Source organism: Lonchura striata, chromosome 3, assembly GCF_050655825.1.
Source record: "Lonchura striata isolate lonStrDom1 chromosome 3, ASM5065582v1, whole genome shotgun sequence".
Classification (NCBI taxonomy): Eukaryota; Metazoa; Chordata; class Aves; order Passeriformes; family Estrildidae; genus Lonchura; species Lonchura striata.
This window is the reverse complement of record NC_140705.1, coordinates 71,242,699-71,348,053: the sequence shown is the minus strand read 5'-3', so window position 1 is coordinate 71,348,053 and position 105,355 is coordinate 71,242,699. Positions and strand designations below refer to the sequence as shown.

Sequence of the window (105,355 nt, the reverse complement as noted above, 5' to 3'; positions counted from 1 at the left end):
AGCATTGTCTGTACCACCAGTGGTACCCACCAAACCCATGACCTGCATGCCAAATGAGTGGCATTTGCTGGCAAAACCAGACACGTGTGATCTGCAGATGGCTGCTGTTTCACAGCTCCAAGTCAGCAAGTTGCTAGGACCTGATATAAACCTTATTCCACAAGGTAGCAGAAGTCTTGCAGGAGAACACACAGGTGGGGTCACAGTCAGTCTTTGCCAACAGCCACAATAAAGATGTCCCCCATGCCTTGGGCTGTGTCCCTCATTTCCCCGTGGCTGCAGAGGCTCCACTGGGACCAGGCTGCCCAGCATTCCAAGAGTGTGGGTGTGGCTCAGCACTGACCTCTGGCCAGGATCTGTCCAACTGCCATGTCTGATTTGCTCAGGGTGTTTCTTCATAGCACTTTGTGTTTTCTGCATGAAGAAATTCAGTTTGCACAGAGGCTGTGCTAAGAAAAAGCCAGAATTCCAGGGAAAACAAAACATTAACAGAAGCAACAAGCAACAAGGCCCTTGACCTGTTTGATGTCTTTATGGAACCAGCCACTAAGAGACTATTTTTCTGAAGTTGCTTAGCATCACAAAAAGAGGGGCAAGAGATTCTGGCTGTTCAACCCAGCTAGGATCTCAGAAACCTTTTCAAAATGTAAGTAGTTGCATTGGCAGCCTTTAATGCTGGTTTGAAAGACAGTCTGGCCCCAATAAGCAAGACTCCTTTTTTCCTTTGCTGTGTGTTTTTTGCACCATAGAAGTCCCTGCTGAGCAGCAGGGGAGGAACTCAGGAGTTTCTGCTGTGAGATGCCACATCCACGCTGAAGAAGCAATCGAACCACTGTGCATGCCTGCAGCTCGGAGTGGAGGCTGGCCCATCCAAAGGGGTGCAGGGGCTGGAAATGTGTAGGTGCATCATCAGGGTGATGGATCAGCATGACCATGCCCTGGCTCAGGGCAGGGCTCCCCCTGGACAGGAACAGCCATGTACGGGTGCCTCCCTACATCGCTCCCTAGGCACACACAGCAGGAGGGACCTGGGGAGAGGATTACAAGCCCCTGCAGCGAGACAAGAGCAGCTACATGCCAGATGAGATGTGCAGCTGTGCCATACACCAAATGAGGATTTCTCCTTGTTCCCTGTCATGGCTGGAGAGCCGCCCCCAGCAGCACAGCACTTTGTTCCCTGGATGTGCCATGACCAGAGCTAATGCTGTGCCTGATCAGGCCACACCATCAGAGGTACAATAAGCAATGCAAATCATCTTTAACACACTAGTTGAATAAAAGAAGGAATTTAATTTATGAAATTATGAATCCCAGGATCTGATTGACCCAGACACACAAGTTACCTTGGCGCTGTCATTTATAACATTGCCATCCATTCAGATCAGGCCAGGGCTTCCAGTAACTCAATCTCCTGTGAAATTATTCTCAGGAGAATTTACAATTAATTCCAACAACATGGTCTTTATTAATGAAGCCAAACTTAATGTGCCCTTTTGCAGTTTTTTCCAATATCCTATTCCACTTGTCCCTCTGCCTCCAGAGAGGAACAGAGAGAATAAAACTGCCACCTCACAGACACTGCAGAGGACACCCCCAGCTGTCACCAAGTCAAAGCACAGACTCTCCTAAAGCACCCTCACCCGAGATTTGGAAAAGCACTTTACAGGCAGTAATGAATCAGACCCCTGCAAAGCAAAGCCATCTCCTCTCCCTTCAGAGACAGTCTCCTTGCGGCAGTTTCCTTAGATTAAAGCACAGTCAAGAGTTTTGTCTTTGGGAATGCCAGTTTAAGAAATCAGTACACAAAAGGTGATGGGAATTGAGAAGCCAGAAACCTGTCTCACTTCTCTGATATTCCCACTTCCCCAGGTGAAGGCTTGGGCAGGGTTCCTCAGAAACACCTGCACCAGCAATACTGGCATTGGATTCATGTATCTTACCAAAACTTTTTTCAGATTATATTTCCTGTCACAGGTTTTGCCTGGGAATCTGCTGTCTGTCCTTCATCAAAGAAGTGAGAGCAGCAGTAATGGAGGTTCTCAGATTCACATGGAATTGACAATCCACAAACCTGGATGAGAATCAGCTCCCCTGAGCAGACGGACTCACCTCCCACAGTGCAGCCCTGCACTGGCCTGGAGGCAGCTGGTACCAACTGCAGTGTGAACACACTGTGGTGCAACAAGCGAAAATATGCTTCTTTTTCTACTTCTATGGCTTATGACTGGACTGCAACCTTAAAATAAATGTTAGATATTCCTCCTGCCAGATTCAGACTCCCCAGGGGCAACAAGGCAGGATTTAAAATGGAAAGATCATCTCAAACCCTTTGAGGAAACAGCACAGCAAACCTCTTCCATCTCTCCTGGACACACACAAAATTTAGAAATAGTCAGCTAAAATGATGCCAAATAATAATCCCCAAAAACTGGAAAGGTTTGAGGGAAAGCAGGGAGGAGAGAGACATTTATTTGCTGTGAATAAGATTAGCATCTGCAGGCAGCCACGCCAGAATAAACTGCAAATCACTCTCAGGATTTTAACTGGAAAAGTTCATTGCCTATCTGTCTATCAGTATCCCAGCCTTTTCAGATTGAAACTGTTGGAGATAAAGACAAACACATTAATTAATAGCCATAGTTATATCTTGGACATATGCACTGGAAATGTTGGTCTCCAAGCATAAGCAGTTGTATTTGTACCCAGCCACAGAGGAAAGGCCCCATCCAACACTTGCAAAGAAAAATGTAATTCTGTACCTGCTGGTGTTCTTTCAGAGTATGTGCGCTGTTCTTCTCCTGGACATCCCAATTCATCTCTTTTCAGTCCTCTCCATTACTGTGCCCAACAACTCACCACCACCTAAAACCTACAGCTACTTCTGGTACAGGGTGCAAGAGAGGCATCCCAACGAGTAGCTTGGCATAACATCAGCATAGTGTTTCTGAGTTTAGATAATCACTTTTATTTTTCACTCCTGTCCTGTAATGAATATTGAACAGGCAGAGCATTGCTCTGTTCAGTAAAGCAATTTGCAAAATGCCACTGCAGAGTTCCACAGTTTGTCTTTTCAGACAGCAGGTAATGTAAAGTATTTATGAAATTGGTCATGGATGATCACCCACAGTTTCCAGCCAGGCTGAGCAAGTAGTGCTATTAAATACTGCAAGCCAAGTTTAATAAACTTACTCAAATAGAAGAAATACTTGCACATTTAATGAACAAAACCTGTTACTGCAGCCAAGAGCTTGAGGAGACCCTGGAGAATCTGAAAGGTACTTCAGCAGGACTCAGACCAGCTGTTAAACATCTGTGGCCCCTTCTTGGCCAGTGCAACAAGCTGGCCATAGACAGTTCAAGCCAATCACCCATACACAGCAGCATTCTCTTGCCTGAGATGACAGCAGCCAATCTCAATGCATGGTGCACTATACTGATTTTAGAAGCTGCTTTTTTGAACAAAAAAGCTCCCCTGGCCTGGGGCAAGTACACACAAACACAAACCAAGCACAGACATTCAAGTGGGCTCAGTGGCTGCCAGCAACAGCTTTCTGTTGCTCATGTGTGAGAAGTAAAACAAATTCAGGAACATTTTCCCACAGGCCAGCGTATATGATCTGTTTCTCATGACTTTCCCAGTAGCATCACCACCACATTTCAATCTAGAGTGGTGGTTCAGCAGTTCAGTGGTAAATCATGGATCATGAACAGCTTGCAGGCACTGGGAGGGACTCTTCCCTGATTGCTTCCCCAAAGAGCAGCCTGCAGGGCTGATGACCAGACTCCCTCTGAGCAAGGGAGAGCAGGTGTCAAATACAGCCAGGCTGCAAGGGAGCTGGCCTGCCACAGCCCAAACCCCAGGGAGCTGGAAATGCTGTCTTGCATCCCTGTGGGTGGGACCCTGCCTCATGCTTGTGCATCAGGTTTAAGCACCAGACATGCCAGACCCTACTCTTCTCCCCATGTGCTCACCCTACCTGCTGTCTCATTGGTTTTATGGCCCCTGGTCCCAGCCAGCTCTGCTTCTGTGCTGCAAATAACCAAATGGTTTTTTTGCTACCTGAAAGGAGAAAATGCAGAAAGGGAGTGAGAAAGAATTTCCTCTGTTTCTTTCTGAACAATGAGGAGCTATTTATAACACAGTGAGGCTCACTGTTGCACAAAAGCAGTGCCCTTTCCCAGCTGGCAGAGCCTCTCTAGCAAGGACAGCCTTGCAGTAGCCTGCAGGATTTCTTTTTGCCTGAGGTAGCTTAACCCAGTTTTTCATGTGGATAATGAAAATCCACAGTGGACGAGATTTGATGTGGCTGCTGTTCTCTGGGGCTCTACGCAAAGGCTGAAGCACCAGGAATGTATGAGCAGCTCCACCTTCTTAGGGCAGATTTCTGTTAAAATGGGTGGTTGCAGGACTCCCTTCCATCACTGAAAGCAAACACTTTATCTGAAGTCAAGGGAAGTTATACTTGAGGTTCAAAAGTTGCCCTTCTCTCCTGTCAGCACCTCAGGCCTGTGTGATAGAGGCAGTCAGCAGAGCATGAACTGCTCCCTAGGCAGGTGACCTAAATCCTGCTTTGCCTGAGGATGCTGAAGGACACTGACAGGGTTTGTGTGCTGCCTTCCCTCCCCTCCCCACCAGCTTAGGTGCTCCAGGGCATCCATCCCCTCAAGCTGGAGCAGTGCAACTGCTCCACAGTCCCTGGGGCTGACTAGAAATCTCCCCTAGAGAGGGACAGCCTTCAGAGGCTCTGGTGACAGGGCCACTGTCACACACACCAGATCTGTATCCCCATGGGTGCACATCTACACTGGATGGCTGAAGAGCCCAACTCTGCCCTTCCAGCAGGAGCATCTCTGGCCACACAGTGCACGAGTGTCCCAAAGAAGTGGAAAGAACCGCAGAGCTGTCGGACTCTGAGCTGCTCAAAGCAGTGGGGAGAAGATGGAATCAGGAGTGTTTTAGGAAAGAAGCATAAAGGGTCACCACAGGGGGATATTTAGGCACCTTCACACAGGCCTTGACTTTCACAGGAGGTTCCTTGGATGGACCCAAGCCTCCAAGCCAAGCTGTGGCCAAAGAACTTCACTGTAACATTGCAGCAGTGGTTGGGAAAAGGCTCAGGCTGCCAAAAGTTGGCATGGCTGCCAAAAGTTAATTAAAACAACAAAAACAAACTGGGGAAAGGGCTGTGCATATGACAGGGTTCAGCAGTCAAATCAGGTAGAGCTTGTGCTTATTACATGCGTCAGACCAAACTCCCCACAGCGACTCCTCTACCTTTCCACCTCCTCAGGGCTAATTTAAGAGCTGTTCCTCGCAGCCCATAATAATAGCGAGAAAGAAAATCAAATCCTGCTCTGCCAAAAGGAGGAAACTGGAACAAGGGAACTGGCAGTAAACTTGTCCTGCTGCCATCTCTGGCTTTCCTAAGGAAATTCATGCTCCAGGGCACCCAGTCAAAGAAAGCAGAGCTGCCAACAGGATGCACGACTCTGATCCTACCCACAAGGAAAGCCAAGTCCATCTGCTGGGAAAGGGAAGGACATTTCCCACAGATCCAACAGCAGTGGGGTGGGATGCATAGATGGACACAGAAATAGCCATCCTGCACAGACAAGCATTTTCTCTGGGAATACCTTGGGCTCAGACTGCGTCTTTTGTATGCACAATTCCCCCCACCAGAATCTTTCCTGTGAGGAGCAGGTAACCTCCCCTGCTCCACCGGAGAGCACCAGTACAATAGCAGAGCTCTTCACACAACAACAGGAGCAGTAACTCTGTTTGTGACTACCCCTGCTCTGCCTGTGCGGGCACAGGGAGCCAGGCTGACTCAATGCCTCCTCCAATACAAGTACTCAGGCAAAGCCAGAATTGAAGCAAGCAGGCTAAAGGGTCACATAGATTTGGGTTCATCCTTTGTGTCCCCATGAAATTACTTTTTATTTACCCAAATCTATATAAGTTAATGCTTTTCTTTTTCCTTTCTTTTTTTTTTTTTTTTTATTCTTCCTGGAAAGTCATCCAATGGTCATTGCTACAAGGGCATTGCACACTCCTGCCAGGCTCAGCTCTGCTCCACACAGGCTGGGCACATCTTCAGCTTCACTACCAGGAAGCGTTTAATCCATACAAAGGAGCTCACAGAAGTACATTGGTACTGGCACGAGCCAAAACAGCAGCGCTGGTTCCAATTCCATAGTACAGGTGTTCCCAGGGGTAAAAGCCACCTGCCCTTTTTGTCATAATTTCTCTAACAATGGAGCCCAGGGTGCCCCACCTAGAACCAGGACCTCCTTTGTGCCAGGTGAGGATATCCAGAAGCTCTTACAAGCCCAGGCCCTGCTAATGAAGGTCAAAATGTAAATGCAGCACAAAGACTTTTGCATCCAGGCTAATTGTGAATCCCATGGCATGCTTTCAGAACTCCATATAACTTGTTTTCTTCAGAAGCTCTCAAAGACTGTCCTTAGGGACTCATGCAATGAAAACCACCAGAATGTCAAAAATGCCATCCTCTACCTAAGAGACTATTGAAAATGCAAATTCTATGGGCAGACTTCTGTGGCAGTTTTGGATAGGAATAAAATTCTTAAAATGTAGAATTTGGTCCCCAAAGATATTAAACTGCTATTCACAATAAAATACAAAATTAATCTACTAATCCTTTCTAGACTAATTTCTTCCCCATATTTCCTCAGTGTGAAAGTCTGAAATTTAAAAACTGTCTGCAGCCATTTTCCATTGTAATATAAAAATCAGCCAGAAACATATTCACATTTTATGTGAGAGGTTGAGGACACCATTTTGTAAGCAGCAAGAAAAGTAATTTGAGATGAGAGCTGGAGATGGGATTCTCCACCCAGCACATTAAATACCAGCTGCTGGCTCACTCCTTCTAGATGTGCTCACCTGAGCCATCCCAGGTATGTTCCTGGTGCTGCATTGTCTTCTCTTGCCTGCTGTGCTCCAAAGGTGTTCAGTGCATCCATGTGTTTGTCCAGCCTCAGGACACTTCAGGTGGAAAACGTGAGCCAGCATGGGCCAAAGGATTTAAGACCCCAGTAGCCAATTGCCTAAGGGAAGACAAAAGGAATGGAATTAAACCAAATAGTATTACCTCCATATGCCCTTCAAGCTCCCATCAATCTCTGGGGTAGAGACTTCCCAGGGCACATTTATACATGTGCATGTTTTACAGCCCTGTTTCCACTGAAAGGGCTGTCATATTCATGGAGTAATTTTCAACAATATGAAGATCTGTTGTCCTAAACCTGGTACCTAGAAACATCTTTTTTTTCCTTTTTTGTCTTTTCACTCATTACTTGTAAAGAGCAGGCATGAATTAACTCCCTATCCATGTACTCCTTACTCTTCATGATCTAACCTCTTCTTGTACAGGCACCCTGCCTTTCTAGCTCAGAATGGGACAATTCTTGCTCCTTGCTGATAAAGGACTTCAGATTTAGCAGGGAAAGAAGTGGCCCCTGCCATCCACTTTGTGCCACTTGTCTTGTAATTGAGCTATGTCTGTCTTGTCTCACTTATTCCATTTCCCCCTCCTAACATTTAACCAGTATGATGTGCAAATACTTTGATTCATTCCAGCACCTAATACTGCTCTGCAAAATGGAAACCACGGAGATTCCCAGGTGGACAACCAATTTTTGGGATGTTCCCTGAGTGAATTGACAGGCCCTCGAGAGCATCAGTTCTGACCAGCTGCCTGCAAGCACTGCTTGTGGACATCTAGCAGTGTTCTCTTTGCTGATTTCATGCAGAAAAAGAAACAGCTATAGGCCCAACACTGATTTGCCTTGCCACACTGGATTTGCTGGAAGCTGAGGAAGATGTAACAGCCCTCAGGATCATTCAGAGCACTGCCTGGCTGTCCTTCTTACAAAGCCCCAAGAACAATGTGAGTGAGAAACACCAGTGGGAATCTTACACAAGTAACAATCACAGGGGTCCCATCCTATTTTTCTGGAGTTGAGAGGAGAACCTTTACCCCTCACCATCCCTCTTGTCACCCTTGAGGACAGCTCAGGGAAGAGCTGTAGCAATGTGTGAGCTGAAAAACCTGCTTTGCACCTAGTTTAAAGGCTCATTCTATAAGGGCAAAAGTAAAGAAATGACAGAATCATATTCCAGGAGCTCTGATTCTATGGTTTAAGGAGTTAAACATAATCAGCAGAGAAATGGCTGGCAGTTGAAGCTAGACATTCAGCCTGGAAGCAATTATTCATTATAAAAAACTTATTGGAAGAGCTGGCAAAAGGAGAATTAGTTCAGCTGAAGATTTACTAATTCTCAAATTCATCTGTTTCTCAAGATGTTTAAACTTCCTAAATTTTATTTTTAAAACAAAATTGTCCTAAAAACTTCTGAAAATTCAGCCAGCCTTTTACATCTGAGCTCTTGCCAGAGGTCACATCCAGACAGAAGCTGAGCACCTGGAACAGATTCCATTGCTGAAGATGGTACAGCTGATGCTGTAGGATAGCCTGATCACATCTTTCCTTAAACTATGAATTACTGACTTTGAAATACATTCTAAGCTGCAGCTCTGCATCTGCTTCTCCACACCCTCTCACTTTGCACTTCTTTCTCTTCTGCTTCACTTCTTTTTTAGATCTTTTCTACAGAGACACCAAGAAGACAGTGTGTGTGTGTGTTTTCTTTCTTTTTCTTTCAAAGCTCCTCCCATGACAGAAGCTCTGATCCTCACCAACGACCTAAAGATGTCCCCCTCTCCCAAATAACTCATTCAACAGGAAAAGTAAAATGAATGTCTTCATACAATTCTGAAACCAGCTGGGAGAGAGCCTGACACTCATCAGTATGATGAGCTCCAAAGCACAAACTTGCACACAAACCACAACCTACATGCAGGGTGCAGCATTTTCTTTCTCCAGACTGTCTTGGCCAAAGTATTACATCCTTTTCTATAGGAAAATAGGAAAAGCCCTGTCAAACACTGGCTTTATGTTGAAATCAAAACCTTGATGCAAAGCTTAAAATAGTTTTGTCTCTCTCACCCTTGTTCCTCCTCTCTTGATACTACAAGTGCTGCTGGCTTTAGATTCTCGATACTACAGGTGCTGCTGGCTTTAGATATAGCAATAAGGCTGTTTTGGCATAAGTTATTATTATTATTGTTACAATAGGCATCTCAACTGGAAGAAAAACCAGAGCATCCCTCAACCTCAGTCTCTCATACAAAAATATAAGGCTTGATTTTATGGTCTAGTTAAGCCAAGCTCAAAGGGCTTTCAGCTACCAAGAGTGACAACACTTTCTATGTTTGGCTTGTTGGTAATTTTCTTTGTTTGTTTTTGCCAGCCTTCCCTATATTGTCTTATGGAAGGGGCAGAAATGCTATCCCAAGGGAGGAGAGGATCAGAATTCCTTTCCCTGCCAGCAGCAACAAATAGGCTGGTCCAGCTGAGCACAGAGCTGCCACCAGGAATCGACCCCTGATCATTTCAGAAACAACCTGCTGGACAGGGAGAGAGGTGGCATAGAAGTTGAGAAAAGTATTTTACAGGAGTGATGCTGATCACACTACCAGAGCACAACAGACCCTTCATAGTGATTTTCTAACCTTGTTTTCACCAGACTACCAAAGGTGACCTTTAATTAATATAGGTTTGACAGAAAGCTATTTGCTACTCCCGGATCCTTTTTAATTAAAGAATACCTCAAAAAGTCCTTGTATTAAAACATCTTCTGGGTAGAAATAGGAACTTGAAATCAAGCAGAAACCTCTTCCTGCATACAGAGCAGCAATCTGCTGCTGTGCTGCAAGAAATCAAGCCAAATCAAAAGGGTATTTTGCACCCATTCAGACCTCTTGGAGGGCTGTAGAGAGAACATCTGTGGACTGACTTTATTCTCAATTTTTAAGCTTGATTACTAGCAGATCTTAAAATAGCTACTGGAAGCTAAGCTGCAAATAAAATGCGCAGACTAACAAAAGCTGCAACCCTGACATTTGTGCTCATTCTGTAATCATGGCTTATTATCCCAGAGTTTTTTTCAGTGGCTTCATTCACTTGAAATGTTTCTTGAGAGGAACAAGCCTCTTGCTAGAGCAATCTGTAAGAAGCTATTGCTATGAAATTATTTGCTGTGTTTCATGCTTGAAGGAGGATACAGGTGATGCCTGTGTGCCACTCATGGCATGTAAATTCATACAGCATCTACATTTAAAATAAACCTAAGTAAGGCAAAGTGGATGTTGGTATTTGTTTTCAAAAATTAAACATCTTTAAATAAGTAAGGTTATGGCAGTAACACCCCAGAATGGAACCAGACAGTGCTCTACAGACAGTGCTCAAACAAGACAATAGTCTTTACTTCAAGAAGGTTGCAGCCTTTTTATCTCTCCCAAAATGTATCTTCCTTGCAAATACAGAAAGGCATCTTTTTGAAAAATCAGGATTTTAAATGCTTTTGTTAATCCACAAAGAGTAAAGTTTAAACATTCCCTTATAAAACCAGTATAAAGACATCTCCTTTTATGCACAGTGACAAGCAAGCAGAGAAAACCCATGCATAAAAAAATGCTAAAAAGCATGACCTGAATTTCCAGACAATGATTGGGAAACTTTTTTTCAGATCTATGCACTCAGGTAACATGGTAACAAGGGAGTTCTTGGTCAGCAGCAACGCAGAAACTTGCTGGATGTTTCATTCAGTCCTGCTTCTCGCACTAAGAAGTGAACTGAGAACTGTACACACAGGAAACATGGAAGACTCCAGGCAGAGATGTAACAGACTCCTACATTTAACACTAGATTAGATTAAAAGCTTCTATTGCCAGAAGCCCATTGTAATTATATTTAGGTAGCACCTGCCAGCTCCCAGGTGTTAAAGGCCATTTAAGATAAAGAATCCTCATTTGAATTCTCAAATTTAATCTGCAGATGGAAAACTGTTCCTTTTGTTTACTGCAGCTTGACAAGGCCTTTTTGGTTTTTGCCATTAATATTAAAGACTTCTTTCCTTGATTTAATTTAGATTTTGAAAGTCACTGACTTCTACTACACAAGAAAGTCTGTACTCTCGACTTCTTTCCCACAGGCTGTTGGGCAAAACTCTTCCCATCAATACAATTAAAAGAGTGGAAATGTTTCATTGTTTCCTATAGATTCTCCTGCAGGTTCCACAGGCTGATCCTGCCCTTGGGGCTGACTGCAAAGCTGAGTTTCTTAGACCAGGAGCAAAGAACCCAGCCCTGTATGCTATGGAGTGAGAAAGAATGATGTGCCCCAAAAGCTGACCTGTGGCATCTCGAAGGCTGCACAGAAGGTTGCAGATGAGATTTTTGGTCCCATCTCCAGCCCACTTAGCTTGCACCCCAGCTCTGCCAAGGGGATGCCAGGCCATGCCCTGTTGGCATCCCCATTTCCCCTTACGGCAGCAGGAAAACTCTCCTTTCACATCTCCTGAGTGGAATTTGCTCCCTCCCCAGCTGTCCTGATGCAGGTTCATTTGCAAACTCTCTATAAACTGGATGGTGGAGTGTTTGCCCCTTAAAAAACCTTTATCTTTAAAAAAAAGTATTTTTTGGTTTAAATACTTACAATAGGTCATCTGGTGCAGCACAGGCAGCGGAGTGCCCACCCTGCACAAGAGAGCAGGGACACCACAGGAGCCCATGAGCACAGGCACGCCGAGGGGCTGAGAGCTCAGCTGCACCAGCCCCTGGCACAGGGATTGCTGGCAGCAAAGAGGGGCTCAGCAGGAATCTCCAGAAGCTCAGGTCTAGAGGGGCAGGAGGGGGACAACATATATATGCCTTGACAATATATTTTCAGGTGACTATAGAGTCAGCATTAACTCTCTTCTCAGTGTAACACAGCTTCTAAAATAAGACAATTTCCTCAAAATTACAGTATTAAACACAAAATCTTTTCATAAATACAAATATACACCCACATATACACACTTATAGGAACTTTATGAAGCAACCAAGTGAAATGAAGTGTTTGAAAACTACTTCAACCTACAAGCTCCAGGCAGACTTTTACTGGCTTTACTCAGTTCTATTAACCAGCAGACACTTTTCTATAAAGCGTTCTTCTTTATTTAAGTTAAACAAATTTTCAAGGATGGTTTCCATCTATAAAATGAACAAGTACAAGCTCTGTACAGCAGACTTTTCAAACCAACTGAAAAAAACAGTTTCCAAACTATGTTTTGAAAATCTGCAAAATAAACAGTATCATCATTCTTGTTCTGAAGACGGTAAGAAAAGTTCTCAGGAGACTCCATCACAATTTGCTTCAAGGGCTCTTAATTTATCTTTCAAATGGATGAATTTCTTCAGCATTAAAAACCCCTAAAATCACAGTAAGTAACTTTGGCACACTGTCATGTAAACATAACAAAAGGATACCACTTCTTGTCCATTCTCTCGAAGAAAAGCACACGGCTCCTACATTAAAACCCTATGCACAACATCCATGGGGAATTACTGAAAATATATTCCAACTTTATGAATATTGTAGTCATTAATGACTGAAGCAATGGAATATGGACTTTTTTTTTTTCAATTTATTTTTACTAGAAATTCTGATTCAGAGATAAGAGGCAGGTCAATATTCAGAGTTGCAGCTGCTGATTTCAATTAGTACCACCCTCAATTAGATGAAAGCTATGAATGGAAATACCTCCATGGTTGAAGCTAAGTGGTTGGATTTTTTAACTTCCTTTTAAATTCTTTTTTCCAAAGCCCCAAACAACTGGTTTGCTGCTGAGCTCATATTTCAGCCTTTATTTCCCAAAACATGAAGGCATCTATTGCTATGTTTATAAAATATGTTCTTCAAGTTCTCAGCTAGGTTAAAAGGCTACAGGGAGAGACTAAAAGCTGAAAATAGTTTATCCACTGGCCTTTAAAACAGGCAAGTTTTGGAGAAAGTGGATTGTGGATAAGCAGAGAAAAAGTATTAATTATTTATTTAAAAAGTTAGATGATGATGGATGGGTAAAACTGGATTTGAGGGCCCCATCCAAAAGGTAAGGTACCTGCAGATCATAAATTCAGACACACCAGGTATCTGTGGGCACGGTGAAGCCACTTTGCCCATGAGAGTACCATCTCTACACCTGATGTATAGGTACAGCCAAGGGAAAATAAAAAATCAGGAATCTACTTCCAGGACAAAGAAAGAGGGGAACTGTACCAGCATACTACCGTACAGCAGATGTTTTCATCTCCTTATGATCAACCCTTATATTTTCCCAAGATCCATTTTTCCAAAACCACTTCCTGGCATTCCATGTCTGCACTAATTTTTGTCAATGCTGTCTCACTTATTAATACTTTTTTTACCTTCCTTCTCATTTTAAAAGCTCATTGAAGCATTTGCTTTTAATAAAAAAGTATATAGTCTATGCAAACATAAGAAAGGACAGGTCAAAGTTGGGGTTACCTTTGACAGCATTGTTTATAAAAATGACATCAGCTGGACTGAAGCTGCAAAATGCACAAGTTCTATGGTTAAAAACGCATAGGCTATGCAGGTATCCAGGCTGATTCCCAGAGTCAAGCCTGAATACATTCAAAAGCTACATTTAAAGAAACAAAACGGACGAAAATTCCCAGTAGGTTTATAAATTAAGCAAGTGCAATTCAGAGATATTACATAGCCACTCATCCTTGCTAATTAAAATTCAGATCTTATGCTGTTGTCAGTGGTGTTTCAATTCTAACTTATTTCTAAAACTCAAAAGGGGAGTTTGAGACAATTTTTTCCTCATCAGGGCCCAGAATAAAACTCTGCTGAACCAGTATACCTGCACAAAAGCTCTGTGCAGTTTATATAATTTTGTAACAAAGGAAGAAATATTTTAAAGACAAAGTACAGCAGAAATGATCAACACAAATATAAAGCACAGATTTAACATTATCCAGAGCACAGGTGATGAATTCCCGAGCTGGAGTAAACAATCCAAGCAATCATCTGGGCAGACGCATTGACTTCCTCTGCTATTTTTTTTTTTCTCCTCCTGAGTTTCATGATCTCCAGCAAGGGCGAAGTGTTAAGAAGTAGATCCAGTTTGCAAAGCAAAAGCATCCAGTGTTAGCATGGACATCACACCCAGCAGCATAAAATCCTCACCCTCAGAGTTTCTCTCTCCTAACACTCCAATCCAATTTCTGGTTATACATATGTCAATCACTTTGTTGATAATTATAGGATGATGAAAACTGATACAAATCATTGGGAGCTGACAATATATATACTTTCATATATTTATATTTAGAGTCCATCATAGAAAAGTTCATATTCAAATTACCAAGTACACACAGGAGAAAAAAAAAAACTTCAAAATTACACTTCTGGTTCTGGAAATGATAAACCATGACTTCTATTCCAATGGAGTTTTCAAATAACCTTCTCCTAGTAATTTTTCCCACCCTCCCTCCCACACTGTTCCCCACAGATGTTTCTTCAGATCCTTTTGTTTACAATACGTCAGTTGTTCCTAGAGTTAGTTATCTGCTGTGCAAGTAGTAGCTGAAGACAGAAAGGAACAGCTGAAGTCTGCAGCACAATTCCTTTTTCCTGTGAAGTAATGCTCAGTGACATCTTTGCAGAGCTCCGAGTCCCCTGGATCCCTGGTGTCTGCTTCAGCACTCTGCTTTCAGATAAAGGTGGAATACTGAGGTATATAAGTTCCGTGGAAAGTTTTAAGAAATACATCAGTAAGTCAATCAAAACTTTGCCCAATGTTTTTCAGTTGAAACAGCATTTTGCTTTTAAGTCCTTCTACTGCTGCAGATTGAGTGTAAATTTCCACTGCTGTGACAAAGAAGGATTGCAGATCTCAACGGTGAGACCACCATTTTTGGCATTTCGGCTGTCTAGACAGAGGTTGCTGCCAACGTGCCTCAGTTTAGAATTGCTTTCAATTTGTTCCCATTTCTGGAAGAGAAAATACAGTTATCGACCTGGAAAAGCAGGAAAAGGAAGAATTCTACATCATGTCATTTGAAGTCTTCATAAGCTCCCCTGGTTTGTAACCAGAAATGTGTACAAACTGCAATAATAGGAGCAGTTTAGATGATTCTTGAGTATGAGCATGTAAGTTCTGGCAAGCCTTGCCAAGACAGCTGTTTTTTCTGCTAACTCTCTGCAAGACACAGAATACACCAACACATTTCCCTCTAGTTCAGAACTTCTCAAATACACTGTTCCACCCTGTTACCTGTGTGACACCTTCGATCTGAAGACAAAAATGAGAATCAAAACCCATCCACATACCACTACAATACTGAGCATAGAGAAGCAAGAAGTACATTCACTATACACAACTCTACAGAAATCCATAAATTTGTCAGACACCTTTTAATTCTACAGAAGATAAACAACCTGTGCTGTCAAAAGTTCTTTGTCCAAGATGATGTCAAGGACAGAATAAATCCCAAATACAGGATTTAAAAGAAAAAAAAGGGAGGGGGGGGTGGGGTGGTTTCTCTTGTATGTCTACCATATAATGCCTGTAAACCTCATCAAGAAAATCTTGCTTCCTTAGTTTCCCTCTCTGAAGAGTGGCAAGAAAATTCCTTCCTTCATCAATAAACAGTGTTTCAGTTACCTGTCTGCAAAAACAGAGATAGAGAAGCAAGGAATCTGGCAGATGATCAGAACTAATGAATAAGCAGACAGAAATTATTTGTTTTATGACTAGATCAGAAAAATGGCATGACTTTGCAAATGTGATTTTCCTCAGGCATGGGAAATAGTTACAATACCGCATTGATAAAAATGAATTTAAGGATTTCTGGTGCTGGTATAAACAGGCCACAACTGAAAAGGAGAGCCAAACCACATTCTTCTGAGAAACAGAATGCATAATATTCTAACTTCACTGAGTGAGACCTTTCAAAAAGACATTCTGGAACATACAAACTCTTTCAGAAGACACAAGAAGTAGTTAAGCACTGTTACATATCAATGGGTGAAATCTTTACATAAGTCTCTGTTGGGATAAAGCTTACTCTGCCTTTATGACATCATGAATCCTAGCTTCACACACAGACAACAGTAAAAGTCGAGCCTATAGAAGATATGACAGATCACCAGTGCATTGTTTATTCACCGCCCTTGTTTTCCACACTGTTTGCAGAGTGCAATCATGACATACTAACCTGTCTGCTGTCGTTTTCCCTACAGCCCTGAAGTTTTATTAGTGAACCAGGAGCTCTGTCCACAACAGTAAGGCACAAATCCATGTGTTTCACTGACTTGTCCTTTGTTAAGGCCCATTCCTACAAAAAGGAAGAAACAAAAAATGTACAAAATAGTGTATGTTAACAAGTGCTACCTCTGCATATACAGCACAGGTTAAAATCCTGCAAACAGCTGTGTACGAGCATTAGAACAGTTCATAGTTTCCCACAGGGTAGGAGATGAAAAGTCCTTTTCAAACAGTAATTCGAATTGCTTTGGTGTCCCCGCATCAGCTCAGGGCTGAGCTGGCTGTTTGCTCCCTCTGCTGGCTTGGCACAGCTGCTGCGGGCAGTCACACAGGGCCTCGTGCAAGATATTCCTCCAAATGCTTATTTAGTTAGATATTTGTTTTTGTATGTGTGTGTGTATTTAACTTTTCTCTTTCTTCTCTGTGAAAGGATTTTTACATTTGTAAATAGATGTATAAAAAATTATATACATAAAAACCCTAAAAACTTTGTCTGCACACCACTGGCCACTCTGCCCATACACTCAACAAAGCACATGGACCACAGTGAGGAAACCAGCAGTTCTTAATACAATAAAGACCACCAGAAAGCAATACACAAAAGGGATAGAGAGGATGTTCCTTCCCATCCAAGGCATGATGTACAACAATCTCTGTTAAATGTCTTTAAATATGCCACTCTAAAATAGAGAGCAAAGAGAAGCCGTTCTGTATGTACTGCTGCCCAGCTTGTTTGATCTCAGCATCTTTTCACACAGAGCCTGATCTTGCACTGATGTTCACTCTCTCCATATGCCCCTCTCCTTTCAAGTTCAGTCTCCAGGGTCCACACTGGTCTCCATTTGTCTAACTATACTTTGAGGAAAGAAGGCACTTGATTAAAGCCAGGCTAATGATCCAAATCATACTTATAAACTACTTAAAATGGCATTAGCTTCTCTCAAGCAACTAAAAGAGGATTTAGAGTTGTATAATACAAAACCTTAGACATACAGGGCCAAGACTGTATGTTAAGTAACATTTAAATGTTATTTTGCATGTAATTAGTGTTTCAGAAATAAAATAAATGTATAATTACTGTTAAACTCAGCAGATTTAAAAATTATTAAATCTCTTTGGGAAGAGATGTTCAGAACACTATCTGAATTTTCAACCCAAGAGATTACAAGTAATCACAATCATAGAGGTCCCAAGCCACTGGATGAGTACTATATTCTGCAAGTACCAGAACGATGACAACTGTGGAAAACAAAGCAAAGCCAGGACAAATCTGTGAATCCCTTTATTTGTCTTCCAAACTCTTAAGCTGATAACGTCTCCTTTTACTCTCAGTATGTTAAACTAAGATGACAGTGAAATTACTTGTCTTCTCAGTTCTGTCCAGTTTGTAAGATGTCAACAAGAACCGTTAATATATAATAAAATATTAATAGCCACCTTTTTTAGCCACAACTAAAGGAATTAAGGAATTACAAATGGCCCCAAACTCTTCCCTGATAAGATCTATAGTGAAAACTGACAGTTGAAAATGCTACCAGGGATGTAGTGAAACTTGCATCTAAGAACCCTGTAGTCAGAGCCTTGAAATGATTGCTTTTATACATCTTCACCCTTCTTCAAAAGGCTGTATGTGCCCCAGCCTCAACAGAAATTATGCAAGAAGTTAAAATAAGTCACAGTACAGCTGCTTCATAAAAGCTCCAAGCTCTGTTGCTGAAAACATCTACATTATGCTCCTTCACGTTACAAGACAGTGTATAGATACTTTCCTCCACTGATCAGTAACTATTTCTATAATGGAGATAAGATGGAACAAGTTCCACTACACCAGAGGAGAAGAAAAATTGCAAGCAGTGTATATGCTCAGGGCACAGGCTGGAAATTGGATAGCTTTATGCAAAAATCGAAATATCTGAGAAAAATCTGTGTCAAATCAGAAATAAAAAGTTAGTAGATAAACTAACCTGAAACCTTCCCCTTGAACCTAAGTGCATTTGGTTTTATCTTTAGCTCTTTATCACAACCCTGCATATTTGCATATTCTCAAGAACACCACAAGCACACCTCAGCCCTCTGGAGGTGCACAACTATCACTGAGTTCTACCAACCTGGGGGAGGGGAGAGCAGGAAGGGGGCAGAAATCCCATTTTTACTTAGGTTTTGCATTTTATGTTGTGTTGAACACAAGACAGAGTACAATCTTCAAGTTATAGAAAATTTCCACAGACTATAATATCAGAGTGCCTTTAACTCCCAAAAAAAACTCCTGGTAAGAATAAGGTGCAAAACACGAAGGACAGATCTAAAGATTATGGTTTGTTCCTTGTCCTTCTCCTCCCATGCTGTTATTTCTTTTCAACCCTATATGAGTTCTGCTTGGACATAAAACCTGGTTTTGACCCATTCTGCCTCTTAACCTGTCAGAACATCCTCCCAAATGTATTTGTTCAGAGCAAGTGCATAGTGGCTTGTCAAGTCAGTGCCACAGAAAAAACCACATACTTAGAAATAAGAGGGTCAGCTTCAGGGGAGGGGAGTCTGAAAGAGGAAGATAACTGTGTATCTACAAAGAATACACAACATCAGCAGAAAATTCTAAGATTTGTCCTCCAAGGCACTTGTGACACATCCACCCTTTCTCCCAAAAACCCAACTGTGGTTTCTGAAAAGACGAGGGTACTTTCATAAGGTAATTTAACAAGCCTCCACAGATAAACTCTCGTTATTGACAGGAAAAGCAGGCATTTCTCACATCTTGATTTGAATGAATTGTTATCATACATCTTCCAGGAAATTACTTCATTTTAGGCTTTATCTTATTTTAGGTTTTTCCCCTTCTAATTTATATTAGAGCAAACTTCTGACACTCATTTGAGTGTAGTTTTTAACTGGTCAGCTTTCTATTATATCAGCTGTACTTGACACATTAATATTACATTTAATTTAAAGTCAGGTTTAATCTGACAAGGATTTAGTGACAAAGCAGCACACAAAGCAGTGAGAACCTCTGTGTGTATTTCATTAATGATAACTAAGTCACAACTGCATAAATAGATTCTTTGAAATAATTAATGCTCTCATTTAAAGATCTGACACATTTACAATTAGCTTAGGAGTAGGATTAAAAAGGATTTGTTAAAATACTCCCTTTACTGTGAGTGAACGCTTAGGTACTGCTGTTTTCTAGAAGAGCCAAATGGGGATTTATGACAGATTTTTTTTATACTCCACTATTGCAAACTGTAAATGACTAACAGTGCAGCACAGCAAAGCATTCCTTTATTTTGCTGACCTTAGGACATATGCTTAATGCAACACAAATATATTTGTAAGTAAAAATTGCCCCCCAAAAAATAAAACACACCATTTCATTGAAAAAAAAGCTTTCTATGCAAGTACAAAACCCCTGGGAAGGAAGCTATAGCCTCTAGTGCAAAGGCAAATATTAATAGTGACAAAGGAAGGGGATAACATGATGCTCACTGAATGAATTTCTGGGCTCAGATTCTAATCCTGAAAATGCAAAATTATATTTGAGGGAGAAGCTTTTTAGAGCCTATCTGTAACAATAACTGATGTGCTGGTTTAGCTGCATCTTTCCCTTATCAATACACAGTAACTGCTTGAGTTTAAAACTTTAGCCTCACTTTCCTTGGTTTAAGACTTACTATAGAAAACAAAATGAATGGCATACAGACCTGGTTTCCCCCGGCATTATGACATTCATAAACTCCAACAACACCATCTGCAAAATGGCCCAAAGTGTCAAGGCAATTGGTACCCTGCTGCAAAGCCCCAAAGGCTATATCTTGATGATCAGGTACCCTAAAACAAAACCAAAAATATCTGCTTGATTCAGTTCAGGGTTTGTTTGGGAGGTTTTTCTTTTTTTTTTTTAACTCCCCGTTTATAAAAATACTCAGTATTTTTAAGATGAGAGGTTAAGAATGAGTGATGACTCTCATCTGGAAATCTCAATCATCTTTTGAGGGGAGGCAATTATCTAATCATGAACTGATCAAGCATGAGTAAACTTGCAAGCTTACCACACACAGTACCAGAAGACTTGTACCAGAGAAGGAGGATGAACATGCAAACTTGGCACAAAAATCAAAGATTACTTATCATTTAAAGTGACTCAAAGCTTAATGTTATCAATTAGCTCATCAAATCCTTTTGTCTTTTCAGGCAACTTAGCTTGAGGCAGAAATAGGACACACTACATGTTTCTCAGACTGTTTTTACTGAAATGCTAAAAAGGGGTTAGGAATTTGAAAAAAAAAAATCCAAGTTTTTCTGATATCTATTATCTAATGGTTGCACATAAAGTACACTCCTAGCATGGTAACACCTAGGCAAGTCCATTCAGCAAAGTACATTTATGGGTAGAGCCCATGAGTTCATGTTGAACAGTAAAACAAGAGCATATCAGAGCCTTTAAAAACTTCAGACTATGAGTATCATAATTCAACCCAGCAGAATGAACACATGAGGTATGACAGAACAAGACAGCATTACATATAAGTAATGCTTACAGTAGCACACTTTCCAGGCGAGACATTTTTTCTCACAGATTAAACAAAACCAAATATCCCTGTTACTTTTAAGAGAAAATAAAGGAAAAATTACTTCCTCAGTATCATCCTGGTTTATGAGACTCATTAGTAGGTATGGTTTTTCACATGTTGCACTGGGGTTGTAGTAGCTGGTGCTGCTTTTGCATCTCAAGCCTGTATGTCACTAGCAGTTACTTGGCACCACTGACATGAAGTGGCCCCAGCAAAAAAAAACCTCAAGTATTTTTACACCACTAGACCACCAATATTAGGTTAACAGGTTAGTCAGATCTGACCAACATACTTCTTAATGGATTATTTAACCAAAATCTTTCTATCCTTTCAAAAGGTATTTCTTTTTGAGGATTTCTCATTAGCTAGGATGTGTTCACGTTACAAAAACTGTTATCAGTGTCATCCCTTGCTTTCCCCTTCCCAGAAGTCAGTGATTAGTCAGTGACAAGAAAAAAGGAGACAAGAAAGGAGACTCAGTTCCTCAGAGCCTTAGACATCTACCCTTGTCTGCCAAACACACAAGACCCTCTTGTCTTGGCTGAATGTCATCATTTGCACCACAATGAGATTCACTCTCCTCACTTAACTAGGCATGTGCTTAGGTATAGGCGAAAGTTTTAAAGGGATGACAACAGGATACAGAATATGTGCTTTTGAGCAAATGGCTTGTGTAGGAGACTAACTTCAAGCTCACATAAGTTCAGTCCTTTGGACACTGTTCTCTAAAATCCTGCATCTGTAGTTGCTGTAAGTAGAAAAAGCAGCTAAGTAGGCAAAAATTCCTCTTTAGGAACAGAATTAATTAAAAAAGCAAATAAACCTGCATGAGGCATTGAATTCACAGATAAAGTAAAATGCATCCTTTACATCCAAGGATGGAGAAAGAGAAATCAATGATTTCTGGGGAGGGCAAAAAAGAAAACTCCATATGAACTCTGTTTCAGCCAAAACTCACCGTAACTCAGGATAAACATTTTCAAGATACCACTTAAAGGGTTTGCAGCTAAGTCTCTTTCTGAGCTCCATTCGGCTTTGAATACTAGAGGAGAAAAAAAGGAGTTTTCAGAGTCAGGCTGTTGTCTTCATATATTTTATAGAATACACAGAAAACTCAAGAACAGTAGAACTGTAGAAATGTACATTAAAGAGACAACATCAGATTTAGCACTGCTTTCACCTCAGAAGGTGCTATGTCATGAAGAATAAATAATTATAGGGCAAAGAAGCACTTGTGACTTACTTGCCATAAGGTACATTCCTGGCTGAAGGCACTGCTGCGTAATAGAAATTTTTATATTCATCCATCCAGACTTCTGCTGCCCTGCGTGTATTTCTAGGGATAATCACATGAAACACATGGGTTATATTTTCTCTAGGTGCAATTAAGCCATCCAATTTTTCTCAGATTGATTTTAACCCTTCCCAGTATTACACAGTCAGTTGCCTCAAGTCAGGCAGCAGACTCCCTATGAAAGACCCAAGTAGTAGAAAACCATTAGAGTAACATAACAGAAATCAATGCATTTATAATGAAATTTATATCTTTTCCACATTCATCACAATTTATATCTCATCCACATTCTGGTTTACATCCAGAATTTAACATATCTTTCGGTTCTTTCTACAAACTTCATGGAATTTATTAGGCAGATGTTTGGTTGATCTTTTTATAAGAGTAAATTAACAGAAGATAAAGTCAGTGAGTGCTGACCTAGATAAAGCAAGCTAATTGGAAACAAAATCTTAACAACTAGCAATATTTAAAAATGTCTTTTACATTTTTGAGAACAAATATGCTAACACCGACAAGATATTTTCACTCTTCATCCTATTCCTACCAGTAAATCATTCAAAGTTCTGAAAAGACACAAGTTGTTAAAATACTTAAGGCTATGAAACAAACAAGTCTTCTGTAGCAGAGGTAAAAGGAAAGGTTTTAAAATCTGAGAGAGATTGATTATTCTAATAAATGTGTAAAAAACCCTAATCCAAATGTTTTCCTTCTAATCATACATCTCTAACTAAAATTCCTGTATTTATGTAACTGGTGTCTTTAAATTTTTTTTGGACTGCAACAGGGTCCAATGGCTCTTTCCCTCCCCTGGCTTCCATGTAAATCTCATTTACTTCTATTGTTCATCATTTTATGTTTTGAAAAGTAACTCTTATTTCACTTGCAACTGCCATGCTCTGAAGCTTATTTTATATTCGGCAGAAAGTTCACCCAAAGCAACTGGAATGAACTCATTAAGCCAATAACCTCTCTAATATGACTTTCCAATTCAAAAGACAAAGCATAATCAGGATTAAGTCAGGAGGCTTGAAAGACCTGAATAATTTTTTGTTTGAGGACTGATTTTTTTCTTGCAAAGATTCCTTTAATTTTTTTGTAAGCAAATTCCTACTAGATTCATATTAGGAGCTACATGAGTATATCTTCACCTGCAGTCTCTCAGGCCTATATGAATATCAGTCACTCAGTCCCTCCTGTCTGCTCAGCAACCAGCTTGGCTGCCCACAGGCCAAACAGATTTTGGCGGTGAGACAGGAACTACGTGGTTACCAGGGTTTAATGACTCCAAAGGCACTTTAAAAGCCAGAATGCTTGCTTGTATCTGACTGCCTATACTCATGGATGAAGAACAGCTCAGGCTTCGTGTCACACCAATATGGGCACTGTGTAGATGCTGGGAACTGCCTGAATTAGCAAGGCCCCAAAGAACTCAGGGTGCTGGGGAACACAGCATGGGGTGCACTTAATGTCGAGCCAATTATGAAACAGAGCACTGAGAGGTGAGAGGCAGCTTTGCTTGGAGCAGAATGGAGCCTGCAAGGCTCACTGGCTCGCTGGAGTGCTGTGTTACGGCAGCACTGGTCACACAAATCCTGACAGACACAACCTGTCCCTGCCCACAGCACACAGCCAGTGTGATGTGGTCTCCCCTCTCACAAAACAGGACTGCCAGTCTCTCATCCAAAATGACAACCTGTTTGGGCTGCCAAAAGGCAGTGCATACTGACTAGCCAGCTAAAATAGAGGAGTCCAGAACAAGCTGCCTACAGCCAAGAGACAGACTATGGCATAAGCCAACACGTCCCAACTGCACCACCAGCACAGATTCCTTGCACCAAGTTTCTTAGCATCATGGTCCCACACACACGTCTATTATAACACCTGTATTACAAGGATATCCTACTACCTAAGGTTTCTCATTCTCTCATTGTTAAAATTGATTTTAAGGCATCCCATTATAGGCATCCCATTATATTGATTTGACATCCAAGAAAGCTATTTACAGTACAAGAAAAACAGTATCTTGGCAACACCCCAAAGATGGAAAAGCTTCAGGAGCAGGCAAACTGCACAGTATATTCATACATCTATTCACTTTTATTAACCATAGTTCTTGTTATGACACTGTCATTTCAAAACCTCATTAAACTACACCAGTTGCATTCTAAGCTTACATAATGCAGTTTAAAAGGTAAAGCTTTCAATCCTCCTGATGCGTGCTATAAATGTTGGAACAGAGATGTGATGTAGTGAGGACATTTCATTGCCAGCTTTTGTTTTCACATAAGTACTATTATTCATTTTTCACTGCAGCATAAAATATGTATTTCAAAGAATGGGAAAAAAGAGAAAAAATACTGGAGTGCTTACTATACTGAAAAAAAAAAACAGGACAGTGACTTTATTTTAGCAGATAATAAATTCATTAAAGTCACCTTGGTGGCATAACCAGTACGGAAGGGAAGAACTACATCCTAAGGAGATTCCTCAGTTTAAAGTGAATCGCAAGTCCAAAAATATCAGCAGCTTAAAACATTCTTATGAATTTAAGTACATCTGCACTCTGTGTTGCTTCATGTTACAGTTTGGGCTCCACATCCCTCCAAGTGTAAATAAACAATTTTATTTCCAGCCCTTGGCCCACAGAACCTTTCTCCAAGACTTGTACTTCTGAGCACTTGTACTCCAGCCCTCTGAGCACCAAGTTCAAACCTCTAAACCAAAATCTAAAATGAACCTTCAGCTACAACTGATACAGCCTTGCTCAGAATGCCCTCAGTACATTCAGGCAATACTTCCATCCATATTAAGTCAAAAACTACTATGACCATGCTGTCCATAACACTTCATAGAAGAGAAACTGAGGAAAAGCTCAGTATTTCATGGCTACCAACAGAAAAATTAACATGCATATAAATCTAAGCCTCTAAAACTGCAATTTTTTAGGTCTATTGAAAATGTATTTTTAAACATAGCACAGGAAAGGCAAATATTATAGAGGATCAAGTTGCCAACAGACAGGCATAAATACTGAAATCAGTCTCTGTAATCATTTGTGTCTCACATGCTGATCATGTATTAATGAAAAGCAAGCAAAGCATATTTATAACTTAAGTCTATTCTGGCTATTAGTGAACAATGGAACTGTTTATACAAAATAAAGCTTTACAGTTTTGAAAATAAAAGCTTCTTTAAAATCAAAAACACACAATATTGATGAAATGCCAAGCAAAGCATTTCCTTATTTTCCAGATTGTCAGATTCTGTGTCCACCAAAAGTTTCCCCTCTTTCAGCTCTCAGGTTCTTCTCTCAACCTACATAGCTGACTCAAAGTCATTAGTTTGTTCTTAACTAATATTTTACCATGATAGATAATACTGCAATATTTTTTAAAGACAAGATCCCTAAAATGAAATTACTGCCACCTGCTGATCATCTGAGGAAATCCAAACCATTACTATTCAGCACTTACCTTGCAAACACAGTACCACTCCCTCCGGGAAACGTGTAAGGATGTTGTTTACGGAATACATGACCCACTCTGCTGCAAGGGATGATTTCTAGGCTCCCACCACATTGCCAAACTCTGAATGAGATCTCTGAAATAAAAACAGGAATGAAAGACCAACATCATAAAATACTGTTAGCTTGTATTATATTTACAGAGAAGGCTTTTAGTGATTGTTGTTGAGAAGATCAAGCATGACAGTTTTTTAAAATAAATTCTAGGATAAGCAAAGGCATACATCTAAAGCATTTAAGATTCTACAAGCCTAACAGAAATAAACATACTATCTTGGAAGTAAAATGTGTCTCTTATCTGAAGTTACCAGTGTTGCCCAAATCCATAATTCCTCCTGCAATTTGCCAGTGAGTTACGTATATGCGCTTTATCTGAACAGCAAACAATAGTAGGTACATTTAACAAATAAATTAATGACCTAGTTTGTAACAAAAATTTTCAGCTGAAAATAGAATAACTGAAGATAAGTGAAATCAAGGCAAACTAAAATAACCAATAGATTTGAGCTGTTAACTTATTACATCAGATATACAAACACTCCCAAACAGTGGAAGGAGTTATATCAAATCAATGTTGACTTGAGGATAGACCAAATAAAAACATAGCTTCTGTAAATGGAAGGTTATGGACAGTACACCTCTAAGCCAAACTAATGATATGAGCCAGCTAGTGATGAGACAAAGGTCTAAAACTTTTCTCAACTGACTTCTGATGGCAGAAGTCACCTGGAGACATAACTTTTCCACAATAATTCCAAGTCAGTGCAGTGAGAAAGGTGTTTCCAGCAGCACTGTTTGAATTTTGATGATTCCCCCTTTAGTGCAACAGCTGCTACAAAATAGCCTTAGTTTCAAGCCTCTTCATAACCATGTGTCTTCATAACCAGTGTCTTTACATAGGTTTAAAAAAAAAAAAAAGCAGCTCTAAATTAAAGTCAATGTCTATCTTTTATGACAAACTAAGTGGCGTGCCTTCTTCCCTCAGAAGCTGTCCTCCACATACACAGAATACATAGAAGTAATAACAGTAGAATTACTTCAAAAACTAAATATGAAAAACATAGAACAAACATAAAACTCCACAACCACAAGTTAGAGAACATGTTGTCTTGATTGCATGTCCAGCAAAAACTTTAAAAAGTATAGAAGTGTTGCAGAGGATAGATAGATATGATTGTTATCTTAGCTAGCCGAATGTCACTTCTACCCTTGGATGAATCCTGGAGTGAAATGGACTGTTCCATCCCACCCCGCAAAAGATTGTGGTTCATCCCGCACCTCTGTACCTGCCCCTAAAACAGAGTCTGTAACCCCAATGGCCCATGCCTTGTCCCAGCCCACCTGGGAGCCCCTGATAGAGCTATACTTGAGAGTAAAGAGGCCTGACAAGCATGCACATTGAATTTTAAACTGCACATCACAGATTTCCAGTTATCTGGTGCATGTGTCATTTATTGCCAATTAAATCATATTTTTACTCATCTTCAATTAGTCTGACAGCTAGGAAGAAACCATTAGCTGCCTTCTGCCTGTTTTTCAGGCACCCCTAAGTCTCCATCTTCTTCCCAAGGGGAAGGAACTGAATACAGCAGGAACAACACAAACATCTCTTGGCATCCTTGAGAGAGGAGCTGTTGTTTGTGCCCTTTCCTGCTATCAAGGCCTCAATTATCAAAGCATAAAAGTAGTTGCTAAGTGTTCAGAAAAAAACTCAGTAGCTTAAGAACATGCTTGTAACTAATCAAGTATTTAAGCGCTCAAGTGGCAAAAGTGGTTTTCAGAGTGAAAAGAGTATTGCTGCATTAAATTTATCCAATGACTTTCCAGGACATTTAAAAAATGAAAAATTATTATGTTTACATAAATACAATTTAGCAATATACAGTCAAAGAAGCAAGACAACAGACATAGAATGGAACTGCTCAAAATACCCATAGGGTTTCTTTGAGTACTGCACAGGATGGCCAGAGACAGGACTGTAGGAACGCCACTTCCAACTTTTCAGTGTGTTACAGCAGCGTTAAACATTTGCTTACTTTGTCTCCACACAGCAGACATTTCCTTGTAGGCCAAGCATATGCTTAATGCATATGCAGGTTTCAGTAACTCAAAATACTCGTGGGTTTTTACAAGTTCAAGGTATTTCAGGATTTTGCAGCTAGCATGTGCAGTAGAGAAGCTTCTATACTTAGAAGCATAAAACACACTACTTGGAATGTCTGAGATGCATCTCTACCCCGAAAAACTAGACTAATGACAAACTGGAATTCTTGAGGAGGTGTAAAATTCTGTTCTTTTCAAATATTTCTTGTTTTAAAACAAGTATACTGGCCTTAACTAGAGAAAGCCTTTGCATAATGCTGTAATGCAAATAGCCAGAAAAACCTACTAATGACAGATTTAACCACCAGGTCAAAGGAGAATGGCTAAAGCACAAGTTTCTCAGCCCCTTCTCCCTCTTGCCTAAATCCCACTCATGTCAACATCTGAAAATAAGGACTTACAGAAAAATGCCTTCTCAATCATTAATATCTCATAGGGCTAAAGAAGGTATATAAAACTACAAAATTTACTAAGTTTAGATGCCAGGCAGAATACTTCTGGCAAAAGTTGAGAAACACATAATTCTTCAGCCAGCTAAGTTAATTGATTTATTAAGGTGTATGTAATAACATTGAATTCATTCTCCTGCATTCCACTTTTCATGATTAAATTAAGCAACATCTAAAAAACATGCCTTCAACTGTCAACATTTAAACATTATTATATTTAATTGTCTATCTACAGCCTGCAATTTTTTCACCAGCCAACTTCCATTACAAAAAAAGTCACTGCTCAATGAGCCAATACTTTTATTCCCTCATAGTTAGCATATAATTTTTTGTTTGTTATAATTCTTTAATTTAAATATATGTTTTGGATTTTGCCAATAAAGTGTATGAAATTTAAATGCTATTTTTAACCCTCTTTGTACAAAATCAGGAAAACCATGACTCCTTGACAATAAATGAAATTATGAGAACTGCTTTCTTTCAAGGTTGATCAGAAGGTAAATAATACACATACCTAGGTTTTCACCACCCCAAACATCCATCATCATGTCATATTTCCCTAGTTCTTCAAAATAGGATTTGTCCATCACAAATAATCCACCAGCTATCATGGGTGTCCTAAAAAAAACAAGAAAAATTAAATTAGTTACATGAACATGGGGGTAATTATTATTTGTACATCAAGATTAATACTTCTTGAAAAAACTGGCGATGTTTTTGAATGCAACTTATTTTGCATCTATCACTTCAGATGTTGTTTGCACACATTCCTATAGCCATGACCACCTTCTGAGGCAGCTTCCAAATTTCTGTTTGGCTCACAAGTCACATAAAGGGTAGCAATTTGTGCCAGCAATAGAACATTAAAACTGATGATGTATTTTTAGCCCTCAAAACTTACCAACTTTAAACAGAGTGACATCTACTTTTTCTTAAGGATAAGCAATTAACTAGTGTGTTTTAAATGATTTTTTAAATACCATTTACTTCTGAGAATCTCATAATGCTCCATAGATATTAATGAAATTTCCATTTTGATGTAAGATATAGTGAAGATATTCTTTCAGACTCAAGATGATTTCTAACTTTGTTTAGTTGTAAACTACAACCAATTTGAGAAATGGTGGTACAGACATACTTTATGGGAGCAACTGGATTTCCTTGTCGTGCTCTTCTTTGCTCTGGTGTCATGTAATCCCACTTGAATACAAGATTCCAGTCAAAGCCTTCAAGAAGAAAAGTAGGATGTTAAAATTACTGTGGTCATCATTCAAGTTGTAGTAACAATATTTACTAAAAACACCAGGAATTGTAATTAAAATTAAAAACTTAAACTTGTGCACAATTCTGAGTAGAAAGTAAACAAGGAGGAGTCCAGATGAAAGGTAGAGAAAAAAGAGTAAATATCAACCACCAAATAACTTCAGCTCTCATCTTCATCTATTTCATGAAGTCGGAAACCCAAGTGGCTTCCTTACATCAAATAGAAAAGATCATATTATGATCTTCCAGCCATTACAAATGCTCCCAACAATCATTACTGAATAACTACATTTCCACTCTTTAGCAGTGATCTCATATTTACATTTACACAGGCTTTATGCAGTATTCTTGGAGGTACTCTAACAGCAAGAGCTCTCCAACATCAAGGTCACAACAAGTTATGCAGGTTCCACTATTCTTGTAAACATTCATTGAATTTCATACTAGAGCACCAAAATCTTAATTTCCTTATGCATATACATGTGAGTGTGAATACACATTAACAACTGGTCTGGGCCTGTTGTGAGTTAAGCACAGAAGCACAAAGATCACTAGAACAGACAAGATCAATAGGTCACCTATAGCAGCTTTCTACGTTAGAGCCATTAAATTACCTCTTTTAGGCAATGATACAGAGCTGGTAGGACAAACTTCCTATAGGAAACACTTCCATGACAATTTTTGTGCTGGGTTATGCTCACAATCATGAGCATCTATTAAAAAACTGCACAAGACCCATACTGCACCTAGCAAATCAGCCTAGTACACTCTGCCTGCTGCCAAACACATTTAGAGCCTATGAGGTCATGTAATGAATGATTTCCAGATTTCTGGTGCACAGATGTCAACAGTTTTCATTCTCCAGTATAAAGATAAACCGATTACTTTGTAGAGAAGTGGAGAAAAAAGGTAATGTAAACAGACAACAATTACAGCCCTACAAACTGCCTGTCTGCAACCATAAAGGTACATAGCAATGACTGATGTAGGAAGTTAAAAACTCTGCAGTTTTCACTTTAACTCACGAGATACAAATCACACACAATACAGAAATTACCCTGAACAGTCTTTACAGCATGTATGGCAGATCCTTCTCTCCATGTTAGAGTATTTCATGAAGCACTGCACTGTAAAAATGAAAGACTGTCAAACTACTCTAAAACTCCAAGTAGCAAAACTGAAAAATGGCTACAACCCACAGTACTGCAAAGCCTCCAGCATGAAGAGTAAAATGAGTTCCAATAATTCCAAGCAGTTAAAAAGCCACATTTCATCCTAGATAGCCAGCAAAATTACATGCATCTGGGAGAAGTTGAAAAACGCACTGTTCTCCAGCAGCAGCAGCGCGAGAGAGACAGTTACTGTGTACTCCAGTGAACACAAGGGGTCTCTTTCGGAACACAGCACTCTCACAAACTGAACAAGTGTATAAAGTCTCTACCTATTCAAAACTGGTTTTCCGTCTCCATTTTCACAGACTCTGGGAAAAATCTGCACTCAATGAGATAGCATCAGTAACTCTGTTAAAAGGAGTATTTTTAAACACAGAGCATTTCCAGTATGAAACTCTATCCGGTATAAACTGCATCACAGGCATGCTCTAAATTATTAGCTCTCAGTTAACTACAGCTTGTTCCAGTAATTGTGGCGTTTCTCAGGGTGGCATAAACAGTTTTGGAAACCCTCCCTTAAAAAAACAACAACAACAAAAAACAACAACAACAAAAAAAACCCAAACCAACAACAAAACAAAAAAAAAACCAACATAACCAAATAAAGAACCTGTAACATTAAATGCATAGATTTAGTTTTGGCCAGACTTGAGAATTACTTTAGACTCATCCACTTAGGAAAAAAGGGTGTACCATTTGCAAAGTTGCTTGTCTTGGGCAATTAAGTTATTTCAAGACAGACCAGGCACAAATGCTGTGCCAGCTGTTTCAACTCTCCATGCTTCAGCCACACAGACACTGTACCTAAAGTTGAAAGCATAGCTCGCTTTCCATGTTTAGACTTGGCCCCAGTGAAAGTGTCCTGTGGTGCCAAATGCTTTATTGCCTCTAACATGGCAGTCTGCCTTTGGGAACTGACAAGAAATATATTATTTATATTTTAACTAACGCTCAAATAGCTTGGCACATTAATATCTGTAAATTTCTATTAAAGCTAAAAAAAAGACAGTTTCTCAGTCCTCAATCAGAAGCATGCAGGATTTGTGCACCTTAAAAAAATTGAAAAACCTCAATTTCTCATTGTGTACAAAAGGAAAAAATGAGTACTAAAAAGTAATAGATAAATGAATGAATTAGGAAACAGATTCAAAAAAGCATGAAGGGCAGTAGTGAGACTCAATCCTCTCCCACTTCACTTGGGAAGAATTTAGCATGAACCCAGCAGCAACCAATCTAAGGCTTCAAAGAAAGTATTCCTCCTCCTCCTGCAGACAAAAATAAAAACCATATAATGGTATCAGGATTTCTGCAGTTAGTATTTAATGAATAGATTGGGTAAAGGCCTTAAGGTTTAATAATGCTGGCACACACAATAGCGCAGAACTATACATTAGCACACTGTGAATATATGCACCATAGGTGTCATTTCAAAACATTAATTAAAAGGATATAAAATCTCTCACCTCCAGGTTGCTGGTGAACTTGTAGCATATGCAACATTATGCAAATATTGTTTTTATTTTAGTTCACTGCAACAACCTAGGTGACCAGTCAGAGACTAGAATCTAAAAGAATAGATTGGAAACTACTTTTTCCTTCCTCACTCCAGGAAATCCATTCAGAAAAAGACAGGACACTGTGAGAACAGCACTCTAATTTCTATATTGTGGCTCATTTTACATCTTTTATGCAGCCAGTTCGGTTTCCAGGGTTTTGGGAACAATTATTTGCAAATAATACTTTAAAAAAGGGGATAAGTGGGTAGAGAATATCTATTTTAAATATTAGAGTCTTGTTAGCACTGAAAAAAGTTGTAAAAATCTGTAATAAGTAAAGAGTTTAGCATGTATTTTCCCCCTGAGAATAACTGAGAATAAGAATTTTTTAATTTATTCTTATTTAGGGCTTTAAAAGTCTTTTTTTTGCTATTTGCTGTCAATACTATACACTTCCCAGACATATTGAAACTGTAGTACTTCTCAGTTTAACAGGGGATATTTTTAATTGCAAAGTTATAAGCACTACTAATGTTCACAGCCACATGTGTTTTCACAATTACAGATCATGGCTAACAAACACTAAATTTTTTTAAACACATTCCAAAGCCTTCTGCTTATTCAGAAGAGTTTATTTTTTTTAAGGAAACCAGCATCTTGAAAAAAAACTCATAGACACTGCATTGTTGATGGACTTCTAAACTAGTGAGCAATTAAAGCCTGTGTTATCTAAAAAGAGAACCATAAGCTCTAGCTATTAGCTTTTTCTGACATATTTACACAACCCTAAAACCTTGGAGCAAGTCTTGCATATTGGTAAAAGGCAGCATAAACTCATAAGAATTAGTATAATAAAGACGAACTTTTAAAGCAGAGAACAATAAGGGCAATTAAAACCCAAGCCAAGAAGCAAGTGACGTATGGAACTTGAAACTATCTAGGAAAAGGAAGAACAGTATGTTAATTGCCCATTCCACAACTGCAGTGATTATGAGCTTTGATTCTTGATGGGTTTTTTAAAGTCTGAATTCCAGTACAGGTACATACCGCCTTTTAAATCAGCTGACGCCCCCACGTACTGGAAGTTGTCCATATTAATTACATCAATAATAGGAGACACAACTCTGGTCTTGTCCTAAAATAAACGTTAGAAAGTAATATTGAAATAATGAAATCAATATATAAAGGTTCAGGCAGGATGTGATGTTGAACAGTTCAGCAGGATTTCATTAGCATGTCTCCCCAGCTCTCCCCCTACATCCAAAGAGCCCGTGTTGTGAATAGCACTGCTCTGCACTATTTCAGAGAGCAGAAACCTTAGGATATGACTGGAAATCCTCTTTCTATTCTAGACTACTTTCATTCAGTAACCCCTGTCGTCTGACTTGCTCTTGAAGAGGGCAGCAAACTTGTGGTTCTAAAGGCAGTCAAGCAAACAGCCCTTCCATGCTTACTTTTAAACCCAATGCAAAGAAAAGCATCCAGACAATTCATATTTTTCACAGCAAGTCTCCAGCCATGCAGTGGACTACAGCCTTCTTATTGCAACCTTTAAAGGACACTTAGGCTCTTCTGCAATCAGAAAGGTCTTAGGTTAATGCCAATCCATTTCACACCAGAAGAATCACACTTCAATTACTGATACTCAGATAAGAAAGAGAACCTAAAAAACACCTCATGGATACTATTAATCTCCAGCAGTTAAGATACCAGTGGTACAGATAAATACAGTCCTCTATCCAACCATGGTCTCGTATACTATTCTGAGCAATGTTAATTATTTTAGTTGATGTTTTTGCCAAAATAGTTTAAGAACAAAAATCTTTCCAACAACTCTACATGCATTATCCAGCAGAATCACAAGACCTCAGTGTTCTAAAATAAGACTCATCTACTGTTAGAAATGAAGTATGATGGTTAAGCCAGTCTGTCTCCATGACTGATTGCTTGAATTCAAAATAAAAGTTTGGAGCTGCACAATTTAATATCATTCGGAGAACAGATAACTTCAGAACAACATATCATCAAATCTGTGAATATTAAAAAAAAATGTTTTGAACAAACAGGAGATATTTTGGTAACTCCCATTCTAGAGAAACTGTTCTCATGGTTAAAAGAAATACAGCCTAAACATCTGAATTTTAGGAATTTATTTTATAAGTATGTCTTGAAACAACACCACATATATTCTAAACAGTGGTTCAAGCAATGTATCCCCCTTACTAACCTATTATACAGAACAGATTGGAACCAAATTAGTATGAAAATAGCTTGAGGTCATAAGAAGAGACTTAAAAGCAGCTTAGACAAATGCTTTGCTTGGTCCAATAAGAACCTTTAACACCCATTTTCTTTTTATTGAATCTTAACTATTCAATCTCTGCTGATTTTAAATAAGCCCTAATTACATAAATGGCATCTACTACGTCATTCTGCCTGAGTGAGCAAAAGGTCATGAATTTCTGTATCATCCAAAAGGAGAATTCAAGCAAACCCAAGAGAATTCAAGCTGAAGACTAAGTGAAAAGCTGAAGACACACTGCTTTTCCCATTTCCTTTATTATCACTGCAGCTATGCCACGCAGGCCAAAAATCTGCTTTTATGAGAAATGTAATATAACACCTAATCTGGTGTCCTACTAAGAATTCATTTGTTTGGTCTAAAGCAAACTAGAAATATAAACAAAACAAAGGCAAACCTGCCATATTCTCCCTTCAATCACATCTTTAGCTCCTGTTTCTGCTAGTGATAGCCTCAAGCCCATGTTTGCAACAGCAAGCAAGGCACAGTTTTGCTAACTGTGTAGTACTTGGGAGGCAGTTACAATTTACTGCACCTTCACTGCAAAGTCCTGTGTGTGTGTACACCTTCCTACATCACTGAAATGCTTTAGATGTACCCATGCCCTTATTTTAGGCATTCTATATATAGTTATAGAATTAGGAAACTCCCTTAAATAACGACTGATGAGACCAAAGGTAGACCTGTCCAGTTATTCACAGTATACCTATGAGCATAAAATACAAAAATGAAAACAGCCTTCCTTTCTTTCTCATTTATTCCTTAGCTGAAATGGAGACAGCTTATACATCCATGCCCCTCTCTAAAAGTATTTTTGAAGAAGATCTGTTTTTTTCAAATGGCTCTACTTAGCCAGGTTGAACCTAGTAATAAAAGCTGCCCAAGTTATCAGGCACATTAGGCAGAGCTTCATGTAGGCTTCAGTTTATCTCCACCAAGCTGCATAAGCAGGTAGCATGTTGTCTCTATACATCTGGCCTTTTACTGCTGGTCTGATTATTTCTATCAATATCAGTGCAACACCACACTAACACTACTTACTAAAACTAAAATATTTACACAACTTCCAGTTGTTTCTCTGACAGCCAAATACCCAGGCAAAAGGCAATCAGTCCGATATATAACCCTCACACTGTTGGCTTGGAAATGTGCTGCCCTTCTGTGACTTGAAATTACAGGATTTGCTCAACAGCAAAGCAGAAAAAGGCTTTGTACATTCTTGAGGTGATGCTTTGCAGAGCATTAGAAAGTTGTTAATGCACAGACTGCTGAAAGAGAGCTTGTGGGACTCCAAATTACAGAGTTCACTCATTTAAAAGACTAAGAAGCAGCTGGTCCCTTTAATCACACCATGGATAAATAAGTACCTTGCTTTAGAATAATTTAATGTAGAAAATCTTTTGCCTTCTAATGGAAGGCACCACTGGAAAGCCATGTATTTCTTGGTGAAGATAATGAAAAGAAATAGCCTGCAAACACTGCAAGTCTCTAGCACCTGAAAATTTGTAGCAAACCACAATCTTGACAACTTATAAGGAAGTTATGAATACTCTAGAGAGTTAGACTTTATATATTGTTCTCATAAACAATGAAAAATTATCCTCGAGATTCTGTGTTCATTGCTCCCCCCTTCTAAAGTCTCAAGATACTTCAAAGATTCAATTTCACAACACTCTCTTAGGAGAAAATATAAATATTTTCCTTTTAGCATTGTGTCAGTTAAAAGTGGACTCAAAGTAAAAAAAAAAAAAAAATTGAGACAGACATGGAAAAGCAAATCTCACTTAATCTTAGTTATTTCTTCCTTTTAAGATCATCCTTCCTAAAAAAAGTACCTTCCTAAATGTGATAGAGAATTCACTGCAACACTATGAAAACAGATTAGTTCAGTTCTGCACCAGAATCTTTCAATTTATTTTTCTCATACAATTGCTGAATTCTAAGAACAGAATGTCAAAGTGTTAAGAAATTTGAAAAGGAAAAAGCCAAGCAGACGAATGCCTATAAAATTGCTTGTAGTTATAGATGCTTTCAGGACTGTGTGTACTTATTACTATGCTGACATTTTTGAGGAATCAAAGGGTTAACCTCCACTCTCTCATTTAATCACATTCACACACAAAACAAGTCTAGAGGGCATGAAAGGTAGCCTTAAGAATCAAGCAGAAAACCACTCTCCAGGAAGGAGCAAAAGCTAACCAGCTCTAGTATCTATAGGAGTGTATATATACTCATGTAACCAGCTCTAGGTTACATGAGTATCTATACACATTCTGAACTCTAAAGCAGTCACCTTGTGTGTAGGTTGCTTCTGCATTGAGCTTTTGATCAAATTGCTGTAGGAAAGCCCCTAGAAGAATCAGACCCCCTCCAGAAATGCTAAGCAAACATGGCTCCTGAAAAAAGGAAGATATCCTAACCAGGAAACCATCTTATAGAAGAAAACCATGGGATGGATCATGCTTCAGTTCAGGAGCAAAGCTGGGTATCTCAGGTGTCAGAGGCAGAGCTTTCTAAAGTGGCTATAGCCCATCGGATAGAGTACTGCAGAACTGACTTGATTCAGACCATTTCTTGGAAGCTGTAAATTCTTATATTGTAACACACAAAACTAATCTCCTAAAAATCCAAGAGACATAAATACCAAGTGGGCAATTCTGGAACAAAAAGAAAAGAAAAAAGAACAAAACACACTTTCCACCAGATATATAATAGATGCTGCTGCCCATCAGAAAACACAGTATTCATGAACAGGAGCCCAGACCTGAAAAAAGTTACCAGTGAGGCCAGCGCAGAAAAGAGTTCATGTCTATTCAGCTTCTTGTCACTGAGACTATCAAAAAATGCTGCCAATTAACATTAACTAACATATACTGTCTGCCCTGTGAGCTGAATTAATCCATTTAGAATAACAAAAAGCTATCATATACAATATATAAACACTAACCTGGCCTTAATTATTTGGACAACCAGAAAACTTAAAAGCTGCTTTTTCAATACCCATAGCTGTTGGCTGGGAATCTTTGCAGATGAGAGTTAAATGGAATTCTATATTCATTATTTATTTAACAGTACATCAATCTTAAGAATAGAAACATATATTCATACAGCTGAAAACTATTCAGTGGCACACAATTAGTGTGTACTATGGTGACAATTGGAAGCAGCGAGTTTTGAAGGATCTAATAATTCACATGCCACTAAAATGTAGCTGCTGCAAAAAGCAAAATATGCACCAGCTTCTCCAACTTAATACACTCCATGCAATGATGTATCTTCACAAAAGTGCCAGCAATTTAATAAGAGGTTCTACATTCTGTTACAATGAAAAGGGTAACACTTTTTCAAATTCCATATCAGTTTCAGAAAGATAAATGAGTATGCCCAGCAAAGAGTCATGCAGAAGAGAAATGGGAAAATTACCAAGTAACTGTCTTACCAAATGTAGGGTTTTACTGACCAAAATGACCACTTCACTTCTTATTTCTTGAATAAATAGATGCTTCAAATTGTTTACACAAAAGGCCTGAAAACAGTTCCCATGTCCTAGAATTCATTAGTGCTTTAGCTGCAAGCATTCTCCACTTCTTTTAGAGATATATTTTATGCTTTCAAGTTTATTTTCCTAGTTAATAATTACAGAGAAATTTCCCCAACCCTTCTGAAGCTGCAACACTTTAAATGGGTAAATAAAATATAAGGAAGTGCTATGGTACCCGTGCTCAAGGGCTTTGTAGGCTCTAGGTACTTTAACAGTGTCTAGGTTTGAGCTGATTACTTATTTCTACTCCAAAACAGGATTTCAACTGCTGATGTGTCCTGGGCAACTTGCAGCATTTCTGGAACACCCAGTAAATATAACAGGTTATGGCCAATTTTATGAGGTTCAACAAGGCAAAGTGCCATGTTCTGCACTCGGGTCACAATTTCATGCAATACCATGGACTGGGGATGCTGATTGACATCAGCTGAATGTGACCCAGCATGTGCCCAGGAGGCCAAGGTCAATTGCATCCTGGCCTGGATCAGCAACAGTGTGGCCATCAGGACCAGGGAAGTGATCATCCCTTTGTATTTGGCACTGCTGGCCACACCCCGAATCTTGCATCCCATTCTGGGCTCCTCACTCCAAGATGTAGAGGTGCTGGCATGTGTCCAAAGAAGAGTAATGGGGAGCTATGAAGGGGCTGGAACACAAGCCTTCTGAGGAGGAGCTGAGAGTGTTTAGCCTGGAGAGAGGAGGCTCAGGGGAGAGTTTATGAGTCTGTACAATTACCTCACAAAAGGTTGCAGCAAGGTGGGGATCAGTCTCTTCTTAGCATAGGGAAGAGGAAGTAGCCTCAAGTTACATCACAGAGATTTGCATTGGGTATTAGGAAAAATTTATTCACTGAAAGAGTGGTCACGCATGGGAACAGACTATGCAGGGAAGTGGAGTGGTCACAGTCCCTGGAGATATTTATTTAAGAGATGTGTAGATGTGGCACTTCAGGGACATGATTCAATAATGGGCTTGGGTAACAGCTGGACTCAATGATCTTAAATGTCATTTCCAACCTATATGATTTTATGATTCTAAATGCACCATAGAGCCAAACGGAATAAAGAAAATCAGTCATCAATTGATAGCTTCTTCATTGGCATGCTGAGTGTACGGGGTTTACTTCCTCCTCTCTCCCCCTTTTTGGGGAATGCAAAGGAAAGCATAAGGCAGATAAGTGAAGAACTGGACATTAACCAGAGTACCTTAGCAAAACCATTTTGATCAGAAGCATTTTGGAACCAAACCTTTCCTGGAAGACTAGCTTTCCAGAAAGGGAATGCAATTAAGAAAGAATAAAAACCCTGTTGTCTTGAGTGTTTCTCAGTGCTTTTCTGGAATCACACTTCATTTAATTTCCACTTCAACCGAGTTCTTCCAGAGCAAGTTAAGAAGTATAACCAACCCCTGGAGAAAACAGTATAGTTTCACTCTCAATCTTCTCAATTGCTTTTCCAGGACAGAGACTAAGCATCATTTTCATAGATGCTGAGAGCCTCTAGTTCCTGCTAGTTTCCATGAGAATTTTGGTTTCACAAGTCATCTGCTCTCCTATTATCACACTGAATCTTAATGAGGTATAAAGATTCAGATAAACTCAATCACATCAAGATGATACTGGTAGAGGAGAATCATACTCTGCTCTAAAGATTTTCAGCTTACTGAGGCATCCCCAAAGAACTAAGGAAGCACATATTTGAATTACTTGCAAAGATAATAAATACTCACATTTTATGTTCCTGTGTTCACAGATTAAATGAACAAAAATATGTTTTAATCAGAGAACACTCCAATCATCTCCATCATCTTAAATCAGGGAAAAAGCTTCCTTAGGAAAATGAATAAAATTAATCTAGTATAAACCAGATGGCTTTAAAATTTAAAAGCTGCTTCTTCAGGAAATTACTTTACAACTCTTTACTAACCTCAGCTACTCTTTCCAAAAGCGGTTCCAGCCAGTGTTCATTGCACTCACAGTGACTATCCAGGAAGGTCAACACTTTGGCTTGTGCTGCATCTGCCCCTCTGACACGGGAGCGCATGAGGCCTGAGAAGTAAAGATAAACTGTTTTGAGTACTTCCTGGGGAAAACAATCAACAGTAGCGAGAAACTACTGCATTCTAAGTTAGTAATTAGTTAAATTACTCGGACAGAGCAAATATACATGCTCCATTATCCAAATCAGACACTTGTTAAGAATTCAGTGAAACGACTTCACACCAAACAGCCGGCAAGCGCCCAACCTACTGACTCTACAGGTTTCCATCCAATTTAAGCAGAAGAAGCAAAGTGCCTTTTTCAAAACAAGTGATACACAAATACAGATGAGTCTGCATTACTCTAAGTGGTTGACACCAATAAATCTTAGTTAAAATTGGACCTGAAAACATGTCTCCTGAAGTTTTACTATACAACTAAGGAAAGCACCATCGTTAATTAACTTACCCTCCCCACCTTTTTGCCATCCCCCCATCTTAGTACCTACCAGAGTCTGTACACTCTTCTATGAACTTCAAGAAATAACCATGCTTCATTAATTCCCATCTGAGAGCCTTACCCCAACCCACTTCTCTTTCCTCTGTGACTACAGCCATTCTCTTGTTTTGCTGTTTGTTTGGGGTTTGTCTGTTCTGAACAGATATCTTTAGGATGAAACTTCTGACAAAACCAAAAGGTTCTTCTCTTCTCTTCTCTTCTCTTCTCTTCTCTTCTCTTCTCTTCTCTTCTCTTCTCTTCTCTTCTCTTCTCTTCTCTTCTCTTCTCTTCTCTTCTCTTCTCTTCTCTTCTCTTCTCTTCTCTTCGTCTTGATTACATAGATACCCTCACTGATTTACCCTGTTCCTTTCCTTCCTTTTCTTTTACTATTTATTCACTGGATGACCTCAACAACCCTTAGTTCCTTGCTATATGTAAACACATAGCAAGCTTCTTCCCATTCCTTTGCAAATTTTCTCCATACTTTTTTCTACGACTGTTCAAAAATTCATTGATTTCTTTTTGTCATGCAAGACCAAAGCCAAGTCTAGCTTTGTTTTTTTCTTTCTTGATTGTTTCCCACTAAATGTGTTCTGGTTTGTTTGGGCATTTCCCCTCCTCCAACTGAAATACTGTACTCCTCCTTTTACAAAATAAATATGCAAAACATGACTGTGCCAACAGAATACAAGTTGCTTAAGAGGAAAAGCGTTTTTGCTCCAACCAACATTCAATAACAGCCCCATCAAGCTCCTTTTCCTATCTCTTATTTCAAGTGTGAGCACAATTCCAGATACATGTTGTGCAATGGCTCTCCAACATTTTACATTTTATCTGTGGCACACTGTCATCTAACTGTACCTCACTGACTTAGTGCTGGTGTCTTAATTTCAGCCTTTGAATCCATTCTGTTCAGTTTTTTCCACATCAAACCATTCCTCAAGCACTATTGCTATACTTTCTTTTTTTAACTTCTCAAATTCCTCCCCCCAGAGCTTATTATTTCTAAATAATATTGTTGAAGAGCTTACTGTCTTACTCCAATTCTATAGAAAACATACAATAGTGTTTCTAATTTCAGAGTTAAAAAAAAATGTATGTGAGCGCTTTGGTCATTGAGTCCTCCACAATCAAATTCAGGCTTACGACAAATAGAGCTGAAAAGGTTCCACTGAACATTTATTCTGTGGACTACCACACCCTCAAACACATCTGTTCCCATAACAAACTCTGGTACTAGAGATGAGACTAATAGCTACTAATATTTATTTCTGAAAGAAAGGCAGTTAGTGTCCTCTTCACTGACACCATCTCTTCAACTTTTGCTTTAAAACACCTTGCTTTCCTCTATTGTTCATACTACTTAGTATGAACAAGCACCCTACACATTGGTTAATTTCACCAATTCTCTTGCATTTTAATTTGTATGTGTAATATTTAATCTTAATCTCACAAAGATACAAACTAATACTCTGTCTTCTATCTGCAAACAATTGTTCTCTTCTGATATAATAGATTTGTCAAATTATATTTAATTTTCGAAGATACTGATGTACATTCCTAAGCATGTATCTGCATATGCATTGCAAATTAATATTTAAAATTACTAAAAGAAGCAAACATGAAAAATATGTTAATTCATTCTGGTTTTTCCCTCTACTGCTATCTCCATATTCAAGTGATACACTGAAAAATGACATTAACATACTCAGAACCTGGCAACCATGGCAAGTCATAAAAACCCTGCTTTCCTAATAAGCCTTTGTTCACAAGTATATTCCAAACAGAATATTTAAACACTAAGAACCCATCAGTTATTGCACTAACTTTAACTATGGGGCAACACATGTTTTGTGCATGTCGTTTCCAGTTCCTGACAATCTAATGATTCCAGCTCTTCCCCAGGCCAGGCCAGCAGTCTAGAAGATACAGCTTATAAAAATTAACAAGCACATATGTACTAATTCAGTCAGCTATTTCAGCTGTCAAATCTCAGTTATTATTTCAAACAGCTGTAGAATAACAGTTGCCTGTATCTAATACTTTAAACTCCACTGTCAGCAAACTGCTGACTGAAGGGCTCAGTGATGTGAGACCACAATTTACACAGCAACGTAGAATAAAACACATATGTAAGACAGATTTGTTACAGGGCATGTTGGCTTCAGAAAAACCAGCATATTTGGTCTCAGCCCTCCTGGCTGCTCAAACCCTCAAGTCAAAGCAAATTGTTTGTCCTGCTGTCCATCAACTAAATCCATAAAATGATATCGAATAAGGGAACCAGCAAAAAAAGAGGACCATTTTTAAACTGCTTCATTTCATACATTTTACAGTGAGACCTTGTGTACTATGGAAGCAGCTTAACTAAGGATTCAGTGCAGGAAGAGAAAGGAAAGGTTGAAGATTAAATGCAATCCCTGAAAGAAGCTCACACTGTAAAAGCCAACAATGGGCAATTGTACACAGAACAATATGGAAACAATCACAATTACTCTTTTTACTACACAATTACATTTTTTTATTCCTTCTATTAGTAAATTTATAAAGTGAAGATCTCTCTTCCAATAAGGAAAGTAAAGCAGAATGTTCCTTTAAAAGACTTGATGAAAACTAACAGATAAGGCAGCATAGTGGAATTTGTATCTTAGTTCCTTAAAATTAAGCCTACCTTCTCGCCGATCATTTCGAAGAACCCGTACCTTTTCAATTTTTCCCAAGAGAGCCCCATCATCAGCTTTAAAACAAAACAATAATAAGTTTAAGAATTTAAAAAATAAAGAAAAAAAGTCAAGTGATGAGAACCAGTTTTGCATCCAACACTGTATACCAGAAGAGAGGCCATCTTCAAAGAAAGCAAAAGCTTTGTAGGTGAAAATGTTTGTGGTCATAATTAGTTACTCATCAGAAATAAAGAAAAGTCACCAGGCTAAGAAATCACTACCTTCACCATGTTACTTAAAGCTAGCTTAATTTTATGGTCTTGAAATAGTTTTATTTAACTATTTTCTCTTTGCTTACTTTAGACAGTTTCTACATTGCATAGAGAGAAAAAACTTCCATAAGATTAAATAAACTGCTTTGCCTATAAGAAAGCTCACTTTCTAACCAATGACCTAAGCTAGTATTAGTAAAAGTATTAATGCAAATATATACATTAGCTTCTTCTAAGAAATATTACTCTGAGGTCCACTTCCATTGTTTAAACTTCTATCATGATACACTAGTAACTACAAGACATTGACTTATTTTAGATCCAGTAATATTTTTTCTGAGAGACTGACGGAGACAGGCATTCATTTAAAATGACACTACAAAAACATTTGTTGCAAGCACCATGGATTTTATTTTTACTTAAGATAATGTAATATGAAAAGGCTCTTTTTAAAGATACACTCTTATTATTTCCTGTTAGATGAAGGACAAGATACACTGGAAATATTTATAGAGACTTCACATTTCCACAATGACAGATATGAAAGAGTTAAGAACTGGTTTTGGCAGAGCCTCTACAAACTCCTTTCCGTGTGTTCTATTCTCAACTGAGTCACCTATCAGCATCAGGAAATCTTACCAGAATAAGCACAGTACGGTAGGATCCTGTAAAAGTACTTACGATCATTACTGTAGTCATCCACTAGTATGATTTCCTTAATAAGATGTGATGGACTTTTTTTAAGGACACTGAAAGAGATCAAAACAAAAAAGCATTCCAGCAGTGTTAATTTTCCATAATGTCAGAAAAGCAGTTACTTAGTTAAGTTGCAGTAGAACCTAGCCCAGATTGTTACTTTCAATAACAGCTGTTGGCCTGTTCTTACAAAAAGCACGAAGAGGCACATGTATAATTTTGTGTGTTCCTTCTTCCTCACTTCCCTACCTCGCCCACCCCCACTATTCCAGCCCCCAGAAATCAGTGCATTAGACAATGTCCAACATGGAACTCTTGCAGATATCTTTCAGTCAAACATCACCTGGGAATCCATCTACCCTGACTTTTTCTTGGAACAGCCAGCCTTCAATCATCATCTGATAATCAGTCCCATACTTTCATGCATTTTAGTTAAGGTGAGCAATTTTTTTTAACATCACTATTTCAGGATGTAACAACTGAATATCTCCATGAAATTAAAACTTACCACTTCCTCTGCAAATAGTTCAGAATAGTTCAATAATGGGTTGTTACTTGCCTTTCTTATCACAAGCTGACAGAAATGAATGGCCTTAAAGAAAAATTAGGCTCTCTCATGCATACCTGACAACAGTTCGAAGCAAAGCAGATCTTGCTTCATTATGAAAGGTGATCACCACACTAGTGGCTGGCAAGTCTATCCGCCATTGTTTCCTTTGGCACCTGAAAGAAAAAATACCTTGTCATTTCAATGCAACTTTTACATCCCAGGCTTTGTAGATGGCCTTCACTGCAAAGTAATTGTCTATTAAACTTATAGACATGCTGCCTAAGAAGAAAATAGCTTGTTTTCAAGTGAGATTATAATCAACCTGTCTTTTGACACTTTTGGCAGCTGTTTTAGTACACGAAAGACTAAAAAGTCAGTGGCAGATATGGGCAGGTTCAGACAAGTCACCAGACCATCATCATTGCATTATGTCAAATGTCTTTTGTGCAGCTGAGTATGAAACCAGAGCCCTTCTTTTACACTAAAAGCATTCAATACATCCAAGGAAATATACATATTTTCAATGAAAATGCACAGGTTCACAGGCTACCACATGTTTCTTCTTTAGAATGGCATGTGTCCACTTCTCCCTTTATTTTTAAAGCTCCTGTAACATCCTGGCCTTGCTCATAGATAAAACTAGTTTTCTAATCTAATCAGAACTTGTAAGGATCATAACATTCAGAATTTGAAAGACAGAGCTAGCTGTGACAATGCTAAGCCAACTAAACACAGAACCATACCCTTTCAAACAATAAAGACAATAAATATTCCATCTATGTCAACTCATTTTTCATCACTTCTAGAAAATTCAAGTTAATACAATAAGCAAAAATAAGTAAATCCCAAAATGCTTCCTTCAGGACTACATACAGTTAAGCTGTTTAGTCTAATAAAATAAACCTAAAAAATATACTATGCTCATTGCATTAGAAACTAACAGCTCTAGAAAACAACATATATTGAGGTTATGCCAAAAGCATTACAATGTGACAAGTCACCATACTGATTGCCATTTGTACAGTGACACATACCAGAGATGCATTTCTTCCATATCCTTTAATTAAGGGTAGAGTTTTAACAGGCTAGCTGTCTTCAGAAAGAATAAACCCAACTAGCATACACCTGTAGCAAATTCAGTGATTTGTTTCAGTACTTATTTCAGCAATTAAATTTCTGTACTCTGCAGTATTAATCAGACCAGTTTTTAAGAGAAGTCTGCCACCCACACTTCTAAAACTAGGCTTCTGCCTGTAAAAAAGCCCACTCCACACCTGATTAAACATCTGCAACATGCACCATAAACAATGCAACCTCCAACAGTTTGGAATTAGAGAGCAAGCAGTAATCTGCTTCTTCCCCGACCCACCCTATGACAACCCAAAAACCTGTGGTATTTTTGATACAACACAATCATAGTGTCACACACATTACTGCCTGCATGAAACAAAACATTATCATGCTGCAGTGACCTAACTTGGCTCTTAACAAAAACAGAGTCTATGCCAAGCCTGCAACGGCTGTGTCAGATTAGCAGGGCTGTCTCTGGCTTTGTGGTGGGCGTACAAGATGGCTTTGTCACTAGTGCCCAGCGTGGAACGAAGAAATCTCAAATGCCTGTGTTCCTGAAAAATAAAGAGCAGTTTCTCTAGTGTGAGCTTCTGGCAATTCATCTAGACAGCTAAAAGACGTGCAATTATTAAACTCCAAAGTCTGCAGTGTCAAAGAAGATATTCTTTATCCTGCTAGCTTTCAAATTACCCACAGAGGACAGCACTACTGTGCACACAGTTATCGCACAAAGCACTTGCATTAGAATAATTAAAAAGTCACATTAAACTTATATTGATCTTCTTGCAGAAGAGAGTACTTGAGCCAGATCACATATTAGGGGGAATTACTCAAGGCAATGAAGCCTCTCAATTTTAAGAAAACTACTGTGTATTTCTGAAGGAGAAATAAGACTTCTAGACATCCAAATAAAACTGGAGGAATGTTTCACCAAGTATTACTGTTTTCAGCTCTTCATAAATCCCTGCTTTAACTGACTCAGTACCAGTCTTCCTCCTACTATACTGTGTCAACAGGGCCACAGTTAAAATTCAAACCAAAGAAACAATGTCATTATTTTTGGCACAAAGATTAAACTTTGTCTCCTCAAGCTACAGCACTTCAATTTTACATGCAGAGTAAAAAAATACATTTAATTAAGATAGAACTTGAACTGAAAATTTCAATCAAGATCTTAAATGTTTAACATAGGTCAGTAAAATCAGTTAAAACATGAAAAGTACATTTGTTCCCCTAGAGATTTGGACTGGTTCATTTAATTAACAATTTTTCCCAAAACCTCTGTGATTTGTTTGAAATCACTTTTTTACAGAAATATGCATTTTAACCAGTGCAAGGAGAACATTCACTTTAACTGGTACTAAAGATACAAGAAAGTTTGTTTCTTCTCTACTTAAGAATAAAACTTGAGTGTGAGGTCAAAAGCTTCTAATAGGTGCCAAATGACAAAGAAAACATCTTAGTGCAGCTATAGTACTTGACCGTAATTCCTAAAAATCATCACAACACCTCAATTAGAAGATGTGATCAGAAATCACTAGTCCAAAGCATACATGGGAAACACTGGTTCACAAAAACCACAAAGTATTTAATCCTTCATCCCACTTGGGAAAGTATTTTACACTGACAGAAGGACAGCTCTACAAGGTTGCTATTACAACTGTGACACACACTTGTCACTTTCTGGATCTCCAAAATCTCCCATGAAACGAAAGGAAACACAGCAGTTTCTTAAGACACTGTAAGTGGTAGTTGTGAGCATCAGCTGGAGTGAGAATCCATGTTCCTGCTGAGTTCTCTCCACTTCCTTTCTTATGTTGTATCTGCCTGTTTTTCCCTTCTTCCTTTTGTTTAAAACAAAGGCAAGCAGCTAAAACAAGTGAACCAGAAGCGTCTGGTGGTACTGCTGGCAGGCTTTCATAAAAAACATGAGGAAAACTTTCGTCTTCCTGCTTGTAAAAGTTTGTATGATGTAAAAAAAGACTTAACAATATAGTATTAAAAGATGCATAGTTACACTCACATCTACTTATCTAATGCAGAATCCTGATAAACTGCTTCTAAACAGTCTAGAAAATTTCAGCAATTAAAAAATTTTGCTATGTAATTTTTGAGTCAATGAGCCTCTTGGACGCATCAATACAACTAATAACAAGTTACTTAAGAAGAAACAAAGTATTTCCTCACCCAGGCTTCTTTCCTTAAAGAAGATTGCAACAGCTACACAAGAGATCTTAATCTAAACCCAGTTGCCTTCAATTTTATTAGAAACGAACATGCTTCGAAGCATCTCGTGCTCAGATATTCTTCTTCCTACGGCCATTGCTTTTGTTCTTTCCATTGCACACTTCTCAGAAAATATTTCATGCAGCTTTTTCAGCTTTTGCAGTGAAAGTTCTTCCCAAAATAGAATAAAAATTAAATGCAACATGGTAGGGAACTCATTACAAACAGCTTGTAAGAATGATTGCTTCAGTTTGTTGTCTTAAAAGATGACTATCCACTGATAGGCACTTAAATCTGCTCCATGGCACACACTACGTAATAATCCTAGCTCAGATATAGCCTTTCCCCAGTAACATTTCTCTCTGTGATCTTTTTCAGCTCTGTTTAGTGGAAACACTTAAGCAAGTCAGCATATAATAACAAGATTAACAGTTAAAAGAAAACATGGCCATTGCAATATAATTTATCTCTGGACATCTTTCTTATTTAAGTTATTCTCATCGGGCAGCCTTTGTCTTTAGAGATGTGTCCCCTTCCCTCCCCAAGGTTATTAGGTATCTAAAAAATTCCAAATTCAGCATATCTGAATCATAAAAACTTCCAAAATTTGATAGTTGAGTTTGATCTCTTGGAAAAGAATACCTGACTTAAAAAGTTAGACTACATTTCTTGTGGAAAAAAAAGTATACACTATGAAGAAAACTCAGAAGTAATTTTAAACTCCTCAGTACACCACCACTGGCATTGTACTTTTCACTGCCTTCTTGGCAACAAGTGAAACACCAGATTCTTCCTACTTTGGCATGCAATTAACAACAAATTACTTGCTTTACTCCATCTACAAATACTTTGCATAAAGAAACCTAACACTATTATACAGAAAGAAACAAATACTTTGCATAAAGAAACCTGACACTATTATAGAAGAGATTTCAAAAACTACTGAGTTTCTATACAAATCTTCTTCACTAGACCATTTGTGATTAAAGAGCTTTATGGGAGAAAATAGGAACCTTCCTTTTCTCTCCTCTTCTGGTGTCTCTTTCAGCTTCTTCTACTTACAAATATGTGAATGTACATCCATCCTAACTTCAGAATTAGTTAAGCAAATTAACCACACGGTTGGCTGATTTTATGTCTCAAGACTGGATTGCCTAGTTTTTAAAACCAAACCTGGTTTTCTATTTTCAATTTATGAAGTCCTAATGAGCAACCTTTTTTTAAGCAAGACTCATAGGAAGCTATTAAATCATTTTTAAAATGAAGGTCTCCTCTAGCCAGTAGTAAACAATATCTTTCCTTACTGTGAAGTGTACTGTTTCCTGAGACTGCACAAGCAGCCTGAAGTATAATTCCGTCCTATGTTTACCAGGGTGTGAATAAATTGATTTCTTTAGGTTTGGAGTTGACAATCATCACATACAAACAGAATCACAGAGTGACTGAAATCCAAAGTGGCCCTGGAGATCTCTGAGCCTGAATTCCCTCAAAGCAGTGCCTGCTACAGCAGGCTCTGCACTGGGCTTTGAATATCCCTAAGCCTGGAGACTTCATACCCTCTCTGGGCAACCTGCTCCACTGTTTGATCATCCTCAATGTGAAAGAGACTTAAAAATGTAGAAACCAATATAAACAGGAATAAAGAAAGATTGAAATGCAGCACCAGTTTGGATATATAATACACACTGATGGAAGTCCCGGAAACAGAAAAACTGGAATAAGTTTGAATAACTTAACCCACTGTTCAAGGATCAGGGAGTTACTGTAACTGTCCTTTCTACAGCTGAACTGTTTCAGAAAACAGAGCTCAAAAGCAATACATACAGAAAGGCTAATCCAAGCCAGCATGGCTCAGTTTGGTACTTACTGATCATGCCTAGTGTCAGGAATGCTTCGGTCCATCCGCAGTTTGTCACTTTCCACCTGATTGAACTTATTCCGTGCGTAGGGATCCTGGCCGGATCGCACCACAGTAGCACCAACATAGGCATCCTGATCAAAGTCTTGCCACCGAACTTTTCCTACAGCAGAAAAAGGGGAAAATATCCAGTTCAATATTCATGATTTAAGGAACAACATTCAGTAATCCAAACACAATTGATGAAAATTAAGTAATTAAACTTCAACAGTACTGTTAACAGTGTAATATCAAAACTCACTTTTGCATATAAAATTTGTCTAGACTATCCTAAAATTAGTATCAAATTTTTAAAACAATGCAAAGAATCTGCAGAAATATGAATACCAAGCTTCACTGCCACAAGGATTCAGAAGTTTGCCTATATTAACTGAAAATAAACAAAATACTGATTTAAGGGTGCATAGCTCTGTCTGTGACACCTTTGATCTTTGACTCCAGACTCTAATACTACTTTGCAGTAACAATTCTCCTGTCTATTACATCAGGCCATAAGAGACTACTAGTCAACATATGAAATGAAAAAAGTCATAATCCTACTTCTAGTTTCAACCCTTCCAGCTTCTGATAGCTCTTTCTTTCAACCTGTGACACTTTCCACTCCCTTTAATACTCAAACAGGCTACTTAAGGCCACTGGGAAAGTATAAAGTTTGGTCCAGAATACATAAACATTTAAAAAAAGGGAAACAAGAACTGCTGGAAGATGCAAAATTGGCTGATCTAACCCTAGAAACAAAATTTGTAGACACTTCTATTAAGCAGAAAAAAAACCTGAGAAGATCTGGCAGAAACCAAGTTAAATAAGCCAGGCTCTTCAACTTTTGGCAATTTATTTCTCAATATATATACAAAGTAAAGGCTTTGCCAAAAAGGTATACATAGGTAACCAGTCTTGTTTCCCTTCTCCAAACAGAAGCTAAGTTAAGGTAGGCCAAAGGATACAGAAAAAAGGCACCAATAGCAAAGAGCTTATACTGTACCTGGAGAGCCTATGACTGAAAAAGAAAAATCATACTTCACATGTTCCTGGAGATGGAAGCTGCCAGCTGCTTAAAAGAAAGCTTGCCTTGGTTAGTTCTTTCTGCAAGAACTCGTAGTATTTCAGATGTCTGGCCAAGACATATTTATAAGTAAAACACAAAGATTCACAGAAGTGAAGCAAAGCCTGTGATCCTATCTCATCAGTAGTTGTTCCTTGTTACAAGTTAAACTTTTTCAATTGTGTAAAATATTCAAATTCAATTTTTGTTTTTCTGTATGCTTTAGTATGTCAATTGTAGCGATATATGAAATCTCATTGATGAGAAACAGTTAAGCATCAAAAGAAGTTTATGGAAGCATTCACATGAAACGAAGATTCCTTAACACTTTATTTTCCTAACTCATCCTCAAGGCATGAGGATTTCACTCAAACAAAATAAAAATCACATTGCTCTGTTATTTTTCAGCATGTGACAAATACTGAGCAAGCATGAGGAAAAAAATAAAGTACACCAGCAGGACAGTTAGGAAAATCTGCCAAATCAAAAGCTAGGAAAAAACCTAAAAAAGTATGAACCTTGGCTGAATCTTCAGTCAAAATAACAGTCCCAAGGTGGCTTTTCTGCTGCCTGCCAACATCATCCACCAAGAGAAATAAACTACTTTTTCACCAGAGGCTTTTACAGTATCTCAAACCTACTGAAGGACAATACAAACACACTAGCATAGAACCACACTCCCTATTGTTTTATCTCAAAGGAGCAGTGAAGCAGGTAAGATTTAAGGATGCTGAAGCTATAAGAACAGGGAAGTACATGTTGCTAAAATAATCCTAGCACTTTCAAAATACAAAGAATTATTACAATCAGAACAACTGCAGTGTTTTATGGCTTTCACTGATGAATGTTTTATGGCTAGGGATCTTTCATCACAAATCTTACTGCAATACCTGGAGGTAGTGTCTCCATACTTTGTGCCTTGTCCTCCACATCATTGCCACGCACTTCTTTCCTTTTGGGGTCAATATCATTTGGGTCCTCCTGAAAAAAAGTACATAATCTTTAAAATAATCTTAATTTAGTTTTGTGTCTTCTAAGTACACTAGGTTTTCCAGATTTTAAACATAGAGTGGTCCAAGAAAGCAAGGATTTTAAGACAAATATTAATTATTCTATCCATTACTTGGAAAACACAACAAAAATTGAGTCAGACTTTTGAAATTAATTTATGTAAAAATTCTTCTTTGAAAAAAAAAGGAAATTTATTAGGATTATGGAATTCTTTATTCAATCAGTTATGTTCCAAGGAGCTACATGGGCAAAAAGGTTAAGCAACACCTGAAGTAAGCCCTGCTCTAACAAGCAACAGCCTAAACAGAAAGTTATTTGAAAAGAGAAATCAGGTAATCTAGCAATCCATAATGGCAGCCTTACTATTGGAAAAATACTTCCAAAATATTTTCATGTGTTAATTTCACTGGCATTTATTCTGGGCTTCACAGGCAACTGTGCTGGATTTGTGATTGAAAAGATATTGATGATTTAGATGGGTGAGGGGCAAATAGTTTCACCAACGTCCTCCTCCAATTTCCAGCATTTATTCTGAACCTGAAATCTCATTTTCATTTCAACAGGGAAAGAAATAAAACCCCAACCACCACACTTTTTCATTCTCATTACCACAGAAATACAAAATAAGAAGCTTGAATTACCCCATTATGCATTTGGAAGAAGTGGAGAAGAAGCTAACTTTAGAACAAAAAGAAACTAACAACTGCATGGACTGTATGCCAATTTGCACACTACACTTAGCCAACTGATTTAAATGCCATCAGCTTCTGTTGTTCTTGCACACTTGCCAAAAGAAATTCCATTTCCTTTTCTAAATCTGCACCAAAGGAGTTCCATACTGGGACTATCCTGAGAAAGGCAAGACCTTTACTACAAAATACAAGAAGATACAACACTATGCCTATACTAATCACTGAGTGCACTGAAGCCAAGCAGTGCAGAACAGTTCTCATTTCTTACAGAGTCTCCAGAGCAGGGTGATGGTGTATGAAGTGCATACTGGAAAATGTCTCTGCTATCCCAGCTCCTAAGCCACATTTGGGAAATCTTTGATGGAAGAGTAAGTAGTTGGAACAGGCCTAAGTTATGCTGGGGAACATTTCAACCACAAATGATACCATTTCAGCTTGTCCCCAGGCATCTCAGAACTTTCCAATGTAAATTCAGCTTAAGTTTCTTAAGTGCTAAGTTGGCACTAATATTTAGAAATATGTTGAAAAAAGGCAACAGATTTCTAAAATACTGAAATTAATAACTAAATACAGATGCCTTTTTTTTTTTTTTCCTGAGAAATACAGCTAAATCAGTTAAAAACTGAGTACTACTAATGCATGCTTTTCATAGCATCATGAATCAAGGATCCCAGAGAGAAGGAATTTTAACAGGTTCTTATATCATCATGTTGGCACATGCTTTGGGCTACTGGGCCTTGTGGACATTAATTGATACCTCTGCTTAGAGAAAGCTTTAGGACAACAACAAAAAAATAACACAGAAAACCCACAGCAACACAAAAACACACTCCTAAAACCACACAACATACTTCAAGAAAATGTTTATGACTCATACTGATGGGGGAAATCATATGTCACTGTGCACTGAATCCCACCAGCACAGTGAAACAGATACTTTGTGTGTTTTGAGAAACTTGTATTTCACTCATTTGGCTTTGTGCACCATTCTAAAGACACTACAGAAACACTGAAATCCAAGTATCAACTGTATCTGCTTCAATTAAGATCTTTACTATTCCAGATGACTGTAATGAGTCTAAAAAACATGTAAGTTGAAAAATAAATGCAAAACACCTGGTAAACAGTAGTAATAATATAATGTAAGAGTTTCTCCTGTAACTAAACAAACTATTGAGTGCTTCCTCACTGTCCCACTCCCTTTAAATCTTTGGGGTAAAATTCTGCTTTCCCATTAATCCTTCTCAGTAAGGTGCATGTGCCATTGTGAATAATTATTTATCAAATTCTTCCACTTTGGATTCTGTTGCTGTTGTGTTTTGGTTTTTATAAAATAAGCATAAACTACCAAAAGTAAAGTTAGATTCAGAAACCTTATAGTTAAATGCTATTTGAATTCTTATAAATTTGACCTGTTCAGAGAACTGCTTGGTAGAGGCTACAGACATTTCGAGGTGAGCCAAGCTACCAGGATGAAAGTTGCCACTGCATATTGCTTGATGCTCACCTTGCCTCCTATGACTCCTTTACAGAACATATTGTGATGGGAGAGTATGGGGCATTAAGGGATATTTACCTTGAACTTTGTTCCCTAGATTGTGCCCTAGGACTTTGTAGCTCTAAAATCAGCAACTTAATTATAACTGATACTCTGGTGTAAGCACTAACTTCCATCCAATTAAGGCTTTGGAAGATACATGTGGAAACCCCTACCTTCTAGGTGCAAACATGATGTTATACCCTTTAGCGAGAACTTGAGAGCACAAAAAGAGATAAAAGCAGTTATTGAAGCCATAGGCATAAACACAACCAGTTTCTTTATATCATTGATTGCAAAGTGCTTCAGCATGGTAATTTGGTGCTATATAGGAATCAATCATATGGTCAAATGGCATTACCATGTTGCCGTCACCACAGACAGAATTGCTTCTTCAGCTTGCCTTGAGTGAAACAAAATCCCAACTTCTAATGTGATCTTAAAAAGTCACTTGCTTTTGAGGAGCAATCTTCTTGGTAGAAGACAATGCTGGCACTGAAAAAACTCATTCATACTTAAGCTAAGCTTAAGGGAAGATTAAAAGAAACTTAAACTGCTTAAAAGGAGGCACAGATCTTTAATCATGAGAGCACAAGAGGGGATTAAATAAATAAAAATTAAAAAGGTACTGTATTTTTCTACATTAAAATACCACTAATACTTTAAAATAATATTTTTCTGACATTTTTAAAAAGACCTGGCAATTTCAGGTTACAACTCGGTATGAAAGTGCACATGGATAACCACTTCAAAGTTATTGAAAAATAAAAAGGTAGCTGCCAATTAGCAGAGACATTAACCACAAATTAGATGCACACAGTGGTGTTCTCACCACTAGAATAAAACCTCTGTGGCCATTGTTCATGCAGTTATTTTCTTAGGCCAGGACATATATCAACAAGAAAATAAATGCACACCAACTAAAATGCAAGTGTTGCAGGGATTTGGCATATTTTAATTTTATACATCATGTCACTGCTAATTCCCACTAATTTCTGATTCAGCAGTAGAAGATGTGCAAAAAAACAAAACTGCAACCTTTCAAGTCCATTCAGTGGGAAATATTGCAATGGTACTAGGGTAATAGCATAAATGTACATTAAACGTAATTTTTAAATTCAATTCTCTAAATACCTTTGCTATTCTTAAAGCTCTGAAACTGAGGGATGTACATTTACTTACTATTTCGTTAAAATATTCCTTGCAGCAATAACCTTGCACAATTAACTATGGTAAATTGACTAATCTGAAGGTGGAGTGGATGTTTTTTAGGCTGATTAATCACTGAGTTGCTGCAACATTTCTTTCAGGACACTGTAACCTCTGCATGCCTCAGAAAGCCCACATCTACTGACAAACCTTGCTATTACAGCTCACTTTTCTTTTCCTGCTCAACTCACTCACTCCAGTATGACTAGCTGGAAGACTGAACTTGAGATATGCTGAAGATGCAACACCAAGCTTTTTTGAGTCTAGTTTCTGAGAACTAGACTCAAAAAAGCTGTTTCAGGAAATGATTAGTTACACATTTGCAGCTGCTCTGCTGCAGGGGAAGGATGAGGTAGCTCAAATTCAAAGCAGGATACAAACATTTTCCACAGCATTTCTACATATATACAACAAGACATGATTGTATTCCATGAGAAATTTAAGAGTACTCAACTTGAGTTTAGAAAGCTGTAATTATACACAGATGTACATTAGTGGATAATTTCATTACCATTATTTAAATCTTCCAGACCACTTCCCTTGAGTTTTGGTATATTTGTATGCATTGAATATTGTATTCCTTACAAGCATTGCAAAGCAATTTTTCATCAGTTCTTACTTCATTTGGCATTAAAACCAATTTTAAACTGTTCCAAGTCCCTAGGTATTGCTTCTATATAAAAAAATTAAAACCACACTTAAAACTACTACTATTTTTCTTATTTTTGTCTCACAATACTTTTTTTTTTCCTTTTAATTATAGTTTCAAGTATCACGGATTTGACATTTAACTGCTACAAACTAGATCTCATTATAGCAGAGATTTCAACCCCACAGTGGCTTCCTATCAAGAGAACAACTTAACAACATGAAACATCCTTAGATACCTTAAGATATCACACAGACCTTACAAGTAGCAACTCAACACAGATCTCCGAAAAGCTCTTGAGTTTGGAAATATCTCAAGAGGGAGCTGACTGTGCTCTCAATACCATCCATTCCTCTCACAGGCAACCCAGATGCTGAACAGCATGCAACATTTGGGTACAAGAGTCAGCTGGGAGTTGTGTGGTACCCGGTCAGGTAGACACTCAGAGAAAATAATCGAGAAATGGATCTTTATTGAACAAAATACATGTTAAGGCTTAATATCTGTTTCAGAACTTGTTTTTAGGTGAGGGCTACTGCAGACAGATTTTCTTCTAGTGGTGATTTTCTAAGAGGAAAGTGAATACTGGCAGCACCTTCAAAGAGCAGCATTTGATCCAGCTGGCCTCACAGAAGGCTGTGCTGCATCCAGCAGTACAGATCAGTCACACCAACTGATGGGTTTGGAAGGGTGTTCTCACTACAAGACAACTCCCCTCAGGACTTCATACACTTCTGTTCTGACCACATAATTGGGACCAGTCACACAGAAGCACTTCCATGTAGTGTGGAGCAGCACTTGGCATTGCAACAGTGTAATGCCTGCCGAAGTTTACATCCCTAAACCAAGCATAAAGGCTCCTCCTAAGAAAAAGACTCAAGGACAATCTGACAACTGACAAAGACACTGACACACTAAACCCAAGTTTCTTTGCTGCTGCTTAGTATATCCCTCTGTATTCAGTATGTGCCCTTCCCCCCACCGCAATTAGGTTCACAATCTTTTAATTACCCATGACATTAGCACACAAGCTCTGAAGCACCAGTTCCTTCCAATGCAGAAGGACCTTCAGCACAGTCCAGTGCCCAGCCTGATTTCTGACCCAGCACTCACTCACTGCCTCCCAAGCAGTCTCCAGAAACACAACTCCAGTCTCTTGCTGCAGTAAATGAATCCAGCTTTCCTGTGTGCCAGGCAAGCACTCTAGCAATTTAATGTAATTACATTATGGGGTATCCACTTCTTCCCTTCTCAGCAAAAGCATTTTGTACAAAACAGAGATAAAGTATCCTCTGAAAATGCCTGGAATGTTGCTTCTTACAGAAAAGACAAGCAGAAAATATCCCATAAACAAATGTTAACTTCCTCTGACTGACAACCTGCTTAGTATACTAAAGCAGACATTTCCAAGCACACCAAGAAGTGAAGTATAAACACTGAAAAACTATATACTTTGCAATATTTGATTATCACTGTTAGTGTCCAAAATTATTACAGCAAAGATTATTTCATTTTTATTCTTACTCCTTTACTCAGTATAAGTAAATTGCTGTCAAATGTACATTCTTTTCATCTATTTGAGTACTCAGAATGAAAATAGAAGCTTCCAGCAGGAGGAACACACACAGCCCTCATAAGAACATTTTACGGTCTCAAAAAAAAAAAAAAAAAAAAAAAACCAAAAAAAAAAAAAAACCAAACAAAAAAAAAAAACCACCCAGGGAAAAGCATCAAGATTTTACCTTGATAGCTCCATATATAGGACATGTGTTTAGATATACTCTGTTAATACAGTCAAAACATTTTGAAAATGGCAATTACTATAAGCTTTACTCTCTAGACAAAATTAAATGCCTGTGTGTCCTACCATCTCTGTAAATGTTACCTTTATTTAGTGCAAAGTGCATATTTTATAGCTTACAAGCACTATCTAAAGTACTAAAACAACTATAAAACATGGCATTTTCTAAACCTAGAATGGGATTAAACAAAAATAATTCTTTATCTGAGGTTTCTGGATACATATTCTCAGAGGAAAGTCTGATCCAGCTTTGCAGTTGAAGATTTGTACAGCAATTGGGAACAACTGGCAATTCTGATTCAGCTATTTCTGGGCACAATAGACCTACTCAGCTGACAAAAGCCAAGGAGCAACAGAAAACCCCAGGAAGGACAGGTCAGACTATTCAAGAACTAAGTATATATAAGCTATCAAATATGAAGATTTGCATGCAAGTACATTTTAGGTTATCTTCAAATTTTCATTAGTTCCCTAAAAATAATAGCATGACTTCTCTCCCAAATACCCACATTGGTTTAACACACACTGGATTAACTGATCAACCCACAAATGCTATACAATTTTTGACTGTATTTCAGCATTTTACATAACAATAAATTTTTTTCTCTAAATACCTGTCAATAAATTAAAAAAAAAACAAACCCCCAACACTCTTACATCTTGATGAGAATTCAGGTACCCAGCTCCAGGTGACCTCTAATAAACCATGTTTCCTTTTGCCTCAAAACTTCTTCCACTCTAGTGATAAATGTCAAAACTAAGTGGGACAACCTTATCACCTACCAGAAAAGCAGAGAATTAAACATTATTTGCCTTACAAAATTGACAATCTAATGAATCACCAGAAAGAGGAAACAAAAACCAGAAAAGGCTTCACTGTTTTTTCTAAGATCGCTCAATCCTCATGATTCATGAAGCTGCATAAATGTACAAGGATAGATGGCAAGAAGAGAGGGGAGGGAAGAAAAGTAGGAGAAACATATAAGGGTACTGGGACTGATAGAAGGGTATAATCTCAAGTGCACCAGTAGCTTTGAAAGCAAGACACTAAGAATGGCAGCAGATCACAAACAGGATCCAGTATTTCCTGTAAAATTTATCATGTCTCAAAAAAACCTCACTTGTTTGCACTACCTGCCACAAATTATGAAAATGAAAGATTTCAATAGCACAGGCATTTTTAAGTCTCCACCTCTATACATCTGAATGAAACAGTAAGAAAATTGCTCACCAGCAATACAAGAACCAGATGCAGCAAAAATGAAGAAGCAAAGAATCCCCATAACTTTTACATGCATCTTGAAGCACAGAACAGAAATGGAAAGCAGTTGGAACAAAATCATTTTAGCTCAATTTTATTTTATAAATATTTAAACCTGCAAATGTAACGGAGATCAAAAGGATCTCAGAAATGCAATTATATCTAAAGCAAAAACTGCTGTGGCAGTCACATCTACAGTTTGTTAGCAAAGGGGAAAGGTGGCTATTATACCAAAACAACATAGAAATTGTTAAACCAAGAAAACAATCTTGCACTAAGGAAAAAGAAAGGAAAAAAAAAAAACAACATGCAGTTAACAAGTTGAATGTTTTGCTGGATGAGATCTGTAGAGCTATAATGTAATAACACAACACAACATAACACCACATTTTTTCTACCATAATGGAAGGTTACTACAGACATAAGGAAAGTGAAGATAGACTGGGAAAAACAAATTAAAGTTGCTGTGTCTTGGAAATTTTCTGTAGAATGCAAGAGCATTGTGTTGGTCTCTAAGAAAACAATAGGAGGAAAAAAAGCAAGACTGATAAAAAAATCTTGATTTTTTAAATGGAAAAAGATTAATCTTTAGATTCAGAAATCAAGGCATTGAAAAACAAGGAAACTATTTCCTTCTACCTCTTTCAAGCAGATCATCTTTGAACACAAAGAGATGGAATAAGTACCAGGAGTCTGAAAAATTACTTAGTAACTCCTCTAATTAAATTACCTTCAGAGAAAGTTTGTGCTTGACAGATGACTTCTGCCTTCCATAACTCTCTGCATGTTTTCCCTGTATCCCAACACTAGGATTTATGATCAGGTCTCCGCAGCTCTGGACACATGACACAGTACACACAATATCACTTTTCAGCATGTGTTTACCTGTGGATTTTTGCAAAAATAAAAAAATACTGTCCACAGCTAGTGTAAAGTTTTATTCCTGTTCAAAAATTCTGACAGAAAATCTTATCTATTAATGCATTAAACATTAAAGGCTCCATACTACAAAAATCACACAGATGATTGCCAATAACATCTTTGATTTTTACCAGATCCAGACAGCATCATTCATCTACAGTAGTCTAGACTACTAAATCAAAACTTCATCCCATAATGAAACAAATGCCTACCACAAACAAAACAAGCAGTGTGGAAGACAGACCCCTACACCAGAAGGAAGAAATACTAATCCCTCCTGAGATAACAGACATCTATACTTCAAATTTTTTCTGCCAAACTTCAGTATTAAGACTTCCTCCTGAAGCAGGCAATGCAGATCTTTGTATCTTTCCTCAACACAGAACAAAACTGATTATTTTTTTGAAAGACACCATTCTGTAATAAGGCACCAACTGGAAAAGAAAAAGGTTGGAGGTTCTTTGTCTATTGAGGTTAACACTCAAACTAATGCTATTAAGGAAGCTAATGTTAGAGCACCCTATAAGTAAAATTTTGACCACACACAGACCCAGAGCTTCAAGGCAGGAAATCAGGCACTTTGCCTTGCTGTTCCTCACACACAGCACTGCCTTTCCTCCAATCTGGGCTGCATTAGTTTGTCTGTACTCTCAGAAAAAGTAGTCCTTCTAGCTAGGATACTGTTAGTCCAGCCCTGAGCCAAGGCAGGTTGTAAGACACATAGCAAAGCAGTAACTCCAGGCAAATTTTATAGCAAGAGTATAAATTGATCTCTTTAGCTACAATTTAGGTCCTATGTGCAAAGCATTCAATATTCCCACTGTGTATCAGATATATCTATCATACCTGGGAGCACATAAAGTTAACAATACACAAACTTATTCATGATAAAAACCAAGGGAAAAAAAGACTAGAAAAGTCTGGGCAATTTACCAAGGCACTCAAGGAATTTTGCACACTTGCAAGCAGCAAAGTGACTTCACACTATGCAGGCACAGTGGAGTTAATCTCATTCTAAAGAGAGATAGAAAACCTCCTCCTGGATGCTAAGGCCTAACAAGAAAAGGTTGGGGGCTCTAGTCAGCTGAAGTTATGGCCTATTCATCTGCAGTCTCTCAGAGGAGAGGTCACCAACTGTGCACCTTTAGTGATGATCTCACAACCTCCACAAAGAGCCCTTATCATAGAGACTGATGTAAAAGGGGGACAGCCAGAATTAAAGCCTGATCCAAGTATGATGGCTAAGCCAAGTGCAGTGCAGAATGCTTTTGTGCTGCTCTCAAACCTACCAAAATATGATAAAGTCTCGGAATTTAACAACTCAAAAGACTCCAATATGAAAAATTAATCCAACCCAGACTCAGCTTTCAGGTTGCCTAACTCAAGCTATTAGAAACTTCCCAGGCAAAATTTAAACCATTCTGCAGAACTTTGTGAGCTACCCTTCTCTAGAATACCTTCAAACACATGGAATATCAACCTTAAGTTCAAAACACATCAAAAGATGAGATCAAAACCATCATCTAGTTTGGAAGTCATGATTTGTATATAACAGACAAGAGCAAAATGTCACTCCTATCACCTAGTGTTTTCACAACACATACTTCCCCACTATTTTTAACACTGAGCTCTCTGCCTCTTCTCACTACATATGACCATATACTGACATTTGTCTGCCCTAAGAAGGCAAGAAAATAAAAGGATTTGAGGAGAGACTCCTTGTACTCATATATGATGTGCATGCATATATAGATACACACAAAAACATACACACATGCATATACAGTTAATCACAGACTTACTTTGTACTAGAAAACTAGGGGTAAGCACAGGGTAAAAGACCAAGTATACTTTCAAAAGTAGAATGAATTTAAACTTCCACTAGATGATATAAGAAAAAATACAATTAATTGGTCTCTAGCAAGAGAGAGAAGAGTTGAACTCAATCACAGCACAAGAGCAAATAACAAAATTAAGAGATACATTACCAAAAAGAAGACAACAAAACAAAACCTAAGGAGCAACAAGAATTCGCAAAACTTAAGGAAAACAGTAGTAATAACCATCTTGAACCCAAGCCACAGCAGCATTCTCAATTTTAGCTGGTAGAATATATAGTAATAGGGATTAGAAAAGTCCTTAAAGATAAGACAGATGATAAAATATTTAGAGAATAAGAAACAAGTCGTTCATCAAACTTGGAGGAATTCAAAGTACATGAGTCAATGTCCTATCTTTTCAATTACTTGCTTTGAACAGTGTGGATAAATAAAGTGGGTACAGTCAATTGGCTTGACTTTTTAGACCAGTCACACTATCAAAAAAATTAGAGCCAACAGGTTTTAGAATCCCACACATTGGTCTAATGCCTCACCCCATTTTGCTTTTATTTTGGGGGAAAAAAGCACCAAAATATTGAGCCATCGCACACAAGTTGAGCTTCACAAACTGAGAATTAGAGAAGTAATTTGTAGCACATTTCTTACACAGACTAATAACTCAAAAGCTATTTCTAGACTAATGAGTAAATATGATCTGTCAAAATTCCTTATATTTTAATTCACATACGCATATTGATAATTGAATTGCAGCCTAGATGCACTTTTATAATAATTTAATATTTCAGTTAAGATTACAATGGCTAACAGAACTACACAAGCAGAAGCATTTATAAACTAAGGCCATGAGAAATTAGCTTTCTAATCTTAACCCACAAGGAGCTACAAATATTTAAATTCACAATACAGCCTTTCCTTCAGGGATGTCATAATCTGATCTGCCCTTATCTGCTACATTGTCCAGTGTCTTTCAAACAGCTCATCAAAGATGACACACTGAAGTCTATTTTGAATTGAGCAACAGTTCCAAAAGCAGAACGAAGAGGACTAATAAGAAAGGAAATAACAGGATAGTCCATCAAAAGAATTTTCTGGGTCAGGAGGAAGGCCTAATATAAAGCCTCACACACACACACACGTGAAACCAGAAAAAAACCTGAAACTTCCTAGAGAAAATGAAGAAAAACTTCAGAACTACCAAGTAACAATTCAGAGTCTCTCTTTGACACTTAATTCTCACTACTGGATACATATATTTTAGATAACAGCAGCTTTAAAAGGTTTATTATTAAACATATAGATCCCTTGAAAACTCATTTATTTTTCACTTGCAGGAAAGCACGGATAAAGACAGAGACATAGATTAGATCACCTGCTGTCATAGTGTGTGTTATTCTGTTGATAGGTATTATCCACAAATTGAGATTAAAGCTGAAAAAAGTGCTAAAGAAAATCCGGAAAGAGACAATCCCCTAAATTTACACAAACACATAAAGGAACATTTACAAACAATTTAAGAAGGGAGAAATACACCTTAACTTCTCCAGTTACTGAATGTTTCTTTCTAAAAGCCAATCATCTGGTAACTTTTTACCAGCCCCAAGCTTGATGTCGCCAGCCTTCTTTTTCTTCCTTTTCCACAAATGTACCCACACTCCTTCCCTCAAAAAGGATTAATCAATCCTTAAAACCAGAGTAGAATTCCTTGATGCTCAAACTGATCAAGTACCATTGAATCAAGCAAACAGGAGTAGGCTACAGCAATTGTCTCTGATATTGCTTTTGAAAGTCACTAGCTGTATTTCTTCAACCTAACATCACAACCTGTTCCAATCCTGTCCCTTTCCCAAAACATTTTGAACTGCCAGCATTATAAAAAGGAGTTGCTTACCATGAGCATTAGCTGAAAAATCTATACATGATAATTCCAGGTGGTTGTATTCTGTTAAACACTCTTTTCCTGTTTTCTGCTACTGCTTAAGAGCCACATACAGAGAAATTACCAATTTTAAAGTCTCTCATACTTGTGATCCCCTTAATCATCAGCATTTAGGGCAAAACACTCAAAACCAGCTATATATCTAGTGCTCACCATTTGTTGCAAGGGGACATTTATAAATAATGCTGAGATTATAAAGAGGCAGCAGCTAAGCGTTCTTACACACAGAAAAATGGCCAAGAGTTTCCCTTCACAGGCAAACAAATACAATAAATTGGTTTGGAATACTTGTAGCACTAAATTATTGTGCTTATTTTTGTATCAGCTGCTTTCATTACTACCAAGAGAATTCTGTTTTCTGGTTGAGTTAGTGAAAACAACTGGCCCATTGCTAAAGATGAAAGAGATGAATTGTCAGTCATAAGTAGGAACTTAAAATTTTGGAATTATATTTAAAGTAGATGAAAAACAATAATAAAATGAATATTTGTTAAAATCCACAATCTAAAATGAGAGCCATAGGTTTTCTCTTAAGGAAAAACATTTTAAGTAAATTGCTTGTTAATCAGACTATTGGTTTAAATTCACTTCAGATACAGTAATAGGAACATCTTATTCAATGCACAGCTAAAAACAACAACTTGGAGAATGATCTTGGTTCAATCCTTGGTTAAAGTCAGCCTGAAGCAGTGCACAGAGACAGGTTTATTGATTATTTTTGGACACAGGAAGATCTTGCATTTATGAAATCAACCTGCTTGAGGCAAAGATAAACTTACAGAGAAACTCATACACTGAAGTTTATACTACACTTGAATGGAAGATATTGATTCTGTCTTAACCATCAGTTCATTCCTTTGACTACAAACCACTGCTGCTAGCCTCACTGAAGACAAATAACACAATTCAAGTTTTAGATTTTCAAATATTCTTTCACATTGCTTTTCAGAAATATTTTAACTAATAATTAAATTGGATTTATGGAATAATGAGGTAGCCTTTACACTACTGTAAATAAAAAGCAGAGTGGACTTTTTAAGCCTAGGATACAAAGTTTTATCAACTATTATACAAGACTTATCTATTGAATATAGTATTTGGAAATATTGCCCTGGTCACCACACTTTCAGCTTTGTGGATTGCAAACAGCATCTTTTATTTCTTAGTGTCCCTTTATATAGGGATGAACCTATGCCTGCATCTTCTCACTTACAACTTGAAAATGTTAAAGTAGTACATTTTTCTTATCCTGTTTAATGTATATTTCTTAGCCCAGTTTTCCTGCACATGTTGCATTCCACAGGGTGTCTGGATTAAAACAGTTTACTGTTTTTTGGGTTTTTTTTTTAATTCACTTCTCTATATAGAATGATTCAAATTAAAAGAGGAACAGTAATTCTTATTTCACTATATACTCTGTTTTCTTTCTTGCCTGCCTTTGCAACAAAAAATACACAGTACTTCTCAAGCCGTTTACCTATTTGATTGCAATTCTTAGGAATAATTTTGGGAAGCACCTACCTCTACAACCAATAGAATCTCAGCCATATCAAGAAGGGGGAATATGTGATGCAAGGAAATAATACAAAAGGTCATCTGGAGAATATAAGCTATCAATCCTCAGATGACATATTAAAAGGACTCTCTTCTGAACAAAATATAACACTTCTGCTTTTTAAGCAATTATTCCTTTGTATCTACTTAGATCCGGCCAGGTTAAATTACAGGAAAATTCGCAGTGAGGGCAAAGATAAATCAATTTGAGGAAAAAAAATGCAGAATGTGCACAACTAAAGCAGAGTCAATAGACTTTTCAGAAGAAAGGGGCTCATCTGGAACTCTCAAGGGATAGGGAAAAGAGAATATAATATGCTGTTTACTCACAAAACCCAAACACATGCAACTTATGGGAGAAAAAAACAAACAAAAAACCCCAAACCTGTGTACTCAGGTTTAATAATGGAAAAGAAAAGCATCTTGGGATTACTTCTACCATAACTTCCTGGAAAAAAGCAGAGATCATAAGTAATCGTTGTCCAAAATAAAAGAAACCCAGTGCTTTGCACCAGCAGGATCAAGAAAAAATAAATCTGCTCTGAAGTCCAAAATTAATCTGAATCATGAATATCTACAAGCTATATAACAGTATGAATAATACATAGTCCAGATGAGAGAAAGTAAATATTAGTTCTCTTAACAAAATCATTCCTTAGGAGATGAAATAAAAGATTGGCTATTTTTACTTAGCTAAGTTCTCAAATTTTCATCTCCTTAAAAGTGGAACTTCATCCCTGATGACAATGCATTTTCTTGGCAAAGTTCAGTATGACCTTAAGACCTTCCAGCTTTTTAAAAACTGTACTGAAATCTTGTAGCCTTTTGACAATAAGCTGGCTTTATTGCCAGTCAAAGACTAGCATTAATTTATGTAGCTTGGGTAAAAAAATACAGTGCATAAAGCAGGAAATGAAATACAGTGTATGCAACATAGCTCAGGGAACACAAATGAGAGATCTACTGGAAGAAAAATAACACCTTGCCCCTCCATGCTATCGATAAACTAGACATGTCTGCTTTTCAATAAAGGAATAAATTAAAATCAGTTTTCCCTGCTCTCATATCAGACTTTTTGCAGTTTTCATTCTTAATCGGCTTTCTACGCTGGTTCAGCACACAGAAGGATATTCTTACACATGTGCATTGACAATATGTTTAGTTACAGCTGAGAAACTGTTCCAAAAGCTTATTTCTAATGAGTTTTATATATCTAATTCTGAATACACAGAAGAATAAACCCAGTTTTGTCACATGCACAATGCCACCAAAAGATCAGCCTTTTCCAATAGCAATCAACTCAGCCAGCAAGAACTACAGACACACAGGATAAAAGCTAAGGAGCAGAGCTGGTGGACACAGATAATTTCTGTCCAGGTGCTCTTCATCAGGGATCTACAGAACAGAGAATAAAGGAGAGCCCTGCTTTGACAGAGCTCAGCTCTTCTAGCAGTGACTCAAAACTATCAGAGAATACTTTGAAGATAAGCTTCTCATCCTTCCATCAAAATATCTATTAATCTCTTTCTGAGTGCCAACAGAGCACCACTTTCCAGCTTTTGTTTTCATTTTCCACTGAAGACACTTGCAAGGATTTTAAAGCAGCCATTTCATTAGAGTCTGGAATCCAAGGCATGCAGTTATGTTAGCTATGACCCAGGCAAAAATTGTGAAGCTCAAGAGCATGCAGGCACTGGCATGTGAACCCAGATGTTCAACAAAAGGTGTTCTGCTACACCAACTACACTAATATTTTCATGTGGCAGAGCTAGCAAAGCTGAAGGCACACCACAGCAAAAATATCTGGATAATGTCCTGCAAGGGCATGGTCCAGTCAAGGTAGCAAGTAGGGTTGAGCCATCAAAAGGAGAATCTGGTCATGAGAAAAGCCACCTTGACTGCTCAGAGATCTTAGAACTAAAGGAATTTGTGCCCTGAAAGGCTTCACTCCTGTTTTTCTAGACACTGGAAAATCTACTAAATCTGATATACCAGGCTGACCTGAAAACAATATGCAAGACATATTAAAAAGTACATAAGGGAACTAAATTTTCTGGTAATAAATTCACTTGCATTTTTGTGATCCCTGCTGACCCCAAAGAAAGGATCTATTTTCTCAACAATGTTAACTTCTACACCAAAATTGCCCTGAATAAATTATATAATTTAACAAAATAAAAAAACCCCACCAAAAAAAAAAAAAAATTCACAAACCCATACCTTTCCTGAAACCTTTCAAACACACAAGAAAAAGGGAAACAAAAGATGAGCAAACCCAAACCACAATACATATTTAACACTTTTTAAAAGTACAAAACTTTGAAACATGCCATTTTTTCGAGGTGCCTAACGCTTAAGAGCATGTAATGATATGGGAGGGGAATGGTTTTAAACTGGAAAGGGTAGGTCGAGATGCAATACTAAGAAGACATACTTTCCTGTGAGGGAAATGAGGCACTGGCTTAGCCTGCCTGAAAAGCTGTGGATGGCCCATCCCTTGAATTGTTCCTGGCCAGGCTGGATGGGGCTTTGAGCAATCTGGTGTAGTAGGAGGTGTCCTTGCCCATGGCAGGAGAGTTGGAACATGATGATCTTTAAGGACTCTTCCAACCCAAACTGTGCTATGACTGTATGATTTTTACAGGTAAACTTTCAAACAGGTCTAACTTGCAATACAAGTAAGGTGTGAACTTTTATAACAAAACAAAAATCTCTTAGCAACAAATTAGATTTCTATCATATGATCTCTGTGTAAAAGTAAAACCAGATTTCACCTCAAAAGCCTACCTTTCCAGAAGCTAACACAGGCTATGGGAAATTGGACCAATATGACAAAGAAGGTATTTCTACTTTTCCACTGGTCTCCCATGGTACTTAGATACAACCAAATACCATTGCAGAAGCATAAAAATGTCCCCAGCCAACAACAAAAAAAGCAAACAAAAAAAAAAAAAAACAACAAACAAAAAAAAAAAAAAACCAAAAAAACCCACAGAAAAAAAAAAATTACCAAAAAACATAGCCCTTTCATAGGGAGGAGAGCTTCCAGGGAGAGAATAGAACATGAAATAGCTGTTCTGGCAATCAATATTTCTCTTATCCTAGAAAAACACATTGCATGTCATCCATCTTAAAAATGTATTAATAAAGAAATTAAATTCTAGAATCCTCAGGCTGCCAAATTTCATTGCAGTGCAAGAAAACTAAGTGTGGCTTTCTCTTCCTCCTACTCATGATCTTATAAAGTTCTTGCATTAGTCTTCCAATGACTCACATACAAGCAAACAAATTTTCATCTTTTAAATAGTTTTTAATGAAATTACCACTGATAAGGTTTACATAGAAGCAAACAAAAAGAAAAAGGGCTTTATCAAAATCAGATAGAAAAAACAAAAAAAAAAGTGCTAACCCTAAAGTTTCTGTGTGAATGCTTATCTGTGGGTTGATAGCAGTCCTGTTCTGAGTAATACTTAAATATTAAGAATCATAATAAGGATTTAATAAGAGTACATTAGATATGTGCCTAGGTCTACCAATTAAGGTGCAGTTTTCTAAGACAACTCTGCTTTCAGATGACTGAAGAATAACCTGGCAAATCTGTGAGAATTCTATAATTTAATACATTAAAATATTACCTACTAACACTCTTTTTCCATCTTGAGAAGGTGACTGTAAACAAAAGGATTTTCAACTTCTGTTTTTAAACTCTTGGAGGAATGTATACTGTAGACATTACTCACACTACCTAAAAGGTAAAGGTAATAGAACACTACAGAACAGTCAAATATTCAGCAGCAGCTACAGCTAGCTTTTCCATGCAGTTAACATATTCTGGCCCATTCACTTTCTCAGCCCTGGTTAAATCAAGAATTTAAGCTTTTCTTTATGAAATGTTTTCAACATTGAAGTCTACACACACAGAGTTTAGTATTATATTCAGAGTTTTTCCTAGTTCTTTTTTAAATGAAGAAGAGCTATTCCTAACAATTTGTTTGTAAGAGAATTTTAAGCCTTCAGAATAAAGGCACAACACCCATGTGCTGCAACATGATTCATACCTTTCTGAAGCATTAACTGAAGAAAGAGAGCTGAATTAAACTGGTCAATCTGCCAGCACAAATAAGAACTTGAATAAATGGAAGTTTTCCTTTTAACTCAGAAGGCTGTGTTAAGGGCAGAATTCACTTCAGTGCCTCCACAATGACCTGCAAAAGAACTATATGCAGAGTTCATGGCTCACTGCTTGGCCCTGGGCCACCTCCTGCACCACGCAGAAGTTGGCACCACCCACCTGCTCAGAGCTGCCAGCTGAGCCGTGCACTCTGCCAGAAAGCCATTATTCTGTGGATTCAGAAAAGTCTGGAGGAAAGAGCAACTGATAATCAACTATACCTTAAAAACAACTTGAAAAGCAGCAAGCACACTAGACGTCATCACTCTTCTCCAGACATATTTCCCACCATTAATTTACTGCAGTCACAAAAAGTATTGGGTTTTGCTTCACTGCTGCATTTAGCAGGCTCAAATCAATTATGTGCAGTTTTGATGACATTTAACTGTTAAAAAACCAAAGTGTCTGGACATCCTTGCCCCACTGGTGTTTGCTGTGCATCCAGTCCCTTTGTTGTAAGGCCATTCACGGCAAACACAACTTGAGCCTCATCTCTGATCAGCCCATCAGCCACATCAGCAATAGATGACTTGTTATAAAATACACTTTCTAACTGCAATAAATGCAACTGACAAATATGCCTGAAAACCAGGCAACCCTTCACTTCCCTGTGATGCATGGCCTGTGGAATGCCTCACTTTTTGGCACACAAGTGAGTATCTAATTAAATGGCATAAAAAGCAGAAGAGATTAACAGACAGTTTTGCCATCCATCTCACACTGTACAGCATGGGTTCTTACTTCAAACAAAACATGTCTCAGCAAGAGAAGAAATACTCAATTTCTCTTAATTTGCATGACTAGAGTCAAAGGCACCTAAGGACTGATTAGGCCCTATCTCCTTGAAATACTTAAATACAAAGTTACCTCGTTAATCTTCTGATTAGATTCATACACACCCTTATTTTCATTTTAAATGGAGAAACAATCCCAGAATGAGTGTGTGATAACAAAGACAAGCCATTTGTCAAACATCCAAAATTATTATTTTGGAAACAAATAGACCTGTGCAATTTGATTTGATTTCATTTAGCAAGTGCTATAAGCCAAGCAATGTGATACTAATTAGTTCACACTGACAACGAAAGAATTTCCCAGTTACTCTAAAGATGACTTTTTGGAAATCAACCTTTATTTGGCCAAAAGTTCACACAATTAAGATCCTGCAAATGTAGAGAAAGGTACAGGAAAGATAAAATTTGCATTACAGTAATTCATTTACTATTTTAACAGCTGTAGAGTACTTTTAGAAAACAGAAGTCACTGTTTCACATGATTATTAGTTCTCTGCAATAACTAATGATTTAAGGATGTGGAAAGGGTTAGCCTCATTTTTAAGTAACTTTATTCCATGCCACAGCATTTCTTGTAAAGATTGTAATGTCAAAAACAGAGAACTCAGATACAGTGAAGATAGTAGGCAAGTCCCCAGGTAAGAAAAAAAAAATTAAGTTAGTTAAGAATCTCTTCAATATTACATAGCTGAAGACAAAAAAGTTAACTAGAAGTCAATTGAGACATTTCCATCTTATTTTACAAAAGCAATCCTCCACAAACCTCTACATTCCTTCCCTCCCCATCAACAATTTATCTGCACAAAACTGAGCCTTAATCAAACTTTTTTTGACTGAGATTCAGTGAAGCCTAAAAAAATTAACTATCTGGCTTACTTTATCATAGCAAAAACATTAAGGTAGAGGACTTTGACAAAAACAAGTAACAGAGTTTAAGAAACATCCTACAGCCGGGCTCTTGAGGAAGAGAAGTCATTCAGGAAGGAGGCAGCTATTACAGTAGAACTATAACAATTCTTCCACTTTAAAATAATAAATTGATATGAATAATAATTGGAACAGGGGAAGGGAAAAAAGTCAAACTTTGGTTTATCACTACAGAAACACACACTAACAAAAAACAGTGCATTTTCTTCATCAATACAAAAAAAGATACTTTGACAGTTAGAGGGAGGAAAAAAAATGAAAAATCTCTCAAATATGCCATCTATTAGACCTATTTGGTATAAGTTTTAAGATAAAACTTACATAAAGGCATCTCAAACCCTACTCTGCCAGCGGATTGGATTTACATTTATCATGTAAAAGCAGATCTTTCACATAAAACTCGTTACAGAGATGCATGTAGTTAAAAGTCTGTCATCATTAATTGGTAACAGGATTCTGAGCACTTAAGAGCCACCTAATTGCTAAAGCAATATTGGAGATTAGTACTATGACATTTCTAATAACTTCCACTTCTACAGAGATGCTTTGGGGAAAATCTCTCTCTGTGGTGCCTTTAGAGTAATTCAAAATCCTCATGACTATAAGGAACAGAATGAAAAAAAAAAAATCAGAAAATACCACAGATTCATGAGACATAGCTCTCCAGCCCAGAAATGCTGAGCTGTTTCATACACTGTTTTAACTCCATAAAAATGCATCCAGCATCTAAAAAGGTACAAAATACCTTAAATCTATCACTACCATGCTTCTACAAAGAAACTCTCAAGAGCCACTGGAATATTACAATATTTGCTATAGGTTTCAGTACCGATCAAAAATAAGTTCCTGAATACAACTTTTTTCTCTTGTAGGCACAAGTGAAGAAAGTTGCAAGTGAAACACAATTTCCCCCTCTACATTCATACATTTCAAGAAGCACTTTTGCAAGAAGGTAACTAGAATTCACAGAGAAACATTTTATCCTTGGCCCCCTGAGTCTTCAAAAACAACCAAGCTCCTTCCCAGTTTAAATTACAGAAAGAAGCCTTGTCTTAATTGATCAGTCATTATCTGAACAAATGTTTTCATAATCACAAATCCACACCGCTGCAGACTTCACAACTTCAGGAGATACAAATGCCAAAGGATATCCCTAACTAAACAACTTGCAATAGAACAGCAAAAAATTAGACACAATGAGTTTTCCAAGTGAAACTTTGCTTGAGTGAAAATCTTTTAAAAGTCAACCCAGAAAAAAGGACTGGTTGCAAGACTGCTCTGTGCCCTCAAAGTTTTTCTTAAATTTTGTTCTTAAATGAGAGAACAAAGGATGCAACTCCAGATTCTTTTAGTCTCTGATTTATTGAAGGACATCAACTATTGTCACACTTTAGTAGAAGGCATAGGTGTGGTAAAGGAAAAATAGTATTAAAAATAGAGCACCTTCACATTAAGGAATAGGAAACATTTTTCTTCATTCAACTGTAAAGGTAGAAGTAATTTCTCCCCTCACTGAACTGATATAGCCTGTGTGCATCTTTTTCTCTGATAACCTGAACTGTCAAGCTCTGTGTTGAATATCCAGGGTCTGCTTGGGCTATAACACTAATTACACAGTAGGAAAACACTCATGTTTCTCACATATTCAACTTTTGAAAGGCTTTTTTTCCATCCAGATAATTTGATATTCATTAGAAGTCACATCTTCCATTATTCAGCCTGTTCAAATTCACTTTCAAAACTATAATTTTGAAGCTAGCAACCTCAAAAATGTCCCTAACTTCTTTAAAGCATCATGGAACTGGCATGCTGGTTTAAAAAAAAAAAAAAAAAAGTATGTTTACACCAAGCTGTGATCACAAAGATCTACGTATAATTTGTGGGAAATAAAGTATGAAGGTGTAACAACATAGGAAACCAACACAAGGAAGACCAAATATTAGGAAAATTTGCCTTTTGATATTTAATCTTTTTTGGCATGTAGTTTGTGCCAATTTTCAAGTACTCAGACAAACTAAGAAGGACATGCAAAAGATGACATAAAAGCTTGAATTTTAGCCAAAGCAATGATCACACAAAGAAAAAGATATTCAATTTATGCTGATTTTTCATATTAATTTGCACTGTTGACCATTTCCTCCTCACACCATTATTATCAAAGAAATCCTAATTCCTCTAGAAATTTATTTCCTACAGACCTTATTCTCCAAAGAAATTTAGAAGGCACAGAACAAGCCTATAGCAACATGCATTTAAACAGGTAGGTACATCTCTATTTTAGAGTCATTTTCAGCTAGGAACACTGTCCAGATCAGATGCTATCTCCTCTCAAATTTCTCAAATAGCAGCAAACCAGTAGTAACAGGAATATCACATCAAATGAAGGCAGAGTCAAGATGTTTTTCAACTTCCTTCATGACTGTCAGACATGACATTAATCCCCCCTTAAAGACAGTTTTTCAGGAGTTAATAGAAAGCAAATTTACAGTGAAGCATCACTGTTGCAGTCCCAATATTCTTGTTCAAAACCTCCCCAAACACCATAGAAAGATGAACTTAATTATTTGAAGTATGTCATTATTACTTATCTGAGAAACTACATAACCTAGGAAAATCTGGCAACAAAAACAAGTGACAGTTTTAAATTAGTGACCTTTTTGCAGCATCCTGAAGAAAACATTTCCTTCCCCTGTTCAGAGAGAATTGAAGCTCAGATGAAGGCTACACCTGCTACCAGAGGCTAGAGAAACTGTACTGCCTGGGAAGCCTTTTGTAGCCCCAGCAGGCACAAGGTAACAATAAAACCTGTTTCTTCCCAGAAACACAGTCCAGGATCAGAACCACTAAACCTTTGTTTAGCATTGTGATTGTTAAGAGACTTTTCAAAAACATTAAGAACTGTTAAGACTCACTGAAGTTGGGAAGGGAATGATCAGGAAACTGACTGAACACAGATGCCTGTACACCCAGTGTGCTATGCAACACAACTTACCCATCAAGGGGAGGGTGCTCTATATCTATTTACCAGACTTTTTGCCTGCAGCAAAAGAACAGAGGTGAATGGATAAAGTGGTTAAGGACATAAGAAATTGAAGACAAGAAGCTCAAACGGAAATAGCTGTAATAGTAATGTAAAGAAGTTGCAATACACTGCACCAACTGTAACATTCCTGTCAGAAATCATCAAGTTCAGAGGTCCCATCTAAAATACCTCAGCTGCATGTTCCACCCAGTTGCATGCTCCAATTCTGGTTTTAATTGACAGTAAAGTTTCAAAACTCATTCAAACAAAACTAGTGTGCAGGGGAAAATACACATTTGATTTCACTCACAAATCACATTTTAATCATCAAAACCACTTTGAGAAAGTGGCAGATCTGTACATGACTGGCTATACTGATTTGTTTGCTGATGACAAAGAAGTGCAGTTCTGAAACAGCAAAAACAAGACAACCTCTCATATGAAACCAACCTGCCTAGTACATTAAACAAAAAAAAAAGTTATTGATATGATTTCAAAAGAAAGCCATTAAGGAACATTAGACGTATTCATCCTCTCAGCCAGATTTCTTCCACATCTAATACAGGGCCATTAAAAGTTGCACAAGGCTCTAAGGGTTGTAGCAAAGCTTCAGAGGGAACACTGGCAGTGCCTGTTTCCTGGGCAGCACACACAGAAGTGCCAATTGCACAGTCAGGAGGCTCTTTATAATGAAACACTAAAAAACCCCACATTTAGAACAGGCCCACACATTTTATATAGTCATCACAGAAACACACAGCAAGCTGTATCTCTAAATCAATTTCAAGAACAATCAATACTCCTCTAACACACCAGGCAGGCTAGATAAGTAAAGTTTTATTTTCAAAATTGCTTGTGAGTGTGCTTTATAGCAAAACCAAAAAGCCAGAACCAAGGTCTGCTTCAGTACTACGAATAATTTTTCTGTGGTCACTCTGCCATGAAATCACTATAATCTCTCTATTTTCTGAGTCAACTAAAGAAGTATTATCACAAGAAGTGCCAAGAATATTTTGCCTTATCTAAAATTACAATCCTATATATTCACAGTAAGTAAAGAAGTATTTTAAATCTGCAAAGCTACACGTGATAATTTTTTTAAAACTGTTACAGGAATTTTATGGGATATTGAGTTTGTACTTCTTATAAAAAGATTCTAGTATGGTAACTAACTGTACTGCACAAAAAACACTGATGATTGAATCTCTATAAAACCTCCTTGGAGTTTAGGAGAACTAGAGGTACATCTTCAGCGATTTATATCTTAATTCTTGAAAATCCATGCCAAGTTGACAGATAGAACATCACAGAAGTATACCAACAAAAGTGGTATACATTGTTACCCTCTACTTCTCTAGGGACTCAGATATACAACCAGCTATGCCAGCTGGCACACCAAAAAGCAAGCCTTATACTCTAAAATGCAGAAGAGCATCACCAGAATTTCATCCTCTTCTAGATTTATGGTTAGTGTTTCAGGATATCCTTCATGTTTCCTGCAATTTCCATAGATAGTTGCTTTCTATAACAAATTGCAATGCAATTATCTTGCTAACTTACAACTAGAGATCTCATTTACAGATGCTCCACATTGGAACTTTTTACAGTGCTTTGTGAAATGTAACTGAACTTTCTATTCCCTGAATTCAGACTGCAAAGATCCAGCAGAAAACACAACTTTGCTATCCTGGACTCCAGCAAAAGAAGCATAGAAGTGGCTGGCAGGTATAAGAACCACTGTACAGGCAAATAGGCCCAGTAAGTAGCACTATTTCAAGTCAGCTAATCCTACAGTTCCTGAAGTTCAAGGAGGCAAATCACTGTGATTCAGATTGTTTTCACTTTTGCTTAGACAGCCTTCAAGCAATGTTTTTGTGTCTTAAAATATAGGCTGGAGGAAGATAACTATAACTAGAACAAGAATTTGCACTTTCTAAAGCAGGTTTTTGTCAGCAAAAATCTAAAGCACTACAATCAGTCAACATTTAATTATCCCTTGCATGCAAGAAATGAAGATGTAATCAAGAATGATTAGAAAAATTGCAACTCCAAGTTGTGCAGGCTAACACTGGCACTACCTTAGACAAAGCTCAGGCTTGTAATTTCATACAATTTAGTGCTAGGACTTTCTGAAGACAAACAAACACAAAATAAAGTAGGCCATGCTCCTTTCTCCATGTAAATTTGTTAGGGTTATACGCCCATATCCTGATTGCTGAAGAAAAAACATACAAATGCAGAAAAAAGCCATCACAGCCAACACACAAGAGCTACACTCAGGGAATTTGTTAGTCATTGAGGTATTTAAAGATAGGGAGTTTAGTGCTCAGGGCATGGTTAAGTGGCAGACTTGGCAGTGGTGCATTAAGAGTTCAACTCACTGATCTTCAAGGTCTTTTCCAACCTAAATAATACTGTGGTTCTATGAAATCAAGCATTCAGTAAGCAGATTACAGCTCATTGAAAACATTAACAATGAGGTAATAGATGTGGCTCACACCAGCTGCATTTACAATAGAAATTCAGCATGCCAAAGGGAACAAACACACCAGCAAATATTTTAGAAGTAAGCTGAGGTGAAGTTTTAGAAGTGAATTAACATTTTGACTTATTTACATTTCCAAAAAAGTGATGATAAAAAACAGGTGTTTGGTCTACCCACTGTCACTTTAAAGGCACAAAATGAAAAATAACATGCTTAAATTCATTCTATGATCTACCCTCTTTTTGCTAAGACCCATCTGCTCCTACAGCTCTACAGTGCCCACTCCCTGTGCTCTGCCAACTCTTTTCTCCTAAAGCAGAGCAACTATTCCTACTGTGCTGTGTTGGTAGACTTTGGTATACATCCTTACATATTTTCTTCTTCTGCCCTTCTTCAACCCTTACTGTTTTGTTTTGGGGTTATTTTTAGCTTTTCTGTTCCCTTTCACAATTCTGCTTTCCTACCTCTTTGCTTTATGGGCTGCAGAACAGCTGAGTCTAGAGCAACCTCTCTAGCGAAAGTACTCAGCAGTACTGCCCAGTAAATTCTCTTCTGCTAAGTACTGATACACAGTAATCGAGATCACATAAACCAATTAAAGTTAATAAAAGTCTTAAAAGAGGACTCCTGCAAGAAGCCCAGACTCACACCTGAGCTAGACTGCTTTAAGTTAGACTGACATTCACAGGGTAAACAGAAAATGGTTTCCTTATCACTACCGCTACCAGACTTTATAGACCAAAAAAACGGGCACTGGCTCAAAACTCTTAGGTAACCTACAGCTTAGAGACATATTGAAAGGCAACCAAACTTTAACAGTGAGTCAGAGAAGACATGGCCACTTCTCTAGCATGTTGTCTAATAACGCAGTTATTACACAAAAGGCCTCACAAAGATTTATTGGACCTCTACCAAGACTAGTAACTGTGTTATAGCAATGGTGCTAAACAGCGCACTTCTATTTCCTCAAAATGTGAAGGTAAACACATCTGTTTAGATTTTACATGCACACACTGCTTCAATTTCTGAATGAAACAGCAGTGATAACTAAGAGGTTTTAACATGTGTGCTCATACATTTTTACTGCAGACAGTATCAAGTCATTAGGGGTCCATGGTCATACTACTAATGATAAAGAAGCCCCTTTTTTTCCCAGTCATAGCTTCCGTATTTAAGACAAGCTGGTGCATTTTACTACAATGTAAATGTGCTTATGAACTGTGCACTGGATTTTTTGACTACCCTCTTGCTTTATTATCTTTCCACAGTTTTAAGTAATATTATTAGTTTCTACTCAAAGAGCTGGACAAACAGAAAATTAAAACATGACTATGCCATCATATGGCATTTTACAGTACTGTTATATGATAAAAGGGAGAAGGCAGAAGAGACAAGAGTAGAGTTGAGCCTGAAAAGAAGGGAGGGGTGGGGAAAGGTGATTTTAGTTTTTGTTCTCAATTCTCACTATCATAATCTGTTATCAGGCAATAAATCAATTTCCCTAAGTTGAGCTTGCTTTGCCAGTGATAGCAATTGTGCAGTGATCTTCCTGTCCTTATCGCAACCAACAAACTTTTCATTCTGTTTTCTCACCATCCGGATGAAGATGGGGAGTGATAGAGCAGCTTGGTAGGCACCTTGTGGCCAATTAAGTTAATCCACCACACTGAGCACAGCTGAATGAAGTGCTATAGTCATACACTCAACTTGCAAATGAATAGCCATCAAACATTCTTGGTGCTTCCAGAATCTCCTTTCTAACCTGTGGTGTAGTGTATTTTTCACACAGTAATGTCGTACAAATGCAGTCTTATCATGGCTAGAGAGTAAAATCTTCCTGACAGTGTAAGCCACATGCACAAAACCATATTGTAATCCACCCTAATGTGGTGGAGAACAGCAAAGCATATCCTACTCACCTCAGAGAGCCAAGGCTGACAATACACGGCCATTCAGGAGCAGGAAGAGCAGGTCTAATTTCCATTGCAACACAGATACACTGCTGTGTTTCCAAGGTGCTAGTTATTTCTGCTGCAGTGATTCCATGGGCTTGCACTCTACTGTAGTTGTGAATTTACCCCATAGTCCTTTTGACAGAAAATCTCACAGACCACACGGTCCAACATGCACAAAGCAATTATTTTGACTTACTTCCATCTACAACAGCCTTTTTCAATGGCACTCACTAGGATATTTCTAGCTCTGAGTTCACAGTCTATCAATATTCCAGCATAGATCCAAAAATCAAGAATTGTCGCATTACAAGAAAAAATATCTTCACAAAGAGTAAACACTGAGAAAATAACTGCATGATTTTAATAGGCTATACTTATTACTGTAGAATACTGCAAAACCAAAGAAGAAAGGGTATTTACATGCCTGGCTGTGAGGCTTTCTTCTTCACTACTTGCCTTTTAGATGTAAAGCAAAGGAGCTTCCAGCATAACACAGAATCATTAAGTTCATCAAGTTGTCCATAGACTTGTTCTTTGGAGTCTGATTAGACAGATTAACTGTGAGAAGCTACCTATCACACTGCCTACCCTAAAAGCAGGGAAGAGATGGAAGCCTAGATTGCCTAGGAAGGAAGTCATTGTACTTTTAGAAGTACCAAAATACCTTCACTATTAGTTGACAGATTCAGCCTTTCAATTTTAAAATTTACTACTTGGCTTTTTAAAAGTCCCTTAAAATACTATTGTGCTACAACCACACAGCGTCTCTCACCCCTTAAGAAGAGATCTTGATACTTGCATGCATAAACACACTCTGTCATGCACAGCTGTCTGAGCAAGACACACTGGGAAAACTAGTACCTAAGAGTCCAACACCAGACTTCCTTTTTAATTCAGTAACACCCCTCTTCAGACTCTTCTCATTATGTTCTCCCTTCTCTGCAAGAAAGGCTACAAAGATTTATAGCTAAAAATCTGTTAAAAATAAATCAATTCAATCAAATCAGCTCTTCTAAGCACATTCTTAAAAAAACTCCAATAGTTAAAATTATCAAAACAATTCAAGTATTAAACACAGGAGCACCTGTGTTCAACACAAGAATTCCATTCTCCTAAACACATGTTCTTCCTGAGAAATTAAATTCCTGAAAGCAGGAAAACCTGCTTTTTCTCCTTTATAAGCAACTTCCATGAAAGTTTGTGCAGAATTAGAAAGCTTTGGGTCTTGAAACAACTTCTAGAATGACTGCTTTTGAAGCTGGTGCTAGCTTGACAATTAAGCATTACATTTCCCAAAACTTCAAGGCAAGGACCATTCCATCAAAAGTCTGAAGCCACCAGATTCACTGAACTAGCCAATCAGCAATTACAGTGAATTGAGCATATTTGAAATCTGCCTCTTAACAAAATAATTATGTCAGTTTACTTGCTTTCTACACAAATTGAGACCACTTATTCACCCATTTGACAGATAAGTGCCCATGCAGTACTTCATAAGACTTGCTTTCTGATCAGAAAACAAACTACTCAAAAGTATAGCAACACTACTATTATGGCAATGGGAAGGAAAGACTGCACAAAAAATTTAACTTTTCCACTGGAAAATCGCTCTAAATTGACAAAAAAAACCCCTTACAAGCAGTCACATGGTTAGAGTAACAAAAAACCCTTAAGAGCAGTCATGTGGTCAGAGGGAGCAAAGGCAGGCAAGAATTACTGTGTTGCTGTTAAAAAAAAAAAAAGCCACTGAATGGATTGCTTTTTTCCTTTATCAGAAAAACACTTACATTGGCTTTGCCAAAATACAAAAATGTATAGCTTACAACCAAAAATGTTAAAAGCAGATTTTAAATTCCAGAAACAACTCTGAACTACTTATAACAGTATTTCAACTTCTGAATCTAGCTGTTGACATGCAGCTTCAAGGGATGAATTTGAGGGGGTTTCTGTACTGTTGTAATTTCTACCCATACATACATGTCGATCATCTGCAGCAGTAAAGCATATTTCCCTGCAGCTCATATATTGTACTCTTGTCATCAATACACATCAATATGTGCAAATCCCAGATGTGAAAAGCAGAAATATTAATTTTTCTATCCCTCTCAGTAAATACAAACTCATGCGTTTTAAAGTCAGTCCTTTAAACAAAGCAACTGACAATATCACCAAGGCAGGAGAATTTTCAAAGAAAAATATTGAGGGTTATATCTATTTTATGGGACAAATATCTTAAAATGTGCAGAACAAAGATGGTTAATTTTGAATGCAACTAAAATAAAGAAGTAGCTACATTATCACTCTTAAAAACAAATCCCCAAGCCTTTGGAGATACGCCATGCCACACAAACACACAAACTCCAAGATTGCTGCTGCAGCAGATTTCTTCGGAAAAAGAAAACCCACAATGAAAACAGATCCAGATCTGGCAGAAACTCTTCCTCAAAATGTCCTTGTGAAGCCATCTTTAAGTTAACCTTCTTTCAATGTCTTTGAAAAAAATTCATACCCAAGATCACTTTGAAACATCAAATCACCTAATGTGGCAAACTGAAGCACTGCCTTCCACCCTTCCACCACTCAACACATTCTCACACAGAATATTTGGGGGTTTTTTAAGACCTTTATATTCCTTGGGTTCTGCTTACCATCAGCATAGCATAACACCTTCTCACCTGCAGGAAAACAATCATGTTATTTTCCTTTTTTCTGAACTTCCCCCTCTCACACCAATTTGAGGATTCACTCTAAACAAGAGGGGCTTAAAATTATTCTTGTTTTATTACAAAGTTTCCATAACTCCCTCCTCAGAGGGTACTAAGTCTGCACTAGGGGTCAAAAACATCAACAGACAAGAAAGGGAACTGTATAACAGGAACTACACAGGTACTTAGTTGCAGCAGGCTAACATCTGGAAGAGAGGAAGGGAGAAAACAACGGTCAAAAGGGACAACATGGTTACCTGACACAAAGAAAGCTAATCAGCACAGGAGGAAAACCCACTCAGCAACCTTTGATAAACCTCATCAAAGCTCCCTTCCTGGAGCAGAGCTGATGATGCAGCCTGGTACAAGAACAAACTAATCATCTGAACGCTGAACTGAATGTTTTTCAGTATAATGTTGAAAATAAACATTAATTTTAAGTTTAGTAGCCTCTGTACAACTTCTGTATAGTGATTCAAAGAAAGCCTACTAAACCCTACTTGAATTTCAGGCATTTGGCTACACACTGAAATTTGTTTATAGTGACAACTGTATGTAGAAGATGCTGTCCAATCTCTGCAGAAGAAAGACTTTGTTATACAGAACAACATGCTCCATCAAGAGCTACCAGGAGCTACTTGATCTCCCAAAGGTTATCAGTCTCTAACTGCCAAGGAAACAAATAGCGTATATTAAGATTTCATTCCTCTTGGTTTGCACTGCAGACTGAGGAAAGGAAAAAGGAGGGGGGAAAGAAAGGACTGTCACATTTTTAATTAAGTCCACTTATGCATTAATCATGAGCATATGGTCATGGTATTATGTCATCAAATAGTTGAGTAACAGTGCATTTCCTCGAACAGACAAAAATAAAACACAAATTACCTGTACACATAGATTTTATTCTACTTCCTCAGTTCTTTACAGAGGAAATTATTAAAAAGTCCTTATCCTTGTGACATTTCAGGTCAACATTTCTCTGGTCTGGAACACATGTTCAACTACAACTGTATAATAACTCAAGATGAAAAAAACAAGGTGTTGGTCAGCAGCCTTATGCAGAAAATTGAAGGCTCCAACAGCACTTTTGCTTCAAACTATAGCCCAGAGTAAATGGTGATTTTTTTTTAAAATGAGGTATTTTGCTACTCCCAAAAAAGAAACAAGCTCCAGCATATCTAGGAAGTCTTAAATTGTAAACAGTACAATGGCAAAAATATCACAAGCAGATTAAATTAGCTTTTATTTATAAGACATAATACTTTCCACTTTCACTCAAGCAGACAGTTTATAAAGTAAAATAACATGCTTACATCAAACGGCAAAAATATTTTGGAAAAATGGGGCCTATTATTTCTTGTTGCAATAGAAGAAATCTCCATTACAATTTATTTTACAGTAACATGACAAGACAGGTTTTAAGAAACAAAGGTGGACAGAGAGGAATGCTGAACATGCAACACATTCCAAATCAGTGCATCTCTAAAAAGGCAGCTGCAAAATAGAGCCTTGGCAGCTTAACATTGTTGTGAAATAAACAGCTTCTCTCAATGAGCAATCCAAGCATACCACTGAAGTAGAATTTGAGAAAAACCACATTGCAAAAATAGCAAACAAGTTTAAATTTTTAAATACCCAAGCCCAGCAAAAAAACTACATTGTCAATTTAACTTCCCTTTCATAATGGCAGATAATCCTCAAAACACCTTTGATCTCTTTGGAAATAAGCTGAAGTGCAACATGAAGATAGGCATTGACACTCCTAGAGCCAGTGCCTATGGATAGCAGCAGTGATGGCCCAAGCAGAAAGGAAGACTGAAAAACAAGTTCAGCGCCAACTAGTTTGTACCACACAAAAACACTGAATACAGTGGAGGCCACAGGCAATCCATGCTGCAGAATCTGATGCACTGCCAGCCAAAAGTTACTGTCTGTTCTCTAAGAGCCATCAGTGCAAAAAAAAAGACATACTCTAGCTTTAAAGATAACCTAAATCTAGTATTTCAAAAGCTGGAGTCACAGTGATGGTTACAGAGTAAATTGACCCTTCTTTTAAGAGATTTTCAACCCCTTATTTTTGCCAGTTTAAGCTGTAACTTCAGTTGTGAGTTCTCCCAAGCAGATGAGTATTTCCAACAGTCTTCATAACATCATTAGTGGCTACACAAATCCCAGATTATTACAGATAATTGTGACTTGAAAGTTTCTTGGAAATATATCCATCAAAAGTGGGTACAATCAAAATGACCTGGAGTCCTAGGATCATACACTATGACTATCATATCTTAGCTTAGATTTGAACACTCGTACACAACATATTTAATTTCTCTCTATACATGCCATACTTCAGAGCTGACAAAAAAGACACCATAATACCATGACAGACATGGTTTCCATTTCTAGAAGCCTCCTTCTCTGCTAATGCAAATCTGAAGGCAGTTGACAGTCTGAGAAAACCCAGTTGTTATTATTAAAATCCAAACGTGACTGAAAAAGAAATTAATCAGTTGTATTGTCAAGAAGTGACAGAATGGTCAAGCAGAAGGATACAAGAGCCCAAACAACCAAACAAATGTGAAGAGAATGGCTTTCCACTCACGTTTGGTCTGAATAGAATATAACTGCTTTTGCCTGCAAGCAAACTTGGTAAATAGGTATACTGAACAGCCCAGTCTGAAACTGCTTTGCTATTCTTAGCACAAAGACTATCGTTTTGTAAAAGTGAAAGCTAAGAGTATTTAATAGAATAATTAAAATTATATATTGCTCCCATTAATACAAATGAACATCAAAAAAACTCTGCAGCATGGTTTTCTCCCCAGATTTTCTTGAGTTCAACTGGATTTGACTCTCATGCAGAGTGCAGATAATGCAAGCATGATTTTATACTAACAGTAAGATTAGTAAAAAACCATTTGCTCTCTTAGGGCTTGTGGTGATTTTCTGAGATAGACAAAAGGAAAGTAAAAGGCTACATATCTTTAAAATCCCTTTCTCTTTTTTTGACCTGCAGCTTATCTTCAACACATTACTTCCTTCTCTATACAGGATGCACCGTTGGCAACTGATGAAAATTATGTACAACAGCTACTGAGCCTTTAAAACAAAGTAGCAGCCTGTATAATTATCTCTCCCTTTTATGTTGCAGAGCACAAGTAAAATGTCAGTGTGTGCCAGATACTATTAAAATTACTAGATTCCTGCGGCCCTTCTTCCTTCAGAGAAACACTGGGTTTGGGCATTAAAAATAGAAGCAGTCAGTTCCTAGCTTAAATTACTTACTGAAATATTGAGTTTTCTTTTCATATTCTACCAGGATGCAACCATTTAATTCTTAAATCTAAGCTCTCAAGAGCTCTAGTTAGTGGAAAATAATCAAGATTCCATCTAACTTTTTCTTTTTAAGCTCTTGGTTAGACGGTAGATTTCCCAAGAATACTTCTTATACTATATTCTTTATTGCATGGTAGGAATATGCCATGTCAGTATCAGTAGCTTTCCATTCTTGCATGGAAAAAGAATGAGCAATTTATTTACACAGTACTTAAATTTCAACTATGATATGAAGAGCAAAGCTGTTAGAGATTCAAACACATACCCAAGACCACAGCACAGAAACTAGGTAAATACAACCAATACTATTTTTGCTGTACATATTCAGTCCTCAAGGGAGTAAGAGGGCAGGGTATGTTAAAGTCACCTCTCTTATTTGAATTGGTGTAACAGCTAGAACGGCACTTCCAGAAAAACCAGGCAGAATTAAGTAAACAGTTGAAAAACTACACAGTGCTGCATGTGAGATAGGATACCAGCCTAAAGTATCAAGGGGATTAATCTACAGGTTAACAGACATGAAGACCACATACTTATGCATGCTGGCACTCAAAGAAAGAGGAGGAATGTAGTCCCTACCATGTTATGCTTCTATTCCGAGAGTACAATTGGAACAATTCCCATCTCACCAGTAGTTCTATCCATTCTAATACCATTGCAGTAACTGGAAAGCACTGCTGTTCACTGCCAGACCTGGGAAAGCTTTGTTTTCTCCCTTCCAACTCAGGATATTCTGTGGAAGAAAAGAATCAAGTGCTTGATCATTGTACTGGGGCAAATAATAGCATTCAGGCATGCAGTAACAATTCTGACTTCCAAAACCAGAAGGTAAGCCAGTATTAGCACTTCCTATCATTCCACTGCCATTTTTCTTCACTGTTTGTATAATGGCAAAAAGCCATTCAAATACAGGAGGAAAAAACTACTACGTAATTATTGTCTTAAACTGATAAGCCAGAAAAAGAAGCCTAAACCATGTCACAAGAAAGCAAACATGCTGCCATCACAGCTGCTACAGCCTACTGCCAGTAAGAGTATGAGAACAGTCTAAATGAAAACATCATGCAGTTTCCAGAACAGCAACTGACATACTTCCAATAAAACTCTCCCAATGGAGACTCTTCTTCCTCCAGCTGACAAAAGAATTCAGTGCTAGAAATTTGATATCCACAAGTCCTAGCTGACCACAAAAAGCTTTTGAATTATTCTGATAAGATGCTTATGTGAAATCAGGTTTTCCAGATTGATCATTTAATATTCCCCCTCTATCACCTTCCTCCAGGGTAGGGAGTGCAGAACACAAATGCAGACAAATATCTTCAACTCATTTGATATCAAGCTGCATTACTGCAAAGTTCATAAACCCAGCAAGGATACTGTATGAGATACATGCTCAGTATTGTATGACAAACAGCAGCAAACAAATTATCTGTATCAACAAAAAGGCCACTGTCTTTAGTTAAAAACAAAAAAAAAACCCAAAACGCTGAGAACAAAAGCCACACACACACACATTTTGCTGGAATAAGTTCTTCATCTATCTTAATTTGTATAATAAAATAGAATCTCTAAAACCTGTCTTAACTAATTACGCTTAAAAAACACAAAAAACATACACCATGTGCCATGATATTCTGACATAGCATTGTAACACTACAAGAGGAAAGTGACACAGTCATATAGGTATGGATAAACTATATAAATATATAGCTAGCAATAAACTCAAACAAAAAAGTATTAATAATCAAAGTCTACTACACACATTTGTTTTGCATATATTAACAAGTGCTTACAGTCTTAAACTCAGATAATGTCAGTGTTTCTCTGGAATATTTCATAAGAAATTGCCTTCTTAAGTACAATGGAGCTCTAAGCTCTACCAGTCACAACTTTTTAAAGATGACAATGTGTTAGAAAACTATCAAGTACCTACACCCACCAGCATCCAACACCTTGCTTATTCAACATTACAAACTGCCTTTCATCACAAACTGGGTGTACTAAAACCAATACTTCTTAACATGGTTTTTAAAGTTTCTACAAGATTTTACCAAATAATTTAAGTGAAAGTTCCCTTTAAAAAAAAAAATCTTCAAAGCACAATTGAGAAAGCAATCAGTTTTTGCATCAATTTTCTTCCATACTTCTACACTGGAAACTTATGTCAGAAAATAGGATAACAATATCATGAGATGACAGCCACAATCACAATTCATTTGAACAAAAACCATGACATTTCTGAACTGTTGCCTGAGTCTGAGCTGTAAGCTGCTCTTGGAAATAAACATTAAAATATCACAATTCTAAACCAAACTGAACGTGTGTGAACTGAGGGTTTCAGAAGTGGTCAGCATCAACCACACTAAGATTAGACACTAGACATGGTTCCCTGCATAGCCTGACTACTGTACCAGCTCCAGATCCATACTCTAGTAAGCTCAGCAAGAAGCACGAGGTCCCATTGTACTGCAGTGCTGAAGACTGAAAAGCTTGAGCTATCTTTTCCATATAACCTGGGACATTATAATTTCTTGAAGTCCATTCAATTACTGAGACTTAATCAATAAAAGCCAATTATCCAATAAAGTTTGCTGAGCATAAAACGGGTCTGGTTTTGAGCAAAAGGCCACAGAAAAAGATAATCACATGAGAATTTCTACCATATGACCACAGCTAACATTCACACTCAGGTATCTAAATCCTACTGGGAATAAGCCCTTTTCTAACTTCACGGTGTAGAAATAACCTGTTAAGACCATTCAGTGTTTGGCACAATAGAACCAGTACTCTGGACAGTGCTACAACACGAACAACATTCAAAATGGTGGTATCTTTTCACCATTCTTTCCAATACACTTGAACAATGTTTACAACATCCAAGTTTACCAAGAAAAAGATTACTTATACAAAAACAACCTAGCAAATGTACTCTGAAACTGTCAAAATATTTTCTATATGCCTAATTAAAAGAAAAACTAATGATCAAATCTAAAACATTTGCAACTACTAGGGAACAATGAAAACAACAAAAAAAATTTTTTTAAGTCACTCACCATGATAATCCACATGTATAGAATCAGGTTTTGCCCAAGTTTCTGGCTCTTAGAATTGCAAGCACATGAGAGAGAACATTAAATGATTGCAGGCTGATTTTAACACCTTGATTTTCTCACTATTGTTCCCAGGATGCAAGTGGCATTAGTTATCTCAGTAGGTAACTGAGATAGATTTTTAAGCAAATAGCTTTTTCTTTGTATAAAGACAGATATTTTAGTTTTAGGCTAACATGAACATCAAAATCAATCTCTTGCTTATTTTTACTAGAAAATATTCAGAAAGTATTGGGAATAACAGAGAAATTGTACCTAAACAAGATATACTACATTCTTACCAAGGCTTTCAGAAACCATATAGCCATGATAGCCATTGCAGAGAAGTCTTTCAAAATTAATTTTTTTTTATTCTCTGATCAGTGTACATTTTGCCCTGACATATCTAAGTCTTGTGAAAACTCAGGGGTGGTATCAACAATCTGTCAGTCAGTTCAATATTTCCCTAAGAATCGACCAGGCTAAACAACACATGTACTTATATCTCTATAGGGAAAGAAGTGTTCTCAAAAAAGTGCCTTCAGACATCTTTTTGCAGTACAAGTAAGTCAAGTCTCTCCCTCACTTTTTGAACATTAAGCATGAAAGCTAAGAATGTAAAGAAGTGCTGATGTTTGCTAGGCCACTGTCTGCTACTTTTAATTTAAATACTTCTTTCAGACTCCAAATGCCTTTTAATTGTCAAGACCTGTAAATTCTAAATCTACTTATTAACAGAAAGCACACAGTTAGCATATGTGGTAGGGACATCGTCTTTGTTAGACATCTATCAGTTTAAGAGGTTTTAAGAATGAATCTCTGCTCTTTTAGGAATCAAACTCCAAGTTTCTCACCAGGTCCTTACAGCACTTGCTATAATTACTGTTCACCCACAGCACTTTCAGAGTACAGTAAAAGAAAGGTATACACTGTGTCAGTGGGACAAAAAAGAATATTTCCTTAACTAAAACTTTGAAAAGTAGTCAATAACAGTGTGTATGTGTTGTAACTACTGCACATGGTAGAATAGTCACTTTGTGTTTGTTAGGCTAAATGACATAGTACATCTTCATTTCAGTGACTGCTGGCAAAACAATGCATTGTGTTGCAAGAGCACAAGTCAGAGGACTAAAGACCAGCCCCTATTTGCTCCACTCGGATAATGCCAAGGCTGCAATTGATGGATGGTCTGTCACAGTAACCGGAGGGACTTTGGCATTCCACTGTAGCAGGAGCCACACCACCACCCATAACAAGAACTTATTACACTGTCTGGACAACATATGCAGACCTAATTTTGTGACACACTGACACACTCCAGCAGAGAGATTCCGCAGTTTCATCACCCCCCACACTCTTGATAGGCACACATACCAGAGCAGCAGTTTGGCCATAGGGATGTTTCCCAATATTGGAACAATACAACCTCTAAGTATCTAGGCTGGTCCACCATTAGCCAGGAGCAGTTTGCTACCAAACGAACTTTTATGAGGACAAAACTTTCCTTCTCCTTACCTAGGTCCCAAGAGAATCAAAGTGTACTTGAGTGAACAGACTATTCCATTTCACATAAGAGAAGCAAGAAAAGAAAAACCAAGCAACTCAAAAACCTTCACATCACCGAAGCATATATCCATTATATACACATACTTGTATATTTATTCACCATCTGTAAACCAACAGGCCAGATACATAAAATTTATTTTAGTAATAAATTTCAGCTATGCTCATATCTCCAGGGTGGCTAAACATTTGGAACTTAATACAAGGAGAAAAGATTTTCTGCTCATAAAATCATAGCTCTTTGAGAATTCATATACAATAGCATTAGCTGGGTGCCAATTCTTTGCAGTATTTCCTTGGCCAAAGTCCTTTTGTTTGAGCAGATCTGTTGCTCAGTACAGGAGGTCCACTGCACTTTGATAATGCTTGAACTCAGCAGAATCTCTAGTTATTCTCTGCTTCCCTTAATAAAGCGCACAGGTTTTATGACAATTTTACAACTTCAGAAAAGTTATTAAGAACTGAACTTGCAACCTTTTCAATAGGCTCTTTTTTTTCCATACAAGACCACAGCTATAAAGAAGAGAAATCCAAATTAGTGCCTTTGATGTGCACTACATAGCAATTTTGAAAATATATGGAATGGTCTAAAATTCAAACTTGCTGCTCTTTTACTGTCCTGTTCTTTTCCCATTTGAATTTCATAAGCAAAGCTCAAAACTAACACCTTTCTGCATGGTCCCTTTACACAAATGTGTTCCTGTCAGTTGATGGAGCTATTTGAACTAGCACATTTTAACTTGTTTAAATGGCAATATAGGTACCCTGAGCAACTAACAAAACCAGTATATAAAAAAGAGATAGCAGGGAAAATAAAACCATTTAGACAGATTAAAAGTGAAACAAGGAAAACAAAATAGTCCTGGTAGTAATTTTAGCAGGCTACACTGGAAGCCAGTCTTATTAACAAGTTACCTTGATTTTGCAGAAGAAAAACAGCTTTTAACATTCAAGGTGACAGATCCAAGAAAAACAAACAAATAAACAAACAAAATCCTATCTATAAGCCAAATATAAGTTTAAAATATTCTATATTCCAATAGGGAATTCAGGTTATAGAAAAGAAAACACACGATGATTTTTTTATACTTTCTTGATCATTAATGACTTCATGCGACACAATAAATAGGCCTGCTTAATTCATTGTAAGAACACATGGCAAATGAACATTTAAGTGAATGACAACTAAACATGTACTCTGGATATGTCAGTAAGATACAGGCATACAGAATTAAGAACTTAATTCTCCAAGTAATGGAGGAAAAGGAAAAAACACCAGACATTTAAGTATCTTCACATCCACTTATCAGAAAAGGTCCTCTACATGAAGATTCCTGTGGAAGATCTTTATGGACTTAGAGGAAACATGAAATGGTTCAATTTCTAGTGTTAGCTAGATTCTCTTATGCCATATCTTCAAAATCCTAAACACACAAACCAAACATTTTGATGTGGACGCCTAACTTTTTTTCCCCATCTTCCTGCCTCAATACATCCCTTATTCCTTTGAAAGTTTATATGAAAGGGAAAAGCAGAGGAGAAGAGGGCACCTTACTTAATCCAAAACAAACAGCATGAAAGACTGCATCCAGGTTTTAAAATTTATATAGCTTAATATACCACCACTTCGCATTACATGATGGCAATATGTAATTTTAACAACCTGCTTAACGTTTCCTTCTGTAACACCCACACTGATATTCCATTTCCACAATATCCTGATATATTCGGGCAATGACATTCAGCCCCATATTCCTGAAAAAATTGCAAATGCCTCACTGCTTCCTGCAGATTCATTTTTAGAATTCAAGTTATTTTCCAACACATGGCATTGCCAACATATTAGCAATACACATCTTCTCCTAAATCCTAATAAAAACCCCATTTAGTCACAATTTTACTGTTGCACAGGGAGTTAAAAACTGTTTGTACACCACCTGGCTATATATTGCTTTGCACCACTATAACTTAAACACTGTCAAGAGTAGGTTATATAAGAAAAGTAAGTGGACCAAATCAACTTAAAACAAAACATTTCCACTGACTTAATTTGAGCAGTTTACATTCACAGGACCAACTGCATTCTAATGTTTTCTTTTCAACCTGATTTAACTTAGCTAAAACTACTGTATATTAAATTATTTATAAATTATATGTAGCTACCAAATGCCAAGCAAACTCATTTTCTAGGCTGCCTGGTAGAATTATTTTTAAACAGCTTCTAAGCATGCAAGAAGGGTCACTCCACTGGGACACCAAGCACCATTACAAAGGGGTCTTTTTTATTCTGTAGTAGAGTATCATTGTAAAAAGCTTTCCAGCAGACAGTACCACTTCTCTCCTCTGACATACCATCATCTCAACCAAACAGTACCAGCTATACACAAACACTTAGATAACACATCACATTTAAAAGCTGAAAAGGACAGGCAAGTCAAAAGAGGAAAAAAATAATAGCATTTTCAAGGAAAAAGTGTAGAGTGCTCATGTAATTTTGAAGACTAAGAATTAAGTTTGCTAAGATTTGATTACACCATTTATATTTTTATTCTAGGCTGGTCTAAAGAATAAGTGAGGTAGAATCATTGAGATGAATCTTGTAATTTTTTTTTTTCACTTCACATGAAGTCATATTGTGCCCTTTGTAAATTAGAAAAGAAGTGCTATTCTACCACTTTTTATGTTTTATCTTTGCAAGTGTCCAGAATACATGGAAAAAACTGACTGGCATTTATTTGAAGATAACCTCAAATCACAAGACTGATGGGACAAAAACAGGTAAGGCATATGCACAATTACTTAGTGGACTACCTAACTTTTAAAATGTATCTGTCAAAGGACATCACTACAACTTACAACCTTTGTACACAGAGATCTCAGAAAGCAGCAAACCACAGCAGCAACAGAGTAACACAGAAACACAGCAAAATACTACAATACCCACATGAAAGGGAAAAATAATGGGGAAAGGTGTTTAACTACCCCATTTGGTATTAAACCACCAGAGAAGTCATTCTGTTTTCTCCAATCCCTTCTATCTATGGCCCTGCTCTACTTCTGCATTTATGAAACAAGCTGCTAACAGTAATCCAAGAGCCATAGCATTTGTATCAGTCATCAGTTTCTAACCTAGCAGGTTGCAGGGGACAATACAAGTCTTCTAGCAAATAACTAATTTCTCAGTGTCAACAAACAAAACTCCCTCCATGAAGCACTTAAAAAAGGAGAGGAAAAGAGAATAGCCCAATACAGCTACAGATCTAAAGAGGCTGCACAGAATTTGCAATAGACCACCTTTTCATTGCACCCAAAGTTAAGTTTTATGAAGTAATCCATAAAAATAAATGGCTGAATTGCCAAGACAGTAATTTAGTAAATTGACATATGTTAGATTAAGAAAATATACATGTATGACATTTACATTCTAGTGAGAGGACAGATTTATTATTAAAGTGCCTAGATATTTAATCTCTTTCCCATTTATTACAGAATCATATAAAAGAAAGATCTATTAGCAGAAACTGGTACCTGTTATAGAGAGAAACATCATTTTCTATCTCCCTGCACTTCTAGGAAGTGAATTATACACAAAAGGACAGATGACTATGTGACTTTTTTAACATGTGGTATCTTTACTTATCTCAAGATCAAGGTATCAGAAATCACATTCAATGTCACAACACATAAGGGACTAAAGTTACATTAAAAATGATGCTGCAAAAGTAAACAGTGTTGATAAATTGGAGCAGGCAATGCCTTCCTGTGATAAAACCAACAGAGTTAAGTGGTTACTTTTAACCCCTTTGTTTCACATACCTCAAGAGAAACACTCAAGTTGCACATAAACAGGTTAATAAACTTAACACACTTTTCCTTTCCTCCTTACTTAAACCATTAAAAAAAAAAAAAAATTAGGTACACTAAATCTGTAGTTTATGCAGAAAGAGAGGAAGTGTTATATGTGCCATTACATACAATGTCAATAAAAGCCTCCTTTACCAGTAACTGAAATAGTAGAGAGGTCCCAAAGAAAACAAAACTCAAGGAAAAGAAAGCTTTGTCTATGCTGAAAGGAGTTATTTTAAAGTTTTATCCATACAGATAAAGAACTTACAAGGCTTGCTTCTTTTTTCCCTGCTTTACCCAGTGATTAAGACATTTTTAATCAGTCACATACTCAATATGAAGCATCGCCCTTTACCTCCAGCTTTATTTCACCTCAGCTGGCTGCAGTCCAGTCATCTATCTAAAGTATGCTCCAAAATAAAGAAAAACAAAAGCAAAACAAACAAAAGGGAAGGAAAGGGAAAACTAGCACTATGTACAGGATAACCAGTTCAACAGGAAAAGCCTGCCTCCTTGTGGCTCAACTAGCCCTAAATTAGATTTCTCCAGTTCCTTCCATTACACCCAGTAAATCTAGTGAGCCACGAGAGTAACAGCCTTCTAGTTCATGGCAGTTTGGGGTTTTGGTTTTCAGGGGCGTGGAGTTGATGTAAACAAAAAACGTTTCTAAATGTAGAACTACCTATGAAAGTGATCCAATCACTCCTTACCAAAACACTGCTTTTAGCCTTCTCCTCTAGACAGGGTGGAAAATGATAGATATTCCACTTAAAAACAACTGAGATTCTTTACATGGCAACAAATGCAAAAGCTTGTCAGCCCTCTGGCACCTAAATCCGGAAGGTTACAAACCTAGGTTCAGCTGTGGCTTACCCTTGCAGGCCTCTCTGGATGTCATAGCTTTCACCAGTAAATCCCCATTCTGCCCACAGATCTCCTTCTGGGGATGCCTCTGAGGATTTCCCTCTTGGCAGCAGCAAAGCATTTTTGGCACTTTCAACAAGATGTAGACCTTCCTTTGTCCAGCCTGAAGGGCTCAATTACATGGAGCTACTTTCTTAATGCCTAGAAGACCAAGTTCTTTAGAAATCAGCTGGAGTTTTTGGCTGGTTTTGGTGTGGGGTTTTGTTGTATTGAGTTTTTTAATTTCTTTTTGATGTCAACCCAGTCACTCTATTGTGCAAGAGCTTAGTGGTTCAACAACTTAAAATCTGTGTGACAAATATACAAATTCACACCAGTCAAAGGAGGGGATCACATCAGGAAGACTTTGGCTTTCTAACCATCTTGGAGAAGCTGCCCCATTTTTATGCAAGTGTGAGACAGAGAGTATGAACTACTTTTGCTGTGGCTTAGGAGATTTATCCATGAAAAGAAGGGAACTTCCAGTCTCTACTCCAAAGGCTTTTTAATATAAAACACATTTAATGAACATAAAAGTAGACCACATTTTTTTTCAGTCTTACAATTATTAGGCTTTCAACTTGCTCTTTTCTCTGTCACAGCCTCTGTATGGGAATCATTTCTCTAACCTTTAGACATGTGAATCAGATTCACTCTTTCCAATCTACAACTCGGTGATCCAGCTGGAAAGGAGTCAACTGAACATGGCTCTTTCCTATTCACAAAAATTTTGATTGGAGAATTACTGGAGGGAAGAAAGGGGAAAAAGAACCCCAAAATATTTCTGTCCCCTTCAAGCATATCTTGAAGGAAAGGCTTTGATTTTACCCTTTTCTTCTTTTCAAGCAAATAATTAAAAAAAAAAATAGTTGTACACACCAAATTCCAGATGTGTAATACACCACTTCTTTCTACTACAGTTTTTATGCCTAGGCCCAGAATGAGAAGCATTGTACCTTTTTTTGGGGGGTTATTATTATTTATACATTTACCAGTGAGACATCTTGTGCTTTTAGACTTTTTCATGCCTGCTCAGACCCTACCAGGCCAATATACTACACACAGAGTGTGGACTGCACAACTCTTGAGACGGGCCAAAAACTTTATCAAGGCTGTATCATACCCTGCAATATTCAAGCAGCTTCACAGGTCTTATTAGAAAGGTTGTAAATTAAGAACCAAGACAAGCAGGAGCTTAGATTGACTCTGACACTATTCTAATGAGAAAATTAAGTCAGAAAAAATCACTCTTTTCTCTTAGTTAGGTGCACTCCTGGCAGAGGGCAAACACCTTCAACTCTGCTAAAGAGAATTGATGGTGTTCAACACATCACAGGACTGGGTGCCATATCAAACAAGTCCAGTATGTCTGAATAACATATTAGGTCTGTGTATGGCGAAAAAAAAATAATCCTTATGGAAAAACACATTTTCTGTTTGTACAACCAGATTTGTAATTAACATGCAAATTACTTACACAAATGAAGAACTATCCCCTCCTGGCTTTTGTAATTTTATAGACTGAAAACAGGAGAGACCACAATTTATTGTAAGTTGTGCTCTCCTATAAGCAACTCTGTTTCCATTATATTGAAATAGTGGGCAAGTAAAAAGGACTGTATTATGTCATACACATCAAGAAATTTACTACAGCAGGGTTTCTGCTCATAAGTTTAAGACAGTTTGTGTTTTTTTGCTTTACACCAGTGTCTGACACTAAGTTAATAAGCCTTTTATTCTAATTCAAAAGCTATTACACTACACACATCTTCCTCTACTTACATTTGCCTACCTACGCTGAAGCCTGGGATTAAATTTTATGCTTCACTAACAGAAAACAGAATCCTAAATCACCAATCCACATATAATAGTTAATTTCCCACTTATTTCTTGTGGTCACAGTACCTACTTTCTTCCTCGCCACAGCCTTCCCTTAAACTTCCATATTTTTAAATACAGCACTGGGCTTCAGCTCAGGTCTAGGAAACGTCTCATTTACTTGAAATTATTCCTTACTAAACTTTCCCAATTACCCAGACTAGTAAGGTTTACTAAATTTTGTGCAGAATGACACAAAATAATGCTACCGAAGCAAGTAACAGGTTCTCTGAGCTCTTAAAACCATCATAAAAACTGCTACTAATATCAATAATAAACAGCAACAGGTTCTAGCAGATTAAATACCAGACTCTTACTCAGAAATACTGGTTTCCTTCCTATTTTATTCTCACCAAGTCTTCTAGGTGACCTTGGGCAAATCACTACCCCCACACTGCAGTTCCCCAGCAGTAAAAATTAATTGAACAGAATTGCAAATCTGTCTGGAAACTCCAAATGTAACACACCATAAGAGTTAAAAATATATTTCCCTATCTGCAGATACATTTGCCTTGATAGCTTTTCTTTATCCCATTATACAGTATACAGCAGCAGTGTAAGATTGCTTTTACTTTCTAAATACACTCTGGTGGTTCTTCAAGAAAGGCTTTAGGCTACTGCCTTGCTTTCTATCACATGCTTGATTATTTCTGCCATTGTATCTTCTTTGAAGGACCAGGAGCTTGTATGTGGCAATATATACTCATACTTACTTGTAATATATTACAACAAAAGTCACTGTTGAACACATACCTAAGGTACAGAGAGAATTAAAAAAAGGACAGAGAGGCAATTATCAGTGAGCACTGACTCATTCTCTAAACCCTTGCTCACATAAGTAGCCATCCAAGTATTTGCTTTCACAGCCTGACACAGGAACAAGTCATCAGCATTTTTACAGGGAATAAATACACTGATGAACCAAGCTGCATCAAAGAAACATAAAAATATTCCTCTTTTTATATATCAGCTAGACCTACAAAGCACTATTTTCTTTTAACAGGAGGCAGTAATTCATTAGCAAACAACACCGTTCGAGTGTAGTGCACTTCATTCAATTGCCCTCTTGCCCTATTTTGGGTTTTTTGTAAAAAACTACATAATTATGAGATGCTTTACATCTTTCCTATTTCAAAATAGAAAACTTAAACAGCAGTTTCTAAAAGCTCTTGATTTTGCTAATCTTTATTGCAGGTGAAACACCACAAAAGAAAAAGCACTTAATTTTTCTAAGCAGGGACATTGGAAAGTGGCAACTTCGTCCAAGTCATGCCACAAAAACCCCTTCTGATTGACACAAACATGAACTGTGATGTGCTTAACTTCCAGCTGTGCTCCTGATCAATGAATTACTACAACACCTTGAAAAATCTATTTAATAACTTGATGGCCAGAATACTGAAAAATTACTCATGTATTGTCCGCAGGGAAGTTCTTGAACACTAATAACACTTGTAACATGAGCTGCTGTAAGGAGGAAGAGACAGACCTTCCACGCCATAGACACAAAACATGACAAATCCGGCAATTTCCTGGAATATTGCAAAACCGGTCGGAAAACGGTACCCTTCAGAGACAGCGCTGGCGAGAAAGGAAAGTGCGGTGCACCCGAAGGGAAAATGCATCAGCAGCTCGGATCCCCGCGTGCTCCCCAGGTGGGAACACGAGCCCGAAGGACTCCGGTGCCGGCGGGAATGCTGAAAGGGGCAGCCGCCCTGTGCCGGGAGCGGAGCGGAGCCAGGCGGGCCCCCCGCCCCGGGGCGCAGCCCTGGCCCTCCCCACCCTCCCTTCCCACACCAACTTCCCCCGGCCCGGGACGTAGCCGGCTGCAGTTGGCTCAGGAGCGACGCGACGGGGCTGAAATCGGTCTGAAGTCCACAAAGAAGCCATCTGCCCCCGGGAAGCGGGCTGGACAAGGGCGGGCGGGAAGGGGGAAGGAGCAGCCGGGGCAGTTTCACGCCGCCTGGGAGCGAGCGGTGCCGAACACATCCCCCCGGCCGCCGCTCCCGCTGCCAGCCCGAGGGCCCGCAGCGCTGCCCCCGGCCCGGCCCGCGCCGCCCCGCCGCCGGGCAGGGAGCGAGCGCACCTTCCCGGTCTGAGCTCTCACCTTCCTCCTGCCGCCGCCGCCGGCCAGCGCGGCGCTGCCGCCCGAGTACATGTAGTAGGCGATGCCCAGCACCCAGAGGAAGGCGAAGCAGAGCAGCAGCCGAGACCTGCGCCGCATCCTCCCTCCCGCGCCGCCGCCAGGCCACCAGGAAACGGCCGCCGGCAGCCGCCGCCTCCGCTCCTGCCGCCGCCGCCGCCGCGCAGGGTCAGGGGGCAGAGGGCGAGCGCCCGCCCCCCGACCAATCCCGCGCCGCCCGGCCCCGCGGGGGGCGGGCCGGCTCCGCCGCCGTCGCCATGGTTGCAGCACGCCGGGCCGCCGCCTCCGCCGCGCCCGGGCCGGGGGCTGCGCGCCCCCCGCAGGGCGGGCGCCGGCACGGCCCGGACCGGCGCCGCCCGCCCCGCCCGCGCCGGCCGCCCCCGGGCCGCCCCCGCCGGCCGCGGGTCTCCGCGGGCGCCGCCTGAGCCGGCCCGGGGGGCGGGCGGCGGGGGGGAGGCCGCTCCCCTCCCGGAGGCGGCGGGGCACCGCGGGACTGCGCCGCTGTGCGCCTCTCTACTCCTCGGAGGTGTGCCGCTCCCTCCCCGCTCATGCTGGCCGATTACACGGAGACTCTCGGTACCGCAAAAACTCCAGACTGGCCCCGGTCCGCGCCCCCCGCCTGCCGCAGCCCGAAGTGTCCGTGGCCGCGCTCCTGCAGCGGTGCGCGGCGTCCCCGCGCAGCTGGGCCGTGGGCAGCGCCCAGCGGCACCTCGGACGTGAGCGCTGCTCCGGGCTCGCAGCGGTCGGTGGTGGGTGGCCGCGCCCGCGTCCAGTGCCTCCTCCAAGGACCGCAATACAGTGCTAGTGTGTGGGTCTCACCTCCTTGGAGTTGTCTTGCTCCCCTACTCATGCTGGGTGATCACATAGAGGCTCCCTGGCTCCCAGAAATTCCAGACTGACCACAACACGAGTTGTGTCTCTGACTATTTTCAGAACGGAAAATGTGCTCTATGAAGGTGTTTTCCTTGAAGTCGCTTGAGGCAGGTAGCAAGGCAGGTCTTCATTACGCCTCAAAGATCAGAAAGCAAAGTCATGTCAGGACATGTCCACTGCCCTCTGCATGATTTTATTGAAGAGATTTTTCCATGGCCCTATGGGACACATTAAGGACCTGACAGCCCACTATCCCACTGAGGTCACATACCTGCTCCGCATGCACTTCTGAAGTCACCACTACAGCAGTGCCCAGTCTGGAAACATGGGCACCACTAATGCAGGCCTTAAGGGATTTCTGGGGGATTCTGCCTGGATCTTCCCAGAAGGGTGACCCAGTCAGGCTCTGCTCTTAGAGGCTGGTCTGTTGATATGGAGGCACTGCCTGGTAAAATGATCTTTCTACTTACCCAGTTCCACCCCTGAACACCCCAGGACAGACACTACAGTGCCGCTAGTTCACTGACTCGCATCTGCACAGCTCATGCTGCTCTTATTCCATGCCAATGAGTTTCCTGTTGTTCAGCATTTGCTGCTATCTCATCCCACTGTGAGACGTCAAGAAATGAGAACACAAAACAAGAGACGTATTCTCTAACAATTAAAAAGCACCTCTATTTCAGAGGCATAATATCAACTCAAAGGAGAACATTCCTGGTTTTGAAATGTTTTGGGTTTTTTTCATCTCACTGTGCTTTATCAATAGACTGTTTTACTCCCACGTGTTCCAACTGTACCCCACATTTCTCCTTGTCTCCATTCAAATGTCAGGCCTCTGCTAGTCCAGCCACACTAGTGGCTACACAGTCTCTGTAGCAGACTGCTCACCAGGCTGGGCCAGGATGTGGCCAGGGGGTCTGGCATAAATTCTGTTGCGTAAGCAGGAAAAGATTCAACAGCTAAAATAAATGGCATCAAAAACTCACCTGCTCACCAGCACAGTCATTCCACTGACAGTCTTGTCAAGAAGGTGAATTGTGTCAGTGTTGGCACTGGCTGGGCAGGAGTTGTCTGGCATGCAGAGATTTCAGGGGATAACTGCATACCTTCCCACCTGCCGGAGCACTGCTGGAGGGATAACATGGGTAAAAAGACAAAGGTCGGAATCCCAAATAAGTATCCATTCAGGGAGTGTAAAACAAAGAGATTGATTTCTTCAGAGCAAATGAATCTTTCAATAAACTGAGCATTATGAATTTAGTTTGGAGGGAGTTGGAGACAGACACCCAATTTGGGCAAAATACGAGTTTTGAAATCTAATAGCTAGCATCTATTTGAAGTGATGTACACTGGAGAGTATGGGCTGCCAGGGGACACATGTATCTTCTAGATAAGAGTTTTTGATTTATCCAGAGTGTGTTTGATGCAAGTGAGAGCAGTTCCTCCAAAATCACTGACTGTGACTGCATCTAAAGAGACACATGCACACACGTACACACATAAACACACCTCACTCCAAAGGTAAATTTCCGTTAGCAAGGTTTTCTATATAAGTCAGAGGACTCAGTTGCCCAAGCTTGGGAACATCCTGATAAACTCCCGTTTCTTGAGCTCTACAATGAGATGGAGAAGTAACTTTCCTGCTGCTGGGGGATTCTTTCACTGGGCAGGTCTGCTGAGGGAAAAGGGTACTTTGCATGACATATGTCCCCACAGAAAATATCATACACTTTCATGTGCTAACTGAAGCCATAATCCCATTAACTATACAAAATCTGAAGACCACTTAGTCTATAAACACCCTACAAAGCCTACAGGAACTTTTCTTGCCCTTTTCATAGTCTTAAATATCTTGGGATGGTCTTCCTGCAGCCACAGGTATTTTCAGTGATTTTAGCAATGTGCTTAGATAGATTTTTCCCTTTCCAGCAAAATTAGCCAGCCATGCATGTGCAGAAAATTCTTCCATAGCTGCAGATTTCACAAGCTTATCAAAATAATCCACTGCACATGCTCAACCACAGTTCTCAAAGGTTTTTAACTCAGTCAAATCAAAACTAATTTATTCTCAAACAAGCAAATACATGCCTACTTCAAGGAAGGCTATTTCCATGTCAGAGTTCATTTTTCATCCTTCTGCTGATAAATTACAGAAATGCTCAAAAAAGGTTGTAAGAGTCTATTTAGATCAAGAATTCTTTTTTCCACTCTTCTGATATTCTGAACTGGCTGAACCAGTTTTGTTCAAGTCTTTCCAAAATATTCACATTTGGACAAAGTCCCAGTCCGGCAGATTTCATCCTGAATCATTTATATTTCAGAGACCACAGAAAACACAGAGGTTTAGAATGGAAAATGTTACATTGATTTAACTCTAGGAAAAACTGCCTGTTCTATTACAATGCATTTGCATACAGATATCTCCTTACTTCAAAAGTCCTAACATGTTTAGTCAGCAAAGAAAAGCTGAAAAAAAAAAAATGCACTTCAATTAAAGGAAGGAATTCAAGAAAAATGTAAGATATTTAAAAAATATTTTTCCAGTGCATTTCAAAAGAAAATATTATCATATTTTAAAAGCAGCATTGCTAGAATGATTCATGGACTATAAATGCCTCTGTATCAAGCAGAGCCCTTTAAACAAAAGAGATCAAGCATTTGAGAGTACAAATGGGAGTGAAAATTACAGAAAGAATCATCAAAACTTTGCCTTTGATCTGCAATGCAGACTCGTAGATTTGAGGGACAGAATTGTGATCTAGTTAGCTAGGGTGTAAACCAGAGGGAACATCACTGAACTCATATGAAAGAGGGTACAAAACCAGCCACAACCTAATTTAGACAACACAAAAGTTGCTCATCCATTTGTGGAGTTACATGATCTAGTCAAAGGTGAGCAAATCCTTCTGCAGGGCAAATGGAAAGCAGTCCTCGCCTTCAGGAATAAGTGAGTCAATCTCTTACTCATGCTAGCAATCTTGTCCTTACAAAAACAAGAAGAAGGATTTTCAGATCAGGTCCAAAACACAGAAAATAGGTATAAAAGGCTTTAAAAGGAAAAAATATAACTGATCAAGATGTCAGAAACTCTTTACATGGAAGCTAAAGTGATCAGGTTCATATTACATTCTTTCAAACCTATGCAGTTATATCACAAAATAAATAATTTCTCCTCTGAGAAAGATTACTTATTAGCCTAATGTAGGGTGTTTTATAACACATAAATCACACATTGACATGAAATTTAAAATACATCTGTAGAGGATAGAGGCCTACTAATGTCTTGAAATCTTGACTCAGCACAAGCCCAGTATGTGTTTGTAGTGCTAGAATTCTGTTTGTCGTGAAAGAGCCTGATCCTGAAAACATTTATGTAAATGTTTAACTTCATTCAGTGCGTATTCCCATTGGAGTCAGTTGGACTACTTAGACATTTAAAATTATATGCTTATGGCTGAGTACTTGAAGGACTAAAGGCTAAGTGCAGCTAGCAGGTCTGAAAATCTATGTAGGTGTTTTGCAACTCCTCATTGCATAGTGGTAACAATGAGAAACAGACTAACTCCTCAGCTAAAGACTTGGGGGTCAACATGTCCTTTCCCATCTGTTTAGATGCCAAGAACTATGTTTGTTTAATTTTTCAGCGGAGTTTCTGATGCTACCCAGAGTAGGCAGACGTGCTGGCAATATCATTAAAAAGTGGCTTACTTCCAGAAAATCTTGTTACCCTCCAAGCATGTTTTTTGAACTGTTAAAACCCCAAGCAACAATATTGTACATGCACATGATACCTTGAAAACAGTGTGTCACCGTGCCTGACCACAGGGTTTGTCAGGCAAGGTCCAAATACATTCAGGCATTGCAGAACTAAAGCTCTCTCATCCTAGACTCTGAATTTGAAAAGATAGTATGTTCTCTTTTAAAGCATAAAATAATGGCTATTTCCTCTGATAACACTGCTTTTATGCTGTTTCCACATTAGAGATTGATCAACACATTACATCATGCTATGCAGATATTATAAACACTGCACTTTCTCACATGAGTTTGAAGTATCAGCTTAAGCCCTCATGCTTCCAAGGCAAATTATCCAAATCTGGAAGCCTTTCCTCTCTATTAAATAAAGTTTAAGGTTCAACATTCCTTGGAGTAATTCAGTTCAACAAGGAGAGGAAACAGATTCTTTTCCTATGGGTGGTGAAGACAAAGAAAGAACAACTCAGCCTTTGCTCGGCCTCCCGCTAAAGATGGCAGAAGCCAGAACAAACTGCAGTCCCACTGCCAGCTATTCTTCCTGAGTCACTTTGCATGTTGGATTGAACTTCAGCAGAACAAAATAAACCTCTTGCAGCGTCTGTAGGCTGCTGATCAGATATCAAAATGTGATATGGCTCAGAAGTCTCTCTCATAGGAGAGTGATGAGAGATGAAAGAGAGACTCAGCCGTGGAGAGAGACTCGCAGAAACAACAACCTCACCTTTAATTGAAGTAATTTGACACTCCTTCACTGGAATTATCTGAATTCCGAAGGTCATAGCTGCCAGAAGTGGTAAAGAATGATGATCTACGGTCTGAGACGAGGCAGGAAATTCCATCCTTTCCTCTCAAGCAACACTATGTAGCAGTGGAGTGCAGCTGTAGTACTATAAGTAATTTGAGGCTAGGAGTAAACACTATGTGCTAATGCATAATACACAAGTCTATTTTTGAGCAACAAAGACAAATGGGAACCCATCAGACAATGGTGCTGTAATCTCAACTGGTGCTTTGTCCATTCACATTTATAATCCAGAGCAGTAAGGCTACAGCCAAGAAATTTGAGAGTATCTATGATACAAGTTTGCTACAGCAAAGCACGGAAAATGCAGCTAAATTACCCTACAATCAAATTCATAGAGATTAAGAAAAAAATTTTCCTTAGTCAAAGTGGTTTACCAAAAGCACCTCATGTCTTTACATAAAGATTTTCATAGCTAGATGTTGCATCATCATCAGCTTACCACAGGGAATGTCATAGAAAAAGAGAAAAAGAAAGAAAAAAATGTAAAGACTGAAAGAGGCATGGTAAGAGGGGAGGTGAGAGTACAAGGAAGAAACATAGGTTTTGTCTTCCAAAGCTGCTGCACCATCTGCAGTTTCTGAATTGAAAAGATTGATAAGTGGTGCAGATCACCAGCTACCCAGGATATCAGACCCATATGGCAGGGAGAACCTGATGCTTAGTGAGTGCTCAGTCTAAGTATTGTAAATGTTTCTCTTCAGTGATTGTGTATCATTCAGAAGGGCAGAGGAGAAAACTTTTCCTTGCTATACAATATTTTAGATTCAGCTGGATAGCATTTTCTTACTTCTTCCCCACTTCCCTCATATTAGGAGTTAAAGCATGTGCTTTCAGTCTAAGACATGGCAAACAGATCACCATTTCTCTGGAGAAACATTCTAATCAATGACAATGGCAAGTCACATCAGAAATGCCATCATGAACAGGCTGAATACAGCTCAGATGTCTTTGATTAATTTTTTTAATATAATTTTCCATCTTCATGCTATTGCCTCCCACTCAGGTGCACGTAGTGGAGCTCATGCCTCAAAAGTGGTGTGCTGCCCATAGCAACCTATTCCCACTGGACATAGTGCAATCTGACAGTTAGCAGTGCTGTACATCCTCTGCACCATGTGAAGGACACCAATCCCCCCACACCTGCCTAAGCACCACATCTGCTTTTTGCATTACAACAGTGGCTAAACAAATAAACCCCAGAGATATATTTTTATCAATGCTATGTATTGTACTCCTGGATATTGCTCAAGAATATTTTTCACTGTGCAATTAAGCACAGTATTTTCAGACAGCACGTATTATCAACAAATACATTAGTTTCTCATGTTCCTTTTGCATATTTGCCAATTTGCAAAATTTTGTGTTTCGATCCCTCAATCATTATAACAAATTACACAGGTCATCTCTATCACACTCAAGAATGTATTTCATACAATAGGGGAAAGAGATGTTTCTTTCAGTTCACATACTCTCCAGAAGTTACATATTGATTTCTCCCAAGTTTAATCTTTCAGTACTTTGGAACAGACAGTAAATAGGCTCACTTACCACAAGAGATGGAAATTGACCCCATTTGTAACCTTCATGACCAGTTCAGCTTCAAACCTTTATCATCATCTGCTAAAATCATGAAAGACTGTTTCTGAAAACAGGACCAAAACCAACAAACCTCAAGAAATTAGTCTTACACTCTTCCTCTTCCAACAGAAGGAGCCAGATCCACCCTCTACATAATACAACTGAACCACAATGACCTTGGCCCCAGTTCCTATCACAGAAAATAATTTGAAAGCAAAGCTGGGATTTCCCTGCAGAGACCATGTATTTTCCATTGCCTTTGTTCTTTCAAGAGTTTCA

The 105,355-nt window shown here is 38.4% G+C and overlaps 1 protein-coding gene across 1 annotated transcript; it reads right to left on the bottom strand.

The window, feature by feature from the left end:
• Positions 1 to 12,063: 12,063 nt before the first annotated feature.
• Positions 12,064 to 98,270, bottom strand: GALNT2 (polypeptide N-acetylgalactosaminyltransferase 2). Its single transcript, XM_021527143.3, has 16 exons — positions 98,029 to 98,270; positions 51,729 to 51,819; positions 49,746 to 49,899; positions 44,656 to 44,754; positions 44,017 to 44,084; positions 43,072 to 43,137; positions 39,850 to 39,971; positions 33,129 to 33,216; positions 29,289 to 29,376; positions 28,665 to 28,768; positions 25,549 to 25,675; positions 22,022 to 22,114; positions 21,737 to 21,820; positions 19,909 to 20,035; positions 16,161 to 16,280; positions 12,064 to 14,934 (listed from the first exon to the last, which is right to left on the bottom strand). Exons 1-16 carry the CDS (start codon positions 98,143 to 98,145, stop codon positions 14,779 to 14,781), a joined length of 1,704 nt encoding a protein of 567 aa, XP_021382818.1. The 5' UTR covers positions 98,146 to 98,270; the 3' UTR covers positions 12,064 to 14,778.
• Positions 98,271 to 105,355: the final 7,085 nt, after the last annotated feature.

Excerpts from the sequence above, each read along its gene's own strand:
- GALNT2 (XM_021527143.3), bottom strand. The coding sequence starts at position 98,145 with ATGCGGCGCAGGTCTCGGCTGCTGCTCTGCTTCGCCTTCCTCTGGGTG. Across the intron at positions 49,900-51,728 it reads TATGGAGACACTACCTCCAG|GAAAAGTTCGGTGGCAAGAC; the intron begins GTATTGCAGTAA and ends TTTCTGCTGTAG. Across the intron at positions 22,115-25,548 it reads AGTGGTACTGTGTTTGCAAG|AAATACACGCAGGGCAGCAG; the intron begins GTAAGTGCTGAA and ends GATTATCCCTAG.